The 141,065-nt window shown below is 36.8% G+C and overlaps 15 protein-coding genes across 31 annotated transcripts in view; 10 read left to right on the top strand and 5 right to left on the bottom strand.

Annotated features, from left to right (window-relative positions):
• On the top strand, window positions 1,263-6,356 carry LOC109715242 (protein QUIRKY-like). Its single transcript, XM_020240157.1, has 2 exons — window positions 1,263-1,609; window positions 2,791-6,356. Exon 2 carries the CDS (start codon window positions 2,839-2,841, stop codon window positions 5,950-5,952), a length of 3,114 nt encoding a protein of 1,037 aa, XP_020095746.1. The 5' UTR covers window positions 1,263-1,609; window positions 2,791-2,838; the 3' UTR covers window positions 5,953-6,356.
• On the bottom strand, window positions 6,306-12,331 carry LOC109715243 (proline--tRNA ligase, chloroplastic/mitochondrial). 3 transcript variants are annotated; one of them, XM_020240160.1, is made up of 12 exons: window positions 11,892-12,330; window positions 11,154-11,210; window positions 10,244-10,354; window positions 10,029-10,115; window positions 9,831-9,944; window positions 9,528-9,734; window positions 8,754-8,891; window positions 7,957-8,118; window positions 7,215-7,414; window positions 6,760-6,843; window positions 6,499-6,640; window positions 6,306-6,468 (listed from the first exon to the last, which is right to left on the bottom strand). In XM_020240160.1, the coding sequence occupies exons 1-11, from the start codon at window positions 12,279-12,281 to the stop codon at window positions 6,499-6,501; spliced, it is 1,692 nt and encodes a 563-aa protein (XP_020095749.1). In that variant the 5' UTR covers window positions 12,282-12,330; the 3' UTR covers window positions 6,306-6,468. The 3 variants fall into 3 exon arrangements, with proteins under 3 accessions (XP_020095749.1, XP_020095748.1, XP_020095750.1); XM_020240159.1 differs by having other exon boundaries at window positions 6,306-6,640; window positions 11,892-12,329; XM_020240161.1 differs by lacking the exons at window positions 6,306-6,468; window positions 6,499-6,640; window positions 6,760-6,843 and adding an exon at window positions 6,875-7,119 and having other exon boundaries at window positions 11,892-12,331.
• Window positions 16,552-27,249, top strand: LOC109715780 (indole-3-acetaldehyde oxidase-like). Its single transcript, XM_020240948.1, has 10 exons — window positions 16,552-16,882; window positions 18,376-20,058; window positions 20,462-20,721; window positions 21,148-21,357; window positions 21,873-22,091; window positions 23,184-24,149; window positions 25,050-25,145; window positions 25,292-25,390; window positions 25,872-26,061; window positions 26,690-27,249. Exons 1-10 carry the CDS (start codon window positions 16,741-16,743, stop codon window positions 26,917-26,919), a joined length of 4,095 nt encoding a protein of 1,364 aa, XP_020096537.1. The 5' UTR covers window positions 16,552-16,740; the 3' UTR covers window positions 26,920-27,249.
• LOC109715562 (indole-3-acetaldehyde oxidase-like) lies at window positions 34,991-47,656 on the top strand. Its single transcript, XM_020240652.1, has 10 exons — window positions 34,991-35,194; window positions 38,852-40,534; window positions 40,949-41,208; window positions 41,663-41,872; window positions 42,646-42,864; window positions 44,129-45,094; window positions 45,614-45,709; window positions 45,922-46,020; window positions 46,533-46,722; window positions 47,136-47,656. The coding sequence occupies exons 1-10, from the start codon at window positions 35,053-35,055 to the stop codon at window positions 47,363-47,365; spliced, it is 4,095 nt and encodes a 1,364-aa protein (XP_020096241.1). The 5' UTR covers window positions 34,991-35,052; the 3' UTR covers window positions 47,366-47,656.
• Window positions 48,372-56,343, top strand: LOC109715559 (indole-3-acetaldehyde oxidase-like). 2 transcript variants are annotated; one of them, XM_020240649.1, is made up of 10 exons: window positions 48,378-48,854; window positions 49,978-51,672; window positions 52,078-52,337; window positions 52,522-52,731; window positions 53,009-53,227; window positions 53,713-54,678; window positions 55,037-55,132; window positions 55,234-55,332; window positions 55,453-55,642; window positions 55,978-56,343. In XM_020240649.1, exons 1-10 carry the CDS (start codon window positions 48,713-48,715, stop codon window positions 56,199-56,201), a joined length of 4,101 nt encoding a protein of 1,366 aa, XP_020096238.1. In that variant the 5' UTR covers window positions 48,378-48,712; the 3' UTR covers window positions 56,202-56,343. The 2 variants fall into 2 exon arrangements, with proteins under 2 accessions (XP_020096239.1, XP_020096238.1); XM_020240650.1 differs by lacking the exon at window positions 55,978-56,343 and having other exon boundaries at window positions 48,372-48,854; window positions 55,234-55,327; window positions 55,453-55,591.
• On the bottom strand, window positions 56,901-60,253 carry LOC109715561 (cylicin-2-like). The gene is made up of 2 exons (XM_020240651.1): window positions 59,924-60,253; window positions 56,901-58,937 (listed from the first exon to the last, which is right to left on the bottom strand). Exon 2 carries the CDS (start codon window positions 58,904-58,906, stop codon window positions 57,122-57,124), a length of 1,785 nt encoding a protein of 594 aa, XP_020096240.1. The 5' UTR covers window positions 58,907-58,937; window positions 59,924-60,253; the 3' UTR covers window positions 56,901-57,121.
• On the top strand, window positions 65,289-71,817 carry LOC109715908 (syntaxin-132-like). Of its 3 annotated transcripts, none has more exons than XR_002217794.1 (13): window positions 65,289-65,584; window positions 66,338-66,448; window positions 66,561-66,617; window positions 66,813-66,861; window positions 67,085-67,173; window positions 68,830-68,903; window positions 68,997-69,039; window positions 69,821-69,881; window positions 69,994-70,019; window positions 70,114-70,191; window positions 70,315-70,395; window positions 71,123-71,198; window positions 71,347-71,430. XR_002217794.1 is itself a non-coding variant. In XM_020241140.1 (13 exons), exons 1-13 carry the CDS (start codon window positions 65,567-65,569, stop codon window positions 71,438-71,440), a joined length of 816 nt encoding a protein of 271 aa, XP_020096729.1. In that variant the 5' UTR covers window positions 65,304-65,566; the 3' UTR covers window positions 71,441-71,817. The 3 variants fall into 3 exon arrangements, 2 of the variants coding, with proteins under 2 accessions (XP_020096729.1, XP_020096728.1); XM_020241140.1 differs by having other exon boundaries at window positions 65,304-65,584; window positions 71,164-71,198; window positions 71,347-71,817; XM_020241139.1 differs by having other exon boundaries at window positions 65,319-65,584; window positions 71,133-71,198; window positions 71,347-71,817.
• Window positions 73,371-89,509, top strand: LOC109715183 (ubiquitin carboxyl-terminal hydrolase 12-like). Of its 5 annotated transcripts, none has more exons than XM_020240072.1 (32): window positions 73,371-73,577; window positions 73,849-73,912; window positions 74,154-74,301; window positions 74,414-74,571; window positions 75,189-75,454; window positions 75,537-75,755; window positions 75,837-75,945; window positions 76,033-76,148; window positions 77,156-77,254; window positions 77,842-77,951; window positions 79,325-79,399; window positions 79,752-79,830; window positions 79,928-80,074; window positions 80,153-80,233; window positions 80,336-80,455; window positions 81,935-82,057; window positions 83,025-83,102; window positions 83,206-83,294; window positions 83,391-83,499; window positions 83,600-83,668; window positions 83,760-83,870; window positions 84,725-84,780; window positions 84,877-85,054; window positions 85,464-85,565; window positions 85,643-85,714; window positions 85,869-85,934; window positions 86,242-86,307; window positions 86,504-86,587; window positions 87,222-87,338; window positions 88,534-88,608; window positions 88,686-88,769; window positions 88,987-89,509. In XM_020240072.1, exons 1-32 carry the CDS (start codon window positions 73,548-73,550, stop codon window positions 89,026-89,028), a joined length of 3,342 nt encoding a protein of 1,113 aa, XP_020095661.1. In that variant the 5' UTR covers window positions 73,371-73,547; the 3' UTR covers window positions 89,029-89,509. The 5 variants fall into 5 exon arrangements, with proteins under 5 accessions (XP_020095661.1, XP_020095659.1, XP_020095662.1 ...); XM_020240070.1 differs by having other exon boundaries at window positions 85,866-85,934; XM_020240073.1 differs by having other exon boundaries at window positions 73,372-73,577; window positions 87,225-87,338.
• On the bottom strand, window positions 90,090-105,102 carry LOC109715291 (valine--tRNA ligase, chloroplastic/mitochondrial 2). 6 transcript variants are annotated; one of them, XR_002217574.1, is made up of 29 exons: window positions 104,850-105,101; window positions 104,692-104,776; window positions 103,807-103,933; window positions 102,854-102,937; window positions 102,466-102,560; window positions 102,275-102,366; window positions 101,986-102,039; window positions 100,874-100,926; window positions 100,486-100,553; window positions 99,989-100,064; window positions 99,572-99,655; window positions 98,795-98,943; window positions 98,570-98,687; window positions 98,368-98,484; window positions 97,954-98,174; window positions 97,649-97,738; window positions 96,043-96,154; window positions 95,707-95,817; window positions 95,439-95,576; window positions 94,989-95,039; window positions 94,804-94,916; window positions 94,313-94,460; window positions 93,460-93,564; window positions 93,261-93,362; window positions 91,619-91,691; window positions 91,339-91,505; window positions 90,599-90,775; window positions 90,441-90,518; window positions 90,090-90,330 (listed from the first exon to the last, which is right to left on the bottom strand). XR_002217574.1 is itself a non-coding variant. In XM_020240225.1 (28 exons), exons 1-27 carry the CDS (start codon window positions 104,995-104,997, stop codon window positions 90,650-90,652), a joined length of 2,907 nt encoding a protein of 968 aa, XP_020095814.1. In that variant the 5' UTR covers window positions 104,998-105,101; the 3' UTR covers window positions 90,090-90,518; window positions 90,610-90,649. The 6 variants fall into 6 exon arrangements, 1 of the variants encoding a protein (XP_020095814.1); XR_002217575.1 differs by having other exon boundaries at window positions 90,610-90,775; XR_002217573.1 differs by having other exon boundaries at window positions 90,090-90,518.
• On the top strand, window positions 106,470-107,781 carry LOC109715909 (probable carboxylesterase 15). The gene has a single exon (XM_020241141.1). The coding sequence runs from the start codon at window positions 106,535-106,537 to the stop codon at window positions 107,525-107,527; it is 993 nt and encodes a 330-aa protein (XP_020096730.1). The 5' UTR covers window positions 106,470-106,534; the 3' UTR covers window positions 107,528-107,781.
• Window positions 113,568-116,556, top strand: LOC109714930 (myosin-binding protein 7-like). The gene is made up of 3 exons (XM_020239684.1): window positions 113,568-115,204; window positions 116,008-116,054; window positions 116,156-116,556. Exons 1-3 carry the CDS (start codon window positions 113,951-113,953, stop codon window positions 116,256-116,258), a joined length of 1,404 nt encoding a protein of 467 aa, XP_020095273.1. The 5' UTR covers window positions 113,568-113,950; the 3' UTR covers window positions 116,259-116,556.
• LOC109715557 (protein FAR1-RELATED SEQUENCE 5-like) lies at window positions 117,289-122,589 on the bottom strand. 3 transcript variants are annotated; one of them, XM_020240642.1, is made up of 3 exons: window positions 122,191-122,589; window positions 119,428-121,539; window positions 117,289-117,846 (listed from the first exon to the last, which is right to left on the bottom strand). In XM_020240642.1, the coding sequence occupies exons 2-3, from the start codon at window positions 121,519-121,521 to the stop codon at window positions 117,796-117,798; spliced, it is 2,145 nt and encodes a 714-aa protein (XP_020096231.1). In that variant the 5' UTR covers window positions 121,522-121,539; window positions 122,191-122,589; the 3' UTR covers window positions 117,289-117,795. The 3 variants fall into 3 exon arrangements, with proteins under 3 accessions (XP_020096231.1, XP_020096230.1, XP_020096229.1); XM_020240641.1 differs by having other exon boundaries at window positions 122,423-122,589; XM_020240640.1 differs by having other exon boundaries at window positions 119,428-122,589.
• Window positions 124,992-125,450, bottom strand: LOC109715390 (nuclear speckle RNA-binding protein B-like). Its single transcript, XM_020240366.1, has one exon. It carries the CDS (start codon window positions 125,448-125,450, stop codon window positions 124,992-124,994), a length of 459 nt encoding a protein of 152 aa, XP_020095955.1.
• Window positions 132,402-138,799, top strand: LOC109714958 (calcium-dependent protein kinase 17-like). The gene is given in 10 exon segments (XM_020239723.1): window positions 132,402-132,677; window positions 132,680-133,300; window positions 134,240-134,383; window positions 134,496-134,648; window positions 134,990-135,105; window positions 135,600-135,767; window positions 136,138-136,362; window positions 136,811-136,938; window positions 137,691-137,874; window positions 138,374-138,799. Coding segments are annotated over 8 exon segments (1,632 nt in total). The 5' UTR covers window positions 132,402-132,598; the 3' UTR covers window positions 136,937-136,938; window positions 137,691-137,874; window positions 138,374-138,799.
• LOC109714957 (outer envelope protein 61) overlaps window positions 140,842-141,065 on the top strand; it is a 6,154-nt gene continuing 5,930 nt past the window's right edge. The window contains exon 1 of the mRNA XM_020239722.1: window positions 140,842-141,065. This exon is cut by the window's right edge and continues 112 nt beyond it. The gene's annotated coding sequence lies outside the window, so the exon portion shown is untranslated.

Genomic DNA, 141,065 nt, shown 5'->3' with positions numbered 1-141,065 from the left:
GAAAAAGAGAACGATCGGTGAGGATTCAGTTTCACTTTTTCAGCGCCTTTTCCATTTCCTTTCTTTCTTTCTTTCTTTCTTTCTTTCTTTCTTCTGTTCACATCCGTGTTTTTTGTCCATTGGGTTTAATTGCATCATCATTGGTCCCCATCTTTTGGCTCATTTAATTTTTTTTAAGAAAAATTAAACTTGAATCTTTCGATTTTTATCATCCTTTTTTTTATTTGAAACTTCTTCCGTCCAAAAGAAAAGAGGAAAATAAACTTTTTGACGAAAGCTTTATTCGGATGACAAAATAAGATATCTAATGATAATTTATTCAGTTTGAATATTTTATTGTGTGATTGAAAGTTAAAAGTTTAATTTTTATTCTTTGAAAGATCTTAATATCTATAATTTAGTAGAATAGTATCTCAACAAAGTAAAGAGATATGTTAAGCAAATTTTTTATATATTCAAATTATAAAAGCTAGAAGACAAGAAAATAAATTGAAAAGAAGGGTAAAAAATAAAACAGTAACTCATGATCTATAATGAACCCGTCTTCTTTCTATATTTTTTTAAGAAAGCACGCTATCCGCTTCATTTATATAAGAAATGAATGTAGATACAGAAGTTGAGGCAATTCGGCCTCGAATAAGTTACAGACCGTCATACCAAAAACTAAAAAAACTAAAAATAAATAATAAAAAAGCAAAGCTAAAAAAGAGTTCACTTAGAACTACAGAACTCAGTCTACTACAGAACTCAGTCCACTCCCTTTTCAAGTCCCGAGCTTGTCTAATCACGAACTGATCAGAAGATTTGAAGATTGATTTCTAAAAATCAAGTTATTTCTTTTTGGCCGGATCTTCTTTCTACATTTGATGATGGAAAAGGGGCACTGACTGTCAAGTAAAGGGAGGGTGGGCGGTGTTGGGCGGCTAAAAGGATGCAGGACTCCATACTGTGTCAGAGAGAAGAGAAGAAAGATAGAGGGAATCTGCACACAAAAATGTGTAGCCAAGAAAAAGGAGGGAGAAGAAAAAGATATGGGAGGCAAACGAAAAGGAAAAGGAAAAGAAAAGGAAAGCAGTGGGGGTTAAGTAAACTTAAATGCCCACCACATGAAGCTAAGAACCTCTTCTCTTCTTTTTTTTTTTGAGAGATAGATAGTATGGTATCCACTTCGTTTATTTCATTTAGAAATAAATTTAGCTAGAAAGATAAATCAACTAGAATTCGAATTTGGGTCTTAGATACCAACTATCAAATCCTTTGCCACTTGCTTTAGGGAGGGTCGGTAGAACCTCTTCTTTGTCATCTGCTTTGTTATTATAAGTTCATTTCTCACCATCTTCGGTTACTATCTTTTTGCTACAGCAAAGAATCCCACTACCAGCTTTCTTTGCTCTCTCTCTCTCTGCATTAATCTTGCTCAACTTGCCTCAGCTTATGTGGGGATTAGTAGTGAATCGTTAATATAGGATCTGTTTAGCCGAGCAGCGCAATAGTGACTGTTCCCATTGCAAAGGCGTGTGTATAGCACTACGTCAATACAGATCTTTGATTCGGAGTGGTTGTGTCGACACTGAAAATGCAGGATCACGCATCACAACACACATTGCTGGTATGCCACCGCACGAACCAACAAGCCTAGTCGGCTTGGCTAGAGTTCTTATAGAAGTCTTGTTGCTATAGGCTTTATGTTTCTTGTTCTAATAGGTTAGTTTGAGACTTTGTTCGTCAAACATCTAACTTTTAGGCCCCGTTTGGATCGCGGGATAAGCGGGGATAACGAAAGTTATCCCCGCTATTCCGCCAAACGGGGTGAAATTTGGCCGGAATATTTTATCCCGGTCAAATCTTGCTATTCTCGGTTATCCCGGAATAGCAAGGGATTTGCTATTCCACCATTTTGGTGGAATAGTGCTATTCCAATGCTTAATTTCAAACTTAATTAAATTTATAAATTGAATTAAACTAAATTATATAAATATAATATGTTATATATTATAATTCATTATTTTTATTATAAAATTATTAATTGTACTATATTAATACATATTATTTATATTTAAATATTATAATAAAATTTATAATAAATTATATTTAAATATTATAATAAATTCTTTTTATTAAATTTAAATTTAAGTAGAATTTTTAAAAAATTTATAAATTTATTATAATAAATTATTTTTATTAATTGTTCCCACCACTATTCTTATTTTAAAATTTTAAAAATTAAAAATTTAAATTTTTAAAATTTATAATTTATAATCTCAAAATTAAAGTTTAAAATTTAAATTTTAAATTTTAAATTTTAAATTTAAATTTTGATATTTTAAATTTTTGAAATTTAAAATTTGATATTTTATATTTTTTTAAATTTAAATATGATCTTAAATTTAAAGTTTGAAATTTAAAATTTAAAATTTTGAATTTAAAATTTGAGATTTTAAATTTCAAAGTTAAAATTTTAAATTTAGAAATATAAATTTAAAAATTTAAAAATTCAAATTCAAATATAATAAGTGGATAATATCATTATTTTTTATTTACAAAACCCATTATCTTTCTTATTCCATCTTACCTAACCAAACGCTATTTTTTTTATTCCAGGAATAACCAAATTTTCATCCAAACGCAAAATTGATCTAATCCTCGCTTATACCTCAATTTATACCTATCCCTGGAATAGCCACTTTTTTCTTATCCCCGAACCAAACGATACCTTAATGTATTAAAATATAAACAAGTAAAGTGGTACAAAACAGCTGCTTTATATTTTATGTATGTATATATATATAGACTCCACTTCTACAGGCTTGTTATACTACCACACGAACTGTTCGATAGATGGCCGCAACGATGAGGAAGCTCGTAGTGGAGGTGGTGGAGGCCCGGAACCTCCTCCCGAAGGACGGCACCGGCACGTCGAGCCCCTACGTGCGCGTCGACTTCGACGGGCAACGCAGAAAGACCCGCACGGCGCAGCGCGACCTCAACCCGACGTGGAACGAGGCGCTGGAGTTCGACGTCGCGGCCGCGGCGGACCTCGACGAGCCGCTGGAGGTGGACGTGTTTCACGACGTCAGGGTGGGGCCGAGCCGGCGGAACAACTTCCTCGGGCGGGTGAGGTTGGATTCGCGGCAGTTTTGCGTGCGGAAGGGCGAGGAGGCGCTGATGCACTTCCCGCTGGAGAAGAAGAGCTTCTTCAGCTGGGTCAGGGGGGAGATCGGCTTGAAGGTGTATTATGTCGACGACCCCGTCCCCGCACCTGCTGCTGCTGCTGCTGCTGCTGCTGCTGCGGAGCCGGATAATTCTGCCGCTAACGATAGTAGTGATGAACCGAATTCTGTCCATGAGAATTGTAATGAACCTGCAGCACCGCCGCTGGCGGAGGCTCCAAATGCGGAGAAGCCTGCGGAAGCGCCACCGGCCGAGGCCGAGGCCGACGGAGCAACCGCAGCTGCAAGTGCTGCTACTTCCGAATTGGAAGAAACGGCGCCGGCGGCGGTGCCTACGGAGAATTCTGAAAAGCCCGCGGAAGAATCGGATCGGCAAAACATGGAGGCAAAAGAAGAAGCGCCGCCCGAGCCAATTGCGGCGGCGGCGGTGGAGACAAGAAGTGAGCCGGAAAAGGAAGCGGCGGGTCCCGAATGGGCGCCGCAGCGGCCGCGTCGGATGAAGGGGATGGGGGCGGAGATCGCCAGGGAGGGGCCCGCCAAGTACGACCTGGTGGACAAGATGCAGTACCTGTTCGTGCGCGTGGTGCGCGCGCGCGGGCTCCCCGCGGGGGCGGCGCCGCGCGTGCGCGTGGCCGCGCACGGGCGCCGCGCCAGCACGCGGGAGGCGCGGCGCGCGGGGCCCCACCACGAGTGGGACCGCACCTTCGCCTTCGCCCGCGAACCCTACTCCGGCGACCCCGCCGCCGCCCCCGCCGCGTCGCTCGAGGTCTCCGTGTGGGACCTGCCCCCCGGGGAGGAGGACGACCACGACGCCGACGCCGACGACGCCGAGGGGGAGGAGAGGCATCTCCTCGGCGCGCTCTGCTTCGACGCGTCCGAGGTCCCCCTGCGGGACCCACCCGACAGCCCCCTGGCCCCGCAGTGGTACCGCCTCGAGGGCCCCCGCGGCGGCGGCGGCGGCGGCCAACTGATGCTCGCCACGTGGATCGGGACCCAGGCGGACGAATCCTTCGCCGACGCGTGGAAGGCCGACGCGCCGCCCTCCGCCGGGTCCTCGCGCTCCAAGGTCTACGTCTCCCCCAAGCTGTGGTACCTCCGCGTCACGGTGATCGAGGCCCAGGACGCGCTCCCCTCGCCGACGCGCGACGCCGCGATCGCCGTCGCCGTGCGCGCGGCACTGGGGTCTCAGGTGCTCCGGACCCGCGCCGCCGCGTGCCGCGGCGGCGCCCCGTCGTGGAACGAGGACCTCATCTTCGTGGCCGCGGAGCCCTTCGGCGAGGACGAGCGCCTCCTCCTCTCCCTCGAGATCCGCGGCGCCGGCAAGGACGCCGCCGCCGCCGCCGTGGGCTCGGCCGCGCTCCCCCTCTCCGCCGTGGAGCGCCGCGTCGACGACCGCACGGTAGCCTCGCGCTGGCTCGACGTCCTCCCCACCGTCAAGAAGAAGGGGGGCCCGGGACAGGGACACGGTCACGTGCCGGGGGGGAGGCTGCACGTGCGGGCGTGCCTGGACGGGGGGTACCACGTGGCGGACGAGGCGCCGCACGCGTGCAGCGACTACCGCCCCGCGGCGCGCCAGCTGTGGCGGGCGCCGCTGGGGGCCGTGGAGCTCGGCGTGGTCGGCTGCAGGGGCCTGCTCCCCATGCGGACCCTCCGGGGGAAGGGCTCCACCGACGCCTACGCGGTCGCCAAGTACGGGCCCAAGTGGGCCCGCACCCGCACCGTCGCCGACTCCCTCGACCCGGCCTGGAACGAGCAGTACACGTGGCCCGTCTACGACCCCTGCACCGTCCTCACCCTCGCCGTCTTCGACGAGTCCCCGCCGTCCGATCCCGACGCCGGGCCCAAGGACCCCGCCCCACCCCCGTGCTCCCGGCCCATGGGGAAGGTCCGGATCCGGGTCTCGACCCTCGAGACCGATCGGGTCTACCGCGGATCCTACCCGTTAATTTTAATGCTCCCCGGTGGCGCCAAGCGCATGGGGGAGATCGAGCTCGCGGTGCGCTTCGCGCGCGCGGGGTCCGTGCTGGATCTGGTGCACGCGTACGGCCTCCCGATGCTCCCCCCAATGCACCACGTCCGCCCGATCCCCCCGGCACTGCAGGAGCCGCTGCGGCTCCTGGATGCAGCCGAGCCCCGCGGGTTCAGCATGCGGAAGGTGCGCGCCAATTGGCACCGGATCGTGGCCGCGCTGGCGTGGACCGCCGACGCGGCGCGGTGGGTCGAGGACACTCGGAATTGGCGGAACCCGACGGCGACAGCGCTCGCGCACGGCGCGCTCGTGCTGCTGGCGTGGCACCCGGACCTGCTGCTGCCCGTGCTGGCGGTGCACTTCGCGGCGGTCGGGGCCTGGAGGTACCGGAGACGCCTGCAGGGGCCCGTGCCTCACCCTTGCGTGAGGGTGTCGATGGCAGAGACGGCAGATAGGGAGGAGCTGGACGAGGAGTTCGACCCGGTGCCGAGCACGAGGGCCGCAGAGGTGGTGTGGGCGAGGTATGACAGACTCCGGGCGGTTGGGGCGAGGGTGCAGGCGATGCTGGGCGACGTGGCGGCGCAGGCGGAGAGGGTGCAGGCGCTGGTGACGTGGAGGGACCCGCGCGCCACCGGAATGTTCGTGGCGATGTGCCTGGCGGTTGCAGTGGTGCTTTATGTGGTCCCATCGAGGATGATGGCGGTGGCGGCGGGGTTTTACTACCTCCGGCACCCGATGTTTCGGGATCGGATGCCGCCAGCGGCGCACAACTTCTTCCGGCGGCTGCCCGCGCTATCCGAGCGCATCATATAACAGAAACTTCAGCTTCAAATCCTCAAGAGTGATGAGCGCGCTTTGCAGGGTTCAAAAGAGTATTGTGCAGTTCATTGCAGTTTGAGGGTAACAAGTCTCAGTAATCTCTTATCAGAAAATAAGGACGTGAACGATCAAATGAAAAACGTCGTTCCAGTCAATGAACTGGAGACTTTATGTAGAATTTCAACGCTACAAAGACCAAGCAGGGAAAAAGGCAAAAATTTCATCAGCCGTAATACAGCAGCAGAGAGTGTATGCATACATCTTATTCAATCTTATGGTCAGCGACGAGCAAGTTATTGCTAGAGTACGTGTTGAAGCTTTAGCATGCTTCCCAAACAAAATGTACGACGAAAAATATATATCGATTCCATCATTACTTTATGGTGTTAATTCTTTAATTCTTTCACAAATTGAATCATTATGCAGCCACTAGGATTACAATAAATTAACAACAAAAGGAAAGCTAAATTACGTGTGTGATGCGCAAAATTGCTGAAGAGTACATCGAAACTAATAAGATTGCTGAAGAGTACATCGAAACTAATAAGATTTGGCAAAAATCGCAACTTCGTCGGCTGAGTTACCGCTCATAAAGCACTTCTTGTGCCCCTCGGGCTGGTCGAATGGGAAGCAACGTATTGTCGCACCGGTCTCTTCCTTAACCTTTAACTCTTCGGCATCACTAACATTCAAACAGATTTAATCCGCTGGTTAAAATTATGGCACTAACTCCTAGCTAAATTCGATGGATTGGTTTAAAAGGAAAAAAAGTAATACACTCCGAGAAAAACTGTTTCTTACCTTGCTGACCAAGGACCCCGTGCCCATTTCCCTTCGGCAATTGCCTCCTTCAGTTCGCCATATGAGCTCACATCAACTATGTTGCTGCAAAATAAGAGACTACCCTTTACAAGAATATAATGACAAGAAGAAGCAACAAGAATAGCGCAGCTTATCGGTCTTATACTCCAGATGTCGTGAATGATTCTATATGACCACCTACTGTAGAAAGACCGGGTTATTTCACCCCATTTCCTCCAAAAGCAACGAAACCAAAAAATCTAGCATACAGAATGCAGCTAACATCGCAACACGGCCTTATCCTAAAACAAAAATATTTTATTACACAGAGCAGCACCTTCTCTAGCAGGATTCATCAACCTATCAATAGGTGGGCATTAGAAAAAATATAAGCTCTCATTTCAGCTAATTACATATTTATAATTTTTCAGCGAGACAAAAAAAATTGAATTTACCTATCACGGAATGATGTGGCCCTTTGCAAGAGCGATGACTGGATGTCCTCTAACCGTCTCTTCACATGATCTACTAGAGATGAAGGCTCCATAGAAACCCCAAAATCCTTGCCGGGCTTTCCAGGGATGTCTCGCCTCGATACAACCACGCTCCTGTTGGTTACATCGCGAGGTCCAACTTCTATTCGTAAAGGGATACCCTGAGGAATAAGAAGACTTTGCTATATAAATCTGTGTAAAACCAAAAAGTCTCAAGATTAATTTTCTCAGAACCTTTTCTAACATTTCAGTAAGGCAGCTGCCAAACTTATAAAAGCTTCTACAGTAGCAATCAAATGTTTTATTGATCTACCCTGCTAGTCAAGGAAGTTTCTCTGACGGTATGCCTATAGGAATCTCTCGTACTTTCAACTTTATGATTGTATTTCAGGTAATGCATCGATTTCACATATAAGGTGTGGCAGGTGTATTCAGCGGCTCCCTATTCAGTGTTATGCACGGTTCCTTGGTAACCTCTAGTTTGATCAGGGAAACCACTGAAAACAAGAGACACTCACTAAATTTTCCATTTTGAAGCATATGTGTGATAAATTAAACTACAGAGAGCATACATATACAGCCATACAGGTGTATATGTATATTCTCTAACCGCGCTTAGCCATATGTTGTCCTACCTTCACAAGGATTACAATGTAATCTTGAATAATTATAGAAAAAACATCAATGGACATAAAATGCTTACTTTCATCTCCCAAAAATTAAATTTCCATCCCGGCGTTCGTTGCTCTGAGTCATCAACTTTGACTTTTATTCCAGCGGTTTTGAGTACTTGCTGAATGGAGGCTACGGCATCTAAAACTCCTGCTTTCTCATCTGCTGTTTTCCAGATCGGCACTATTACTACCTATACACCAGATAAGAACCAGCAAAATTAGCATCTCCCATATGAGGACATGGCAATAAAGTACATCCACTGATGTGAAAACATAAAGAAAATCCCAAGACAAACGGAATAGAGATTCTATATACAACAGGATGTTCATTCTATATACATCAGGATATTCTCGTGAGTCTAATAGACCAAGAATCGTAAGCACATATCTCTGATTATCTTCTAAGTAGTGTTTTCAAATAATGGTGTGATCAAAGAAGGCTAAATGCGTACACATATGCTGGTTTTCTTTTCTACAATGTCCCTCCAATAAGAACTTCGAGTCATCCTCTGATGTCGCTAAGCTAAATTTTTCAGATTCATTACAGCTGCATCAAACTGCTTTTTCCAAAATTTGCATTTATTCTACTCTGCCTTCTATATAAGCATCTTTTATTTCAGGAAAACTCTCCCACGAATGCAGGGCAAATAATTTGAGTAAGAAAGGCACCATAAATGCATCAGCTAACTATATTAATGTCGTTGTACCAAAGTAGGATCACAACTAAAAGGGCTAACTAAAGAATATCGGATGATAAAATTATATCCTTCAGATGCAATGAAGGTTGGAAAGTACAGTGGGATTCCCCATATCTACTCAAACCTACTTGTATGGGTGCTATCCTTGGAGGAAGCATTAGACCAGCATCATCTCCATGAGCCATGATGATGCCACCAACAAATCTGGTGCTGATAGCCCAAGAAGTCTGCCATACGTATTGCCTTTGTCCGTTTTCATCAGTGAACTGCAATACATAAACTAATCAGAGAAATATGCACAAAGTAAGTCATGTGTACAATCAGTTACCCAAGCCATGTGTACATGCCACAAACCATTATGATAAGTATTAGTACTAAATGGATAAGTTCTTGAAAAACTTGAAAAATCCAGCAAAGCAATAAGAAGAACAAAAGCAAAGAAACTGTAAAACTGTGAAAATCTTTCATTTTTCTATACACACCATTTGCATCCCCTCAATCCTCAAGTCACACAATTTCACACCAAAACTTAACCAGATCATCATTTACTGTTACATAACCAGCAGTAAAAAATTACAAAACCTACAGGAAAATTTGTTTTATTTATAATTTCTTCAAAAGCCTATCATATGGTTCCTTTTGTTCACAGCCATCCAAACCATTTGAACCTTGCTCGGTCCACCAAAAATTTCAACCAAAAAGTCCTATATCACAACTTGCATCCAAACTCTTAAATAACAAGCCTAAGTTGATGTAGTCAGCAGGAACTAGATAGGATGATGAGCTATAAACACAATTGAGTTTAGCAGTAATCTTGCATTACACGAAAGTCGAAAGTGAACATTTAAAGTTCTCTCCGAACAACTAAGTCAATTGGAAGTATAATTATAGCGAACAATAACCTGTGTTCCAAAGGCACGAGAAAAATTCTGGCCAAGGTTGTGACTAGTTCCAGCTTGTAATGCCTTTCTGTCACCCATCATAGCTTCAATAGTGTAAGTTCGATTGGCACCAGCAAATGTCTCAACTCTCGATTTTCTACCTGGAATAACAGGTATTGCAGCTTGTTCGTAAGCGAAATTCGTGTAGATGTCAATCATCTGTAACGCCTGCACAGCAACAAAAAATAATAAAACAAAGTATAATAATTGCAGGAACTGTGAATAAACATTAAAAAGAAAAAAAAAAGAGTAAGAAGTACAGACCTCCTCCTCAGCCTCCTCTAGAGTTGCATGAGCTGTATGACCCTCTTGCCACAAAAATTCAAGGGTTCTAACAAAAGGTTTGGTCCTCATTTCCCATCTCGTCACATTGGCCCACTGAGCTTTTAATGGAGCACAATCAAAAGAAAATAATTTTGCAGGAAATAAATAAAAAGGCAGAAGTCTTCAAAAGATTTTAACCTGGTTAACCATGAGAGGAAGGTCTCGGTAGCTGTGAATCCATTGAGTAAACATGTGATTTACGATGGTTTCACTTGTCGGTCTTACCTATCAAACCCTCAAAAATGAAAAATCAAAAGTAAAAATAACTTCAATCTCAGTCCATCAATCAAATAAGAAAGAAATGAAAATTTTGCTAAAAGAGGTGTAAAACTCTCTAAAAGAAGGAAATTTACCACAAGTTTCTCCTCAAGTTCCTTCCCTCCTCCAATCGTCACCAATGCAAGCTCAGGACTGAACCCTTCTACATGACTGGCTTCCTTCTCAATAAATGAGTATGGAATAAACTGCCGCAATGCAAAAGAATCAAGCCAAAGCAAATGTAACAAAAAAACATTGATAGAACAACATGATTGAGTATCCACCGTGTGAAATAAGACTTAATGAACATAAACTAAACTTGTCCAAAACCAAGTGAGTCATTGAAAGGCTCTTATAGACTAGAACTTAGATCTTTCCTGAGAAGAGAAATAATAGGGAGGAGCAACGATCTCAATATCTTGCTAAATTAAGAAGAGGATGATCTTTGATAGACTTTTCTACAGGAAACACAGACATGCCTATGTTAGAAAAGAGAAATTTAAGCCCTGTTTCAGACTGCATGAGGATGGCCAAACGAGCGAGCAGAATAGACAGTTTAACAATCCACTTATTTGGTAAGAACTATATACAGATGTATACAAATTTTTCAAAAGCTATTATACTAGCTAATTGAATATGAGTTGTAGTTTCATCAAAGTTTACAAAACTAAAAGCTAGTTGCAATTGACATAAGGTTCCACAAAGCATGTATCACTTATGCATCACTTATGTATCCTTCACTAAATAGCTGCCTACTCTAACACATTAGCTCATGAATTATAAGGAGATAATGAGCAGAACCTTCTAACGACTGAACCGTAAAATGTATCCAGAAATTCACTGTGAAAGCCTATGATCTAGGGGAAAAAAAAAAAGTGAAATTAAGAAGGATACGTCACATACATGCATGAAACTTTGAAAGTAAACTTATAAGCCAAACATATTAAAAGAAATAAGATAAAACAAAAACGGCAGAAGAACAAAAATAAAGAATACACAGCACACCTGAGGGAAGTACATGTTGCTATGCCCAGTCTCCTTGAACTTTACATTCAAAAAATCCTAATTGAACACCACAGAAACAAGTAAATAAAACCATATAGTTCAAATCAGGTTTAATTATAGATTACTAGATTGATCTCAAGGGGCGAACCCAGTACTTTATTTTTCCCAAATGCACCATTAAACTTCAGGCTCTATGGCAATCACTGCACTCTTATTAAAAGATGGTAGAATTTTGATAGAATCTTAATATTTTTGCTAACCGCAACACAGATCTTTATTTCCAAATTTACATGAAACTTGATTAGACGACAAATCTAATCCTAAATTAAGAAACAATGCAAAGAAAGCACAGAGAGTTAGAAAGAACTATATATCTTGAATCACTCTCTCATGAGCATTGCCATCAAAATTAACCACCACGAGAACGGCATCCAAAGATTTCTAACTCAAAGATTAAGAATTTTTTCCCATTTTCTCCACCTATATCTAGCTGAGACTGAAATGTGCAACATTTTCTGCTTAAAAGAGGATTATTAGGCCAATTAAACAGAAACCCAGATTACTGTTAACCATACTTAATGTTGACTACTGTTTGTAAACATGAGTTTAGGGATTGCTACAAAATTTAGAACTCAGTGGAGAGTTTGGTGACTAATCCAGTAAAAACACCCGTAAATTCAGTGTTCTAAAGCATAATTAAGCAAATTAAACGAACTCAATCGAAGAGAAGAGTAGTACCTGAATCGCCTCCCAAATCGCGTAGCCGTAGGGTCGGATCACCATGGTCCCCCGCACGGGCCCGTAGTCGGCGAGCTCGGCGCTCGCGATGACGTCGAGGTACCACGCGTTGAAGTCCACCGACCGGGGGGTCACCGAGCCCTCGTACCCCGACGATGACGAGGGTTTCCGATCCGCCCCCTCCGCCGCCGCCGCCGCCGCCGCCGCCGCTGCAGCCGCGTCCTTGGTGAGGCTCCGGGCTGAGACGCCGCCGCGTCCGGGGGCGCCGCCGCCGCCGCCGCCGGAGAGGGAGGGGCGGAGGAGGCGGAGGGTGGGGGAGGAGCGGAGGATAGGGGTGGATGGGGAGAGGAGGAGGGAGAGAGGAGACGAAGGGAGGCGGAGAGCTCCCATGGCGATGGGGTGAGCGCGCGAGGGAGATAGGAAGGGGATGAGAGAGGGAGAGAGAAAGAGGCGGGGATTTAGGCCCATTAGGCCATTAGGGTGAAAACTGTGCGGAAACCCCCTCAACTATAGAATATTTTGTAAGGAGCCCTCTTACATTTCTAATTACTACTTTTTAATTTTATTTGTTTAATTTAACTTATTTTTTAATACTTTAAATTAGAAAATGATCAGTTACTAATATTTTAACCAAATCCTCAGTTCCATTTGCTGAAAAAGCATTCGGAATAGCTAAATTTAATAGAATCATTATTAGATTTTTTTTTTTTCAAAATAAAAAATGACAATTAAAAAAGACATAGCTAAGGACCCGATTTCAAAACGTCCTGGGTCTGATTATGCCAAGATGGGCCCCCGAAACAATATTTGTCCGAGTAAAATTTGGGCCCAAACCCGGCCCAATAGATTGGGGCACGCTCTCCAATGACAACTTCAAACCTGCTTGGATGAGTATAATTGCGGTCTCTATTATACAATATTGTTGTCGCATGTTTTAGCCTTGCTTCTGCTTTCACTCTTGGTTATTAAAAATTAGCCAAAAAAATTCTGGAGCTTTTCAAAACAGAACTTCAGGTATGCTAACAAGAGTAAAATTATGGTTTCGAAAGTGTAGTGATATATGAGAGAGCTCTTGTCAAGTCTTATTTCTTTTTTTGCTTTTAGTTAGTACAAATTAGTAAAGAAAAATTTTGGAGCTTTTCAGTAACAAAACTTCAGGCATGCTAAGAAGAGTAAAATTGCGGTCTCGATGATGCAGTGATGTTTGACAAAGAGCATGTTTAGCCCTACTTTTAGTTACGACAAATTATCAAAAAAATTATGGAGTTTTCTGGTAACAAAACTTCTAGCACGCTAAGAAGAGTAAAATTAGAGCCCCAGAGGTATAGTGATGTTTGATGAAGAGCTTGTCTAGTTTTACCTAAGCTTTTGCTTTCAATTACGATAATAGTTCTAGAGCTTTACGGTGACAGAATTTTCCGCCTACTAAAAGGAGTAAAATTGTAGTTTGTAGGGTGTAATGGTATTTGTTGAAGAGCCCGTTTATTTCTACTTCTGCTTTTGCTTTCCAGTTCCGACAAATTAGCAGAAAAAATCTTGTTACTTTTCAATGATAGAACTTTCAGCCTGCTAAGAAAAATTGATGTCCTTAGGGTCTGATTTTATTTGATGAAAGCATATTTAGTCTTGTTTCTACTTTATGTTTTCAACTACAACAAATTGGCAAAAAATTATGAAGCTTTCTATTAACAGAACTTGAGTAAAATTATGGTATGTAGGGTGTAGTAATGTTCGATAAAGAGTTTATTTAGTCTTACTTCTGCTTTTGCTTTCAGTTACGATAAATCAGCAAAAAAAAAAAAAAATCTTTAGCCTTTGTGATAGAGAAAATAAAATTGTGATTTTGAGCCTTAAAAACGAACCATTTTGGAATTACTCAATCTATTATAAAGAAAAGTTGGTTGAAAAAAAAAAATAGGGGAAACTTCAAATACCCTCCTGTGGTTTCGCACTTTCTCATTTTAGTACCCTATGATTTAAAGTGTATCGAGTTAGTACTCTGTGGTTTCGCAGTTTTTCACTTTAGTAACCTGTGGTTTCACACTTTCTCACTTTAATACCATGTGGTTTAATATTTCGTTAAATTATATACCCCGAAATGGATAATAAAAAGAGAAAATTTGAAACCACAGGGTACTAACTTGATACAAAAATAAAACCACAGGGTACAAACTTGATACACTTGAAACCGCATGGTACTTAAGTAAGAAAGTGCGAAACCAGAGAGTACTAACTTGATACACTTTAAACCACAGGGTAGTAAAGTGAGAAAGTGCGAAACCACTAGGGGGGTATTTGAAGTTTCCCCAAAAAAAAATGATGCTTCTCACCCAACAATATATTTGCCCAAAGTATTTACAAGTTTAGGAGAACTAGTATATTGTATTCATCCTTCCAGTTTTTCTCTAGAAACAATAAAATGAAATTTTGTTTTTTTTAATCTTGTATCCCCAAGTTAATTGACACACTAAAGTCAAAACATTTGAGGACTTTTTCTTTTTGAGGAAAAAAAAAGTATATTATCTGTTTCATTTACTTTTAAAAAATAAATTTAATTAAAAATATAAAATAACTAAAGTTTTAAATTTTGGATTTCTGATATCAATCAGTAAATCTTTTGTAACATATGAGAATCTTTTCAAGTAGATGTTTTTGGTAAAATAATTATTGTTGTCGTGGTCATGGTCGTGGTCGTGGCCGTGGTCGTGATAAAAAAAGTCCAATCCTTCACTTGCGTAAATATACTACTTCAAACGCTACACAAAAAGAGTTCGCAGCAACAAAAAGACACGAGTAAGTCGCAGCATGTGCTTGCTATTTTTCACGTAAGAAAAGGGAAATCTCAACCCCACATGCTACTTTAATTATTTGGAAAAACTTTAAAAAAACCCCCTATGATTTCATAATTTCTTATTTTGCCTCCTTATGGTTTAAAATATATCAATTTATCCCCTGTGGTTTCTTTTTTCTCTTTTTCTTATCAATTTTATTATTTTTTTTTCTTAAATCAATGATAAAGTTAAAATTAAATGGTACTAAAATGAATATTTGATAAATCTAGATGTGTATCTAAAGTTTTTTTGTATATAATTTAATAAAATGTTAACGAAAAAGCTACTGAAAAGATAAAAACGAAACCACAGAAGGGCAAATTGATACCACAGGGGGTCAAAGTGAGAAACTACGAAACCACGGAGGGTTTTTGAAATTTTCCCTTATTTTAAATAGCCAACTCGGGCTACAAACTAAGTCAATTAGTTCTATTCCCATGTGTCATGTGTGACGTGCTTTGGCTCGTCGGCTTCAACAAAAAGCACTTTAGACATTATCTTTATTGAAAATACTAAAAAACATATATATTTCTATTGATCCAGGTCATAACCTGTCATATCTTTTTGAATTCTCAAATATTGAGACAGAGAACCAAATTTTGGCAATTCAAGTTTCCAAATTCAAAGCCTATGTTGCAGATTTTAGATAATAAAATTAAAAGCCTATGTTGCAAATTTTAGATAATAAAATTAAAATTTACGAGAGTTCGATCGAAGCATTTACGTATTTGCGCTTTTATTTTATTCTCAATTATAAGACATTTAAACTTAATGTTATTAGGCTTCATCTAAAATATTTAAAGTCTCTAGAATTTGAAGTTCATGATTTTCAACTCATCTACTTTTTGATTAAGATGTGCAATTTACGTTTTACTGCAAATATTGGTTAAAAGATTGTGTAGACCTTCTCAACTTTAATTTTATTTTTTTAAATTAACAACCTTGTATGGTATAGATTGGTGGAATACTTATAACCTTATATTTGAGTTGTTTGTTTTGAGAAAAAGAAATTTTTTTTTTCCTACCAATATATATATATATTTTAAGTTGTCAATCATTATTTGGCCCGGAATAATTGCAAGTACACTAATAATAACAGTTTTTTAAAAATTTCTGTTGTATATCAAAAATTTAAGTGTCGTGGCATAGAAATGTACCGAAAATTTACTGGTACAATACAATACGGTGCGTGTTGGTCAAAAAAATATGTGCATTGACACATAATGACATTAAATATTTATTTTTTTTAGTAACAAAATATTCTAATTGCTTATTATGTTTCTTTATTAATTTTTTCGAGCTTTATTGATAAATTACTTAATAATTTAAAAAATAAAGAATTTTGAGTTGTGCCATCGGTACGAGAGTTGATACGATATGGCATGACACAGAGTTGAGCTATGATACTTTTACAAGTATCACCATCATGGTGCTATTAGGTTTTAAGCCATTGGATCTACTTTTTAATTATTAATAGCCCTTGGATTAAATACTATTTCACTTACCACCACCTACCACCATTACCTCAACCTCACATCTCTTCATCCAAGGGCTAAAAACACACAGGTATCACCCCCATGATACTTTTACAAGTATTCTAGCCCTACTCGCATGACATATATTGTCTGTCGATAGACACTTTAATTCTTGATGTATATCAAACTATATAAATTTAATTGGTATAAAAAATATGTATAAAATTCCGAGCCCCAAAAAGAGAATATTAACACACCAAATTAATAAGAATAAATAAATAAATAACCGAGAGTTATATTTTAAAATAGTCCATAGTTGAAGGGGTCTCCGTGCTTTTTTTTTTTAATCAAAACGTTCCCCTCCCCCGCCCCCGAGAGCAACTGCATCGCTATCACTTTGAATCCCTCATCGACGACGCACTATTCCTCCATGGATCTTTCGATCTCTCCATGCGCGTATAAAATGGGGGAGGAGGAGATCCCAGAGGTAGGGGACGCTACGAACCTGATTAGGGTTTCGTCGTCGAGGAGGAGGAGGAGGAGATGGGGAGGAGGGTCGAGAGGTTGGTGTTCGCCATTAATGGCGAGAGGTACGAGGTGTCGGGGGTGGATCCGTCCACGACGCTGCTGGAGTTTATACGGACGCGGACACCCTACAGAGGCCCCAAGCTCGGATGCGGAGAAGGTGATGAGGGATTTGAGTTTCGAATTCATTTTGTTGGTTTTGTTGTTGTTTCGTGTTGTTTTTAGTAAATTAGTTTGGTGTTAGATAGTTTTTTGTGTGGTTGAGCACCAATTGGAGCTTCTGCTTTTGGATTTTAGTATCTGATATCAGCTTTTCAGCTGTAGCAGAAGCTCCGATCATACTGGAGACTACTGCAGCTGAAAGCAGAAGCAGAAGCAGAAGCAAGTAGAATAGGCATAAATAAAATGCGTGGCGTGATATCGGATATTCGTGCAATGTGATATCTAGTGAAGGGGTTGGAGGTTAATCATCCAGTTACTGGATTTCATAATCTGAGTCTAGGAGACAATAGATGATTATGATTATCATATTTGTGCAGTTTACAACATGTTTGTTAGAAATGTCGTTGGTTTACAGTAATCAGTAATCAGGGCTGTTGAGGGGGGAAAAAAAAAGCTAATATTCTTCTGTGAAATCACCACTTACATACTTATAGAGAAGAGTTTTTGGAGGTCATATTTTATATCTGATTTCTAAGGAATTTAAAATTATGTTGCATTTTCAACCATACTGTATGTGGGGCATAACATGATTAAGAGCTGAATAATCTTTACTGCTTGGTTGGGGAATGAACGAATAACTAGCGATAGCTCAATGTGTCTTCTTTGTTTTTGCGAAGTTAGACAAAAATTTAAGGGGTTCATGTGGTGGTCGATCCTGTTTTTCTAGGATAACTTAAATCCATAAAATGCTGTTGCAGAAAACCCCTGGATTAGTGTTATCGCTCATTTTATTTTCAGCCTATTTATATATATTTTTTGAGTTATAGTCTCTATTTATATATCACATGACTATTCAATTGCGTATATGTTTTTCATGTAATTTTATGCTTTGTTTGTACTCGTACTAAATTATATGGATATCTATACGACAATTTTTGTATTGTAAACAAAACATCACCAAATTCAGTTCAAGTTATGAGCAAAACCAAACTCATAGATGGGAGGGAATATTAGACTTAAAAAGAGCGAACATCTTTTCTTCAGACCTTAATGCCTATATACTGTGTCTAAATGAAGTTTTAAGATGATTATAAGTTATGACAAAGTTTTACTCTTGAAATGGGTTAAGGGGAGGTTCCTCGGCCGTGGATATCTATTCCACTTTTTCTAGGAAATGGTAAAGTCGAGGTTCCCTCAGTATCTATATAGCATTGAAATGCCTATGGGTTGCGTGTCGTCTTTCTCCTATGCTTCTGTGCTTCTACCTATCATCATCTTTTCATCCTTCCATTAGACTGTTTTGCTTGTTTAACTTATCTGCTTACTGTTTTTCTCTTTAGACCCCAATTTTGTTGGATAAACATTACTTCCACTCGATTTATCCCTCTTTTGTTGTTTACATAAATGTCTGTTGCTATTGTTTTTTTTTTTTTATTTAGTGAAATGTAGAAATGCTTGTGAATTATTCATCAGTTCTTGACCCTGCTGCAGGTGGCTGTGGAGCTTGTGTTGTTTTTCTGTCAAAATATGATCCCATCGCCGACCTAGTTGAAGAATTTTCTGCAAGTTCATGCCTTACGCTCCTTTGCAGTATAAATTTCTACTCAATTACAACCACCGAGGGTCTTGGAAATGTTAAGGATGGCTTCCATTCGATTCACCAAAGGATGGCCGGCTTTCATGCCTCGCAGTGCGGTTTTTGTACCCCCGGGATGTGCATGTCCCTTTTCTCCGCCCTTGTTAATGCAGATAAAAAAACCGATAGACCTGAGCCGCCAGACGGGTTCTCAAAGCTCACAGTCTCTGAGGCGGCAAGAGCTATTCAAGGCAATTTGTGTCGATGTACCGGTTACCGACCCATTCTAGATGCTTGCAAGAGTTTCGCAACTGATGTGGATTTGGAAGACTTGGGCTTGAATTCTTTTTGGAAGAAAGGGGATAAGGATTTGAAAACTACCAAGTTGCCCCGCTATTCTTCCGGCGGAGTCTGCACCTTCCCAGAATTTTTAAAAACCGAGATCAGATCCTCATCAGGTGTTTCGAATGAAGCTAAGCTTACATCCATCGAAAAGGGCTGGTATCGCCCTGATAGTGTTGAAGAACTTTATAAGTTACTGAATTCTAATGCATTTGACGAAAGAAAAGTCAAATTGGTAGTGGGGAACACTAGTTCTGGTGTTTATAAAGATACGGACTTGTATGATAAATATATTGACCTCCAAGCGATTCCTGAGCTTTCAGTTATCAAAAAGGATAACATAGGCATCGAATTTGGAGCAGCTGTGACAATTTCTACAGCCATCGAAGTGCTTAGAGAAGAGAATAATGGAGCAGTGATCTTCAAGAAAATCGCTGATCACATGAATAAGGTGGCCTCGCCATTTGTTCGAAATACAGCCAGCTTAGGAGGAAATATAATGATGGCTCAAAGATCTGAATTCGCCTCAGACATAGTCACAATACTTCTCGCAGCCGGTTCTACTGTTTGTATCCAAACATCTTCAGAGAGGGTAACTCTTACGCTGGAAGAATTTTTGGTGAGGCCTCCATTTGATTATAAAACCCTACTTTTGAGCATATTTATCCCTTCTTGGAGTATAGCAGGGACTGACCTGCTTTTTGAAACATACAGAGCAGCCCCTCGACCCATCGGCAATGCTGTGGCTTATCTCAATTGTGCATTTCTAGCGCAGATTTCTCAATGTAAAGAATCAGATGGTTTTGTTTTGGATAAAATACAATTGGCTTTTGGTGCATATGGAACCCAACATGCCACTAGGGCAAGGAAAGTTGAGGAATTTCTAGTGGGTAGAGCCGTCACTGCATCTGTTCTGCTTGAAGCATTCGGATTGCTTAGAGAAACAGTTGTTGCTTCAAAAGGCACGTCGCATCCTGAATATAGAACAAGTTTGGCTGTTAGTTTCCTATTCAGCTTTCTCTGCCCGCTCGCTAAAGAATTGACAGAGCCCAGGAAGACTGTTCTATCTAATGGTGATAGTGCTAAATACTCAGATGGCGGTGTCAACAACTGTGAAAACAATATGACATCAAATATTGTAAATCTTGATCACGATGATTTGCATTTTTCTTCACAGCAGGAGGTGGAGTTCGGCAAAGGCTATCTCCCTGTTGGGGAGCCAACAAAGAAAGCTGGAGCAGAAATCCAAGCTTCTGGTATCTCCTTGCATCTTTGAGGATCTTCATTTTGTTAGGATTTCTTGCTTATTAGTTCTTTAAATCTTTGAATATTGCATATAACTCCTGGAATTCTTGTTGTTTACATGGTAGTCCCTCATATTGTTTCTCCGTTATGGATATCAGTGGAGCAATGTTATGGTTTGGCTATAATAAGGCTACATAAGGAAACCTCTATGATGTTGTCGGAACATATCGGACAAACCACCAACATTCAATCTAAATATAAAGGCCTGGTTTGAAATCCCAGCCTCATGTCTTGCCTGGCCATATCATTTGACAAGCAATGTTTTGTGCATAAATGTTTCTATCTGACACCTTCAGAATTCATTGAAGTGAAATGTCTCCTCATTAGCACTACTTATGTGATTAAGTTATGCAGGTGAAGCTGTATATGTGGATGATATTCCTGCTCCAAAGGACTGTCTCTATGGAGCTTTTATCTACAGCACGAGAGCCCTTGCTCACGTAAGAGGCATCAAGTTTAACAATTCTCTAGCATCAGAGAAAATTGTTAGTGTTTTCACTGCTAAAGACATTCCAAGCGGTGGAGAAAACATTGGATCAATCTTTATGTTTGGATCGGAACGGCTGTTTGCTGATTTGCTTACTGAGTATGCTGGAGAACCACTAGGCATTTTGGTATCTCTTTCTTTATCTTATTATTTTTTTCGAGATATTGACATCTCTACCACCCGTACAAGGTTATCTAATAACCTGTTTGTTCCGTAAAATATGAATTGCTGTATATGCCCTTCGAAAACATACCTGACTACTTACGGTAATGCTCGGCTTAGAGAACTTTTTCTAATAGGAAACCAACTTCTTCCCGTGAAATTGGATGACCCTTGTAAGAAATTATACTTTCGCAGGGTATGTATGAAAATTAAGATTTCACAGAGGTATATACATGAATAGATGATTATGCAAATGCCCTTATCTAGTTATGTTTTTATTTCAAATGCCAATGTAATAGTGGGTAACCTTTTTTCTTTTGTCATCTGAATCCTTCTTTCTGGCTAAATGCTACTTCTGTTGTTATGGCTGACATAGACTGTGTCCTTTCAGATTGCAGAGACTCAGAGATTCGCCAACATAGCTGCTAAGCAGGCTATTGTTGACTATGACATGGAAAATTTGGAACCACCAATTTTAACTGTAGAAGATGCAATTAGACGAGAAAGTTATTTCCAAATTCCACCTCCTCTTAATCCTAAACCAGTAGGTGATTTCTCCAAAGGAATGGCAGAAGCTGATCGAACAATTCAATCAGGCGAGGTGCTTTTCAATATCCATTTTTGTTGACATCTAACCATAATTTAATAGCTCAAAATCGATATTGAATGCGAGATAACCGTTGATGTACTGCAAACTTAGGCTATCTATTTCAGTAGAAACCATTTTGGAAGTAAAGCAATCTAATTGCTTCTACATATGGTCCTTGATCATAAAGAAGCACTACTCTAAAATTGATGTGTTGCTTCGCTCTTGTTTGATCTTAAAATAGCTTCTTTTTGTTTCTGTTATCATTCTGGAGTAATTCAAACAAAACTAGTTTAATGAGAAGTTCAGAAGAATAATGCATCACTAGTTTTATTACTGAGCCAACAATACTTTGTCTTTTGGTGAGTGATTGACTCCATCTCTTTCAGTTGAATATTGTTATCGTTGTGAATTGCACCGGCAAATTTCACTCAGTAGTTGAGTTTCTTCTGATCAACTTGCTTTTAGTTCTTTTTATCTTGCACCCAATATGTCGATAGTTAATTATTATGTTGTTGTTTTTTGCCCAGGTAAATCTTGGTTCACAGTATTATTTTTACATGGAGACACAAACAGCTCTAGCTCTTCCAGATGAAGATAATTGCATGGTGGTTTACTGTTCAACTCAGTACACTGAGCTTACGCAGAGTGTGATTGCAAAGTGCCTTGGCATCCCCTTCCACAATGTCCGTGTTATTACAAGAAGAGTTGGAGGAGGTTTTGGTGGGAAGACATCCAAAGCAATTACTGTGAGTCTCTCTCTCTCTCTCTCTCACCACGAAAATTTAGTTGCATTTGTTTCTTATATTTTTTAGCAGATGGCAGCTATGACTGAAAAATTGTTTGACACTTTCTCTTTATGCATCAAATAATAGCCTTTCGACGATAAAGATCCCATTGTAGAAAAGTCTACGAGAGGATTTATCTAATCAGATATCTGATAGGTAGGCAAGCAACAACTCATGAGTCAAGGTTGCTTATGAAGTATTCTTATGGCCATAGTCACAAATTTGGTGTTCGGGATCAATTCGTTAAAGCAGAAAAGCTGAGAATTTGGTAAAAAACTCCGTGAGCTTGAAAGAAATCTGGAACTTGTTTGGTAATAATGTAAAAATATGATGATTTTTTTTTAAAAAAAATCCATAATTAATTATTATTTCCCTTCCTTTTAGAATAAGAATAATAAATAGATAATGAATAATATATTTGGTAATGTGTGATTTATGAATTCTTGAATTAATTAAATAACGTATGCGATCTTTGTAGCCCTGCTTGTATCAATTGTCAGTTAGATTAACTGTGCAAAAGAAGTGAATTGCGATATGTTGCACTAGTGTTGTTCTTTGACTTTAGATATATGACTTTGTATTTTTTATAGTTTCAGATAGAGTTCTCAAAATCTGTGAAAATTCTTCAATAAGTGCCTTTTTGTCCCTGCTTCTGAATTAGCTTATGTAATGAGAAAAAGTTGCAGTGAGGCGGTTGACAAACCAAAAATTTGGAACTTACACTGTGGTGAGTAGCTTAAATGAGCACCCAAAAGCAGAATCTCCAAATTTGTAGTTTCTGCTCCTTCAGCAGAAAGTTGTTGGATGATTTCTAATGGAAAATGTTATTAAGGCCACTCTGAGCAACTTTGCTCAATCAACATTTCTATAGAAGCTCCAACCAGGCTAAACAGGCACCAAGTGCCTAATGAACATAAATCATTCACTCTTCACCTATGGTGTTTGAAGTTTGATATGGGGCGACTTTCTACTTATGGGCAGAAAGCTTTCTCTGAATCAGCTAAAGATATGAAAAAATCAAGCAACTACTGATTTGAAATATTCTGTTGTCAGGTTGCTGCTGCATGTGCACTCGCAGCATATAAACTGCGCCGCCCTGTTCGAATGTACATGGACCGCAAAACCGATATGATAATGGTAGGCGCGCGACATCCAATGAAAGTGAAGTACTCTGTGGGATTCAAATCTGAGGGGAAACTCACAGCTTTGCACATTGATCTGAGAATTAATGCAGGAATATCAGAAGATTTTAGCCCATTATTACCCAAGTGTATTATAAGCAGTCTAAAAGGATACAATTGGGGTGCTTTTTCTTGTGATGTGAAATTGTGCAAAACAAATCTCATATCCAAGTCAGCAATGCGGGCTCCTGGACATTTACAAGGGTCCTATATTGCTGAAGCTATTATCGAACATGTGGCTTCAATTCTCTCTCTTGATGCCAATTATATCCGGAGAAAGAATCTTCACACCTTTGAGAGTCTCACGTTGTATTATCAAGGTAACTTTGGAGAAGCTTCTTCATATTCTTTACCTTCTGTGTTCGATGAGCTGGTGTTATCTCCAACCTATCAGCAGCATGTTGAAATGATTAAAAACTTCAATTGCGCCAATAAATGGAAAAAACGGGGTATTTCGTGTATGCCCACTGTGTATGAAGTGACATTAAGGCCAACACCTGGGAAAGTTTCAGTTTTAAATGATGGTTCGGTCGTTGTTGAGGTTGGAGGAATTGAAATAGGACAAGGGTTGTGGACTAAAGTGAAGCAGATGGCAGCATTCGGTCTAGGGAAGTTGTGGGAGGATGGGAGCATGAACCTTCTAGAGAAGGTTCGGGTTGTTCAGGCCGATACTATAAGTTTAATTCAAGGAGGACTGACTGCTGGGAGCACCACATCTGAATCAAGCTGCGAAGCAGTTCGTTTGTCGTGTGGTATTTTGGTTGAGAGATTAATGCCCCTCAAGGAAAGGCTGCAAGAACTAGGGGGCTCTGTTTCATGGGGTACTTTAATAGCTCAGGTAACCATTATGATTTTATAGTATATTTAAAGGTTTATTTTGTATATACCCCTTCAACAATGCAAAATTGCATAGACGCCTTTGAAATGTTGGTGTTTCCCTGCGTGCCTCAGAAACCATATGTGTTTGCATTTGTGCCTCTGCCAGCTTATATATGCATAAGCTGCTTTTGCACCCTGCCAGAGGCACGCATGCAAAGAAGTGAGGTTTTCAGCGGCATCCCAACTAGTATCAACTTTACAGAGGTGTTTGTGCAGCTTTGTGTATTTGCAGGGGTATATTATAAAAAAAAACATAGTTGTATTATATTTGAATGCTGTATGTGCACATGTCTCTTGCAGTTTTGTGTAGTCTATTTTTTGTGTGTTGTGAAACAACCGTTGTACTCTAAAAGCTTAAGCTGTTAGAGAACAGTGTTTATATATTTTTGTATCTAACACTCTCTCACGTCTGGGCTCGAAACTTTTTGCAAGGCCCATGATGTGGACTTGAATTAAATGGCAGAAAATTAATAATGCTAGGAGTTTGGCGTGATTCGAAGTCAGGACCTCCTGCTCTGATACCATATAAAATAACCATTATACTCTAAAAGCTTAAGCTGTTAGAGAACAGTGTTTATATATTTTTATATTTAACATGTATCAATTTTCTGCACTTTCTTTCGCAGCAGTTGGAGTCTTCTTCAATCTTTGTCTATTCTTCTAGTGATAGGTCTTGGATGGTTGTTTTAACTTGACTTTGGTAGTATAAGGCCATTGTTCAAATATTTTTTTTTGTGCTTTTAGAATTATATGAACTCATAACTCAAAAGTGTTCCAATTGCTCCATATCATAGATTTATTATCCCAAAAGAAAAAACTTATATATTTTATGGTTTATATTTCTATTGCCTCATGGCAGGCAAGTATGGAAAGTGTTAATCTATCAGCAAGCACCTACTGGGTCCCTGATCGCACATTTAAAAGCTATTTAAACTATGGAGCTGCTCTAAGTGAGGTACATACGTACTGTGTAATAACCATTTTCATTGATGTGCGCATATTCTCTTATTATGTATCCTTTTTCTTTAAAGAAACGCTCTTACTATTTCTCTCATCTACATCAAATATCAATCTCATCACAAAAGTTGTATGCATTGTCAGGTGGAGATCGATCTTCTTACAGGAGCTACCACGATTTTAAGGAGTGATATTTTGTACGACTGTGGCAAAAGCTTAAACCCTGCTGTGGATGTGGGACAGGTTCGGCACACAATACGAATGCTATTTGGGTTCTGAGATCACTTTTAATTGCCAGTAGCTCCCCTGTAATTCCATAACTAAACATCAAAATGGGCTTCCAATTGGAGTTCGATTTTTCACATGTTTCCCTGAAATGAGTTTTTGGACCTGAAAAGTAGAAGTTTCAATTCTGTTTGGCTTGGCCTCCTGAAGCTTCTTCTGCTGCCGCAGTGAAAGGGTATTAGGGTGAAATAGCTCTTTGTGCTTTTACAGCACTTCTACTCAAACAACATTTTTTCAGAAGCTCCGGCTGGGGGCTGGGCCAAACAGGCTGAAAGTGCTGAGTATGTTTTCAAGTGAAGATTATATGCGCTACTGTAAAGTGGATATTGGTGTTTTCTTTATCCATCAAAATTTGCTACTAATCCTTTGAAAATTATCTAGTGACATCTGTATTTACCAAAGTGCTCCTTGTCTGCTGCTCTTCTTCTGTTTCCTTCAGGTTGAAGGTGCTTTTGTTCAAGGAATTGGCTTTTTCGTGAACGAGGAGCACTTGTCAAATTCGGATGGCGTAGTGCTCACTGATGGCACTTGGACATACAAACCACCTACCGTCGATACCATTCCGAAACAGCTTAACGTTGAATTCTTTAACAGCGGACATCACCAGAAGCGTGTGCTCTCTTCGAAAGGTATTGTTGATTGTTTGCCAGTTTTGGCTTTTTCGTTCAGCTTAGAAAAGTGCATATAACATCATGTCGTACTTGTTAACATCTAAACTTTTAGTTATAGATGAATTACATTAAGTAGACGGATAGGGCGAACTTTTTCTAATCAGTACTCAGTCGACCAGTCGAAGGTCTTAGCTGTTACAGGCAATTAAGGTAAAGTAAATTATTAAAATTGAAATTTAAAGGATGTAAATGGAACCAGGTTTGATCTTAGCGGACTAAATTTGTCGTTAAACTGTTAACTTAAAGAGTTGCAAGGGACTGTTATAAATTATTTCCATTCCATAGACGGCGCTAAACCTTTCATTGAGACTTCCATTTCCGAGGTATTATAGCACCAACATTTTTTTCATTCTTCAACCGTGTGATTAAGATGATTCCAATCAACAGAAAAAAAACGCTGCTGTAAGAATTGACATAACAATGTTATTTCGATTGAATGGAGCTTAAAGGGCCCGGCCCATACAAAGTTTCTAAAAAACAATAGTAATAGAAAAAAAACCTTGACATAATAGGATCTGAGTTTTAAATTTTCTTTCTTTTCTCATTATGTAATGAACGGCATGCTTACTATCATTTTCTTATACAGCTTCTGGGGAGCCGCCTTTAGTTCTTGCTGCTTCAGTCCACTGCGCGATAAGACAAGCCATCAGAGCTGCTAGAAAAGTGCATGTTTCCACGACTGGGTCCGAAAACTCTCCCTCAATATTCGAACTAGCGGTTCCCGCAACAATGCCCGTGGTCAAGGAGCTGTGCGGGCTCGACAATGTTGACAAGTACTTGGAAAGCATCTCTGCTCGTCGATCAGTGAAAGCATGACTTGTAGTCGCAAATCTATCCCGCGTTCTATTACGCGCATAGCGTTTCTGTCAAAGTGCTTTTCCAGATAACTACTTCGTATGCCGAGATAACAAGTTCATGTTGTGTTGTTTTGTGAGCCTAAGAAGATTTACTGGAGTTTGTAGCATGAATAAGTTACTGATGTATCCACATTGTTGGTTGCTTTTGCCCTTTGTGTGTATTCTATATTATGTTTCCTGGATCCTTGAAGCATGAATAAAGAAAAGCTAGATGCAATTCGCCAAAGGGTCCTTAAAACATTGCTTAATTATGTTGAATATAAAAATATATAAACACTGTTATGTGATAGCTTAAGCTTTTCTAAAGTTTTTGGAGACAAACATTTATTTTATTCCTGAAGTTCCAGTTCCACCACTCTCCTCGTATTATTTATTTTTTTTATATTTAATCAAAAAAAAATTCGAATCCAGACGTCAGAAGTTTCGAGCCAAGACGCGATGAGGAGTGTTGAATGTAAAAATATAAAAATATAAAAATACCGTTCTCTAATTGCCCAAGTGTTTAGAGATAAAAAAAATTATTTCACACTATTTAACAAATTATATGTTAGTAACATCGCAAAATTTTAAGAAAATAATGAGCAGAACCTGCAAATAAAAACCTGTAACATGTATCCATAAGTTCACAGTGAAAACTCATGATGATGACAAAATGGCCCTTGAATTAAGTTTCATGTGCCATTTGCTTCATTCACCAATGAAATTAAAAGCCAAATATATTTTTTTTTTTTTTTTTTAGGAAACAGGGATATACCCAAAAGCCAAATATATCGAAAATGAGATAGAATAAATGCAGAGTCAATAATAGAAAATAAATAAAGATCACATACCACACCTCAGGAAAATACATGCTCTATGCCCAGCTTCTTTGAACTACACATCCGGAAAAGGAAATAAAAAGAAAAGATAATTTAAAATTCTAATTAACAATATACAGAGACCCCCTCAACTATAGGACATTTTGAAATAACCCCTCCAACTTTGTTCTATTTGCGGTTTTTTTATTTTATTTTTATTATTTTCTAATAAAAAAATTTTCATAAAAAAACTTTTTTTTTCATATTTTTTTTTCTCTTAGATAAAAAAAAAAAACATACAATTACCCTTAAAATCTGAAAAAAAAATAAACAAACTATTTTTCTTAAAAACCAAATAGCAGAAAAATAATTCTTCCAGCTTTAAAAAACGATTTCATGTATATTTTCTAATATGAAACAAGAACTCAGTATCTTATGATTATGATGTTATTTTAAAGAATATAAAATAACTATTTTCTCCGAAAATTTTTAAGCCATCAAAGAGTGATTTTGTTTAAATATTTATATTCAAAACACTCCTAAGAAAATATTTCAAACTAAAGAAACCGTTGGCCGAAATACCATCCAAGTACGCTAAGGGGGCATTTCGTTCCACGTAAAAAGAACGAAAAATTATTTTTCGTATGAAAAATATTTTTTCGCTTGTTTAATTCTAAGTAAAAATATTTTTCGTAAAAATACTATTACCCATTTGAAAAATATTGAAGTTTTCAATCTTAGCTATTTTTCAGTAGAAAATAAAAACTCAAGCTGCGTAAAATTTTTTTCATTTATTTTTTCTACTAAACTAAATAAATGTGGATTTTTTTTCTTCCAACCAAACAAATATTAATGAAAAACTATTTTGTTTCTTACAAATCAAACATTACAAAACGTAAAATATTTTTTCTATTGAATTTTTTTAACAAAAAATTATTTTTCACTATTTTTGGTTGAACTAAATGGATCCTAATCAGTATTAGTTGGGAAAACAACACAAAGAAAAGGAATATGGGTTCAACAAATGAAAAGTCGCCCCATATGTTTGTTACTGTCACCTATTAAAGAAAAAATGTACGGTGCTTATATTAATTATAAATTATTTTAATTTGGCTATTTAATTTTTAAAAGTTTTAATTTTACTATTCAACTTCTTAATTTATTTGTTTTGAGCCGGTTAAAAATATTTTAATGTTAAAATTTAAGGTAATTATTTAGCTTAATAAAATTATTATTGCGAGAATTACATGAAGTATATTAATCAAATATTCAAAAACAACAGCGCATTTAAATTTCGAAATAAAAGAATCGTTGACGGGCTCAAATTAAACAAATTGAAAGATTGAATGGTAAAATTAAAATTTTAAAAAATTAAATTAGTTCATAATTAAGATAAATTTTTATATATTTTTATAAAAAAAATATATCTGCGTCCTAACTCCAATTAATTAATGCTCTTGCTTTCAAAGCCAATTCATTCAACTTTCTCGTGTGTCATCAGTGACGCGCATTTTATTTTATTTTATTTTTGTCTCTAGCTTTGACACAATGCTATTTTACTCGAATGAATTTAAAATTAAGAGAATTATATAAATATATTAGTTAAATCTGTAAAAATAAATAATATGTTTAAATCTTAAAAATAAAATATCATAAACTAACGTAAATCGAACAAATTTAAAAGTTAAATAATAAAAATAAAATTTTAAAATATTGAATAATCAAATCAAAATGATTCATAGTTCAGAACTTCAGATAAGTTTTATACATGTTTACAAAACTAATATTTCGATTATGAACAAATTTAATTTACGACGAAATCACAACTTTACTAATCCAAATGCCTCCTCACCCACTTATTAAATTGATTAAATTTTTATCTATTGTTTCTTACTTTAACTTATCAATGTAAATGATTCATAGTTCAGAACTTCAGATAAGTTTTATACATGTTTACAAAACTAATAGTTGATCTATGAACAAATTTAATTTACGACGAAATCACAACTTTACTAATCCAAATGCCTCCTCACCCACTTATTAAATTGATTAAATTTTTATCTATTGTTTCTTACTTTAACTTATCAATGTAAAATATTTAATGGGAACATGGTGCACGTAGCTTGATTTATTTATTTATTTGTTTTAAGCAAAAAGGCTCATTCGTATAGTCTTATTCATAGATCAACGTATGCATTACAAATATATTAAATTTCAAACTAAGTAATGTGACCTTTTATGTTGACCCTTTTTTTCGTACCATGTGTGTGTCACGTATGACGTGTTAAATCCCTTTTTTTAATTTATTTATTATTATTTTTTTAAATTTTATAGCTTATCGACTTGTACATAAGTACTATTGTTTTCATTTTCAACACTCCATTAATTAGTCCATGTCACAACCAAATTAGTGGTCACATTTCTTAAAATTCCCCAGGTGTTAAAAAGAAATTCTAAAAAATTGGACGATTTTTTTAAAAAAAAAAAATTTTGTCCGTTTGAAGCAAAAATATTAGTTTTTATAGAAAACTAATTTTCCTTTTTCTAAAACGCTTTCAAAAAACAAAAAAAAAGTAACTTTTTAAATAAAATTTAGAGAAAAGTTTTTGAAAATTTTATATTTTTTGTAAACAAACGAAAGAAAAACCTTTAAAAAAGTTTTTTTATGAAATTTTTTCTTTTTTTTTTTTATTTTTTCAAGGAACCAAATGGTCCTTTAGAATAATAGAGTTCTTCGAATTTAGGGTACGTTTTAGATTTTTAGATACCATTTGGTGTAAAAATAAATTGTTCTTACTTACATCTGAATAAATACAACTTCTAAAAAAAATAAAAATTAGATTAGTTTTTTGTTTAAATAAAAATTGAGATTTTTTTAAAAAATTGAAAAAACCAAATATTTGGATCGCTAAATTAGAACAGCCATATTGTTGTATAAGACCATACATTCTTATTATAAATACTTACAAAAATAAAAGTTGGTAGTCCTATTTTAAAATTTCCTATAGTTGAGGGGGTCTTTGTACATTCTTTTTTTTAATAGAAGTCCAAAAAAATTTGTTATTCTATAATCCTTCTCAGTCCAACCTCTCCTTTTTTTTAATTATTTTTATTTTATTTTTTAGTATTTCATTTTTTAAAAGGCTAAGTTATACTTTACATTCCCAAACTATGAAGCGCCACATCACTTTAGTCTTCAAATTTTAATTTATAATAAATTTTTAGATAGCACATTTTAAATTATTGTAATAAAATTTTATGATCAAATTTAGCTAATTATATATCCATGCATTATTGACATAGAACAAGATTTGGCAAATGGACAAGTTGGGTAACTCGCAAGTAAGTAACTGTACCCGTGAAGCATATGGGTATGGATAAAATTTGTTCATAAATTTTTAGATAATCAATATCTTTATCTATACTCGCCCACGTGGGTATGCGGGTTACCCACAAATTTTTTTTTTATTATTATTACTCATGTACTTTTTCAAAGAGTCCAGCTGCTATACTATCAGTAGCACGGGACCTCCCGTGCTACCAAGTTGTTTTCGATGATGCGGCTTCCAAATTGACGATCAGCTCCGTTAGACTTGATCTACACTATTAAAAGTATTTGGAAATTAAATTTCATAATTTTTCGGACATCATTTAGTGATCAAAAGATCTCAAAATTGACCATTTTAATGGCCGATGTGGCGTGTTTGTGAGTTTAACGGTGTAAAACAATCCAAATCCGATGAAAATTTTATAGAAAATTCTTTTCACTATTTAGAGTAAGATCAGTATATCTGATCTTGAATTTAAATTTTTTATCATCATTTTTTATGAGATTTTTATTTTCAGCCGTTCAATTTTAGACTATTTGTTTGATAAGTAAATGATATCGAAAAATTATGAAATTTAGTTTCCAAATACTTTTAATAGTGCAGATCAAGTCTAACGGAGCCGATCGTCGATTTGGAAGGCGCATCATCGAAAACAACTTGGTAGCACGGGAGGCCCCGTGCTACCAATAGTATAGTAGCCGGACTCCTTTTTCAAATGCAAAACATATATATAAAATTTTTAAAAACATAACATAATTTTTTATTTGAAATATCATAGCATATAATAAACAATATAAAATCTTAAAGATATATACATTACATAATATAAAATTATTTTAACATTCCAAATTTTCATGATACAAAGTTAATAAAATGTTTGTCATTATAGAGTCAATATTATAAAAATTACATTTTTTTTTAAATTTAAAAAATATATATGCGGTTACCTGTGGGTACCCGCGGGTTGTACAAAAATACCTACCACTCAAGGATACTCACCCGTTTTAACCATAATTTTTTGGATAAAAAAAACTAATACCTATGCCCGCAAATTTACGAATAACCCGTAGGTACTTGCGTATGGATAAAAATTGTCAGGTCTACATAAAACTAACTTCATATCTTAATCTTTATTATGTCATCAGTTATAATACTGCTACACCATTTTCACATTAGCGACGCAACGGTATAAAAATTCCTATAGTACAATAGTAATTAGAAAGTTTGATTTTTATTTTCTTTCTTAAAGATTTTGTTATTCTTGATTTAATAGAATAATATATTTCACATACGAGATGATTTATTTTATTCGAAAAAATAATTTGAAAGCCGAGTTTGCTATTTAATTCTAAATTCTTATTTATTAAATATTATTTGTAATAAAAAATATACTAAATAAGATATTCATACATCAAAATAGGATTTTAATCGGCCAAAATTAAATTGAGTGACTTAATTGTAATAATTTAAAATATTCGAAAATAAAATTATTATAAGTTAAAATTTTGAGAGTCAAAATATGAGTCACTCATACTTAGTGGACCAAAAATGTAATTTACCTAAGGATGTATTTGATTTCACATAAAGCTTGTTGAAAAAAAAAATGGACCTAAAAATTACTCTAATTCTACATTAACTCTGAATTTAATTTTATCCCTAAAATAACTAGCTTTTTCTTAATCCCGAACCAAACGGTAGCCTAGAGTTTGGTTTCGCGTAAAATAATATTTACAAATTTGTTTTTAACAAATTTGAAGGAAAAAAAAAGTTTTCGTTTTTTTGGCGGAAAACGAAAAGTGAAGAGGAAAAGTGCTCACACATCGCGCGGTCCACGAGCTTACGTGTGAGTTATTGGACCGCGTGAGTGGTCCACACTGGACTATATTATATTTATTTTATGTTTTGATGTATGAGTGCAGTTACTATATTTTTTATGAGTACAGTACTTATAAATTTTAGGTTATTAAGTTTATCTTTTTGATTATTTTAAATTATTATATTATACTATTCAACCAACGACCCACTCAACTCTAAGAGACAATTATCATCCTAATTAAGGATTACTGTCATTCTAACTGCATATTCTTTTATCCAACGGTCGAAAATTTATGAGTACAAAGTAATCTATATTCATAAGAGCTAGTCTAGTAGCATTAGCCTTGATATATTTTATATATTAAAATTATTATATATATATTTTATATTTTTATTATATAATATTATATATATACTATTGAGTGAAGCTGGTATGTTTCTGAAAGTACAGAGTCTTCTGTGCTTTCTAGTCGTTTTCGATGTTGGAACTTTCGAATCGACGATCAGTTCGGTTATACTTGATCTAGGGTATTTAAAGTACCTAGAAAATAAATTTCGTATTTTTTTCATATCATTTGTCTAGTGAACGAACGGGTTCAAAATCAACGACTGAAAATAAAAATCTTACAAAATATGATAATATGACATTAACATTTTAGATCAAAAATATTAATTTTGTTTTATATAGTATAAAAATTTTCTATCAAAATTTCATATGATTTGAATATTTTTACACTGTTAAACTTGTAAACACACAATGACTATTAAAATTATTAACTTTGAGCCCCTTCGATTATTAGACAAATGATATCGAAAACTTACGAAATTTATTTTTTAGGTACTTCAAATACCCTAAATCAAGTCTAACGGAGTTAATAATCGATTTTAAAATCCCAATATTGAAAGCGACCTGAAAACACGGAAAGCTCCATGTTTACACAAACATACCGCCCCACTCCATACTATTATTATATATATTATATTTATATATTTATTAATTTATTATATAATTATATATTTAATTTACAAATATAAATTATAATAGTAATATATGTAGTAGGAGAATTATTATAAATTAATAATATACAATATATAAAATAAAAAATACATATGATAGATATTTATTTGTCTTTTTTTTAAACCAAATATCTATAATAAAACACTTTTTTTTTCTGTAAATTAAATATTAGAGAACGTAAAATTTATATTCTTTCGAAAATTTTTCTACCGAATCTTCTGCTTCAAACGTGGCACGCTCGCAATAATTTATAAGATTCGATTTAAATCATTTATAAATAAATAAATAAAGTAAAGTATGAGGACCACATTGTCACGCACTCATAGTTTGGGGACCAAAAGTGTAATTTACCGTTTCAAAGAATTTTCATGCGGAAACTCTCGCCGCCCAACGCCGCACGCATCCCACCGCTACGGAAACAGAAAACAAATAATAAGATAATTATTATTAATTAATATAAATAAATTTCTAATATTTTTTTGCCACGTGACAAGTTGTCATGCATTCTCATCAGTGTGTAACCTTTTTATTTCCTATGGCAAGTTGTCCTTCATTCTTATCTGTGAAGACTAAGAATTAGACTGTGTAGCTAGACTCTTTGTTGACGATATTTTTATGTGTAATTTAATTACATAAGTATTCGTTAAGTTTCAGGAAAAAACGAGTTAGGATAGAGAAGTTACGCGATCTTTACTAATAACTTAAAATGAATAGTAATTCGAATTTTTTGGATCGGCCAAATATTAAATAAAATTTAAATTTTAAAAATATAATTTGATAAAAATAATAAAAATAATAATAATAATAAAAATAATAAAAATAATAATTTACCGATCAAATACGACGCCTTTTTCCATCTCCAGTGGCGGGTCGTACTCCGAGACCCCCGAGGCCCCTCCCCCCTCCCCCTCTCCCTTTTTTTTTATTTAATTTTATTTTTTATTTTTTTAGGGTATAGGGTGAGGTAAGGGAATCCACAATAACCCTGTCGCTATCGCACCACCCCCCACTACATTGGAATCGCTTTGTGCGTGTATAAAAATGGGGGAGGAGGAGGAGGAGGAGGAGATCCCAGGTGCTGGGGATTCGGGGTCTGTTAGGGTTTGTTTGAGGAGGAGGAGGAGGAGGAGGAGATGGGGAGGAGGGTGGAGAGGCTGGTGTTCGCCATTAATGGGGAGAGGTACGAGGTGTCGGGGGTGGATCCGTCGACGACGCTGCTGGAGTTTATACGCACGCGGACGCGCTACAGAGGGCCCAAGCTCGGATGCGGAGAAGGTGATGAGGGGTTTAGGGTTTTGCTCATTTATTGATCGTGTCGGTGTTTTGTCGTTGTTTTATTAGTGGTTTAGATAGTTGTTTTGTGGTTTTAACACGTTTTTCCTTTTTTTTTCCCCTTAATAAATGAATTTAGATTGTTAATTCAGGGATTTCGTAATTAGGAAATTTTTTCAAAAAATAATTTTCTGGATGGAAAAAGTATTTTCCGTTTGTCTTTTTCTTAAAAAAATTAGTTCTTCCAATAATTTTTTTCTTTTTCAGATTTTATAAAAAAATAGTAATTTTGTTTTCTATTATCTTTTTCTTTATTTAGGAAATAGTTTTTTTTTTTACTTTTCTAAGAAACTCCGAAAAATAATTTAAAAAATATATTTTTTTTCCATCTATCTGATTGGTTCCGAGAGTAATAATTTTGTTGAATTTTTTTTTCTTTTCCAAACTTTATGGAGAAATAGTGATTTTGTGTTTCAGATGAAAGATTCAGAAAACGAAAAGGAGAAATTGTTATGAAATTCGGAAAAAAAAACTTTTTTGAATAATTTTTTTTCCCTGGAAACCACGTGGACTTTTCTGGGGAACCAAACAACCTCTTATCTTTTTTTTTTTAAAAAAAATTGTGTTAGTTTTAGTAAATTAGTTTAGTGTAGATAGTTGCTGCATTATTAGAGATCTTCTCTTTGTCTTAATTGAGGAATTTAGATCATTCATTTATGCTAGTGATTTTCTTTTTAGTTGTTTTTTTTTTGTTGGTTTTAGTAAATTAGTGGTGTAGATGTTATGCCGTTACGCATCTTCTTGTTTTCTTAACTGTGGAATTTAGGGCTCGTTTTGTGTCATGTTTGTTTTTTTTTTTTATTTTCAATAAATAGAATTTTGTATATTAAAAGCTGTAGGAGTGGACAATGAATTATTTACAAGACAACAAAAATAAAAATTTTAAAATAAAATTTTTTTTTTTGCTATCGATTTTTTTAAAAATAAGTTATCTACCATTTGATCGGATGCATAATCAGCTAACTAACTATAACAACGAAAAAAAAAAAATCCTTTTTTCGACACATCAAATTACATAGAACTAGTGTTGAAAAAATAAAAAAATTGGCAACGATACCGAAAGAGCCTTAGATTGCTCATTTATTTAAGTTGTTTTTTTTTTTTCTTTGTGTTGGTTTTAGTTCCCGTATTGACAAATACTTAGGCATATTTCTCTGTTGATGGTTCATTTATGTTACTGGTTTTCTTTTTGTTGTTTTGTGTGGGTTTTAGTAAATTAATATGGTGTTAGGTATTTGTTCTGTAGTTACTATCTGGAAGCATCTTCTCTTTTCCTCTTAGTTCTTGTTGTTTTGGCAGTTTACTTAGCCATTAACCTTCATGTTTAGCCCTGCTTCTTTGTTGCCTTTGTTTTGTTGCTTCTCTGAGTGGATACACTTCCTTGTGGGCCCTCCAGTGCTTGTTCTTTTATTTCTTTCCTTGTAGTGTTATTGGGACCTTATTTAATGTAAGCAATAAGGCTTTGGCCCCTATCAACGTTCTTAGGAAAAATATAACAGCCCAAACCTGTAATAACTCATTGGACCCAAAACCACCGACCCAAAATACTTTTGCCGGGTTATTATTATTAGCGTCCATGATCTTTTATATTCCCAATCAACTTATTTTCCGTCCGACCAGAATTATCATGCGCTGTGAGATTTTAGAAGTGGCTCCTGCGAGTTCAAAAGGTAGTTCCCGCCAAACCCATGGTGCAACACTTTGTTCTGCATAGTACTTAGCTTTCACACTTTCGGTGGGTCGACCTACTAGCAATAATAATTTGTCGAGCCCAGAACTACCACCCCAAAATTTTGAAGCCCGGTTATTATTATTAAGACCCATAATTAAACTCTTATAGTCCCAATCACAACTCTTTTTCCATCCGATGTGAAACTATTTGGAGTGTTACAGAAAATATTGTAGTGAAATCGTCCTGGCATTTTCTCTCTAGAGTAGAAGCCGGAACTTCAGAATATGAAGCTTCTTCATCTCGGCCTCAGTATCTTATTCTTCGTCGAACATGGATTGCCAAAAGGCCTGAAACTCCCTTTTGTTAGGCGATACTGAAGCCAAATCTCTCTGCTAGAGCCCTTTCACCCTAAAATGGCCTTTGCTGTAGTTATCTATCATAACTCGAGTGCTATGTCGAAGTCCTTTTTGGTTGTTGTGTGTCGTTTTTCAATATATTTTTCTTTGCCTCATGTTAGTTTAGGTGTCAACAATCGTACTATTTACATATGAAAATGACTAAACAGCAGTACTATTAATATGTGAAACGCTCTCTCCATGCGTGCGTACGTCTGTCTCTTTATTTACATTTACATACTACATGATTAGGAATGTAATCTGGGCCGTGCTGGGCTGGACGGTCCAGATTTTTGGGCCAAAACGAGCCACAAGGTGGCCCAGCACTACATGGATTTAAATCTGAGCAGGGCCGGGTCGGGCCACCTTTCTTTGGATGGTGATGGCCCAGCATAGCCTACGGCCTAAACCGGGCCGGGCTATTTTACTACAATATTTTTTTTTATATATTTTAATTTTATTTTTAAAATCCTTTTCAATTGATTTTATAAAATATATTTAGTTTTTTATTGAATAAATAAGTTTTAGATGAATTTTTTTTAAAATTATTTAAAATTTGAGTATGATAAATTAATTTTTGAATAATGAATAAAAATAAAAAATATATTAGAAAAAGGAAAAAAAAAATAGACCCGCCTGGTACTAAAGTCCAGTCATAAATGGACCGGGCCATACCGAGCCACGCCTAGCCTTGTAGCCCGACATTGCGGCATTTGGATGCAGGCCGAGCCATGCCAGGCCACAGGTCATGAGGCTACAGCCTAGCATGGCCCACACCATGGGTGCGAGTCGGGTGTTGCCAGGCTATGGATTGGCTGGGTATGTCCCAGCACGACCCACAGCCCGTTCAACAACCCTATACATGACTATACAATTGTTTATATGCTTTCAATTTATGCCTTATCTTTTTTGACTTGTAACTAAATTGTATATATATATATGAGTATGTTTGTGCTGTAAACTTATCATGGCCAAATACAAAGCAAGTCATGAGTCAAGCCAGACTCATAGATGGGAGTGAATGTTACACTTGAATAAAGACTGAACATCTTTTCTGTGCACCCTAATGCCAATATATTGGGTCTAAATGGAGTTTTAGGATGCCTGTAACAATTTTTTCTTCTTGAAATGGGTAAGGGGGAGGTTTAACCAGGGAAATCTGTTTCCCCTTCTCTTGAAATGGTCTCTTGAGATGGTAAGGGGGAGGTTCTCTTTCTATGTTTCTAACATTAAAAGCCCATAGGCTGCGTACTCCTAATCATGTTTCGTTCCACCCTCCCTTTTTCTCCTATGCTTCTAGCCATCTACCTTTGATCAACATTTCGTCGACCTATTAGATTGTTTTGCTTGTTTTACTTAAAATATTCTGATTCTCTCTAAATTCTAATTTTGATGGCTAAGCATTATTTCCAATCAATTCAGCCCTCTCTTTCTTGTCCACGTATATATGTCTATTGTTATAGAATTTTGAAACTAGCAATACTTTCTATGTAGAAATTCTTTTAAATTCATCAGTTGTTGACCCTGCTGCAGGTGGCTGTGGAGCTTGTGTTGTTCTTCTATCAAAATACGATCCCACCACAGACCAAGTCGAAGAATTTTCTGCGAGTTCGTGCCTTACACTCCTTTGCAGTATAAATTTCTACTCAGTTACAACCACCGAGGGTCTTGGAAATGCTAAGGATGGTTTCCATTCAATTCACCAAAGGATGGCCGGCTTTCATGCCTCGCAGTGTGGTTTTTGTACCCCCGGAATGTGCATGTCCCTTTTCTCTGCCGTTGTTAATGCAGACAAAAAGACTGATAGACCTGAGCCGCCAAATGGGTTCTCCAAGCTTACGGTCTCCGAGGCGGCGAAGGCTATTCAAGGTAATTTGTGTCGATGCACTGGTTACCGACCCATTCTAGATGCTTGCAAGAGCTTCGCAGCTGACGTAGATTTGGAAGATTTGGGGTTGAATACTTTTTGGAAAAAGGGGGATAAGGATTTGAAAACTACCAAGTTGCCCTCCTATTCTAGTGGCAGAGTCTGCACTTTCCCGGAATTCCTAAAAACTGAAATCCAATCCTCATCTAGTGTTCTGAATGGAACTACGCTTACTTCTGTCGAAGAGGGTTGGTATCGCCCTGATAGTATTGAAGAACTTTACAAGTTACTGAATTCTAATGCATTTGATGAAAGAAAAGTCAAATTGGTAGTGGGAAACACTGGCTCTGGCGTTTATAAAGATATGGACTTGTATGATAAGTATGTTGACCTCCGAGCAATCCCTGAGCTTTCGGTGATTAAAAAGGATAACAAAGGCATTGAATTTGGAGCAGCGGTGACGATTTCTAGAGCTATCGAAGTGCTTAGAGAAGAGAATGATGGTGCTGCAGTCTTCAAGAAAATCGCTGATCACATGAATAAGGTAGCCTCGCCATTTGTTCGAAATACAGCTAGCTTAGGAGGAAATATAATGATGGCTCAAAGATCTGAATTTGCCTCAGACATAGCCACAATACTTCTTGCTGCCGGTTCCACTATTTGTATCCAAACACCTTCAGAAAGGTTAACTCTGACGCTGGAGGAATTTTTGGAGAGGCCTCCATTCGATTGTAAAACCATACTATTGAGCATATTTATTCCTTCTTGGAGTATAGCAGGGACTGAACTGCTTTTTAACACATACAGAGCTGCCCCTCGTCCTCTCGGCAATGCCGTGGCTTATCTCAATTCTGCATTTCTAGCACAGATTTCTCCATGTAAAGAATCAGGCGCTTTTATCTTGGATAAAGTACAGTTGGCTTTTGGTGCGTATGGAACACAGCATGCCATTAGGGCAAGGAAAGTTGAGGAGTTTCTAGTGGGTAAAGCCGTTACCACGTCTGTTCTACTTGAAGCATTCGGGTTGCTTAGAGAAACAGTTGTTGCTTCCAAAGGCACGTCGCATCCTGAATATAGAACAAGTTTGTCTGTTAGTTTCCTATTCAGTTTTCTCCACCCACTTGCTAAAGATTTGACAGAGCCTGGGAAGACTCTTATATCTAATAGTGATACTGCTAAATATCCACATGGCTGTCTCAATGGATACGAAAACAATATGGCCTTAAATCATGTATATCATGATGACAGTGATTTACATTTTTCTTCACAGCAAGAAGTGGAGTTCAGCAAAGACTATTTCCCAGTTGGGGCGCCAACTAATAAAGCTGGAGCGGATATCCAAGCTTCTGGTACCTACTTGCATCCTTGAGGAGCTTTACTTCATTTATCTTTCTTGCTTATTAGTTCTTTAAATCTTTGAATATTGCCTATAAATCCTGCAATTCTTGTTATTTACATGATAACCCTCATATTGTCTCTTCATTATTGATTTAATCCTTGAGCTTTAGTAGGGTAATGAGATGATTATGTTATCAGGCTGAATTTGGATATGAAACCTGCATGATGTTGTCCAAACATATCGAACTGACCATTAACATCCAATCAAATATTGGCCTGGTTTGAAATCTCAGCATCATGCGTTGCTCGGTCATATCACTTGCCAAGCATATTTTAGTGCATAAATGTTTCTATCTGACACCTTCACAACTCGTTGAAGTTAAATGTTTCTTCTTTAGCACTAATTACATGCTTAACTTATGCAGGTGAAGCTGTATATGTGGATGACATTCCTGCTCCAAAGGACTGTCTCTATGGAGCTTTTATCTACAGCACCAGACCCCTTGCTCACGTTAGAGGAATCAACTTTAACAATTCTCTTGCAGCACAGAAAATTGTCTCTGTTCTTACTGTGAAGGACATTCCAAGCGGTGGGCAAAATATCGGAGTGTCCTTTGTGTTTGGGACGGAACCATTATTTGCTGATTCGCTTACCGAGTATGCTGGACAACCACTAGGCATTTTGGTACCTCTCTTGCTCTCGCAATTTTTTTTTTCAACATATTCAGGCATATACCCTTACAACGTTATCTAATAACCTAAGTGTTCCTGCAAAATCTGAATCATCATAGATGGCCTTCAAAACCCTAATTCGTACATGTATCCTTGTACTTAAGAAAATGCTCCTCTTAAAAACCATTTTCCAATAGGAAACCAAGTCATCCATGTGAATTGGATGACTCCCCAATTTAAGGGTATCTTTGTGAAAAACTGCAGTTTTGAGGGGTATGTATGAAATTAAGATTCTACAGAGGCGTATACATGACTAGATGATTAAACAGAGGCCCTTATCTAGTTATGTTTCTACTTCATATGCCAATGCACAAGTGGGTTAACCTTTTCTTTTTGTGACCTGAATATTTCTTTCTGGTTAAATGTGACTTCTGCTGTTATGACTGAGATGGACCATGTCTTTTCAGATTGCAGAAACTCAGAGATATGCCAACATGGCTGCTAAACAAGCTACTGTTGACTATGGCATGGAAAATTTGGAACCACCAATTTTAACGGTAGAAGATGCAATTAAGAGACAAAGTTATTTCCAAATTCCACCCCCTTTTGATCCTAAATCAATAGGTGATTTCTCCAAAGGAATGGCAGAAGCTGATCAAACAATTCAATCTGGCGAGGTGCTTTTCTATATCCATTTTCCTTTACATCTAACAGGAATTTTATGGCTCAAAGGTTGTATTTATTGCGAAAAGACCCCTCCAGTGTATTGATAATCAAGGTTTAAAGTGCCGTGGTACAGAAGCGTGTCGCTGTCTGTCTGGCATGGTACGGTACGGCACCGGCACGCTTGTGTGCCGACACATGGCACGCTTACGTGCCGATGGATACAGATGACCTCCTATTGGCACGTTCTGGCACGTACTTATTTTAATTTTTTTGGTTCCAATAAGCTCTAATAATATTATTTTGAAAGATTTAATCAAATAATTATGAATATTTGCTATGTATAACTTACTATACTCATCAATTAACATACTTATAAGCTTTTTTGTATATAAAGTACAACTACACCTGATGCAGAATAAGAATTTTTACATGTTAGAATTTAAAAAATGCAAAGACATCTTTCTTTCTTTCTTTTAACCGTATTACAGTTTTTCTCTTATAAAATACAAAAAAATAATTTTTAAATTTTTTTTAAACAAATTCAATTACAATGGGAAGTTCAAACAAATAATGCAGCATTAGTCTTATTAATGAGTCAATGATACTAGTTGCACTTTTATGAGTATTTGACTCTCTTACATTTTGTTGTTTCTTGTTTATCATTATGAAATGGCCCCGGCAAATTTCACTAAAAATAATTGATTTTATTCTGACCAACTTGTTTTGTTCTGTTTATCTCACGCACCCATCGTGTCAACAATTATTATTATGTTGCTTTTGCCAGGTAAATCTTGGTTCACAGTATTATTTTTACATGGAGACGCAAACAGCTCTAGCTCTTCCAGATGAAGATAATTGCCTGGTGGTTTACTCTTCAAGTCAATGCCCTGAGCTTACACAGAGTGTGATTGCGAAGTGCCTGGGCATCCCCTTCCACAATGTCCGTGTTATTACAAGAAGAGTTGGAGGGGGTTTTGGTGGGAAGGCATTCAAAGCAATCGCTGTGAGCATCTCTCCCTTTCTCCCTCTCTCTCTCTGAACAAATAAATTTGTTACCACGAAAATTCAGTTGCATATAGACCTCCTATTTTTACAGCATGTGACGGCTATGACTGGTTACCTTTTGAGGATAAAAATTCCCCATAGTAGAAATGCCTATGAGGGAATTTATGCAATCAGATATCGTGACAGCTAGGCAAGCAGGGAATTCACGAGTCAAGATTGTTTTTGAAATATCCTTATGGGCTGTAGTCACATGTTCAGCATTTGGGATCAATTCAGTAAAGTTGGGAAGTTCAGAATTAGTTAAACAATTCAGTGAGCTTGAAAGAAATTTGGAACTTGTTTGGTTATAAATACAAAAAAGTAAAAAAAAAAAGAAGAGGAAATGGGAAACAAATTCCATTTTTTAATTATCTTTTATCCCTTCTTAAAAGAATAAGAATAAAAGAGATAATGAATAATATATCCAGCAATGAATTCTTGAACTGGTCATTTATAGCTTTTGATTGTTTTCAATAAACATTGGTGCACTACCAAATAACTTGATAAATTATGTGGCCAACTAAAAGTTCATCAATTTGTGAATTTTTTGGAAAATTGTTGTATATTGTAGCTTTTCTTATGCCAATTATCAGTTAGATTAACTTTACAGTAGTTTTTTGACTCAACACCAGCGTATGCTTTTCAGTTTATTGTTTTGGGATCTAATTTGATTTTAAAAGAACAGACTAAAGACTTTTCTGTGGGAAACTAATATGTCCATGCAAGCTTCTTTTAACATTTAGAATGATAGCAAAAGAAGCAAATTGCAATATATTGCACGAACATTCTCCTTTGACTTGCATGCATGACTGTTCATATTTTTGATGGTTCAGCTAGAATTCCCAAAATTTGTGAAATTTCTTTACTACCTACCTTTTGGCCCTTGTTCTGACTGAGCTTCTCTAATGCAAAGAAGTTGCAATGAGGTGGCCGACAAACAAAATGTTTGGAGCTTTCACTGCGGCGAGAAGCTGAAATGAGTTTCTAATACCCAAAAACAGAAACTCTAACTTGAAGTTTCTGAGCTGTAGGGGTGGATTTTATTCCTCCCAGGCCAAACAGGCCCCAGGTGCCTGATGAATATAGATGATTAACTCTTTAACTATGGTGTTTGATATTGGACTTGGCACTGTATTCTGAGTATGGGCAGAAAGTTTTGATTGAATCAGCTAAAGAAATTAAAAAAACCAGCAACTACTGATTCGGATTATTACTTCTGTTAGGTTGCCACAGCATGTGCACTTGCAGCACATAAATTGCGCCGCCCAGTTCGAATGTACGTGGATCGCAAAACTGACATGATCATGGCAGCAGGGCGGCATCCGATGAATGTTAAGTACTCTGTTGGATTCAAATCTGATGGGAAACTTACCGCTTTGCACATTGATCTACGAATTAATGCAGGAATATCAGAAGATGTGAGCCCACTAATACCCGGGGCAGTCGTAGGTGCACTAAAGAAATACAATTGGGGTGCTTTTTCTTGCGACGTAAAGGTCTGTAAAACAAATCTCCCATCCAAGTCAGCAATGCGTGCTCCTGGAGATTTACAAGGGTCTTATATTGCCGAAGCTATTATTGAGCATGTCGCTTCAGTTCTCTCTCTTGATACCAATTATGTTAGGAGAAAGAATCTTCACACCTTTGAGAGTATTATGTTGTATTGTGAAGGTAACTTTGGAGAAGCTTCTTCATATTCTTTACCTTCTATGTTTGATAAATTGGCATTATCTCCAACCTATCAGCAACGCGTTGAAATGATTAAAAATTTCAATAGCGCCAACAAATGGAAAAAACGGGGTATTTCTTGTGTACCCAGTATATATCAAGTGAGACTAAGACCAACACCTGGGAAAGTTTCAGTTTTAAATGATGGCTCGGTTGTTGTTGAGGTTGGAGGAATCGAAATAGGGCAAGGGTTGTGGACAAAAGTGAAGCAGATGGCGGCATTTGGTCTAGGGAAGTTGTGGGAGGATGGGGGCGTGAACCTGTTGGAGAAGGTGCGAGTTGTTCAGGCTGATACTTTAAGCTTAATTCAAGGAGGAGTAACTGGTGGGAGCACCACATCTGAATCAAGTTGCGAAGCGGTTAGTTTGTCTTGTGATATTTTGGTTGAGAGATTAAAGCCAATCAAGGATAGGCTGCAAGAACAAGCAGGCTTTGTTTCTTGGGGTGCTTTAATAGCTCAGGTATCATTTTGACTTCATAGTTTCTTTTGGGTTTTCTTCATAAAAATACCTGTAATATGCGAAATTGTACAAATGACCCGCAGAAGTTGGTATTTGCGCACGTGCCTTGTAGATCATGTTTATTTGGATTCATAGTTTCATGACCCTGCCTAGTTATATTTCAAAATATTGTTTTTGCACCCTGGCAGAGGTGCACGTGCAAGCAAGGTTTTGACGGGTACACATGCTAAACCAACGATGCAGGGGTACTTTTTGCATATTTGCATATTTACAATGGTATTTTATCAAAGATGTTTCTAGGTTTAAGCTTCATATGGATATATATTTTGCATTCATCATCCGTCTTCTTTTGAGTGTCGGTCTTCTTATCACTCTTTTGTGAACCCTTTTATGTGTTTATTATTTTCTTTAGCAGTTTTAGTCATAGGTCTTGGAAGGTTGTTTTCATTAGACTATGGTAGTATAGGACCATTGGAAGTTTATGAATTTGTAAAGTGAATTTCTATTCTCTCATTGCAGGCAACTATGGAAAATATTAATTTATCGGCAAGTGAATTCTGGACTCCTGACCAAACTTCTTCAAGCTATTTAAATTACGGAGCTGCTATAAGCGAGGTACATTTATGGAATTTGGTGTAACATGGACGCACATTCATACATCCGTGTGTGTGTGTGTGTGTGTGTGTGTGTATTATAGACATTCTTCACTGATGTGCACATATTCTCTTCCTATTTTTCTTTTTTTTTTCCCTCCTTTAGAAACGCTCATTATTTATCTCTTCTGCTTACAATATCAACCTCACCATGGTAATTTTATGCATTTTCAGGTGGAGATTGATCTTCTCACCGGAGCTACCACGGTTCTAAGGAGTGACATTTCATATGACTGTGGCAAAAGTTTGAACCCTGCTGTGGATGTGGGACAGGTTTGTTACACAATACACATCCTATTGGCTTAATTCATTATATACCACAAAGTGCTTCCAAATATCGTTGATTTTTTTGTAGTCTTCCATGAACTTGTGTCTGGTAAGCGGAAGCCTCAATTCTGCTTAACCTGACGTCCTGAAGCTTTTTCTGCCATAGTTGAAAGCTATTATCGTGAAAAGCTTTTAATGCTTTTACAAATAGCTCTGCTCAAGCTGCACTTTTTAGAAGCTCTAACTGGGCCAAACAGGGCCTTGAGTGCTGAGTATGTTTTCAACTGGTGATTATATACACTAATGTAAAGTAAATAACGGTGCAAATGGTTTGGTCTGCTTCCTGTTCATACACCATTAGGTTTTCAAAAGACGGTACCTGCCGTTTAATTGACAAATGGAAAAATTCTGATAGCATCATAAATAATGGTGCTTCTTTCTCTCTCCATTAAAATTTGCTACTATTCCTAGTAATTTCTGTAATGCACCTTATCGGCCACTCTTCCCCTGTTCTGCAGGTTGAGGGTGCTTTTGTTCAGGGAATTGGTTTCTTCGTGAACGAGGAGCACTTGTCAAACTCAGATGGTTTGGTGGTCACGGATGGCACTTGGACCTACAAACCCCCTACTGTCGATACCATTCCGAGAGAATTGAATGTTGAATTATTTAGTAGCGGATATCACCAAAAGCATTTGCTCTCTTCTAAAGGTATTGCTTGTTTGCCAGTTTAGGCCTTTTCATTTGGCTTCAAAAATTTGCATACCAAATAAATTTTCCTCTGTAATTGTGCTAAGAAAATGTCATGTCAAATTTACTACGTAATGAGTTTGGTTAGGTTTGACTGATGTGGCGACTCCTTTTATGTCGGTATACTAATGGACTGACACTTAAGATACTAAATTGTTAAAATTGGACCTCTGTAGTTGCAAATCTGTTGAAGTTATGAGTTATAATCGACTGTTATATATTTTTACAACAGCCATAAACAGATGATTCCAAGAAACCGAAAAACAACAGTTATAACCAAGTTTATATAATTATATAGAATCACTTTTGCAGTTTCTTCGTTTTCTTTCTCATAATGTTTATTAAAACATGCTATTATAATGTATCTTATGCAGCTTCTGGGGAGCCGCCTTTACTTCTTGCAGCTTCAGTTCACTGTGCGATAAGAGAAGCCGTCAGGGCAGCTAGAAAAGAGCACTTTTCGATAACTGGGTCCGAGAAGTCTTCCTCTGTATTCGAATTGCCGGTTCCCGCCACAATGCCTGTGGTCAAGGAGATGTGCGGGCTCGACAACATTGAGAAGTACTTGGAAAGCATTTCTGCTCATCAGTCAGTCAAAGTGTGATTCGTCGTCGCGAGTCCTTGCAGCGTTATACTAAATACAGCCTTTTTTAGAGCGCTTTTTCGAACATTTTGTGTGCTAAGACTAGAAATAAGTTCATGTCGTGTAGCGCTACGAGTTATAAAAGGCTGGATAGTGGGTTTTGTAGCATGAATAAAATCTGATACGGTTGGTTACTTGTTCTGTTTGTATCCATTGTATAAATGTTCTGGAATAGCTTCTATTTGCTGTGCTTCTTCCTTCTTTTTGGAGTATACTTTTAGGGCTATGTGATTTAAGCTTATATTGTTTGAAGGATCTGTCAACTTCTGCATAGCTGTGTGATTCAGAAGAGCAGCATATACTCTTCAGCGTATAAAAAATTCTTGCATATCGTTTGATCAGGTATTAAATATAATAAACTATATATCTTTTGATATAAATATATTACTATTACACCTATTAGGGTAGTGTTTAGTTTTCGAGTTTCACTCTCTGGAGGGGGGTGTTGGGACTATTGCTAAATTGGTAATGTGTTAACATATACAGTAACAGTTTTGTACTTATTTTCTTTATCCACTTGTAAAAAAAATCTCTTCTCATGAATTGTATTAACTACTATCAAATTAAAACTGCGCATATCAATACGCAGGTAAAATATTGTAAAAATATTAGTAAATTGTTGTAAAAATCCATATGCAGCAACAGCATTATTCTATTCAAGTATTGACATACATGACATAAAAGTTTTGATTACTTCATGCACTGAATCATCTAATACTAATACATGATCATTTAGGCAAAATAGAATTAGGATAAAAATATATACGACTTAAACTTGTAAAAAATATATGCCGATTGTTTATAGTTTAAATAGCAAAGAGTTTGATAATATCTGGGATGCAAAGTTCGAAACTTAATTCGCAGTCCAAGTAGCGTCTCCATCGCATCACCGAATCCCAGCAACGTGGCTACGAGAAGTTACTTCACTGCACCACACGCGCGCACACCCACACACACACACACACACACACACACACAAGTGAGAGGGAGAAGCGCCGAAATCGCTCTCATGTCGATGCCCCTACCCCCTCCGTTGACTCCTCTCTCTCTCTCTCTCTCTCTCTCTCTTCCTTTTCACATTTCCTTTTCCTTTTTCTTTATTCTCTTATTAGGTAATTTCCTCTCTTTGTGGCGTGCGAGAGAGTGCGCGGGATCGGGATATGCGCATGCTCCTCCCCTGCTCCTTATCACCGCTGTTGCTGTGTACGAGGAGGAGTTGTCCGCGTCGCGCTGTTCGGATTAGGTTACTCGCATGGGCGAGGAGGAGAAGGGGGGGAGGAGGAGGAGGAGGAGGAGAGGGGGTGGGCGATGATGGGGAAATTGGTGTTCGCGGTGAACGGGGAGAGGCGCGAGGTGTCGGAGGCGGAGGTGCCGGAGCCTTCGATCACTTTGCTCGAGTTTTTGAGGACGCGGACGCGGTTTAAAGGGGCGAAACTCGGGTGCGGAGAAGGTGATTTGATGTTGTTCTTGTTGTCGTCGTCTTTTTAAAAAAAAAAATTAAAAAATTGTGTGATTGGTTTATAATGGTGCGAAGAAGCTCAGGTGCGGATAAGGTGATGATAGTTTTTTTTTTTCTAAAATAAAAAAAATAAACTTTGTTTGATTGGTTTATGAAGGGGGGCGAAGCTCTGGTGCGGAGATGGTGATCGTTTTTTTTTAAAAAAAAAATCTTTAAAAACTTTATTTGATTGAGGAAAAACGGAGATGTGTTTTTCTTTTCTTTTCTTTTCTTTTTTGCAAAAAATTATTTGATTGGTGTATAAAGGGGCGAAGCTCGGGTGCCGAGAGGATGATTATTTTTTATTTAAAACAAAAGAAAAGCTTTGTTTGATTGGTTTAGTTGATTTAAGGTGTTCATTTTAGATTGGTAGTTACTTTTTCTCCTTTTTTTTTGCGGTAATTATTATTAAAAATTGTTTTTTTTTTTTTTTTGCAATAAAGTAGTAAAGTTAGGGGGAGATGGATCATGATTTGCAGTTATTGGGAACTGCTATTTGAATATTTGATAGATTATTCTATGCTACAATGTTTTTAGAATATCTTTTCTACTTGCGAAGCAGAAGTGAAGTCCTATGTCTCGACAATTAAAAAATGTAATTAAGAGGGAAATTGAGCTTCTGGCTGCAGCGGAAAGCAAAAAATGAGTTTTTTGAAGCCCAAAAGTAAGAAGTTACAGGGGCAATTGTAATGGAGAAGCTGTTCGAACTATTATCTGCAATAGAACTTTTTTTGTGAGTGTTTGATTCCTTAATGGGCATTGCTATTACTTTTTGGTGTTTTGATGAGCTCCTACATTTCAGTCCCAGTAAATTGGCCAGAGTCAAATTAGAAAGCTAGGATATGAGATATGGTTTAGGAATTGAAATTTGTTGGTGTATACCGAACCTGAGAAATTTGGCTGCCGTTGTCAAACTTGAATTATTTGGATCGTCGTTGCAGTCAAGTTATTCACACAACAATTTGAAAATGGATCAAGGAAGCATAAACCAATATATTGTAGATGATTTTCTCTACATTCGTTTTCTGCATTTATATATTGAAAACAGTACTTTACATGAGCTCTGTTGTTTCAGGTGGCTGTGGCGCTTGCGCCGTTCTTCTGTCAACATACGATCCTGTTACTGACCAAGTGAATGATTTTACCGTCAGCTCTTGCCTAACACTTCTTTGCAGTATAAATCTCTGCTCAATCACAACCACAGAGGGGCTCGGAAACAGCAAGGATGGTTTCCATTCAATTCACCGAAGGCTCTCAGGCTTTCATGCCTCTCAGTGCGGGTTTTGTACTCCCGGCATGTGCATGTCTCTTTTATCCTCCTTAGTTAATGCGGATAAAACTAATCAGCCCGACCCTCCAGAGGGGTTTTCAAAGCTCTTAGTTTCTGAGGCAGAGAAGGCTGTCTTAGGCAATTTGTGTCGATGCACTGGGTACCGGCCAATATTAGATACGTGTAAGAGCTTTGCAGCTGATGTTGACTTGGAAGATTTGGGCCTTAATTCATTTTGGAAGAGAGGGGGTAAAAATGCGAATGCTGACAAATTGCCGTACTATAAACGTGGTGGGATCTGTACGTTTCCTGAGTTCTTGAAATCTGAGGTCAAATCCTTTTCGGCTTATTCGAATGTTGCTGAGATTAGTTCCTTTGGAGGAGGTTATTGGTGCCGTCCTAAAAGTATCAAAGAACTTTATAAACTGTTAGATTCGGAAGAATTTAGTAAAAGCCATGTTAAAATGGTTGTTGGCAACACTGCTTCGGGTGTTTACAAAGAATTGGACCTATTTGATAAGTATATTGACCTCAGAGAGATTCCCGAGCTAACAATGATAAAAAATAACCATGAAGGCCTTGAAATCGGAGCAGCTGTTTCAATCTCTAGGACAGTTGAAGCATTAAGGGAAGAAAATCAAAGCTTAGTGTTTAGTAAAATTGCTGATCACATGGAAAAAGTGGCTTCACAATTTGTTCGAAACACAGCTAGCATGGGAGGAAACTTGGTCATGGCACAGAGAAATCATTTTCCCTCAGACATCGCTACGATACTTCTTGCTGCTGATTCAACTGTTTGTCTTCAGCTCTCCTCAGAAAGATTAAGTCTCACATTGGAGGAATTTCTAGAAATGCCTCCATGTGATCATAAAACTCTTTTAGTTAGCATATATATTCCCTCTTGGATTTCAAGAACTGATCTTTTGTTTGAAACATACCGAGCTGCTCCACGCCCTCTTGGGAATGCTTTAGCTTATCTTAATTCTGCCTTTTTGGCTGAGACTTCCTTAGATAAAGAATCAGGTGATGTTGTTATAGAGAATTTACGCTTGGCTTTCGGTGCTTATGGGTGCCCACATGCCATTAGAGCTCGAAAGGTTGAGAAATTTTTACTTGGTAAAGCTATCAGATCATCTGTTCTACTTGAAGGAATTAGATTGCTGAGAGAAACAATTATACCAGAACAAGGCACGCCGCACGCTGCCTATAGAATAAGTTTGGCTGTTGCATTTCTGTTTAGTTTCCTTCATCCAGTAACTGCAGGCTTGGAAAAGCCTATGAAGAACAATCGTAATGTATTAGAAAATGTATCTGTTAGTGCTGAATGTCCAAACGGTAGTCTTAATGGGCATGCCAATATTACGCTTGATAGTGCATCTGAGCATGGTAACCATTGTAATCGCATGCTTTCTTCCTCAGAGCAGATTATGGAACTGAACAAAGAGTATCATCCAGTTGGCGAGCCAACTAAGAAAGCTGGAGCTGAAATCCAAGCTTCGGGTACGTACGTGCATATCAATCGTTCTAGATGAGCTCTTCTATTTTTGTTCTTGTTTATTGCCATATATTTGTTAATTTAGGTTTGACAAAGTAAGATCATCGCCATGAGGAATTATTTGTGATATGCTGTTAATTTTTCTCAGTCACTTCTGTTATTTCTGTTTGTGTCTTTCGCTTGATAAACTGAGAGAAAATACTTGTATTGAGTTGTGATATGAGATTTCAGATCTATATCTTAGTCTCTTGCAATTAACTAATGGCAGTCATATTCATAAGTGCCAACGTTCCTCATCTTTCATATTTTCTGAACTAACTAGTAGCGCCTATGCATCTTCTCGCCTAGTAACAGGCAGATTCATCTATGACATCTTTCTTTTCAATAATCTTTTGATCCACAAAATGCAGGTGAAGCTGTATATGTGGATGACATCCCTTCTCCGAACGACTGTCTTTATGGAGCATTTGTATATAGCACAAGGCCTTTCGCACATGTGAAGAGCATCGAGTTCCATTCTTCTCTGGCACAGCAGAAAATCATTAAAATTGTTTCCGTTGATGACATTCCAAAAGGAGGAAGTAACATCGGGGCAAGCAGTATGTTTGGGTCCGATCCATTGTTTGCTGATTCACTTACAGAGTATGCCGGCCAACCACTTAGCGTTGTGGTATTTTTCTTGTTCTCATTATTTTGATTGCTGCTATCATCTCCAAACTTCCTTTCCTCTGCTTGTGTTAAAATATCATTTCTAACTATCAAATTACGCGAATCCAATTAAATGAAGATGATAACAATTTTTGTCTTGTGTTCTGAATAGTACATTAAATAAATCTGATGGAGTACTAATTTAGATTGCAGAAACACAGCGATTTGCTAACTTGGCAGCGAAGCATGCTGTGGTTGCCTATAGCACAGAAAATCTGGAGCCGCCAATTTTATCAGTAGAAGATGCTGTCAAAAGAAGCAGTTATTTTGAAGTCCCCTCATTTGTCTATCCTAAAGAGGTTGGTGATTACTCCAAGGGAATGGCAGAAGCTGATCACACGATTCTATCAGCCAAGGTAACTTTCTATACTCATTGGTTTTGCCGTTCATTTGGGTGCATTTTTCAGAATGTCCCTCTCATTCAACTGAAATGGCGTGTGTTCATGTATAGATCGCACTGCTACTGACTTGCGCGTTTTTTTCTTATTTGTTGGACTTTTCATAATAAACTGGGTTACGATATAGTGAATTCACTGCCCTTCCAGAGATGTTATATAGTATCTTTTATGGTTAAGATTTTGTTTTGCTCTAACATTATAAGCATGACAAACTGATCTTAACTTCTATATCCAGGTTACACTTGGTTCACAGTATTATTTTTATATGGAGACTCAAACAGCACTAGCTATTCCAGATGAAGATAATTGCATGGTAGTATATAGTTCGAGTCAGTGTCCTGAGACAGCACAGGGTGTCATTGCAAAATGCCTCGGTATCCCTTTCCACAATGTCCGTGTAATTACCCGAAGAGTTGGAGGTGGTTTTGGAGGGAAAGCACTTAGATCATTACCTGTAAGTATTATTAACTTCAAAATTTTGCATATGAGATGATTTTCAGTATATAAAAAACTATGTGCAAGAGTCATTTGATTTTTCTTCTTATTTTTCTGTTTAGTCCTAAAATCAATGACCTTCAAGTCTGATTAATTTGGCATGTAGGTTCCTTATAGATGCGAGTATTCATACATGTAGATACATCTGTGTTAAGCAAGATAGTTATATTTGTCTTTGTATTTGCCTTCTAAATTGCGGGATAGTGATGATCCCATGAGCGTCTGTTTTCTAAAAAAATTCTGCCGGTTGGAATAGAGAAGCTGCTTCAAAAGTTAGGCCAAACAGGCATAGTATGTGCATCGAGTACTTATAGGCAGATTAAAATCGTTGCATCGAGAATTCCCTTCGTGGTGCTTGAATTTGAACCTAACATTCTATTCTGTAAATCAAATTTTTCTGGAAAAAGGAGAGAGAGCTTATGGCTAATTGTGTTGCTGTGTTAGGTTGCAACTGCATGTGCACTAGCTGCATATAAGTTGCGGCGCCCGGTTCGTATGTATCTCGATCGCAAAACTGACATGATAATGGTGGGAGGCCGACATCCAATGAAAGTATACTATTCAGTGGGCTTCAAGTCCGATGGAAAAATTACTGCCTTGCATATAGATCTATTGATTAATGCAGGAAGAACAAAAGATGTGAGCCCCATAATGCCACATAACATTATCGAAGCACTCAAGAAATACAATTGGGGTTCTCTTTCATTCGATGTGAAGGTCTGCAAAACCAATACTCCAACCAGGTCGGCAATGCGGGCCCCAGGAGAGGTTCAGGGCTCGTACATTGCCGAGGCCGTCATCGAACATGTCGCATCAGCCCTCGGTGTTGAACCCAATTCTATCAGGCAAAAGAATCTTCACACTTTTGAGAGCCTTAAATTGTTTTATGAAGGTTGCGAGGACGAAGCTCTTGAATATACACTCCCCACTATTTTTGATAAATTGGCCTTTTCTTCGAGCTATCGGCACCGTGTTGAAATGATCAAGCGATTCAATAGTAGCAACCAGTGGAAGAAAAGGGGAATTTCCTGCGTACCCATTGTGCACAAAGTGATTCTTAGGCCCACTCCGGGCAAAGTATCGGTTCTTAACGATGGTTCGATTGTCGTTGAAGTTGGAGGGATTGAACTGGGGCAAGGGTTGTGGACAAAAGTGAAGCAGATGGCGGCTTTTGCTCTTGGGAAGTTGTTGGGTGAGCAAAATCAAAGCCTTCTGGAGAGGATAAGGGTTGTTCAGGCTGATACTTTGAGTTTGATACAAGGAGGATGGACGGCTGGGAGTACTACATCAGAATCTAGCTGCGAGGCAGTTCGTGTATCTTGTAATGTTCTTGTTGAGAGACTAAAATCTCTTAAGGAGAGGCTGGAAATACAGCAGGGCACGGTTTCGTGGGATTCTTTAATTATGCAGGTAATTATTCCATTTTACAGTTTGGAGCTTCTAAATATATACATATTACTGCATAATCATTTATTTACGTGTAAACCCCTTTTAAATCTATATCTTCTTAATACCTCTCGAAAGTGCAGTTTCCTACAGAAATATCCTTAATCTCTGGTTGTCCAACTCCAGGGGAGCTGTTGGTTCGGTGTTTGAAATTGTTATTTTTAGTGGAACACTTTGATATGTATGAACATTCAGATTTTGCAAGCTCATTATGGAGATATACAATATGCATAGATGTTTATACATAATGTGTTTCAGTGCCCAAGAGATTGTCTGAATAATACTTGCCTTAGATTTCGTGCCTTTTCTTCCACACCTGCAGGCGAATCTGGAAAGCGTGAATTTATCGGCAACTGCTTACTGGGTCCCTGACGGGAGTTCTGCAAGCTATCTGAATTTTGGAGCTGCTGTAAGCGAGGTACTTCAATGCATCTGCTCACTGTAGCCAAACTTTTTCAGCAAGTTCTTTCAAAAAATTGATATTTAAACAAAATGAACTGATTTTATTTGTTGTTACAGGTGGAGGTAGATCTTCTCACAGGAACTACCACGATTTTGCGGAGTGACCTAACTTACGACTGCGGCCAGAGCTTAAACCCTGCTGTGGATTTGGGTCAGGTTCATTATCAATCCCGTTCCAATGATGATTCTGTTCTAAGTACCAACTCTTCTTTTTTATATGTCATGGCATATGCTTTGCTTATTAGGACAAAAATGTTTACAATCTTTTCTATGCAGGTTGAAGGAGCTTTTGTTCAAGGGATTGGCTTCTTTATGTATGAGGAATATTTGAGCAATTCCGATGGGTTGGTTGTTTCTGATGGTACTTGGACATACAAAGTACCGACTGTGGACACCATTCCGAAACAGTTCAATGTTGAGTTAATTAACAGCGGATATCATAAAAGGCGTGTGCTCTCTTCGAAAGGTAATGGCATCATTTTCCAAGTTCTGCTTCCGGCTCCAAATAACATCGCAACATAAGTAGTCACTCTTATATGCTGCTTATTATCTTAAAATCTTTCAATTTTTGTGTATTGCAATGATGTATTAAAATCCCGTAAATTTTTGCTGTGGTTACACTGGAAAAAAAAAATTGTAAAGAACTGATATTGCAACCTAGCCCTGAACTTTTTACTCAAACAGTTTGGTCCCTGAACTTGCACATATATTGCAATTTCATCCAAGTAAATCACGGGAAATATTTTCTGAGATGCTTTTAAGTGTTATTATTCTGCTACTAACCGCAACTCTTCCTTGCAGCATCTGGGGAGCCGCCATTGCTTCTTGCAGCTTCGGTTCATTGCGCGACAAGAGAAGCCATTCGAGCCGCTAGGGCACAACTTTTGTCACTCATCGGATCTGAAGAATCTCCTCTCGCGTTCGATTTGGCGGTCCCGGCTACAATGCCCGTGGTCAAGGAGCTATGCGGGCTCAAGAATGTGGATAAGTATTTGGCGTATGCTTGTAAATTGGCGAATACCTAAAAACCAATTTGGTTCCTTCGCACTGTAAGTTTTGTATTTTTGAATCTTAATTCGTCAAATAAGAAAAGTTTCCTTTTGGCTGATTCATATTGAAGTAAATAGCCGAGATTATAATCTTAATTTGTTCCATTGCTGAACCTTATTTTCTTTTTCCATCTTTTGCACATATCTTTCTGGATTTGCTTTCCTCGATAAAGAGCATTGTTGTTGTGATTCCATCTGAAATTTTGCAGTTATTAAGATCATTTTTAGAGTAAATGCATGCCATTATGTTTCTTATATCCTCGATTAATTTTTCTTAGGTAGTAAAACCAAAAGTAGAAAGAAGAGAAAAACAAAGACAGGAAAAGGAAAAAGTTATGCATCACGTAGCCTTATCATTTAATTCCTATAGAGATGAAATAATACATGAACTTGCTATTAGTGTAAAGTGCTAGGGTTATTAGGTTCTTATGCTGATGGAGCTTGTCTTCTTAGGTCCAATTTGATGAAGCTTCATGTATCTTTTCAGGAGTGGTTAACAATGTAAGGTTGTGGAGAAAAAGACTTTTGAGTGGTGCCCAAATGAACATTTGAGAAACAAAGGTTAAAATTATCAGCTACCATTTATCTCGCATGACGAACCAAAAAGAACCAATTTTTTTTGCATCAAACACCAAAATCAGCAGCAACGTAATCTTCTGAAAGTTTCACCCGACATATCTAAGATCAGAATATGAGGTTCCAGTTAACAAATGTATGCTTCATTGACAAAAAAGATCTCCCTGCAACATAATATGAAATACAACTTCGATAAAGATACAACCAGAAATGAAGGAAACTATATGTAAACATGAACAAACAAACTCAACACACTCATGCATTCTCCTTATTAGTTCTCACACTAGTTGACAGACACCAGTTTACAGTAACACCAACTTTCAGACAACAGCAGCATGATTCTCTTCTGCAGGTATTTCTACTTTAACCTCTTCTAACTCCTTGATCTGTTTCATGATCTCTTCTTTTTTAACTTGCAGCGCGTCTATTTTGGCATTAATCTTCTCCAGCTTCTTTTTCAGCTTACCCACGTCCGAAGACTTCTTCTCGCCCTTATCCTTCTTATCTTTATCTTTCTTCTTCTTCTTATCTTTCTCTTCCGTTGCTTCGCCTTCTGCTGATTCTTCAGATTTTACCTTCTTTTCCTCGCCCTTTTTCTTCTTTTCCTTTTTGTCCTTTGGCTTGTCCTCTTTTTCTTTCTCCTCTGGATCCTCCTCAATAGTGATTTCTCTTGTGTTAGGATCTTCAATTTTAATCTCCTCAACCTTGTTTTCTCCAAATGAAAGAGACCTCTGTTCCTTGTCTTCCTCTACTTGGTTGTTTTTCCCATCTTGATGGAGCTCTCTACTCTTTTCTTTGTCGCCCTCCTCTCCGTCCTTCTTCTCCTTCTTTTCCTTGTCTTTGTCTTTTTTGTGATCTTTATCCTCATCCTTAATTGCGTCCGGTTCGCCATCTTTTTTCTTGTCCTTCTTTTTCTTTTCCTTAACTTCCAATTCACCGTCTTTCTTCTTCTTTTCCTTTTCCTTGTCCTTTTCTTTTCCATGATCGTCGCTCTCAACCTTTGATTCCAGTTCATCATCTTTCTTCTTCTTCTTCTTTTTCTTTTCCTTGTCTTTACCTTTCTCATGATCTTCATTTTCATCTTCAATTGCTTTTGATTCGTCATCTTTCTTCTGGCTCTTTTTCTTCGTCTTCCTTTCTTTTTTGTCTCCACCTTTCTCACTTTCCTCGTTTCTCTCCTTTCCCTTGTCTTCATTCTCTTCGGCACTAGGGACTCTATGTTTATCCTTTTTCTTTTCGTCCTCACCTTTATTCTTTTCCTTTTTTTGTTTTTCAACAATCTCTTCCTCAACATCATCTTCCTTAGTTATAGCCGTTCCCTCTTCACTTTTCTTCTTCTTTTTCTTCTTATCTTTCTCTTTTTTCTTAGGATCTCCGTCTTCATCTTTCTTCTCTTTCTTCACCTCCTTTAATTCTCCGCCTTCATAAACATCTTCGTCTTTACCCTTCTTGCTTTTTTTATGCTTTGCGTCTTCATCCTTCTCGTTCTTCACATCTTTTAGTTCTCTGCCTTGAAAAGCATCTTCCTCTTCACCCTTCTTTTTACTTTTTGTACCCTTTGCATCTCCGTTCTTCTCCTTTTCTTTCTTATCCTTCCTCGACCCCCCTTCATCCTTCTTCTTTTCTTTACTCTCCTTATCATCATCAATGTGTTTCTTCTCATCATCACTCTTCTTAGACTTTTCCTTTACCTCCTTTTCTCCGACGTCTCCACCTTTGTCTTTCCTTTTCTTTTCCTTCTCTTTATCCTTCGACTCCTTACTTTTCTTCTTCTTCTTCTCTTTTTTTTCATTCGCATCGTCATCCTCTTCATCCTCCTCGTTATCCTCATCCTCGTTGTTTTTCTCTTTCTTATCTTTTTCTTTCTTCTCCTTCTTTCCCTCACTCTTGGACTCTGCATCGTCTTCAATGTTGTCGTCCTTGGATTTCTTCTTTTCAACAGATTTTGCCTTCATTTCAATTTCGGTATCTTTCTTCTCTTCCGGCACTTCTGGCGCCTTTTCTTTACTCTTAACCTTAAGATGAAATTCAGCCTTTGACACATTCTCTTCCTTTTCTAACTCCGTTCGATCTACACTAGCAGAAGACTCCTTTTGCTTCTCCATACTAAAACTATAGTCGGTGCACTCGAATGTCCTGCGATTAACAAAAAAGTTAAAGGTAGTTTTTACATGTAAAAATTGGATAGTCCATAATAATAGCAAGATCTTACACATTTAATAACAATCAAATTTATTAAAATTTGTACAAAACATTTCAAATAAAGTCATTATAATCATCACATTATGGCCTATTCTAGCTAAATAGTATACATTGAAAATAAACTTAGCTAAAAATATGAAGCAAATGAGCTACGAACTTGGGACCTCCAATATCGACTATTAAGTTCTTAGCCAACTGTGCTGGCTGCGGTCGGTGCCGCTAACGAGCAATTAAACAATGCTACAAGTGTAAGATTCGGCACAATATTTTCCTATCAAATGGTCTTTGCTGAAGCAAGCCTTCTAATCAGGCGGGTAACCAAAAGTACTTCAAAAAAAAAAAATCCCTAGATAAAGAGAACACACAACCCATACAATTTAGAATTTTAGATACTACGAATGAACTCATTAATATGAAGTGCCGTTGATTGACTCAGGCCAAACAAATTTAAAGATTAAATAGTAAAATTAAAATTTTAAAAGATTTCACCACTGATTCAAAATGATTCATAATTCGCATAAATTGTGTACTTTTTTTATCTTTAAATTTATTAGACAGTAAAAACCGAGATTGAACTATCTGATCAATTTTGGTGCGGATTCCGTCATGCCGCCATTAAATAACTCAAATCAAACGAATTGACAGTTTAGAGGTACACAAAAAAAATTCTAAAAATTAGATTGGTCGTGTCAGATTGGTTCTATGCAATTTCATCTTTCTTTTTTTTTTTCCCCAACAATAAATAAAATCATAATAAATTTCAAAAAAAAAAACCATAAACCTAAAACATTAAACTCCCAATTAGATGATGAAAAACTAAGGAGAGAGAGAGAGAGAGAGAGAGAGAGAGAGGGAAACACATTAAATTAAATTAAATTAAATGAACTCGATAGGAGCAGGAGAGGATTCGAAGATCAAACCTTAACCAAATCTCAATGGAACGGGCTCTCCTTCTATGCTGCTGCTGCTGCTGCTGCTGCTGCTGCTACGATCTCTCTCGCTCTTTATACACGAAGGAAGGGATCGTTCATTGTTAATAATTAATAATTGAGTAACCAATTTGAAATTAAATAATTAATTTCTGAAAAAAAAAATAATTGGGGATTTGGGAATGGGAGAGCGAAAGGGGGAGAGGAGTTGCTTTGGATTCGAATGGGAGCTTCGAGAGATCGAGAGGAGGAGCCGCGTGTGTTGCGGGGGAAACGTCATCCCCACCGCATCCATCTTCTTTGTCGGTGCGTGGTTCAATTCATCTCATCTACATCTTACCCAATGTAAATAATATATAACTATAAATAAGAGTTGAGCTAGAATACTACCGGTGGCAGTAAATGGGCCGTTTTATTACCGATTTATTTTTGATGATAAACCTTCCAAATTGACGATCGGCTCCGTTAAATATGATCTAAACTATTTAAACTATCTTGAAATCAAATTTCACGCACTTTCGATATTGTTCTTTTATCTATCAAGTGAACAGAAAAATGAATGACTGAAAATGAATACTCTTTAAAAAATGATGATAGGAGTCTTGTTTTAAATAGTTTAAAGAATTTTCTAATAAAAATTCAATTGATTTGGATATCTTTACGCCGTTAAACGAGAAAACGCCTCTTGTCGACCATTAAAATTACAAATTTTGAAACCCTTTGATCATTAGGCAAATGATGTCAAAAATTCAATTGATTTGGATATCTTTACGCCGTTAAACGAGAAAACGCCTCTTGTCGACCATTAAAATTACAAATTTTGAAACCCTTTGATCATTAGGCAAATGATGTCGAAAAGATTTGAAATTTGATTTCTAAACACTTCAAGTGGTATAGATCATGTTCAACGGAGCCGATCGCCAATTTGGAAGTTCTATCATCAAAAACAAATCGGTAGTAAAACGGCTCGTTTACTACCGATAGGATTCTAGCTCAACTCCTATAGATAAAATATAGAAAAAACTTCAAATACTACCTCTATAGTTTCACACTTCTCACTTTAGTATTCTATAGTTTAAAGTGCATCAATTTAGTATACCATGATTTTATTTTTATCTTTTTATTATTGATTTCACTAACTTTTTTTTGTTAAATTAGTGACAAAGTTAAAATTAAAAGTACTAACTTTTTTTTGTTAAATCAGTGACAAAGTTAAAAATAAAAGTACTAAAGTGAATATTCGATAAACCTAGGTTGGGTATCCGAAGTTTTTTTGTATGTAACTTAACAAAATATTAACGGAAAAGCTGGCGAAAAGATAAAAATGAAACACAAGACACTAACTTGATACACTTTAAACCACAAGGCACTAAAATGAGAGAGTGTGAAACCACATAGATGGTGTTTGAAGTTTACGCTAAATAAAATATAAGGAGGTTTTTTGCTTATTTATTTACGACTATTATTTAAAATTTTTAAGTTTATTTTTAAATTTATTAAAATATTTTTAAATTTTTATTTTTATTTTTATTAGTAAATTTTAGATGTTTGGAAATATTTAAAGAGATTTTTAGAAATCGATAAGGCCATTTTTGATCAACCAGGAGTATATTAAATATTATTCTTATTAATATAATCATACAAAACTTATCTAATTGGAATTTATTTTGATACACTATTCAAACTTTGAACCATCTTAATTTTGCTGAACTAATTTTTTTTAAAAAAATAATTTTATTTTTAAATATCTAATATTTTAATTTATTTGATTTGAATCAGGCAACAATAATTTTGCCTTCAAAATTTGAAAGCATAATTTATTTTTACAAATTTAATTATTATATTTCATACAATTCTTGCAAAGATAATTTGCATAAAACTCCACTAATTTTAAATATTTGCAAAAATAATTATTTTAGATTTTATAGATTCAGTTTGATTTTTTAAACTAAACAAACTATCCTTCTTCCTCTCTCTCTCTCTCTCTCTCTCTCTCTCTCTCTCTCTTCTTTGTCGTTTCTCTCTCTTTGTTTTTCTTTTTCTCTACCGTCTCCACGTAGATGTTGCCCTTCTCTTTTTTTATCTCATCTACACCTCTATCAACACCGGTTCGGATATAAAACAGATCACGGAGATGAGACTACGACGGACGGCGTGATCGTGGATAACGACAGCAACCCGAGTATCGCAGGTTTTGCGGAGAACAGAGAGGAAGAGCACGTTGGGACGTGAGCAACGTCTATGGCAGAAGGCGAGAGAAGAAGCATGATAATAAAAAAAGATGGATGAAAAAATGATAATAAAAAATATTTTTCGTCTTCTCGCAACTATAAATTTATTAAAGCAAATAATTAGCCTAAGTTTTGAAGTTAAAATACGTTTAACCGACTCCAATCAAACAAATCGCAAGGTTCGAAAGTAAAATTAAAATTTTGAAAAGGCGGGATGGATAGCTAATTCAAAATGGCCCATATTTCAAATAAGTTCTTTATGTTTTTATCTTTATCTTTTTTTTTATTTTGGGATATTTGGCCGTAGTGGTTCAATCAATCGATATCAGTATAATATATGAAAATGGAAGCTGAAAAAATTTATAATTTCGTCTAATAATAGAGTGAATTATTAACATGCAATAATTGTTTGAGACTACCATAAAAATGTTTTAGGTCCTACGAACATGTGTGATAGAAAAAATATTTTATTTGTTTCAAGCAAAGATGTGATGTGATATAATTTTTACAATCCAATAGAAATTACAAAACTATATCTCGATGGGCTTTTTTTCTTTTTTTCTTTTTTGGTCCAATAACATTTGATAACCCTTAATACCAAACGAGAGCTAAGGGCTCCTCAATTTTCAATCTTTTAAAATTAATTAGTATTAACCCAAAAGAAAAAATTAGAAATTTCATCCAATTCATCTGTAAAACCAGGTATAAGCAATCTTTTTAGATTTGTTTGTTCAATCTTATTTTTTTCATTTTAGTCCCCAAACAATTGTATCAAACTCAAGCATAACCATGCACTCATAATAATGTAAACAAGTACAATTTGTCTTATATTTTATTTTTATTTGTTATAGATAAAGGAGCCCACTTAGATGCAAACAAACATAATCCAAAGTTTAGACACAATATGCATCCTATGCCATGTGCTTTTCAGCTTGGTTGCATCACCAATTTCTAAGCAGCAATAAAAAATCAAACTTTAGTTCTGTGTTATTACTGCTTATTTTTCTTTTTTTTTTGAGAGATAGGTAGCACGCTACCCGCTTCGTTTATTTAATTTAGAAATAAACTTAGTTAGAAATGTGAATCAACTAGGATTCGAATTTGAGTCTCAGGTATCAACCGTCAAGCCCTTTGCCACTTGCTCTATTTTTCGAAAACTTTTGCATGATGCTCAAGTGATTTATAAGAGTTAGACATTTTTGTTGGGATAATAATTCAAATTTAATTTCAAAATATAGTTAGAGGTAAGTTTAAATCTTAACTATCTAATTATTTTAAAGCTATATATATATATATATATATTAGAGTTACTATGCTATTAGAAGCATAGCAGCTCTTATGCTCATAACCTTCTAACTATTAATTAATTTTGATAGATGGTTAGGATGAGAGAGAGAAGAAAAATTGGTGAAAAATTGAAAGAGAAGATTGATATCAGTGGAAATATCGATCTCAACATTTTTGAGTTCATAATCTGGGAGCAAGACTTCTGTGTTATTAGGAGTACGAAAATCTAAGTCATTTTTTATGATGAAACTTTCAAATCGGCGATCAGCTCCGTTAGATTTGATCTGGCGTATTTGAAGTATTTAAAAAATAAATTTTACAGATTTTCAATATCATTTACCTAGTGATCGAAGGATTTAAAATCAATAATTTTTAATAGTTGATGTGTGTAATTTGTAAGTTTAATAGTGTAGAAGTATTCAAATTAAATAAAATTTTGTTAGAAAATTTTGTATACTATCTACAGTAAGATCAAATCTCTGATTGAGAATTTTAGTGCTATATCATGACTTTTTATGAGATTTTTAATTGCATCTGTTGATGTTGAGTCCTTTTAATATACTAGGTAAATGATATCGAGAAATCGCAACTTTATAATATACAGAACAAATAGAAATAAAAATATTTTTAACTTTTTTAAACTTTGTATAGAATAAAAATAATAATTTTAATAAACACATTTACCAAACTTAAGCCTATTAAAGTGAGTAATGAGAGAGGGATGTGCAATGAGAGGAGGATTTTTACCTAATTAATAAAATGTGGTGGGGCCCGGGAGAGCGACATGTGGTGGGTGGGAGTCCGAGCTGGTGCACCACTTTCATCGAGTGGAGCTCGATGGACGTTACCTAGCCCATGGACCGGGTCTACAAGGAAACTCTCGTATTTTTCTCAAAAAAAAAATAATGGCTATTTATGTTAGTGATTACCAATTTGAGTTATAATATATAAAAAAAATATTTTAGATATCGTTCAATAAGATTCAATATTTGAACTTCCTTCACGTTTTTATTAGTGCAATATCGACCTTTCGATTTTTGAATAGTTCTAAGAATAAAATCTATTATTTAAAAAGCAATAATGGCTAAATTACACCTTTGATCCTCAATCTCTAAAGTCAACAATATTTTTGGTCCTAAAATATTGATTTATTATAATTTCTAATCTACACTTTTTAAATTAGTAAAAATTAAATCTTAAGTTTAATTTGCAGGCTCGTTGAATACTGATATGTCGCTAATATGATAATAATATAGTATTTTATTCATTATCGTATTATTAATTATTTTTTATATTAGCAAAGTATTACTATTCGATTAATTAATTTATGCTATAAGATTTGATTATAATAATTTAAAAAATTTAAGCTAAAAATTATAATAAATTAAAACTTAAAGAACGAGAAAAAAAAAGAGAGCCTAATTTAGGACAAAAATAAAAAATGATCAACTTCTTTATTTTCCACGTGACAGAGAATAAGATTGGCCCAATCCCGGATGACGTGGTAGACATGGTCCAATGTGGAGCAGCTTCCTTGTAGACCCGGTCCATACGCTACGAAGCCTACATGGGGAGCTACACTCGATGGACTTTGTGCACCAGCTCGGACCACCCCGGACCCACCACATCTCGCTTTCCCGCGCCCCACAGCGTTTTATTAATTAGGTAAAATTCCCCCTCAGCTATAGGGGATTTTGAAATCGACCTCTCAATTTTTTATATTTTTAAATTAAAATTCTCTCAAATTATTTAAATTTTTTATTTGAGATTTTATATTTTTGTTTAAGTCAAAAAATTTCATCAAATCTAATAGCTAGTAAATTGGCCTTGTTTTATTTACTAAAAAACTGAGTAAATTTTATTTGAATTTGATAAATTCACTTCTGAATTTGAAATTTTCTATTTTTTAAAAATAAAATCAGTTAAAAACAAAACCCTCCTCCCTCCCTGTCGATCGATCGATCGATCACTCGCGCTCGAAGAACGAACCCTCGTCGATCTCTTCTCAAGCGCGTTCGATTCGATCACATTGCGGGATTCGAGCTCTAAGCTTCGTTGTTGAAGCTCTCATGCGCTCGATCCTCGCCTCCCTCCTCGGTTCCTAGCTGGTCTCGAGATGCATAATCTACTCACGGTATCTTCATCCCTATACAAATTCTCGTTTAATTCGCTTTCGTTTAGTTTCTCCTGGTTTTGGCTGTGATTTGTGCTTGTTTTCGATCGGATTATGGTGGGACAGCTCGAGATATCAGGTGATTGGGGTTTTTGTTGCTGTTGATGTTGTTTATATGAGAGATTACCGGTGTTTAGAAGGATATAATGCTGTTGATGTTGTGAAACGTATGGCTCATTGCACTCAGGCTTCAATGTTTAAGATTGAAGCATTTCATTGTAGAGGTTTAATTTAGTGAATTGGATAGTATAAGAGCAAATGAAGAAGTGTCTCGATTTCTTGAAGAAACCGAGAAATATTTAGTACGGAGCTGGAAAAATCATATTGTTATTAATGTGGCTGGGAGCAACAGATTCCCATTTTTAAAATTTTTGGTATCTTTTTTTTTTTTAATCTTAGGTCTTTTGACTTGCTTTCAATTTTTAGCATCTAAACATCGTCATCATAAATAATTTGGTTCCTTATGTCAGATGAGAATGTGAGTTAAAAGCATGGATTGTTAGCTACTTTTTCAATTGGCAAGGTTTCTTTTGTTAATTTAAAGTGGTATACTGTTAAAGATGGGAATAATTAGATTCTCAATCTTTTTGAAGATAACATTAAAAAACAAAAAGCAAAAATTTGCTCTTTTTTAGTGCCATATAATTTTGAATTTTAAATTTCTTCTTCGTGAATCTTTTTTCTTCTTATATTGTCGAACATTTTTCTGGACAGGATTCTCTTGAGATCCTCCGAGGTCAGACCTCAAGAAATGATGACATTGAATTAGGATCTCAGGCTCCAAAGAACCCTGCAGAACTAGGATTAGAAGGTTTCTTCAAACAGGTATCAATCAGTATAACATTACCTGATATCGCCTTGTTAAGTGATTCCGTAGTGTATTTACCCTCAATTTTCAAATTTGCAACCATGTTATGTTCTTTCTTTTTGATGTCAGGTTCAAGAAATCGAGAAACACATAGATAAGCTGTCTAAGCTGTTAAAGAAACTTCAGGTGTGTTTCTCTTTGTGTTCAATTCGAAGTTTTCCATGTTATTGTTGGAGCGAGAAGAGTGCACGATTGATCTTATCATACAAATTACTTAACATTGCTTAAGCAACAATGTTAAATTCTTACTGTTGTTTTACCAGTATCTGAGTGCTCATCTAACTGCAACTTTTGAAACTAACATGCTTTATATGCTATTAGAATGCACATGAGGACTCAAAGCTGGTCACCATGGCAGTTGCTATAAGAGGCAAGTATATTTGATTGTTTCCAGTTATGTGTTTTTTACGTCTTTTTTTTAGTTGTTTGTTTTAGTTGTGTTTTTCATTTGTCATATTCCTTTATTTGTATACTAGTAAATATTTTAGAATAAATTTCACAACTATCCTTTTTTTTCAAGTGTCTTATTTATATATTTGTATGAGTAATTATTTTATAATAAACTTTGCAATCATGCATACTTTCGATTTTAGAAATCAAGCAGCGGATGAAGAAAGATATCGACGAAGTAAGTAGAATTGCTCGTCTGGCAAAGTCAAAGATCGAAGAAATGGACAAAGATGTACGCTCTTTTCTTCCTCAATGTTATGTTCAGGCTTTTACCAGTACAACAGGCAATAGAAGCTGAGCTACTTCAATGTGAACCCCTCTGCTGAATTTGTTGGAAAACAAAAATGTGGGTGTGCCAATAGTAGCGACCATTGATCTGCATATCCTTGTCATTTCGTTTCTTCTCATTCTAAAAATTTGAATCTTATGCTCCTTGAGTTCTTTTTCCCCAAGACTCTATTCCAATAATAAATCCTCATGAAACTTAATCATGTCCAAGTTCTTTCCTTGATTCCGTACCGTACTTTAATAAAATGAATATCTTGGACTTGGCATTTCCCTTTTCGTTGAAGCAGCCTTTCTTTTACCTTTTCTCACGTCACATAAGGGTTGATTAGCGGCGGCTGAAGGATAATTAACATGCTGGTTGATTTCATATTCTTTTGAGCATGACAGCTAAAATTTTTTCTCCTCTTCCGTCTTCAAGATTAAGGATACAAGTGCCGGCCGTGACGCACCATGCCGGTGCGGCACGTACCGTGCCACCAAGAAAGGGGTACGGTACAGGGGGGGTCTCGGACCCCCTCTCCGTGGCGCGGCACGCGCGGCCGTGCCGCACGAGACAGAGCGGCACGGCGATGCGTGCCGCAGCACAGTGCCGGCATTTTTTTTTTTTTTTTTGCTTTTTGTTTTTTTCTTTTTGTTTTATTTTTTGGGGTACCCAAAGCATTCTGGGTACTGTACAACCCCCAAAAAATATTACAAATCGAAGATCTATTTGTTAGGCAAGTCAAAAAAATTATAATTTAATTTTTTTTGTGTATCAATATAGGGCAAATTTTTAATTTACATATCCAATCCCTCCACTTCCACCATAAACATCCATTTTTTCTTCACAAATTATTTTATCAAAATTTGTCGCACCGCGAAACTTTTGCCAAATTAGGGAAACAAAATTGAACTCAACAAACAAATTTTAAGGCACATCAAACATAAAATTTTATTTTTGCATTAAAAGATTGAAAATACTGATAAAATTATATGTTAAATTAAATTAATTGATACTTAAATTTATTTAATTTATTTGTCATATAATTTATCACTTAATTTTTTTGATAGATCTACTAATTTTTTGAAAAAATTAATTAAAAAATAATTTTTTAAAATAATTTTAAAATAATTTTTTTGTATTTTATAAAAGAAAGACTGTAATATGGTCAAAAGAAAAAAAAAAAAAAAGATGTCTTTGCATTTTAAAAATTCTAACCTGTAAAAATTTCTATTCTGCATCAGGTATAATTGTACTTTACATACAAAAAAGCTTACATGTATGTTAATTGATGAGTATAGTTACTATAGTAAGCTATACATAGCAAATATTCATAATCATTTTATTAAATCTTTTAAAATAATATTATAAGAATTTATTGAAACAAAAAAAACTAAAATAAATCTGTGCCAAAGCGTGCCCTTAGAAGGTCATGCGTATCCATCGGCACGCATGCGTACCATGTGTCGGCACGCAAGCGTGCCGGTGCCGTACTGTGCCAGGCAAACAGCGGCATGCCCTCGTGCCACGGCACTTTAAACCTTGTTCAAGATTGTTCAGATTGTTGCTGCAAATTTCATGTTCAAACTTACTGACTTTGCTCTTGCTACATTTGAACAGAATCTAGCAAACAGACAAAAGCCAGGATGTGGTAAGGGGTCAGGCGTAGATCGATCAAGAACTGCTTCTACGGTGTAATAATTCTGATTTGAATTAATTTATTTTCCTCTAATTAGTAGCCTTCTAACATCACTTTCTCATCAGTCAAGTGCGCTTTGCTACTACAGAGCATTGAAAAAGAAACTGAAAGAGCGGATGGATGACTTTCAGGTAGCGTCTTCATTCCACATCATGAACAAAAGGCTTTGCTTATCAAAAGTCCTTCTATTGGGAAATGAAGGCATGTTGGTGTTGTTATTTTTGTTATGCCTGCTTTGTACATCTGTTGAATACTTCTAGATTGAGTTTGTATTATTAGGAGGATGCTATCTAAAGAAAAACTTATCTTTAAAAACCAAAAAAAAATAATTAAAATTGACGATGATTTGAAGAGGTAAAAGAGCAACATATGAAGGGAAGTTGATATTCTTTGATTATCTCTTAGGCAAACACATTTTGATCATAATATTCCAGTAATAAGCTGCTGATAATTTTGTATACTATCAAATTGTATAAATGTCAATTGAGATGTAGAATAACTTTTGTTCAATTTGTTTAAGTAGCTTTTATTATTTCATTACAAATGTCATTACAATCTGAAGTTAAACTTGAGAAATAGGACAACTGATGGAAATTACATTTGGATATCCTGATTTACTTTTAGTTAATAGGACAATGGAGTTGACTAAATAGTGAATACAACTTCCACGACTCCATTTTCACCAAAACAAACTGGCCTTCAAAAGACAGTGGAGGAGAAAGGGCTTAGCGATAAATGACTAGGAGTAATTTAAGAAATTTGAGAAATAGGCAAGGGGCAGAAGTACTTTGCGGTGCACTTTAGTCCCGCCTGAAGGATGGCAAGAAACAGAAAATAGAACAAAAACATTTCATTTATTTTGCTTACAAAATTTATTACATATTTTTGTTACTTGTTTCAATTGTTCTGCAGTCTCTAAGGGAGGCAATCCAGCAAGAATACCGAGAAGTTGTTGAAAGAAGGGTATTTACAGGTTTGTTCCTGTCACAAAATTGAAGAATTCTCGTTTCTTTCCTGTCACAGCATTTCTCCTTGTTTGTAGCTTAACAATATTTATTTTTTCCCTCTGTATGTGCCATCAACAGTAACCGGTACTCGTGCTGATGAAGAGGTAAAAATCATGCTCTGCGTATACGCCATTGGGCAGAACTCTAATGAAGTTCTTGTTAGTGATTAATATTGTCTAGTAACTTCTGGTTCTGCAGACAATTGACCGATTAATCGAAACTGGAAAAAGTGAACAAATACTTAAAGATGCCATTCAAGCACCAGGGCGTGGCCAAGTTTGTCTATATTATTTGGTTATAGATTCCATTTGCATCTGATTCCATAATCTACTGCTTTTGTTTTGATCCTCAAAGCATACATTTATAATGGAAAAGTGACGCCTTCTCTGCCCAGTGCAGGTAATGGACACCCTGTCCGAAATACAGGAGCGTCATGACACCGTTAGGGAATTAGAGAGGAAACTTCTTGAGTTGCAGCAGGTTAGTCTTTTGTTCAGAGCTTCAAAAAAAATGTCAAACAAAAAAGGTAAAAAAAAATATCCACCACTCAAAATCTGATGGGAGTATGAAGGAATTTTTCTGAACTCCTTTTATTGACATTCAATGTTTTGTTGTTCTTTAGGAGCTATGATCCTCTCTATGTTAGTTGAGTCCCAGAGTTCACTTGACCCCTCCACTACTGAATTTGAATGAAACAATTAGATGCTATAACTTCTCCGGCATCGTGAAGTACAGGCACATTATGTGTGACTATTTCGTCTTTCTCTTTTGTATAGTTTGCTCACGTGCTATGCGTATTGGCGTCTGTGGTTGCTTAGCACGCACAGTGCAAACAAAAGCATTATTGTTTTTAACAATTAACACACAAATATCGCGCCTGATTTTCATTTCATTATCCCCTTTCTACGATCTGCATTATTAGATATTATATCTGGGGAAAACAAATGGTCTGAGTTAATAAGCACATGTTTACCCGAGTGCTTTTAGATCTAAGCATGCTTTGGGCAACCAAACTACATTCCCTTCACGCCCGATCATCATCATCCACAAGCCACGGCTTTACCTTCCGAGGATCTTTGTGCTGCCTTGCTTTTATCCTTCTTAAAGTGCGTGCTTAAGTTAACTTGCGATGTTGTAACAATAAAATTAATATGTTGGATACTTTTAGAACTTTGTACAGTAGATCTTCATTAATCATACTTTCCAGCCTGATGTAGATATTTCTTGATATGGCTGTGTTGATTGAAGCTCAAGGAGACATGCTGGATAACATTGAATCTCATGTAAGAACCAGAGAGTCCTCGCTATGAGTCGTTGCGGCCGCCAAATTTTCTTTCAGTCACCTTTTGTTTTTTTGTTTTTTTCTCACATTTGTGGAATGAACTTCTGATTTTCCTTATTTGAATTTTTCATATTTGATTACTTTTAAAGGTTTCGAGTGCTGTTGACCATGTGCAATCCGGGACGGTATCTCTCCAGAAGGCAAAGAAGCTACAAAAGAATTCTCGCAAGTGGATGTGCATAGCCATACTAGTACTTCTTATGATTGTCGCGATCATCGTCGTGGCTCTGATAAAACCATGGAGCAAGGGTGCTTAGGATGTTTCCATGATCTAAAGTGTGTGTATATATGTAGAGCGAGAGAGTGTGTGTGTGTGTGTTGGGCTGGAATACGCTTATTAGTATCCGGCTGTGGATACTATCTCTTTTTTTAACTTTTAGATGAAAAATTATAGGATTGGACTGATACTGATCCCCTAAGGTATATAGTTTATGTGATGTTTTGACGTTACAAAGTGAACATTCCATTATCTTGCTCCTTTAGAAACATGAGTTATCAATTCATTGTAGCAATGTTGAATGCTATACTTCTTATAATAAGACGAGGCCTATATTTGTAAATGTTTCGTAACCAAAGATTAAAGTGTTGTTGGGTGATTTAAATCAAATACATTAAAAAATTAAACAGTAAAATTAAAATTTTGAAAAATAAAATAGTCAAATTAAATTTGTCTATAATTTATGTAAATTTTATATTTTTTACGGAAGTAAAAGCAAATTAAAGTTCGCCCAAAAAAAAAAGAGAAAAACTAGTACTAGATAGGACTTTTTTTCAAAACAATCCAATAAAATTTCCTAATTGGGTAACTAACCCTATGAAATTTTTTTTGGCAAATTAACTCTTTTTTTACTATGCAAGAGCCGCGTTGGAATTAGTTGGAATTTTCTTTTAAAGATGGTTATTCCACAAAAGCAATGAATCATTTACCGTATCTTGCTTATTTTCTTTTATCTTAATAATTACATAAAAATTTCAATAAATCACATATAATCTTAACAATCCGAAAATCCTAATAATCTATCTACATAATCCTAACTAGGCATGTATTAATACGGTTACTCGAAATTTTATCCGAACCCAAACCGAACTGAGCAAATTTATTCGATGCTAAGTGGATTCGGGTTTCAGGTTTTTGATTGGATTCGGGTTTCGATATGGATTTTTGAAATCCATTGGGTTCGAGTTTCCGGTTTGGAGTCAGGTTCGGGTTCGGGTTTTTAAAAATCCGCCCTGAATTCGGCCTGTTGACCTCCCTAGTCCTAACAATCAAATAAGAATTCTAATACTTCACGTGTAATACTAGGAGCCTCATTTTTTTCCTATTTTTCATCTAACAACCTCACTTGTGAATCCTTCCTCGACAGCTTATTTATTGTTTTTTTCTATATCACATATATGATCTTAACAACCACATAAAAATTTCTACAAATCAATATAATCTTAACAACTTAAAAATCCTAATAATGTATTCACACAATGCTAACAATCAAATAAAAATTCAAATAATCCACGTATAATCCTAACAACCTAACTTTTTACTATTTTCCATCTAACAACCACATTTTTACTTATTTCTCATATAATCCACGTACAATTCCAATAAAGACGGTAAACTACTAACTGTCTCTAACACAAGTGGCAAAAAAGCTTGGTGGTTGGTATCCGAGACCCAAGTTCGAATCCTAGTTAATTCACATTTCTAGCTAAGTTTATTTTTAAATGAAATAAACGAAGTGGGTAGCATGCTACTTTTTTCTCAAAAAAAAAGAAAGACGGTAATTTATTAACCCTTAATGAATACAGTGAACGATTTACCGTGTTTAGTTTCAAATATATAAATTTGGTAAGATTATATAAAATGTTATAGGATTATTTTGTAAAAAAATCCTAATAAATATGCTATGATTAGGGCAGTATTTATTTTTTTTAAACAGTTAGGATATATTCTCAAGGGGAAAAAAATTCTACGCTACAGATGAGAGCCACGTGTCCAAACCAGTCATCGCACGGTTCGCCACATTCTCTACGGAGGGCTATTTTTCGGAATTCCCGGAATGCCCCCGCACGTTAGTAAACTAAAACCCCCGAGACCTTTCCACGAGCTCTCTCGCTCCTCTCTCTCTCTCTCTCTCTTCTCGTCTCCCTCTCCCTCTTCTTCTCCTTTCCCTTCTCCGCCACCCTAATTCTCCTCTCCCCGCTCCGTCTCCGGCGATCCTCCGCCGCGGATCGCCTCCTCCGCCATCGCCTCCGTCGCCCCCTCCACCGCCGCCGCCGCCGCCGCCCCTCCTCCATGACTATGATGACCCCCCCCGCCCTCGAAGTAAGCGCGCTCCTCCCCGCTCGCCATTACTGTCTCCGCTTCCCGATCCCCGATTCTTCTCACTTCGCTCGCGGAACCAATCCGTAAACCCCCCATTCGATGATCCTCTTGGTTCCTCGCGATTCGTGTTAGTTTCTGTAGGCGTGCGTATGCTCTAGGCCCTAGTTGCTGCGTTGGATGAGATGTCGGGGTTTTCTAGGGTTTTGGTTCCGATCACCAAGGTTTGGGGTTTCTTGATCTGATTATGTGATTTGTGCCTTGGATTTTGCAGCAGGAGGATGAGGAGATGTTAGTCCCGCATCCGGATATCACCGAAGGAACCGAGCCAATGGAAGGTGGGGATTTTTTTTTCCATGAATTGTGAATGATGCTTCTTGCTTCTTATTCTCAGCTGTTTACTGGAAGTCTCGATGAATCTAGGGATGCATATTGTATTGTAAATTATAGTAGAACAGAGGTTTTCGTCGCTATGTTTGTAGCTTTATAGGAGTTATGATGCAGGCGATTAAGATTTTTCTGTTTTTATAGTTCTTGAGTTTTGTGGATTTCTTATAGTTTATTGTGTTGTTATGCCAGTTGCACCGACGGAGACAGCTATTACAGCAGAAAATCAGCAAACAGATGAGCCTTCAACCTACAGGTTTTCATGGACAGTCGAGAATTTTTCCAGGTTGGGCATTAGAAAGCACTATTCTGAGGTCTTTATTGTCGGGGGCTATAAGTGGTGAGTAGATCTCCACTCCATTTTCTACAGGCTTTTTCAGCACAAGAGTTAGGATGCCTAGTTAGGGCATTAATGCTAATAAATGATCCGTGCCTTCCGTTTGTTTTTGTAGGCGAATTTTGGTCTTTCCGAAAGGAAATAATGTAGACAATCTTTCCTTGTACTTGGATGTCGCTGATTCAGCTCTCTTGCCCTATGGATGGAGTAGATACGCACAATTTAGCCTTTCTGTAATTAATCAAATCAACAACAAGCATACAGTAAGAAAAGGTATGATACTTTTTGCTGCCTAAATGGGTAATTGTAGGTTTTTCACACGTGCTCTCTATGTTTTTCTTAGGCCAAAAAAAAAAAAGATCTTATTTATGCTTCAAGTTCACTGCTTGATTAAGTAGATAACTAAATGCCTTCCCATGACCTTCTTTCTGATGGCATGTGAGAAGGAAAGTGCTATAATTAAGACAATAGTACATTATGTCTTGTTTAAATGGTCTGGTCGCTTTAGTTCTTCTTCTGGCATTCTTCCAATATGCTAAGAATAATGAGCACAGATATTGAGTTCGATATCTATATTAATCGAAGGAATCGTTTTCCAGTTCTCTCAAGCACCATGATATTTTGCACGTCTATTCAAGTTGATTGCCTTGACTGTACCTTCCGCACTCACTATTCTGTTGTAGGCAAAGGTCTTTGCATGAAATTTAATGGCCGAGTTGTCATCTATTCTTGAACGATCTTCTGCTTGTTGCAATGCTTGTAGTTTTGTAAGATGTTATGTTAACATGTATAGAGGTCTTTTTGCACAAAACATTTGGCGGCACAAATCACTAGACTTCGTGATCCTTTTATTTCTCTGGCATGCTTAACCTGGATCTTGTCCTCTGCAGAAGCACAACATCTATTTAATGCACGAGAGAGTGATTGGGGTTTCACCTCGTTTATGCCTTTGTGTGAACTCTATAACCCAAACAGAGGATATCTCATGAATGATACATGTATCGTGGAAGCTGAGGTTGCCGTACGTAGGATTATTGATTATACAAATTATGACTCAAAAAAAGAGACAGGCTATGTTGGTCTGAAGAATCAAGGAGCCACCTGCTACATGAACTCTCTTCTTCAGACTTTGTACCATATTCCGTATTTCAGAAAGGTATTATTCCAAATCTCTCCTTTATTTCTGTTTCTTTGCAAGATGTGGAGATAGTGCTAATTGGGAATATTTCATATTCCAGGCAGTTTATCATATGCCCACAACAGAAAATGATATGCCTTCTGCGAGCATTCCTTTGGCTCTACAGAGTCTGTTTTATAAGCTTCAGTATAGTGAGAGTAGTGTAGCTACAAAGGAGCTCACTAAATCTTTCGGATGGGATACGTACGACTCTTTTATGCAGCATGATGTGCAAGAATTAAATAGAGTTCTGTGTGAGAAATTGGAAGACAAGATGAAGGTTTGGTATTTGTTAGGTATTTACCTCACTTTATGATGTTCGCCTGGCCTCGTTGAATCACACTGTCTAACATTGACTCAGGGAACTGTTGTGGAAGGCACGATACAACATTTATTTGAAGGGCATCAGATTAGTTATATTGAGTGCTTAAATGTAGATTTTAAATCTACCAGGAAGGAATCCTTCTATGGTAAGTGATAAGGGATGACAATACAAAACTTCCAATGCACTGCTCTCGTATCCCAGCTTAACTTTATCTTGATTGAGTTTTGTGCAGACCTTCAGCTGGATGTTAAAGGCTGTCGGGATATTTATGCATCATTTGATAAGTACGTTGAAGAGGAGAAGCTAGAAGGTGATAACAAGTATCATGCAGAACAGCATGGTTTGCAGGTTAGTTCCTTCTTGGGCTAATGTTGTTCTTTTAGTAATTATTTTTTGTTTTTAGATTTATGTTGGCATTTTCCTTCTGCAGCTTTATCATTCTAGCTAGCAGAGATAATATGTGACATCTTTAATGCAGTATTTGGCTGCTAATACGTCATTACTGTATAATGATCTTTATTTGTTTTAAGCTCTTTTGTTCTTTTCACAATTAAAAGGTGGGTCCAGCTTTTTGGTCTCTTTGTTCATACTTTTAGACTCTGTTGCTTGCTGAATTTGCGAATGAAAAATGTGCCCACATTCCTTTTGAGCTTGTTACTTCCGGTGTAAAGCTGGTCAACTTTAAATTTGACATATGCTTTTCTTGAACTCTGTCCATACTTCGGATGCCTACGTTTGTACTGTGAATAATGAATTCTTAATTGGTCAACATGCTTACATCATACTTATCCCATCAAGTGTTCCCGGCGACTACTTGGTGTAACATGGCAATATACCTTAAGCAGATATGATTACTGACAGGCCTTTTTTTTTACTCTAATTTCCTATGGGCCTGGGTTTCATCAAACCCTGGTTGCCCATGTATCTATTTATAAAGACATGATATTGAGTCTCTTATTTCTTTCTACTTAAACCTTCCTATATGTCCGTATCTTGGTTTGTAGGTTCATGCATGGCTGCATATGTTTTGTTGTCGAAATTTTTTTTGACAGCTCTCATGGAAATCATTGCTTGAAGATCTAGTAACTGTATTATCACCCATATCACACAATCTTAGGGTATATGAAGGAATATAAGTTTGAAATTATGCCTCAGAGAACTGGAAGTATGAACTAGTATTATGAATAATTTCAGTTAATAAGAATAACATAATGAATGGTTTTGATGCAGTACATCTACCAGGATACAGAGAAATTGGTTTACTTCTACCTTGCTTTCAAAAGAAAGTTAACTTCTTTTCTTTGTAATTATTTGTACAAAGGTGATTATTTTAATGTGTAATTTTGATATTTCAGGATGCTAAGAAAGGTGTTCTTTTTCTTGATTTCCCCCCTGTTTTGCAACTTCAGCTAAAACGCTTCGAGTATGATTTCCTGCGGGATATGATGGTGAAGGTTTGTGTTTCTACAGTGCTCCACTTTTTTTCTTTTTTGTGTGGTTATTCCATTTTGTGTCTGTTTGGAGCACATATTTACTTAGGGTTAGGGTTTTCTCTATTTTGCTTCAATTACCAATTGCTGAAGAGTAGTTGCTGAACTAGAAGAGGAATAGATGCAACTCATGATCTTAGCTTCCTGTTGCTTCTATTGTGTTACTTTTTATCATCACAGATTTTACCTTGCCATATTCTTTAGTAACATTTATGGGTTTTACCCCTTGAACCCCACCCCCACCCAAATGCAGCCATAGTCCACAGGACATGCATTTGCATTGTGTTCTTTGAGAATTGACTGTTTACTTCTATTGGCCTATCAATTGTAGATTTTGTTTGGTGACTATTAGGTCTGTCGGACAAGGGCTTTCTGATCGCCGGATATGCTAGATATCGTAAATAAACTGACAGATTTCTTTGGGACTCATGTGTCTGAGGTGTCAACAACTTTTTTTTTTCCCCTGCATATACATTGTCTTTATGGTTTTCTGCTTTCTTGATTGAGTACTTCTCTTTTAATTTATATAATCTTACTTTTGCTAACTGTAGATAAATGATCGATATGAGTTCCCACTTCAGTTAGACCTTGACAGAGACAATGGAAAGTACCTTTCTCCAGAAGCAGACAGGAGAGTTCGCAATGTTTATACTCTTCATAGGTAGTACTGTGCCATTCATATAATTTGTTTGACGTGATTATTGGAGTTGTCCATTTATTACTAAACATTTTCTTTGCCAGACTACATGGTTGCTAGCTCTTACGAACAACAAGTTGATTTTAACTGAAATGTCAATCTGTTTTTTTTGCTGGCAAGCATATTGTTAATGATAATATCCGTCTCCATCAAGTTTCATGTCTTGCTGTTTAAATGGAATTTTTTTTATATATAATCCTATCAATATTTATAATTATAAAAATAATCTTCTCAAAAAAATAATTATAAAAATAGATTTATAAATGCGGTGAATCATTCACCGCTTTCATAACTCTACTTAAAACTAAAAGTTATTTTAAATGCGGTGAATCATTTACCGCTTTTATTATTTTTTCCTTTCATTCTGTCTCATTCTTTTTTTGTATATTCTTTTTAAAAGCGGTGAATCATTCACCGCTTTCTCTCTCCATAAAAAATTTGACGAATGCGGTGAATCACTCACCGCTTTTACCACTTACAAATCTAACGGAGACTATATTTACAAATAAAATTTTAACAGATCTAATTTTAAAATAAAATTTTTGAAGGAGACTAGATTACTAAAATCCCCGTTTAAATGTACCTTATTATTGAATCTATTACTTGTAAATCAGATTCAAGGATTTTTTTTTCTTTATATACAAGAGAAATCTAATTATTTCGTTTTAGATTGTTCATTGTTCTAAAATCACCTAGGCAGTTCAGATAATGGGCTCTTTATACGTTTAGAGGTAAACAGCATTTCTGCAATCGTTGATAAGATATAGTTAGCATTATGATCAAGTGGTACAATATGTATATAATTGACATGAAAGACAAATTCCGTACATTGATGATATGTTTTATCAAGAAGTGAAAGGACTACTATTGTTACTTTTCTGAACATAATGAGTGCAATACGTATAAACCAAACTGGCTTTTCATGGTTAATTTTGTATTAAATATGTCATGAACGGTTGAAAATGTTATTAAACTCTACCTTGTATTTGTTTGTTTGTTGCATTTGTGTCATGCAAGTGAATTTTATTGACGTTTTATGAACAAGTTCAATGCAAGAGAAACCTTATTCTTCCAAAGCAGAATTACTTGGATAAGATTTGAATGGAAATATATGATATCAGATTGATACACGAAAGGAACTGAAATATATGGTATCAGATTGACACACGAAAAAGTTGTTTTAAAGCAAATATAGTCTGATCTTTTATCTACTGTAGATTCTGATGTAAATTATATTATATTGTGCAATGAACTGTTTAGTGATGCTCATTGATCCTCTTAAGTTAATGTTGTATTATACGTTATTGTGACCTCTCTTATATTATCATTTTATGCAGTGTTCTTGTACATAGTGGTGGAGTGCACGGTGGACATTATTATGCTTTTATTCGACCTACTCTTTCTGATCAGTGGTAAGTAGCTTGCATGTATCTATTGTGAAAACTCATCCTGCTGATTTTAAAATTTGTGCAGCATGAACAAAGTGAGTTCAAGTGTACTTTCTGTGATTTTGACTTTTTCTGATTCTGAAATTCATCCTGCATTGAATTAAGTTGGTTCTTTCCAAATACACATTACACATTCCTGACTTCAGCTCTTACAATCTTGTCAAGATTTTTTCCTTTGATTCCAATGTGGACTTCATCATCAGTCGTCAGTTTGATTAAAAGTGGCTATCTTGTCCTATGCTGTAAATGGTCAGCAGTCAGTTATTGTGTCAACTACTTTCTACATGATTGTTGTAAAATATTGTCTACTTGTCAGGTTCAAGTTTGACGATGAGCATGTAACAAAAGAAAGTATGAAAACCGCATTGGAGGAACAGTATGGTGGCGAAGAGGAGGTCTATACATAGCCTTTTGGAGTATAAATTTATAATATTGGCCCTTTTTGCTCATGTTTACCTTATATATTTTGACTACTCTACTTGTTTGTGACAGTTATCTCCGAATAATCCTGGCTTTAATAATACTCCATTCAAGTTTACAAAGTATTCAAATGCATATATGCTCGTTTATATTCGTGAGAGTGACAAGGAGAAAATAATATGCAACGTGGATGAGAAAGATATAGCCGAACATATACTAGTAAGATATCCACTAAATTTCTGCTGATTAGGTGGTTCTGTAGTCACATAGAAGTGATTTCTCCATTCTGTTTTCCAGATAAGATTCAAGAAAGAACAAGAAGAGAAGGAACAGAAAAAAAAAGAGAAAGCTGAGGCACACCTCTACACCATCATAAAGGTGTTCCATGTGATTTCTTCATAATCACTTTGTGGCGGTTATTTTTGGCTTCTAATTTTCCCTCTTTTGTACATTACTTGAACAAGATTCTGATTCATTCAGGTAGCCCGTGATGAGGATTTGACAGCACAGATTGGAAGAGAGATTTTTTTTGATCTTGTGGACTATGATAAAGTTCGGAGCTTCCGTGTCCAGAAACAGTTGCCTTTTAGCCATTTCAAGGTAAAATTCATCAACATAGACTGCAGTTTATTATGCATTATATTCAGTGAAGTGTTATACTTCCATCTTATTCTTAGTAAATTCTCCAGTATTCAGTTTCAAATTGATTTCTTCTTGTATAGTTAACAATTGATATTTAGAACTCAATCAAATTTACATGCTTAAGCTAATAGGTCGAATATATTTTAAAGGCTGTCAGATTCTTGAGCAATGTGAACTTAGATAGAGCAGAAACTCCCTAACAACGATTACATATCATTTTCATATTTAAGTTTGTTTAAAATAGTTGTTTAAAATTGATTTTAAAATAGTTATCATATGCAAAAATAATAACACTTATCAAAATATTATAATTATTAAGTCGATCAACTCTTATGTTATACTTTTATGCAAGTCCTGGTAGCATCACACATTCCTGCTGCATCACATGGGTTGATCGCTAGTAGTAGTTTGAAGAGCACTAGATTCACTCGATTAAGAAATAATGGGTAGACTGCAGATTTCTTTTATAGTTATCTTCTTTCCCTTCTTGTATTTCCCCTCTTCCTCTTAGTTGAAGCTATTGTGATTGCAACATATGTTGATTAACAACCTGCTTTTGTGGTGACACCAAGTAACATAGTAACAATTGTAAGGCTTCAGATTGAAGGTCATGATTACTTGGATTTAAAGGTTGGTTTCTTTTGGTTCCTGGAGCAGTTTAATAAAACTTTACATTTTTCTTCAGCTCTCTCTGCGTTGTTTTGAGAGTAAGTGCCCGTTTGTCCTATAGTGGAACATGCTGCGCAGCAATGGGTAAAAGCACTGAGCCTAGTGTTGCAGTGAGCATAGTTTTTGTATGTTTGCGGCGTGGACAATAGTTATAAAAGGACTTGTTACAGTGACGGGCTGCTCGGTAGCCCCAACAGCAATGCTAAATGTGTCTTGATACATATTTGATTCATTAAGAATAAGAAAGCAGAAATTTCAGAATTTCAGTTTTTGCCAGGGAACAAAATTTTAAGATGCATCACTCTCACATGTGCTGAAAACTAGAGCGGCAACATCAAAGGTGCATAACGCTAGAAATTTAAGTGGAATAAAATGTTAGAATTTGTTGATCTCATCTTTCTTATGAACTTGCAATGGATTTTACTACAAATCCTTTCTAAATTCTTCGATAGATAAACATTGTTGCCATAGAAACAGTTTGAACTGGTAACTGTTATGTTAGTTCTTTTATAATGACTATTAGGCTTGTGGGAAAGAAGTCTTCTGCCTCTCTGTAGACTGTAGTCCTTACACTAAGGATCTCTTGACTCTTTTTGGTGTACATAACTTTATTCTCTAGCCTCTAACATACCAGATTTTGGTGCCTTTACCAATCACAAAGTGGTTGATATAGTATCTTGTCAGTTTTCAATCATAACATCACAAGTTATAATATCAATATCCAACTTATTCACCTTGTAGTAGTCTTTTTAATGAAGTTATTCACAGGAGGAGGTCGCAAAAGAGATTGGTGTCCCTGTGCAGTTTCAACGCTATTGGCTCTGGGCCAAGCGGCAAAATCATACATACCGTCCCAATCGGCCATTGACACCTCAGGAGGAAGCACAATCTGTAAGTAAATATTCCTCGAAGCCCGATGTACATTGTTCCATATTTGAGAACTGGAATAAGCCCTTCAGCATAGGATTGAATCCTGCTCTTCCTTTTTTTCAATACATTTGTGGATGTTTGTTGTGGTCGGGGTGGCCAATTGTACGTAACTCTTTTCATTCATGTATCCCCATGCAGCATGGTCAACAAGATGTGTACACACCGAGATCATCTGAGCATATTATTGGTCATCTTCATATTTTAATATTGTTTAATGGTCAAAAGGGTTTTTGGATGTATCATCATCATTATCATATTCCTGCACATATACATCAATCATTGTAGAATTACTTAATTTCTAAAGCAATTTAGCTGATTTGGATTTGCCTAAAAGTTGCAGTTATAGTTTTAGCACAACTCTTTTGTTTATTGATTCAGAGTGTAGATTTTACTAGTTTCAGAATGTTTAGGTGTAGATACATGATCATGTACTGGTCATAGTTATTGTTTTGCAAATTTTTCTGTGTTGATGTGTCGGCTGACATTTCACTATTTCAGTTGCTTAAGATATGTGTTTGTATGTAATGTCAAATAAATGATGATTCTGTGATACGTTTATGAGTCACTTCTCTTTTCCTCATTTTCTTATTATAGGCATTTTGTAGTGAAATGAAGTTGTTCTATGAGGATTTTCAGATGTCAGCTTAAATTTCTTAACCTAACCGTCTTCAGTTTATATGATTATGTGATGTGGCCAGGGTGTTAGTTGATTCTGTCTCTCATTTTGTTTGGGCATTGATGAATCTCTATAGAGTTGCAACTTATGGCGTAGTTTCCTGATGTGTATTCTTCTTGACTATTCCTGTTTCTTTCCTGGGATAGCACATTCAATGTCACTTCTGTTCTATCTTCAGTTCTGTCAGTGTGTTCTTTTTGTAAGTTTTAAATTGTTTTCCTGCTTAGATACTAAGTAGGCAAGGTTTTGTAGGTTGGACAGCTAAGGGACGTAACAAACAGAGCATTTAATTCCGAACTGAAGCTGTTCCTAGAGGTCGAGCTTGGACCGGTATTAGTTCTTCTTTATACTTGTTTTTGTTTTCTATCTTTACTGAACACTTCTTCATATGCCTCACGTGTATCATTGCTGTTGTGCTCCATGTGAAATATAGGAATTTCGTCCTCTTCCTTTACCGGAAAAGTCGAAGGATGATATATTGCTTTTTTTCAAGCTTTATGATCCTGAAAAAGCAGAGCTGAGGTACTTGTTGTTTTCTTGTATTGCCAACTTATTTTTGTTCGCTTGCTTTTTGGTAGTCTTTCACTGTCCTAAACTTTTGGATCTTTATTTGAGTAGATATGTGGGAAGGCTTTTTGTGAAGGCTTCAGGGAAACCGTTTGAAATTACATCAAAACTAAATGAAATGGCTGGTTTTCCTTTAGAGGATGATATTGAACTCTTTGAGGTTAGCTCTCAGATTGTGCAAACTACTTGCTTGAATTAATGTGGTTGCTGACTGTATTTTATATAGGTTTTTGAAGCTCTTTCTTCTTTGATATGTATAGGAAATTAAGTTTGAACCACATGTGATGTGTGAACACATTGACAAGAGGCAGAACTTTCGAGCTAGTCAGGTATGTTCTTCTGTTAAATAAAATTAATATTTATCAGTATTTCTGCTGTTGTGATTTGTTTACCCTTGGGTTATCCGGCTTCTACTTGCAGCTTGAAGATGGGGACATTATTTGCTTTCAAAAATCTCCAAGACCTGAAAATGAAGATCAATATCAATATCCTAGTGTTCCATCCTTTTTGCAGTATGTGCGGAATCGGCAGGTGCTTATTTTCCTACTTTATACTATAGCTCATTCACCCCAGGGTTGCTGTTTTCACTTTTCTGGATGGGTTGTCATGTTTTAATTGCCAACGACTTAACCCAGTTTTAAAGTTGTTTTGTCAAAAAATATCAGTAATTTTATAAGAAAAGAATCGAAAGAGCTTTTTGGGGATAAATTGTATTTTCAATACAACCTATGCGATGCATGTTGTATAGTTGATCCAACATTTTTGGTGCTTGTTGTAGGAATAGTTTGCTTTGAAGTTGTTAATTGTAAGTTGTTAAGTAGCAAGAGGACAAATTTTCAAAATACTACAAAGTAAACATTTTTGGAAAATGTTGGATTAAACACAAGTGATCATGTCGACATTGCTTCTTTATCACCTCTTGTGTTTTGTAAACATTGTGAAAAACTAATCCCTGCAATTTGGTCAAAAACTAATTGTTGCTTGTTTAGCTTAAAATCAGATGACCAATGTTTGATTTGCTGAAATATCATTGTCATGTTTCTATCTTTGCCCATTTTTCTATATATCTAATGATGCAATAGAAGTGCATTTTTTACCTCTTTTTTTTTTCTCCTAATCCTAATCTTGTTAATGGTTTATTAGGAGATGTATGTTCTGTAAGTGAGTATTCAAATTGTATTTTTATCAATTACTTTATTTAGTAGTCATTTGTATATTTTAAATAACTGAGAGACCCTATTCGAACAATATTACAAGTCTACTCTACTATATATCTGCCACATATACGATCTTTGGGTTTCATACTGGATATTCTTCTATACCTTTTTACAGTTCTCCAGTACGAATAAGCTGCTTTAACTCAATTTTTTCTGTGGTGATTATAGGTTGTCCGCTTCCGATCACTGGAGAAGCCTAAGGAGGATGCTTTTTGTTTAGAGCTGTTAGTGTTATAACGATTTAGGAATGTTTGTTCATTATATATGCTTTCTTTTGCCATTTAAAATTATTCTAATTATTTCTCCTTTCCACACTAAAGGTCAAAGCTTTCCACCTATGATGATGTTGTTGACAAAGTTGCTCATCACCTTGGCGTTGACGACCCATCAAAAATTCGGCTAACACCTCACAACTGCTATTCTCAGCAGCCTAAACCTCAACCCATCAAGTACAGAGGTGTAGATCATCTTTCAGACATGCTGCTTTATTACAACCAGGTCAATTATCTCTCGGGCTTTTTCTTCCATATATCAAAGCAATATATACCCTGCACATTCGGTATGCACCCACAAAATCTGAATTTTCACATTTACCCGCAAAAGTGCAGTTTCTTCCAAAATAACGTATAATTGGGGAGACATCCAATTTTCTGGGCAAAATTTAGTTGTCTCTTAGAGAATGTTTCTTAAAGGTGATTTTTATTGTAAATACAAGTGTATATTAGTAAAGAAATTAGTTTTCTAAAAGGTTTATATGAAAATTCAAATTTTACAGGGACATACCTGTAAAAAGGTAGTTTTGCAGGAGTATATATCTAGGCGTCCCCTCGTTTTTAAGTAGATTTGTTTGGGCATTTCATTTGAACACTGATACAGTTTAACAAAATAATGATTTCACGTGGATCAGACTTCTGATATATTGTACTATGAAGTACTGGATATTCCACTGCCGGAGTTGCAAGGCTTAAAAACATTGAAAGTTGCATTTCATCATGCTACAAAGGATGAGGTTTGTGTACGATCGACTGTTGTCGTTTTACTAAGTTTGTTACAACTTACTGGATTAATATAATTTATATGTTTCAGGTGTCCATTCATTCCATGAGACTGCCAAAAAATAGCACTGTTGGCGATGTGCTCAATGACCTGAAAACAAAGGTGAATTACTTTTACACGACAAATCCTTTTTCCCTTAATCAATGAAGGTTCCTTTATATGTTCTATCTTTAGTCCTAATAGTCATGCTGATTGGCATTGAACCACCATCATTGGATCTGATGATTATCTCTTGTATGCCCATGTTATTCAGCAGGTTGAGTTGTCTCATCCAACTGCTGAGCTACGATTACTCGAGGTCTTCAATCACAAGATCTATAAGGTACTTCTTGTTTTTTAAGCTCATAAAATAAAAAGTATTTCCTTTTGAATCTTCTGTTGGAACAAACATGCGCACCGAGTTAATGTTGAAGAAACTAAATGCATATTGTCAGCTAGTTCATTCACCTAAGTATTGGTTATTTAGCTGATCTAGAAAAAATATTCTCTCTTTGAAATCTTATTATTCTTTGTTTTTTTGCCCTGGTTGAAGCTCCCCATGAAGTGATATAACCGGTTGTTTTTAGGCTTTTATATCAACACTAATAAATCAGTAGCTTGAATGTTCCTTTGATATATGAATATTGCAGGTCTTTCCACCTAATGAAAAGATAGAAACTATTAATGATCACTACTGGACGTTGCGTGTGGAGGAGGTATGTCATTCTTAGCACAACATCATAAAAGACCTTTTTTCCCCCCCTTTTTTGAGAATTTTGTTTTGCCTCAGTAATTCTGAGAATTATCTGGCAGTAAATAAGGTTTATTCATCCCCAACCAAACTTATGTTGCAATTTGCTATGGATTAAGTTAGCCTGTTTCTAATGGCCTTTTGATCATTTTCCTTTTCAGATTCCAGAAGAAGAGAAAAATATCGGTCAACATGATCGCTTGATTCATGTGTATCATTTCATAAAAGACCCGCAGAACCAGATGGTAATAGTAATGGGAGACTATTAAATGTTTCTGGCTATTTTCACTTTGTGATGGAAAAAATATTCATATTTGAATTTAAATAATTTCTATGCCACCTTTGTCAACACAATGGAGCATGTATTGTTCCAGTAATATCAGTACCATCGGTCGAAGCGGAAAACATACCTTTATTTCACATTTCAGAAAGAAACTTGGAATTCCTTTCTAAACTCTTTTTACTGGATCACTTTGTCATTTGAATGAGAGTTGCATTTTATACAGAACTGAGAAAATCAATTTGCTGGATGCTGAAATGCTACCAAAAATCACGTGGAACAGCAGCCTGTATAGTTTCCTGACCCATCATTCTAAAGTCTTAAAAATAATGTGTTTTACTCAAATTGCTTGTGAAGAGATTGTGTCAGCAATATTAATAACTATTTGAGTGTTTTCTAGCACTGTGAGATGTTTATTCTTTGTAATGAATGAATGATTTGACTTCGCCTTTGTTTTGTTACAAATATCTTTGCTGTATTTTTTTTTTGTTATTTTCTTTTCACAAGTTGTATATCTTAGTGGCTTGTTGTCTAGACATATAATTCTACCAGTGAACCCTATCACACTAGTTTAAATATATAACTCGCATTTTGTACAGCAGGTTCAAAACTTTGGGGATCCTTTCTTCTTAGTTATTCATGAAAGTGAAACCTTGTCTGAGGTCAAAGTACGCATCCAGAAGAAACTGCAGATTCCAGATGAGGAGTTCTCCAAGGTACTTTTAGCTGTTGGTAACTTAGTTATTCCGTTGTAGTTGTTGTCATGATACAAGGCAATGCATATTTTCTTCTACTCAAGGATAATTAACATAACATTGAATTTTATTCTACTCTGTTCTTGCTTGTCTAATCGCTCTTACATAACCTCACCATTATCATCTGTGATCTTTTAGTAGTTCGCTACACTTTGTGAGATGGCGAGTAAGAAATACATATAGATTAATTTATTCGTAGGTTATTAGGACGGTCCAATTAAAATGCCAATAACCCACTCAAACTGATTGAGCGAAAATTGTTTGAAGGCATCTATGTTTGCCATTTGGGAATATGCATGAGATATGCACGAGATCAACTCTTTGTTCTGAATTGTATATGAGCCTACAAGTCTGTTATGAGGCAGATCCAAGTAGTTCAAAACCACTCAGTCATCAGGTCTTTATCCTTCCCCAATCAAGTCAGAGCCGAGTTCAATTTTGATCTTGATCTGTTTTTCCCTTGATTAGGTGCAAATAGGCATTATAGGATGAAAGTTTACTGATTTTTGACCAGTACATGAGCTTGATCTAAGGGATGATTGGTTTTGATTTTTCACGTGAAATATTATCACACTGCATTTCTTTGAGCAACTTGCTTCTCGGACAATTCATATTATGTCTGACCTCAGATTGAGTGCTGGTGTTATAATCAATCACGGACTGATCAAATTTGAGCTAAATGCAACCCTGGTCAGGTTTGTTGGTTTACAAAGAAAAATTAAGTAGGATGAATTTCAAGGCTGCACATCCAACAGGTGTCATGAGATTGAGAGTGGTGAAGCATCAGGCAGGGAACTCTGTACAGTCCTGCATCAAATGAATGCCCTAATTGTTGTTGTGAAAAGTACCCTACATTGTGTTTCATTTAAACGCAGGAGTTTCTCTGCTTTAATCGATCTCTCAACTATGGTTCTTGTAAGTTCTACTTGTTCCGAAATTAATGAGGCCAGACTGGGGACCCGTATCAAAACTGCGATCAATGTTTTGTTGAATTACTATGCATATTAATAATTGGAAATAAGAGGAGAAATGTGAAGTTTGCTTGATTTTAGCCGAGTAAGAAGGAAATTTTTGCAGAGGAACTCACGCTGAATTTGAATCAAATCATACTTCAGTGTACTACAAGATCTAACAATGTTGTTTTTTCTCTGGACAGTGGAAATTTGCGTATGTTTCACTTGGTCGCCCTGACTACCTTCAAGATTCAGACGTTGTGTCAGCTCGATTTCAGGTGTGGAAGTAATCTTTAAAGTTTATCTCTAGAATCAAATTCCGTGTTACTTATTCTTCTCTGTTGGATTTTATTAGAGGAGTATTTATGGAGCGTGGGAACAGTATCTCGGAATGGAGCATGCAGACACCACTCCAAAAAGGGCTTACACTGCTAATCAGGTACTTAAAAGTAAATTTCTGCCTGGTAGTTGCCATATCTATTTAGAGTTTAATTGCTTGGTTGCTGGCCTGGGATTAATTTGCATGTGGATGGTTTGAAGCTTTTTTTTTTCTTTTTCTTTTTTTTCTTTTTTTTTATCCTCCTCTTGAAATCATAGCTTCCTTATAGGTTGCGTATTTTATCCCATTAGTTTTTAAGTGCTTTCTTTGCCCGCAGAACCGCCATACACTTGAGAAGCCTGTGAAAATATACAACTAGAGAATAACATCGGCAAGCTGATGTTGTCATCACCTCATACGAAGGGAAAATGAGGTACGAAACATCAGATATGTAACAAATAGCAGCTACGAGGTGATTTGGCGATTCAACAATCGACACCATATGTACCGGCTTAAGTTTTTTTTTTTCTTTCTTTTTTTTTGTTCTCTATTTATGTGTTTTATCTGATCAACGGCACTGCTGTTCAGAAGAGTGCCGCTGTATTTCAGTACATAAGAAGAGTTTTCCAGTTAGGGTGATTTATAGTGGGTATAGCTGATGCTTTTTTTTCCCCTTTTTTGGTGGGGCCTTTCTCTCTATGTTTATTCCGATCTTGCTAGTCCTCTTTTTCCCTATATTTTTGATAGCGAGAGAGTTGCTGTATAAAATGGTTGGTTCTCTTTTCACTGGATTTCCGACTCTTTCTTGAGGTTTGTAAAAGAAACAAAAGTGCACCTGTCTTGATATATTGGCTTCGCGAGACTTGTCTGCCTCATATTATGTGATAATGGGGGTGGTCTGATCATATCTTATTACGAGGCATTGACGAAAATTCTACTGGAATTTTAGATTGCTAGTGCTAGCATCTCTGCAGTTGAGACAATTTTGAGATGTATTGGCTAAAATTCTAATGGAATTTTAGATTGCTTTTGATGGCACGGTTCATTCGAATTCATTAGAGTTCAGTTTATTTTGACTATTATCTGTGGGGAATAATACTTATTAGCCAGCTGTTTATGATTCGCTAACCCCGATGTCTAATCTGTGGGTTTCTTAGTCTTTTTTATTTCGAAACCAATTTCACTAACAGCTTAGGCTGTGAAGAGTAGGGTATATTAATCGTAGCGACGCTTGAGGTTGGGAATTTTGGTCGGCCCAAATCAAAAGGCGCTCAATGTTTTCATAATTAGTTTGTTGATGTGCTTGGCGACTCCTTCAATTGATACCATACGAATTACACCCATTTTTCAGATTTACAAGTAGCATTTCTATAGTACGTGCCCGATCCCACTAGTAATAAGGAAACCAGGATGAACGCGCACATACAGAAAATTGCATGATTAAAGCAAGAAAACAACTCACAGAATGAATACATACAAGATATAGCCGGGATGTTGGAGTCAGTCAATTCTTCCAGTAAAATAGAACACATCAAAATAACACAGGCACGAACTGACATAAACTGGAACAAAACTGAGACTGCTTTGCGGACCACAAAGCGCAATTATATACTATTACAGGATGATAACTATGTCACTTATCTATAACACCTTCAATTATATTGGCGGAAAAATGCACAACCTAATAAATTAAATAACCAGCTTGTTATTCGGCAAATAATTTGGAATCTACATAATTTAATCGACAAATTATTCGGAGACATCAATGGGCATTGAGAACAAGGGACTTACCATGAAGCATGAAGGATGAATATAAATCCTTCAAATGCCACCCATTCTGCATCAGCTGCTTCATATCATAAATGTTTCCTGCCAAAATAAGCCATATTTAGATCGCAAGGCGGATCAAGTAGGATTAAAAAATAGAAGTTGAGAAACAAAGCAATCACCAGATTCATACGAGAGATAGGAAAGATATAAACTTTTGATATTGCGAACTATCATGATGAAGAAACTGTCGATTGGAGAAAAGCAAGCCGGTTCTTAGTGAGAGAGATCTTCTCTTCTGCTTCACTCGCCTTTTCCTGGACTCCACGAACCACCTCCTTTGGTGCTTTTTCTATGAACTGCAGCCCAACGGACTAAAGTGTAAATGCATAGCTAAAAAGAAAAGAAATGTGAGTACATTACTGAATAACAGGTATGCGTCCACAGTAGGATAACGACTGTCGATATGGATGAATTTGCAAAGGTATTAAGGAGAATTTTAATGCATATTATCCTTTTAGGGCCTCTTTTGGATCTCCAGACGTGTTAAATTCAAATTTTATGTTATAATTACCCAACAAAACAACCATCAAACTTGAGTTATCCTAGTTTGTAATATTGGCCTCCCCAGCTGTGCAAGCAAGAGGCACGCCAGCCAACTTGGAGTCATTAATGCCGGCTTCTCGTACCTATCCTGGAAAAGGGGGAATCAGGCTGCCCTTATTCCATTTGCTCCCTTCGGGCAAATGGCGGAGCATTGCCATCTTATTATACAATGCACTAAACCTCTGGTAATACCCCAACCCTTTAATACTACCTTCAAGTAATTTCTTGGCCCCTTAGATTATAATGTAACAGCTTTGGTGATGAACAGGTCGTTTGAGCCATAATGTAGAAAAAGGATTATAGAAAGTTTGCATACATTGGGAGATTTGAGGCGAGCAACAAGAGTATCATATTCTGTTTGCATCTTAGAGAGACGCTTAGAAAGCCGCTCAAGTTCAGCAGATACATCCACCATGTCAGCGAGAGGGAGATAAGCCTCTAAGCCCTCATCAGCCACCAGGTGCACAGATTGGTTTGCATAATCTGATAAGATTAAGGCAAATTGTTCTGCATGTTAACAACAGGTATTCTATTCTCTTTTCTTATGGGAAAATGAGATACATTAGAGAATTAAACCAACAATACTAGTAACATACCAGGAGGAGATTCTGTGAAATGCACATTCTGTAGATCAAGCCTGGATAATAAAGCCAAGACTTGCTTTTCATTCTGTAGGAAGTTAACAGTAGAAAGATGTCATAAGATATTGTATGCAGCACAGATGAGTTATGTTGCGCTTACAGATTTTAGTAAAACAAAACGCACGCATTACTCGTATGCACCAAATTTGAAACGTAAAGCCATCATGCATATGTGTGTTAATTTATCAACCTACTAATGTCTATGAAATGTGAACAATTGTATACATGGATTGATTCGCAGCACGTATATATACAAGTATACATATTCCCTACAGTTTGAACTAGGGAGGTCAGCGGGTCGGATTCGGGGCGGATTTTCAAAAACCCGAACCCAAACCCAATTCCAAACCCGAAACCCGAACCTGACCCCGAAAGATTTTAAAAATCCATATCCAAACCCGAATCCAACCAAAAATCCGGAACCCGAACCCGAAAATCCGAACCCGAAATAATTCTCTTTTCAATATTTTAAAATATATTACATTAGATCTAAATTTTTAAAATAAAAATTCAAATATAACATCAAATTTTATATACATATTATATCTAACGTAAAATAAATTCTGGTTCGGGTTGGGTTCGGGTTCGGGTCTCATACAGTCAAAATCCATATCCGAATCCATATCTGTCGGGTTTTTGTTTTTGATATCCATATCCAAAACCATATCTGTTTAGCATCGGATAAATATGCTCCGTTCGGGTTCGGGTTCAGATAAAATTTCAGGTATCCGTACCCATTGACATCCCTAGTTTGAACCATAGTTAGTTAATTCGGATTTGGCAAAAATTCGGTACGGGTATAATTCGGATAAAATTTTTCTAATTTTTAAATTCGTTAAAAAATACGGCTAAAAAACGGAATCGTCAATTATTCGGATACGTGATTTATACGGATATTATACGTTCATCAATTAAAAATTCAGGATAAAAAATTCGGCTATTAAATTAAGTTTTTTTTCTCTCAAGATTTATGTTATTAGCATAAATATTCATATTTCTTCAGAATATAAGAATAAATAGCTACAAAATTAAATTAATTAAGTAAAAAATTTGAAAAGAGTTTTTTTTTTCTATTTTTGGGTAAGGTTTTTTTCTGTTTTGGGCTAGCCGGCCCGCGAGGCCCGCCAGCCGTGAGCGCGCGCAGGCGCTCGAGGCGCTCGAGGGTGCTCAAGGCGGGCGGGCCTCGTGAGAGCTCGCGCAGCGCGGGGCGCACGCGGGCCGCGTTTTTTCGGCTCCGAATAATTCGGCCCGCGTATAATACGCGAATAAGTATTTTTTATCAAAAATTCGTGTTTTTTTCCGAATTTTTGGGAAAAATACAAATTCGGTCGTTTAATTCGTTTCTTCAAAAATTCGCGAATAATTCGCGAATAATTTGCGAATTTACTAACATAGGTTTGAACTATCCATAAATAAAATATAGTACTGGAGCATCAAATTGCATATATTCCACCACGCTGGAAAATGCACAGTTTTCATAAATTCAACATCATAAAGATTTTCAAATAGTAAAATGACTTACTAACTTAGCTCAGACAACTAAGCTCAGAGTCAAAGGAAAATACTACAGCCTTAATCCTAAAAAATGGCTACTTACAGATATGTAATCAAGAACATCTGCATTCGCAACAATAGAAGCGGATATGCGCTTAGCTGGCTCAACAGAGTATTCTGCTCGTGCATTCCTGATCGCTCTCACCTATCATTCGTAGTCGCAGTTAGAATATGGAAGGAACCAAAATCCTTGAAATGGAAGTTCAATATAGCAATTATAAATATAGAATTGCCAAGTTCACCAATGACTGCAAATTCTGAAATCTTCTGATGGATTTGATGTCCCTTGGAAATGAAGTCTCTGGCCAGTGGGACACAATAAGAGCCTTTTTTCTATATGGTAATGACTACAAAACCACACATACCCAAAAAGAAAAAAAAAGAGGCAAAAAAATCAGATGAGTCCATAAAACTAGAATATTAAAATTAATGATAATTCCAGAAACTAACATGAACTGATATACAGACGTTGTGGTTAATGATATTGGGCATTCCTTTTGTACTGTGGTTGATAGTGCTCATGGCATGTTAGGCACATTATTTGTTTTAATCCTTTTAAAAAACATCAAAAAGCCCCACTCGGGTACAGCGCATTTGCAGTGTACTATCGTATGGTGACTACACTGCAGTGTAGTGTTTGATGCAAACCTACTGTTAAGAAGGTAGAAAAGAACTACAATTTTTTCACCCTATGTTTTATAACATGAAGCACTTTGCTACCCTTTTCAATGCAAGGTCCCTACAGAGACTAAAACAGAAAAAAGGGGGAGCAAAGTGCTACACTTTGAATTGCATTCCACTAGGCAATCTGCTCAAGGCTTTAAGCTATTAGGTAGTCCACCTGAATAGGCAGTTGGGGGGTTCACTCCAACCGCCCACCACACGATTGAAGAGCTTGAGCTAAATGGTGATGCATTGTTTTTGACGAAATAAAAAAGGAACAGATTTGAATTCAGTTGCAGCTACATAAACAAAAAGCAAACTAACTTCAATGATTTGTGAGCACTTATTCAAGAAATATGGTAGACAATCTTGTTATCAAAAAACCATTAACCAACTTATAAAGTTTCACCTCTAACATGTAGGTTTCAATACCTGCCATAATTCTTCGGTGACAAATGGCATAAAAGGATGCAGCAACTTCAATATGTTTTCAAATACATATAACAGAACGCCTTGTGCAATGCAAGCAAGCGACTGATTCCCAGAGTGGTAGAAACGAGTTTTGCTAGCTTCAATATACCTGATCGATGCCAGGGAAAAAAAAATCCCTGATTAAAGGTGGGGCAGTCAAACCAATATAAAGCTAGAAATTAACAAGCATAGACTATTTAAAAAAATAAAATAAAATCAGAAACAGGGCAAATATAACAACTGGTTAAATTTGTTAGATTACAATCTACAAGTGAGAAACATACACAATGTAGTTAATTTTTCTACAAGAATGATCGATGAAAATATGAGAGGCTTTCGTTTATATCCCAAGTACTAATGCATTGTCAAAAGCTGAGACTAGATATTAAAGAAAGATCCGACAATCACATAAAACTAGCATCAATAACTACAAATCATTCTTATCTCCTTACCAATCAGCAAAGTCTCCCCAGAAAAAATCATAGATCTCCCTACCAGCATCTCCAAAGAAAAACTTGTCATAGCTTGTGCTGACATTGTCAATGAGCTCATGAAGTTCTGATACCTAGAAGTAAGCTTGTTTCTTCAATAGATCAGGAAAACAGTGAGAAAGAATACACAAATGTAGCAAACTCACCACCCAGCATTCTGGTAAAGGTAGTTTAGCGAGCAATGCCTCCGTATCAAACTGAACAGATGATGCTGAAATTAGTAAAAGACCAGATACACAAAATAGAGAGCAATGCAAGAATAAAACTTGATGAGGGTACTAAACATTGATTGAAAATCAGAGGATATAGTGTTGCTTGGATTTCAATAAACCGGAAATAGTTTAATGAAATTGGAACAACGCAATGGTAAGTTAATAATATTAAAAGATCTCTCATGTCCAGGAGAATGAAATTCATCACAAAAAGACTCGCTTCTAATAGAGTTCCTTTACATCGTGACTAGTATAATATTAAGCAATGAAAACAAAATTTACAGCAGTTTCAGTGGAACAATACAACAACAAATACCAGAGCTTGATGCCTTTGAAAACCTAGCATGCAAGAGCTACAGACCGCATATTAGATGCAAGTACAACCTTATTTGCTAATAGGGGTTCCCATGCAGTGGCATCACTTTTATCAGGCAGATTTTGTAACACAAACTTGCCCGCATTCCATAGTTTGTTAGTGAAAGCCTTGTTTGAAGTTAGTCTCTCCATGGAAAGATTAAGGTCCTGAAAAGATAAAACTAGTTACTGGCAGGACTAAATTGAAGATGAAGGTCCTGAAAAGATAAAACTAGTTACTGGCAGGAATAAATTGAATAATTTGTTCCGCACACGAATAACAGATAGCTAAGCACACCTGTCCAGCTGTACCCAATGAAAGAGTGAAACGCAACGCATCAGTGCCATACTCCTTAATGGTATCCAATGGATCTATGACATTACCCAACGTCTTTGACATTTTTCGTCCCTATGAAGTAAATTACAATAGAAGGACAAATAAAATTTTTTGAGAACATATGATTGTCAATGTTAAGGTTTTGCGGACAAAACTAGCCAAGGTAATTTTACAAGAAATGAAATGTAATACGTCGGAAGTAATAAATAAATTGCCTATTAAGGCATAAGCTTATCAATTTTCAGAAATGATATTTGTTAGTTGACAACACACGGCATTAAGGGTAGCTGTACTCACTTGTGAGTCCCGTATAAGGCCATGCAGATAAACATAGGAAAAAGGAACAGTTCCTGTGAACTCGATCCCCATCATCACCATTCGAGCCACCCAGAAAAATAGAATGTCATGACTGTCCAAATACAACACAAAAAATGCGGTCATTTGACAAATTTATACACACAGAAACACAACTTTTACACGTAGAGAATAAAGGAAAGCAAGAACACAAAACAATAGAGAGATCGGTTTTCATTCATCTGAAGAAAATGCAACCAAGGAAGATTAATGCTCTTGTTCAGCTATTCACTACTATTCACCACGGCACCTGCTAAATTTTCTAAATCAAGCCCCACATATCTGCAAGAAACAACTGATACTCAATTGCCTATTGAATCTTACAGGATGATGCGCAGACTTGCTCTGCATTTCGTACTTTATAAGAATGTGATTCTACATGGCTTCCATCAGAGTGTTTTGATATAAAAGATACAGTAAAAGATCTCATCAACTAAGCATTTCTGGTTGAATAACCAAACTGCACTCTTTTTTTTCTGGTGGGAGGGTACTCCTAACTAGTGGGTACCTTGTAGGGCCTTGACCCACCTACTCTGATCTCATATGGATACACCAGAAGGGCTGCTCCTACATGTGTGTAGACGTAATTTATTAGGCCAACTCTGTACGCATCATACATATTTGAAGTAAAAAGATGATAACCATGAGGTGTGAGCATACCAAACTCAGCAAATAGCCCAACTTAATGAAAGCATAAGGAATATGACAGATTAAATCAAAAGATCATTTACAGAACCAACTCAGATGACAGCGATATAAGTTACAAATAGCAATATTTGTCAGTTTCGTGTCAGCTTGACGTTAATGATTAACCTTCTAGTAGTTAGATTCAAATGATTGACCAAAGAAAAACCAGGCAAGCGGTTAGTTGACACATGATAGCTGTCAAACTGCTCAGCAGGTACAGTTGATTGTTTACAATTTGCATTCATGCAACCTAGAAAGAGTCAAATGTGAACGAGGGATATTCTATACATGCAGGATTGAACTAAAATGGTAAATTCAGGTACGGAAAAAAAAAAACAAGGAAGAAGAGAAGAGATGCACAGAATCCACCGTCGACTTTTAATGACTACCATGACATATGAGGTCTATATATTCCAGCATTACCAACAACTTCCCAAAAATAAATTTGAACAGATACTAAGCCGTAGTTTGGTAATTGCATTTCCAAAAGCACCAATTTTCATTTTTGAAATGTCCAAAAGATCCAAAAGCACTTTCAATGGCTACCAAGACATATGAGATCTATACATTCCAGAATTACCAACAACTTCCCAAAAAATAAATTTGAACAGATACTAAGGCCTAGTTTGGTAACTGCGTTTCCAAAAGCACCCATTTTCATATTTGAAAGGTCCAAAAAATCCAAAAGCGCTTTCAACATTCTTCTCCGGTGGCGATTGCCACCGCAATTTTATAGGATAAACGAAGGGAAGATTGAAAGTGTTTTTTAGATTTTTTGGACCTTCTAAAATACAAAATTGAGTAATTTTGGAAATGCATGACCAAATTAGGCCTAAAGAGTGAATCGGATGAAGGAACATACCCAGTCTCAAGAATGGTTGCTGGATAGAACTTCTTGAAATCCTCACTAGATAAATCTGGCCATCCAAGAGTGCTAAAAGGCCACAATGCACTGTAGCACGATTATAAGAATAAATCAATAGCATGTCTATCACATTCATTAGCTTTTCTAGAAAATTCTGAAAAGAAAGCTTGTTGTAACAATTGAACATTCAGGAACAGATGTTAGTTAAACAGAAAGATCAACATGTGAACAGAAAGTATAATGCAAAACCAAAGATATCTGTAATGCTAAACTACATAACACACTACTCAATGAAGACCAACCTGGAAAACCAAGTATCAAGAACATCAGGATCTTGATATATTTCTACCGACTTTCCATACTTCTCCTGAGCCTTTACAAGTGCTTCCTCTGGACTTCTTGCAACAATATAATCCTCTTCACAGTCCTTGCCCACTATGTACCAAACTGGTATTCGGTGCCCCCACCATAATTGCCTACTTATGCACCAATCTTTAATGTTTGTCAACCAGTGTTTATATATCTACAGTAAAGAACCAGCAGTAGAAGAACGCAAGCGTGAGAGAATAAATCTTAACTATGTAAATATCATTTTGAATATAAACACGGAATACTCTCTGAGGCTAAGTAGTTAAATATTGGCAACACATTCCTGGCTGGGCATGTGGTGCCAGTATTCATAAATAATTTTGCCATGAGAAATAATGGTTAATTACCTTTTCAAATCTATCAGGAAGAATGGTTAGGTGTCCCTGTTCAACTGCATGAAGAGCCTTCTCAGCTAAAGGCTCCATGGTAACAAACCACTGCTTACTCACCAGCGGTTCTATGACCTTTTATCAGAAAATAAATATGCGTGAATACTTGTGCTACACTAAAAATATTTGACTATAAATAACAGAGGAAAGTTCATCACACTTCACCACCACGCTGGGATCTGGGAACTCGCAAAGTATGAGGCTCCTCTTTCACTGCCAAACCAGTCTCTAGAAGATCAGACCATACTTTCTTTCGAGCCTCAAACCGATCAAGGCCACTAACAACAAAATCAATAAACAACAAAAGGCAATTTACTTACTACAAATGAAATGATAAAGTGTAACCATCAAACCAAAGAGAAGCTAATTCCTAAAAAGACCTAACCTGTATAATCCAGCCACCTCATTCAATGTGCCATCTTTGTTCATAACATTGAGTATAGGCAGACCAAGCTTTCTAGCAATATGATAATCATTGTGATCATGCCCAGGGCTAATCTTCAAAACCCCAGTACCAAAGTCTTTATCGACGTACTGGAAAATGCAATTCAAAGGATTAAATGTTAAAACTAGAAGGTTAAAGAAATATACAAGAACCAAACACTGAGAGCTGCTCTCTGAGTCCACATCAATACATATCACGACAAATACATACATCTTTCAGTTGCCAACTAAAAACAGTATAAGATGCACAAAACATAGTAGCTTTTCCTGTAAAGCTTTCTTATGCCAGAACAAAATGTCGCATGACCTTGAAACCAAAATTTAGCGGATGCATCCCTGATCACCTTAAGGTGCTTTTGCATCTCTCATGGGCGTAGTTCCTTGAGCTACTCCTCCTACAATGAATTATTTCCTAGGTGTAGTAAATGAGTAATCAACCTTAGAGCAAAGTTTGTGCACTGTTGAATTTTGGACCAAGTTCTTTTTCTGACATACAGCAGATAATCAAAAGTACGTCAAAGGCACAAGTAGAAGGGTTACATACTATGACCATGTGCATCAACCAAATACACAAAGTGCAAGTGAGAGCATGTAGGAGTATAATACTCTTATGACATGCAAAGGCACAACCGAAAAAGATGGCAAAAAATGATCACAAGCAATAATAGCATTCCACGTTGTCAAAATCAGCAAGATAGAGTTAAGATAAGAGTCTTACTCTATCAGAAATAATAGGAACCAATCTGCCAAATGTCAAGGGTACAATTGCCAGTCTACCAACGTACTTAGAGTAACGCTCATCCTGCATGGCCAAAAGCATTACAGGTAATTAAAGTAGCGATAAAAAAGTAACAAGAAAATAATAGTGGCAGCTGACACTGCAAATTTTAAAAAATGAGACAAAAAAACAAAACAGTCTGGTCTCCGGTATTTTGCACAATGGAATGTTTGATTATCTAGGTAAAATAGTTAGCTGACCTCGGTACTAGACACTCATCATTGCAATATATGTACACATTTATACTGTAAATTGGTTTTTGACCAAAGAACAACAAATCTATGTTTCATATTGTTATGGCATACCATTTAAAAATGCATGTCAAAACTTCATTGTGCAACCAAGTTATCCTCTTACCTCAGGATTAACAGCAATTGCAGTATCACCAAATAATGTCTCTGGACGAGTGGTTGCTATTGTCATAAAATCATTCCTATGGAACAAAAACAACATATAAATTAACTAACAGCAAGGCCATAGCAAATACACAATTCACATAATATGTTATTTAAAGCTATGCGAATCCAAGTATCAAAGATATTATGTGCATAACTTTTATTACAAGCACCGTGACAATAGATAACCAATAAGAAAGAAGCTGAGTATATACTATTAATTAAGGATTACCTTTGGGTTCGGTAATTAAATGACAAGATAAAAACCATTTCTGCACTAGAACTAAGACGCTAAAGCCATGTTACAAGATAAAGCAATTCAAAGGCTAATAAGAATCAGCATGCCAACTATAAACTTTATACAACTGGTAGATAAATTTTCCTGTCTTTACCAAAACCACCAAAGAAGTAACCAATTAAAATCTCTTAACTATGAAGGTTAGGGTACTAGTAAATTACCGTGAACCACCTGCAACACGATACTTAATATAATACAAAGTGCCAGGCTCTTCGAAGTATTCAACTTCCTGAAATGCATACAAAGATGCACGTCAAGTTTCAAGCTGTGTTATCAGACTTGATGCAATAAACATAATTAAAAAATTTATCGAACTCTAGAAAAGAAACAGTTCTAACTTTCAGACATGCATTTTCCCCACCCAGCAAGAATAAAATATATATATATATATATATATATATATATCTAATTTTACCCGGACTTCCCAATTTATAAGGATTCTGAAACCAGATTGTTGTTTACCATTAGAATACCCACTTGCAGAATAAGTACATGTAGTTAACACATAGAAGCAAGAATATGTATTCTCCCAAAACAATATGTTCGTACCAAGTCAGAGACCGCAGTTTGCAAGCTCGGGGACCAATTGACCATGTAAGATCCTGAGGGAAAAAAAAAGATTATAACAAGCAGATCGACCAAGCAAAAACTAGAAAAATTTTCCAAAAAGAGAAACAATGGCATGTTAACGCTGTATTCTCCAAATGTAAGAAATGTTGAAAGCCCAAACTGCTTCAATACATGAAGCTAGAAATTTCAGAATAAATTAAGTGACTGGCAATAGAATAGACAGCAAGGAAACAAGCACTGCAAAGTATGTTGAACTGTTACAGCATAATCATATAGGACTCACACAATACGAACAAAACCTATTAACTACTTGCAATACACCACACATAAAGGAAACAGATATTGTAAAAGTAGCAGTAAAACTAAATAAGTAGTACGTGTAAGATATTAGATGTAAAAGCCCCTTGTAAACTAAATCACAGCAATCATCTTGAAATAAACCTTATGTAACAACGAGAGATATACATAATTTGTAACTAACAGTTTCACTTTCAAAGCATTCCAAACTTTAGTAAATACAGAGTGAAAGGAGGACGATATTTAAACAACCTGTAAAGGACCCAAAGCACCATATAACCGTATTGCACCTATCATCCTTATAGGTTAAGTAGCATTTTGACTTGGTATCTGCCATACACAGATAACTTTAGAAGTAGAGTAATGGTATACACATGGTGCCACCTGATCTCCTGTAAAATCCCTTACAGTGTTTCAACAGGTGTAACTAGCAACCTAAAGAAGACTTCCGAATAGTTTCTATTTTTCAGTTTTACTTAATAGTGACAAAATCACAATAGAAATTATCCCTGAACCCCTTAATCGCCTAAAAAAGCTACATCTTTGGCGCCAGAATGCATCTTGCTAGAGGTTCAAAGTAATCTCTCAACAAATTGTTTGAATCCCCTGTTCAAGAATAGTTCAGGGGTGTAGCTAACAAAAATTTTGAGCCAAAAATTAACAAGAAAAATCAAAGAACCAAAAGAAGGGGGAATAAGTTGCTCAAAGAATAGCTAACAGCCAATTTACTCCACGTAATAACAATACAAAAATTATATTGGAGTATTATTGGACTAGAAATAGACTCTGCATACCTTGGTAAATAAGCCCTTTCTCATGAAGCCTAACAAATGCCTCAACGACCGCACCTGCAAGTATAGATCTAGACAAATTCAGAAGAAAGGAAAAATTATATGTATTTCAGAATTTCAGTAAGTGTTCCGACGCAACAGATGCAATAACATATATAAAATATAATTACAAATCAAAGTAGATTTAAAAGACAAAAATTTAACATTTTAACCTACTCAGAAAATGAAGCCAATTTAATGACATAAGTACTACAACTTTTCATCTGCACAGATACATAGATAACTGTCTTACGACTTAGCTGCTCATCGAGGGTGAAATGTTCCCTACTCCAATCACAAGATGCCCCCAATCTCCTTATTTGATTAGTGATTGTTCCCCCGTACCTGAAAGACAAGAAATATTTTTCTGAAAATTGGAGTTAAACAGAAAAGCAGGAGAAAATAATCAATTTTAACTCATCAAGTTTCAGAGGACAGACTTACTTCTCTTTCCACTCCCAAACTCTCTTTGTGAATTCCTCCCTACTTAGCTCAGTCCTTTTGATTCCTTCTGATGCAAGCATTCTTTCCACAACCAACTAAATACACGAGGGCAAATACTCATTTTATTGCACAAAGTAAGTGATAAGAGAATATTAAGAAATGTTTCACATCAAAGAAGAGAATAAATTAGTGAATGTTAAACCACAAGCTGAGAAATGGATTCCATATTTCAGCAATCAACATCTATATAATAAAATCCTGTCATAGAAACTGAAACCTAAAGCATATAGACAAATAAGATAGGAAAACCATAAAAAAAGTAGGCCAAAGACAACCAATTACATACTTCAAGTTAAAACCACGTCTTTGGGATGTTCACATAACTAACCTGAGTTGCAATACCAGCATGATCAGTTCCAGGAACCCAAAGTGCAGGCCTTCCTTTCATCCGGAAGTACCTCACCATTATATCCTAATAAAAGAAAAACAAGTTAAGAAAATAGTCGTAATCAAAACTAACATCAGACATCAATTTGAGAATATAAATAGGGCTTCACTAAACTAACATGGCAATATCAAGGAAACAACCGCATTTGGGTTTGATACTGCATAAAACATCAGATATTCCTACCTATTGACATCCATAAGCTTCATATTCAACAAAAGAGAAAAGAAACATGTGCATGACAACAGGAATTGTAATCTCTATATTAAGCAAAATGCATATAGGAGAACGAAGTAGAAAAGATATATCTCATACTTTATCATGATGACTCCATCATAAATCTACTAAATGACTTCTACATTTACAGTAAAATGTATGGAGACCCCTCAATTATAGGCCATTTTGAAACAGATCCTTCAACTCGCTTTTTCTTTTTTATCAACACCCACCCTCTAGGCTCTACTTTTAATTGTATTGATTTGCAATATCTTTCCTAGATTGAATGGGCAGTTCAGCAAATTTAGTAGTTCTGATAGCTATTAGCCATTAACAATTAGAAAATAAAAAAAGCAATTTGGCTAGAAATAAAAGTTATTCAGAACAATTAATTTTATAGAATCACCATTTAGTTCAACAAATACCCAAATTAATTGATGAAAATACCTTAAATCAAAAAAAATCAAAAGGTGAGGGGACATCAATAAAGGCGAAACTAGTTGAGGGGTCTATTTCACAATGTACTACAGTTGTTGGAGTCTTCATAGATTTTTCACCCAACAATAATAAATGCTAACTGGAAAATGGTCAACCAACATGAAAAAAATCTTGAGTTAAATCAATTAAAGCCCCATCATGTCTCACTCAATGAAACTAGCTCAAAATTAGTATTTCTCTACCTCGAGGGTAACAAACATTGCATGCCCCATATGCAGTGATCCAGTAACATTTGGAGGTGGCATTGGAATCACAAAAGGATCTCCTCCGCGATCAAAGCTAGGCTTGAAAAAACCTTGAGACTCCCACCTAAAAGGGGCATCTATAATCATGAAATAATGTATGCCAATCAAAGAATGGCTGCAAGTAATCATCCAATATTTAAAAAAGAAAACATCAAACATAACATATATCTGAAGTGAGAGAGAGAGAGAGAGAGAGAGAGAGAGAGAGAGAGAGAGAGAGGTAACCAAATGGGGCAAATTTGTTGTACAAATCTAGGAACCAATTGGCTGCATGTCGTGTAATAGCGATTGAAAAAACATAATGAGGATCTGAAAATTTACAGGTACATGCAGTCATCCAAGCATTTTGCAGGCAAAGAAAACAAATGCATATACAATGTATGCAAACATAAGCGCACGTAATAGCATATATATCTGAATTTCTCACGGATACACATATAATTTTGTATATTTTGTAGGATTCCAAACAAGAAGGAAGTTACCGCCCCAAGTGATGTGTCGAAAACAGGATGATTTATGCCTATTTCCTACTATAAGAATACCCTGGTAACAGAGAAAAGAGCAAAACTCCTAACTTGAATTCGGTTTACAATGTATCAGTTGCACCCGTTCTTTGTCCAAATTAAAGCTAGATCGATCCTCAAGCATCCAATTTTGTACAATGTGGTCCTCAAACTTTAGTTTCAAGGATCAAGAATCCAAGTTTTAAACTTCTTTTCCACCTGTTGCTTGAAATTTATATAAACCCTTTTTTTTTTTCAAATCAGAAAACAGTGTGAATGGACGTGAAACAAGTCCAAGAAAGATCCAGTAACTAATTACCACTTATATATCCGTTCCTCCGCTCCGAAATCGAACGACTTCGCCATCTCCGGAGAGGTGAACACTTCATTTTCCGACGCCATAACTGATCAAAATAAGAAAAATGTTAAAAAATATTTTAAAGGGCGATCACAAACAACGATTAATTAAACATGTACCTGAGAAGAAATTTCGATGGAGACGACGATGATTCCAGCGCGGAGGCGGCGCCCTAATTCGACGAGCTCGTGGGGAGAACAAGAGCGGATTTAATCTACTACACATGGAGCGAGATGAGAGGAGAGATGATGGACCGGCGAACGCCATTAGCTAGGGTTTCTTGGGTTTTTGGAGATAAACCCTAAAAAAAAGGTTGATGAAAATGGGAGGGTTTATTATCGCGGAATGGGAGGAACGATGAGGCGAGAGTGGATGGGACCGTTCGCTGGATAAGGGATGAAATTGGGCTCGGATTCGTGGGCTTTTTACTTGGACATATATATTTATATAAGAGCCCAAGCATGCTAAAGGAAATGAGGTTGCTAAGGGCCCGGTTCGGCCTAGATATGATTGTCCCGGTCCAAACGTGGTCCGGTTCGTGGGCCTTTCTGTGATTCGCCATTACGCGGGTCATAACGTGGAGAGCTGATCTTTTCCTTTTATTAAGTTTCAAGAGTGTGTATAGATGATACATCCATCGTAAATGAGCCCTCAGAGTAATGCTCCAGAATCCAGATACGCTTCGTTTGGAATTACGGGGAGATTGCGTTACGTGCGGTGAGAAAGTACGTTGGAAAAATACCTTGTTACTTTCTGTACGTAATATTACGTTCCGCATATTGCGATGAGTCGATTACGATATATTTTCTGCAGTTCTACCGAAAAACGGAAAAACATATCCCTATATACTTTTTCTTCAACTCTATTTTATCTAATAACGTTAAATAGGCCTCAATACCAAACTAAGCCTTACACAGTAACAAAAAAGTGTCGTCAAAGACTTGATGGTAGGTATCCAAGGTCCCGATTTCGAATCATAATTGATTAACATTTTCAGCTAACTTTTCTTCTAAATGAAATAAACGAAGCGGATAACACGCTGCCTATCTCTCTCTCAAAAAAAAAAAAAGAAAAAAAAAGAAAAAAGAAAGTGACGTCAATGCATTAGCGCATTTAACAGTGAGGTGGACCAAATTGTCCTGCATCACATACTATGTTCTCCGCAATGGCGATTTTTAAGAAAGCTTTTGAAGATACTCGTATGAAAGAGCTCTTTCCATAATTTTAACCTCCTATGTTTGTTGTTTCTCTCTATGTTTGATGTTCGTATGAAAGATACTGTTTTGCAAAGCTTGGTGAGAATAGAAAAGCTGTTCTCAGAAATAGTATCGATTCAAAAGCTAGTAGTATTTTTAAAAAAATTAATTTAAAGGTAAAAAAAATTAAAGTTAAAAAAAAAATTAGTATTTATAGAATTAGTCCAGCTCATTCATACTAAATCAGAGGAAACAAAGTGTAATAATGTAATAAAAAAAAAATGTAACGCTTGTGTCAGGGAAAGCTATTAATTAAAAATTTTTCCTCAATTAGAAAAGGAAGGAGCAGAAGAAACGTACGTAAGGATCGCCGAGCCCACGTCCTACGCTAATCATGCCGAACGCAACCACAAATGGCCGGCTCCGTCGTCATCCGTTTCGTCCGTTTCTGATGCAACATTCCAAGCAGAATTGTAGAAAGTAGAAACCACATCGCCAACCATACGAGTAACACCAAACCTAACGCAACGTCACTCTCCACATCACTCCACCAGTCCCACTTCCTATAAACCCTAACCCTAACCCTAACCCTAACCCTCTCCATCGCCATGGCCGCCGACGACGACTCCTCCCCCACTCCCCGCGTGGTCGAGGAGTGCCGCGGCGTGCTCCGCGTGTACAGCGACGGGTCCGTCTCCCGCTCCCCGGGCCCCAGCTTCCCCGTCCCCGTCCGCGACGACGGATCCGTGGAGTGGCGCGACGCGCTCTTCGACCCCGGCCACGGCCTCCACCTCCGCCTCTACAAGCCCCGCTGCCGCCCCGCGGGGGCCAAGCTCCCCGTCTTCTTCTACTTCCACGGCGGCGGCTTCTGCATCGGCTCCCGCACCTGGCCCAACTGCCAGAACTACTGCCTCCGCCTCGCCTCCGCCCTCGGCGCCCTCGTCGTCGCCCCCGACTACCGCCTCGCCCCCGAAGACCCCCTCCCCGCCGCCCTCCTCGACGCCGCCGCCGCCCTCGCCTGGCTCCGCTCCGCCGACGACGACCCCTGGCTCGCCTCCTCCGGCGCCGACCTAGCCCGCGTCGTCGTCTCCGGCGACTCCGCTGGAGGGAACATCGCCCACCACCTCGCCGTCCGGTTCGGCTCCCCCGCCGCCCGGGCCGAGCTGAGCCCGGTCCGCGTCGTCGGGTACGTCCTCCTCATGCCCTTCTTCGGCGGAGCCCAGCCGACCCGGTCCGAGTCGGAGTGCCCGGCCGACGCGTTCCTGAACCGGGACCTGAACGACCGCTACTGGCGCCTCGCGCTCCCGGCCGGGTTCGGTTTGGACCACCCGACGGTGAACCCGTTCGGGCCGGAGAGCCCGAGCCTCGAGCCGGTCGAGTTCGAGCCCGTGCTGGTCGTGGTCGGGGGGAAGGATCTGTTGAGGGACCGGGGGGCGGACTACGCGGCTCGGCTGAGCCGGATGGGGAAGCCGGTCGAGCTCGTCGAGTTCGAGGGGCAGCAGCACGGGTTCTTCACCATCGACCCCTGGTCCCAACCATCCGACGAGCTCATGCGGAGGGTCAAGCGGTTCGTCGAGGAGTGTTGCGCCCGGTCCAGCTGAGCCGGGTTCGGATTGGGTTGTGAGGTGGACTGTGTCCTTCCATTGTTGGGAAAATTGAAGGGATATTTGTATTTCAATAAGTACCTGAGAGTTGTAACTTCCACACTATGACTAGTGTTCATTTGGAACAGATACTAGGTGCATATTATAATTCGTGTGCAAAAATATTCTGTACACGAAATAATCTTACATTATATGCGAGGTTGCTCAGATCTGAACAATCCTAGATTCAATCTAGCATTGGATACTCATAACTTCAGATGAATGTCGCGAGAACCTATATTGTTTGAGGGAGGCGCAATCTTAAGTTTCTGTAAAGTCAAGTGGATTCTTAGGCCTTGGCTCCAAATTAACAACCAGACCCTAAGCTGAGCTCATTGCATGAGAGGAATAAAGACCCTAATAATTATCAACGTTGCCGGCCTGATATGTGATTCAAATCGAAACCGTCACATTTGGACCTTAAAAAATAGAAATGACAAAGCAAGTAGTATGTTATCTTTCTCTTTTAGTTCATCAGGTTTATGTAGATCCAAGGTCTTTACCTGATTCAATTCATTCACACAAAAAATAATCTATTATCTAAGTTAATTCTTTTTGTTAGTATCTAGTATCGCAAACTACTCTTTGGATTCCTATCCTCTCACAAAGTACCTCTTTAAAAATTTACAAATTAACTTTGATTGTCCAGTTTAAAAGTACTAAGTTAGATAGAGGGTCTCTACTAAACCCCCTCTTAAACTATCTCCTATGTGGTTTTTCTTATCAAAATTTTCTCTCATATTTAAAGTACATATACAGATAAAAGGCACCACTCTCTTTGGTCCTTTACAGTGGAGAGTCCAAATTAAAGGCTTTAAAAGCTGACACATAAGTGGGCTCAGGCCAATTTATGGAGGTACGTTTGATTATTTGCTCCATGATTGCTTTGTTGGGTCCCTATTTTATCTTAAATATTTCTTTTTGAACGAATAACTCAAAAATATTTTTAATTAGGTAGCTTAAGTAATCCACCTTGGAAAATAATATCACTATCAATTGTTACTAGTACTTCAAAAAAAAGAAGAAGTAAAATTGACACTTTGGCCCTCAAACTTTTAAGATTATTGTGATTTCTAGTTCGAACTTTCAAAATTATTAAAATTAAGTCACACAATCTATATTAGTCGACAAAATATTGATAAATTATTAATGCAGAACTGATTTAAAAGTATTGCGATTGATGATGCGTTAATAATTAACATGTTGCATCGCTTTTGTATCAATGATGCGTCAAAATTTAGTCAAACTAAATTAGGTTATAATTTTGAGAATTCGAACTAAAAATTATAATAAATTAAATTTTGAGGACCAATTCCATCTTGTAGACCAAACGTGCAATTTACCCACCCCCCCAAAAAAAAAGAAAAAAGATGTTGCCAACAATGAAAGGAAAGTTAAATAAGTAGTTAAGGCCTGTGTTGCAGTTCACCTAATTATCTTTTTTTTGACCTTTTTCTCTCTACTTTAGTTTTTCAAGCTTTCATTTTTGTATGCATATTTGGAAAATCCACTTTTTTGCCTACACATTCCTGCAAAATCCGAGTTTCTTAACCCTCTCAATTAAAAAGCTGTTTCTTTTTAATTACAAAACATGTTACCATTTCAAGAACAATTTGTATTCAAATTAACTCCTCATACACGTATAAAAGTAAGGAATTTTTTAAATTTAGAGTATTTTAATTAGTATTACATTTTTTCAAGAAAAAAAAGTTGCTTAGATGGCTTTTATGGAATTTCCAAAAAATACAACAAAACAACCACATTCCTATATAGTTTTAGGGTAAACTAAAATTGAACCCAAATCTATAAACCCCTCCCTCTAACTCTGTATATTTTTTTTTTATAAAAAATGATTTAAACACCTTAAATACTATATATTTTGTTCAGACAAAGTAATACTATTTTAAATAAATATTATACTATTATAGTAAAAAAAATTCTGAATTAAATTTCAAGCCTTAGAAGATCTTTTTTATGGTAATAAAGAACCCACACTGTGGAAAAGGAGAATTACCTCCGAGAGAACAAGCTCCAGTGTGTATAATCCACCTGTGTCACCCTTTATAATTCCACACTTAGGAGAGTATATATTATTATTTACCACCTGGTCAAACTTAATTATGCAGTTTTGGTGAGCTCAATAAATTCTAAACACTAACCTGAGGCAGAGTTTTTGAGCTTGATATAGGTAACAAATCATATGCATTAGATATTTTTATATTACAAAATCTTATATATATATATATATATATAGAGAGAGAGAGAGAGAGAGAGAGAGAGTAGGGTTACTATACTCTTATGAGTATTGAGCCCTTCGTACTCATAAATTGTTTTTAATGATGAGGCTTCCGAATCGACAATCCACTCGGTTAAATATGATCTAAAGCATTTGAAACTTTTAAAAAATAAATTTTGTAATTTTTCAAAATCACAATAAAGTCCATCAAACGGACATAAAATGAATGGTCAAAATCAAAAGACATCCTAAAAATGGATGATCGGATACTTCAATTTAAGATCGGAGTTATTGATCTTTATATAGGTAGTGAATAAAATTTTTGACTCTATCAAAAATTCAACCTATTCCAATTCTTTTACACCGTTAAACTAGCAAGTATTCCATATCGGCCGTTAAAAATTGTCAATTTTGTGAATTTTTTATCGTGAGGTAAATGAGGTCGAAAAATTATGAAATTTGATTTCTAAGTTTTAAATATTCTAAATAATGTTTAACGATATGGATCGTCGATTCGGAAACTCTATCATCGAAAACAACTTATGAGTACGAGGGCGATCGTACTTATAAAAGTATAGTAGCCGAACTCTATATATATATATATATATAGAGAGAGAGAGAGAGAGAGAGAGAGAGAGGGGTTACTATACTCTTATGAGTATTGAGCCCTTCGTACTCATAAATTGTTTTTAATGATGAGGCTTCCGAATCGACAATCCACTCGGTTAAATATGATCTAAAGCATTTGAAACTTTTAAANAAAAAAAAAATGACCTCAATTAAAGGATCTCGTCCAACGATTGAGAAGACTTCCTCTGCTAATTTGCGGATTACTTTGGCACGGGGCAATCCAATAAGCATAGAGTTAGCATCTGATAATATTCGATTCTCTTGGTTTAATCAGACTTAGCTATATGAAAATTAAGAGAGAAAAAATATATGAATCACCTGTTCTTCACTCCTTCAATGAAGTCTCTTATTGGATCAAACTTAGGTCATTAACAATATAATAATGTAATTAATTGATTTGATCATAGATGCTGAATTGTAGTTCCTGTGCTTTTTAATTAATCTCTTGGTGTACGTAACTGGATGTGATTATACATTTACTTTGTAATGATGATGATGATGATGATGATGATGCCCAGGTGTAGTTAATTACGTGGATATATATATATATATATATATATATATATATATATATATATATATATTTTGGACAACAAATTGTTTGGGAAAAGAGATATTTATTTGTGTCAAATCCACGAGTACTATAAAATAGGAGTCTGCAATAAATTATAGGTTTGTAGTCCTTAGATTAAGAGTTGTGCGGTTATGATGATAGTGCTTAGTGCTTTTACAAGCACCATAGCTGGATTCTATATATATATATATATATATAAAATTAGGTTACTATACTATCTATAGTACCGGAGCTCCGGTACTACAGTCTTGTTTTCGATCTTAGGGTGTTCAAATTAATGATCCACACCGTTAAATATGATCTAGGGTATATGAAGTTTTTAGGAATAAAATTTTAGTTTTTTTCGACATCATTTACTTAGTAAATAAATTATGTCAAAATAGACGGTGAAAATTGAATAATCTTTAAAATTTGAGCATAAGACTTTTAAATTCAAGATCAAGAATGTTAACCTTAATCTAGATAGTTTAAAGTATTTTCTATCAAAATTTCAAGAAATTTAGATTCTTCTACGCCGTCAAACTCCAAACTCGCCATAGTAGCCTTTGAAAAGTGACAATTTTGAGATGGTTTGATCATGAAGTAAACTATGTCGAAAAAATATAAAATTTTATTTCTAAAAACTTTAAATACTCTAGATCAGTTTTAACTGTGTGGATCGTTGATTTGAACACTCTAAGATTGAAAACGAGACTATAGCACCAGAGTCTCGGTACTATAGATAATATAGGAGACTAGCTCTCTCTCTCTCTCTCTCTCTCTCTCTCTCTCTCTCTCTCTCTCTCTCTATATATATATATATATATATATATATATTGAACAACAAATTGTTTGGGAAAAGAGATATTTATTTGTGTCAAATCCACGAGTACTATAAAATAGGAGTGTGCAATAAATTAGAGGATTAATAGTTAGCTGTGTATGATCTCATCCCACACCCTTTTCCTTCATTTAAACAAAAAAAAGTTGATTTGTTCACTTTTTAAAATAGAGCTTTTGGAGAAATCATCAACGTGATCTCCCCTCCGAAGAAGCATTAAGCCTCTTTTTTTTTTTTGGTAAACTAAGACGATTTTTTTAACAGTGGACAGTTTAAATAAAAGATATAATTGTAATAAAAAATAGTGAAAAAAAGGTAAAAAGGGCAAAAAAAAAAAAACATTTTGTTATCTAGGTGGCTTGCCCCTCTAAAATGACTATTTTTGTGTTCTATCGTATTTAAAAATAGGGTCAAAAGGGTCTTCGACAGGAAAATATCACCTTCTTCTAAAGCTATTAGAGATCAAATTATAATACATTAAACAAAAATCCAAAGACTATAGTGCTTAAATAATATATTGTTTTAAGGGCTAGCTCACAATTTTCACTCCATTCACGCAAAATAATTTTCAATTCCTGCAATTGCCAAACATCAAAGTATTTAAATGAGTAGTGCAGAAAAAAAAAAAAAAAAAAAAAAAAAAAAAAAAACTATGGCAATAACAGGATAGTATGAGGACTATATGTAGATTTTACCCTACTCATCCTCAGAAAAGTGGGGCTGAGATCAAGTAGTTAATCTAAATGTGAAGTTATACTAAAGTGAGTTGAGTTAAAATGCTTCATCCTTAGATCTACTACTGTTCCATCAATTATTTCTAAACCCTAGACATTCAAACACTACAAAAATTGGAAGCAAGTGAGTAGTGATATTTTTACGGGCATTCCCCCACTATTCGTACTAACATACTCACTTTCACTAAAAATCAAATCAAATTCACTAAATCAGGTCAACACCCCTCCTTGAATAGTAAATTGATGCTAACTAATCTACTATAGTAAAATAATCTATCTATCTGTCAATATCAAATAATATTTTTAATAACGGCACCAACGCTCGAGTGCCGCTTCCCTACAATAGAGAAATCTACTACACACTGGGTTGATTCCGCCGCTCATTAGCAGCGAAATGAATCCCTTCGTATTGAATGATGCAAACTCATCTCGCCGATGATGAGCAGTGAAGATTCCTCTGATACTTTGCTAAAGCCATAGTTTTTTTTTTTTGGGAGAGAAAAAGTAGTATATATGTTATCTGTTTCGTTTATTTTTTTTAGAAATAAATTTTGCTAGAAATATAAATCAACTAGGATTCGAACTTGGAATCTCGAGTACCCACCATCAAGCTCTCTGTCACTTGAGCTAGGGAAGATTGGTGCTAAGGCCATAGTTTAATTATTAGTTAGGCTTTGTTTGAGATTGCGAAAAGATTGCGAAAAGATTGCGTTATGTGCGGTGAAAAAGTACGATGAAAAAATACTCGATTTGTTTTCGTACATAATATTACGTTTCGCATATCACGATGAGTCGGTTATAATATATTTTCTACGGTTCCATCTAAAAACGCAGAAGCATATCCATATATACTTTTATCCCAACTCTATTTTATCTAATAGCGTCAGCTGGACTTTAATATCAAACTAAACCTAAGTTTCTTTTATAAACAACACTTAAAAAAGGCCCAGAACAACTAATTTGTTCTGCAACTCTATTCTCTGTAAACTACTATTCTCACACTCTATTCTTTATCTTATTCCATATTTCCCATTCCCAGCGAGTTTTAGCCCATGAATAGATATCTTTTTCACGGATTTCGACGCAACCAACGGTCACAGCAGCGGTTGGTTTCCCGCTACGTAAAAACTCCTAACCCGAATCCAATCCCCTTTTTTTTAATAGCCAGAATAATAATTTTATTATTCCGCCTGGAGAATAAGTCGTTTTATTCTTCAGGATTAATTTATCCATTTCGACTGTTCCATCCACTTCTCAATAAGCTCAGTTTAATTAATTTTTCTACATAATTCCAAATTGCTTATTTATCCTAAATTACCAAAAATGAGAATAAGAACAAGAAGAAGAGAATAGTAGTACCTGAATTCTATTGAATTCTCGATCTTCAATGGCGGCGGAGGAGGCGGCGGCGGCAGCACTGTGCCCGTGCGCTTGCCCCTTCTGCTGCTACCGCGGCCCACCGGCGTGGCGGCGAGCGGTGAAGCGGAAGCTCGATGCGGAGGTGGAGAGCGAGGATGCGGCGGCGGCGGAGGAGCTGCGGGAGAAGGTGCGGATGCAGGAGGAGACAATTCAGGAGCTGTGGGCGGAGCTGGAGCAGGAGCAGAGCGCGGCGTCGACGGCGGCGAGCGAGACGATGTCGATGATCCTGCGGCTGCAGCAGGAGAAGGCGGAGCTGGCGATGGAGGCGCGGCAGTCGAAGCGATTCGCCGAGGAGCAGATCCAGCACCTCCACGCCCAGATCCTCTCCCTCGAAGATCTCCTCGCCCGGCCCGAGGACGACGACGACGACGACGACGATTGCGGTGGATGCGACGCGCAGGATCCGATCTCGGAATCGAGAATTGCGAGATTAGAGTCCGACACGGTCGGAGACGATGATGATGCGACGGCGAGGGCTTTGGAGGAGGCGATGGAGAGGACGCAGCGGCTGGAGCGGGAGAAGGAGGCGGCGGAGGCGGAGGCGCGCCGCTTCAGGAGCTTCGCGAGGGATCTCGAGGAGGAGCTCGCGCGGCGGGAGCTCGCCATTGAAACCTACCGCGACCTCCTCCGACGCCACCGCATCCCCCTCGATGACGACGACGACGATGATGGCCCCGTCGCCATTGTCGACCATGGCGAATCCGATCGCGAGGAGGAGGATGACGACGACGACGACGATCTCCGTGGGTCGGGGGAGCTCCGCGAGCCCTACCCCCTCGTCGAGTCCCCCCGATCGCCGCAGCGCTCGGAGAAGGGCGCGGCGGAGCCGATCGATGCGGAGGAGCTCCCCTCGTGCACCGCGGAGATCCCGACCCCCTCGGACGGCGACGGCAAATGGGACGACGACGACGACGGCGATAGGGTGTACACCATCGACGCGGTGTACGGGGCGCCGAGCGTTAGGGTTTCGGGGGACGGAGGGAGCGGCGCGGGGGAGAGGGTGGAGGTGAAGAAGCTGAGCGCGAGAGTGGAGGCGTTGGAGGCGGAAGGGGAGGCGATGAGGCGGGCGATGGTGGGGATGGGGGCGGAGATGGCGCGGCTCGCGCTGGTGCGGGAGATCGCGCAGCGCCTCTGCAAGGAGTTCGCCATGGAGAGGACGAGCATGGTCGCCAAGCGGAGGAGATCGCCCGTTGACACCTTCTCCATTATCGCCATTTTTAAGGTAGTTTTTTTGGGCTTTCCTTTCAACAAATTAATGATCTTTACTTAGATTAAGATTACCATTGTTGTTTTCTTAGTTGATTTGTGTAGTGTTTTGGTTGTTTTTTTATACTTGTTTGTGGACACGGAATGTTTATAATGAAATTTTTGCTTGGTGTTAGATTGTAGCCCGAATTTAGAAAGTTGATATTGCGTTTGATGAACAAGGTCTATAGCCATGCATCTTAGCTATAGATTAGAGATCAATATTAGAATATGTGAGTAATAGGATGAAATTTTCTCCTCTCAAAAAATCTGAACCATTAGGAGATAATCTAGTGTTGGTATATGAATGTGTGTTAATGATTAGAATAGTAATCATGTGAAAATTATCACTCTGTCTTATGTTGTTTTGTTTAGAACTTAATTCATATGGTCTTTATTGCTCTCCTAATATGAGGATCCTCAGTATAATTCTGATTTTGTTGTGATTAGCTTGCTTTGTGACTGTTGTGAATTGTTGATCAGCTCACATTTACTTTCTAGTTTATTTGCACTAGAAATACTGCGGCTAATTCTAAGATTTGATGCTAAAGAAGTAAAATCACTCTCTCCTAAATTTCCATTCCATTTGTGTGTTGCGTTAAGAGTTGATAGAGTGGCCTACAATTGTTTCAAATCTGTTAGTTTCTGTGTCCTGCTACATCAGGGAATCTAGTATTCCTTTCGCGGCCGGCTATTCCTTTTGAGCTGTTTGCCATGTCTTCATGATTTGCAAGTTCTTCTGAATAAGAAGTAATGTTTTCTGATTTGTTATCCCTGCAGTGGATATGCTCGCTGTTCTGTTGGAGAAGGAAAGCTTCTCGAAGCAGGTACATTACCGTCAACCAGTTTTACTTGTGATTCTGCTCTAATCTATGTTCGCTAATATAGACGATCTTGATAATTGGGATTGCATCAATTCTATCATCAGATATACACTGGGCTTATCAAATTACAATGTTGGGTTACTGCTACTTTTGGACAAGTCCCCTAGAATGAGCCAGTGGAGATTGCTCTCGAGACCACAAGGGTGACCGACACGCGACTGCGAAGCTGATTTCCTCCTATTCTTGATTCTGTTACAGAAGATGCAGGGCAGTTGTTGTGTTTGTGGATTTTGGGGTGAGATCATCTTTGATTTGTAATTTTTCTCCTCTTCTCTTCTCTGTGTTTTTAGTCAGGATTGGAGAGCTGTTTCTCATGGTGATGTGCAGGAGTGAGTTGTATAGACAGACTTGTATAGATGCCAAGACAACACTGATTTGTTGATTCTGAGCTTGATATAATTTGATTTGAGTTTTGTGTATAAAAAGGCCGTGTTGATTGATTTGATTTGTGCTATTTTTGTTCTACTTTTTGTCTTTTTATTTACTTTTTTTTTACTTCTCGTTTACCAGCATGGGTAAATAGGCAAAAGCTAAAAAAGTTTTTATTGTAATCTCTTTATTTTTAGAGGAGTATGGTTAGGATATATCAAAAAGTTTTTAACTAATAATTCCTTCATAGTCATAGTCAAACATGAAGCCTAGTTGAAATATCCAGAAAAATAAGATAAGAACCAAAGGCAAAAAGCAACAGCAGCTTATATTGTATAGTCAGGGAAAACTGTTACTGATACAAATAAGATGGACAAGGATACAATAAACTCAGAACATTAATCTCTTTTAGGAATTACAAAGCTAAACAAATATGAGGATGGAAAGCCAACGATATAACGCATTGATTTCCAATAAGAATTTTCTAATTAGAGCGATACAAATGATGAAGTCTCTCACATATGCTGTTCTTACGAAAAAGGTGTTCTTCTCCTATAAAGTTAACAATAACCAAGAAGTTAATTTCAGTGCTCTTCTGGCCTTCGATTTCTTTCGCCAAAAAGCTCTCCCCACTTAAAGTAGGATCTCTAAAGATACCAGATAACTTCTAGGGCATGACGGAACAGTATATCTCTATTTGCGGATGCTTTTTACATGCTTTGTTCCTAAATTTTATGAATAAACAAAAAGGCAAATAGGAACCAAACTAAAAAAAAAAAAAATTGAGTAAGAATTGAAGAAAGATAACTTAAACACGCAGAAAACCTTGCTACATAACAACTTTTCAAGATTTGCATATCTATAATGTCACAACCATATTGATCGATTGAAACCATGCCTTGTATACTACACAGGTCAGTTTGACATAACTAATTTAAATTAGTACTTTCAAAATGATGGAACCATATGTTACATCGGTTTCGTCTAGCAAAGCAAAACCTAAAGAATTTACACTGATGATGACTAGAAATTACAATGAAAGCAATCACGTAAAGTATTACATCACCTTCAAGTTTGTCCGGGTTAGTAAGTACCCCCTGACAGGTTCGTTTTGGTACCATATATATTATCTACTTCCTTCCATATTCTGTTCTTCACCAATCAACAGAGGCCACAAATGGATGGCTCATCAAAAACTTAGTGTCTAACAAAGAGATAGTAGTAATTTTACCACCCATGAGAGATAAGAAACCCATTCAGAAAAAAAAAAGAAAAAAGAAGTAAAGAGAGAGAGAGAGAGATGAGAACAAACTATTCACACTGGCGACCACGTGGAACCAAGCAACTGGCCAAGTAAATTTGTCACCTGCAAAGGCACACGAAATACCCAATATATTGCATTAGAATTTATCAGAACATAATTTGTTTACAAATATACCCTGGTAAAATTATCTTTTTATACAAGTATCTATGCAAATTCTAAATTTAGTATATGATCTGCACAAACTGAATTTCTTTACACCCTTGTATTCACAAAACTGGTCCTCTTTATGTAATTATAATTTCCTAGTAGATAGCCGATTTCTCCCCATAGATTGAATTAAGATAAGGACATTAATGTAAGAAAGTGCATAGAAGAGTATATATATGAAAATTCAGAATGTAGAGGGAAGATATATAAGTAGATGATTTTGCAGGAATTTAATGGTTTTGTCAGAATGTAGATGGAAGCTAGGCATTGGCAAAAAGTGTTCAGCATTTTTTACAAAGAAAAAAAAAAATTACTGCAACTGCTTCTACTTACTACTTGTGAAAAGGTGAGCAGATAATGGATACGGTAGTCTGGCAAAGATCTTTACAACAAGAAGTTGGAAGTAAATTGATGTCTTGATTACTAGGAATGCTTAGGTAAGTAATGTAGGTCAAAAGCTCGTCCGATATCTCTCACAAGTCATAGGCACCAAGGTTGAATAATGTTATATTACTGCATTCACTTAGGGTGTGTTTGGTTCCACGTAAAACTGTGGAAAAAAAATTTACGGTGGAAAAAAGTTTTCGGTGGAAAAAAATTTTACGTCATTTGTGTTTGGTTTGTAGGAAAAGAAAAGTAGTTTTCCTTGACAGTTGTTTGGTTGAAAGAAAAAGAAAAGTAGATGAAAAATTATTTAATATATTTTTTGTTATATATATTATTAATATATTATAATTATTATATATTTTCTCTAATTATATATATTATATATTATTAATATATAATAATTATTATAATATATTTAATTATTATAATTTATATTTATAAAAGAAATATATATTTAAAATATATTATATAATAAATATATAATAATAATATATAGTTAATATTATAAAATAAATTATTATATATTTATAAATAAATCTATATATAATAATTCTTTATCCCCTCTCTCTCTTTTATATATAAAATATATATATACACACACGANCACGAGGTGAAGCTCACCTCGTGGACCGCGCATAAAAAGTCCTATGAACCCCGCCATTTTCCACTGTAGCTTTTCGTTTTCCGCTCTTGCGGAGCGGAGAACGAAAACCCCAAATTTTCACGGAATCCGTAAAAAAAACTTTCGGAGAAAATTTTTTTACAGAGAACCAAACATCAGAAAAATGTTTTTCAACTGAAAATTAATTTTCAGACTACTTTTACAGCAAACCAAACACCCCCTTAATGTCAAACAAATGGTAATGAAAGCACGAAACTGACGATTAGGAGCAGATAATATGTGATATGTAAAAGATTGTAGCATAACAAAGTACGTATTTATCACAACTATACAAATTAAGACATGATAGGTCCATCGCCCTACATATGAAAATAAAACCAGCTAGCCGAGCCAATGAGGCACACACAGGGCCAGCAATGCACAACGAGCATAGATAAAGATACATTACCTTATAAAAGTTCACATACCTTTCGCTCTGGATCTTGCAAGGACTGGTGGTTCATCGCTTCGTCTATTGTAATCTCCTCATTAATATTGATTGCACCCCTTTGGGCTCCACTATCAGGATTTTTCTCGGAGGCCACAATTTCTGCATAAGCCTTTGCTAACACATCTTTTGCTGCTTTGTACACCTCAAGTGAAGCTGCACCTCTCTCAGCACATCTAATTGCATCATGACATAGGTCACCATATCGTGAGGTTATTGATTCTTGCCAATCCTGAGGGAGAGAATTGTTTTCATCAGAACTAATTCCATCTTTGGCGTTCCTTGCCCACCGTTTCAAGAAGCACTCTCCAGGGAGCACACGTGGATCGACTATTAAGAGGACCCCCAAAATATGGCGGCATAAAATCCCCGAAAATTCAAAATTCTTGCAGCTACAGTTTGCTGTCTTTTTAGCAGAGTTATAAGAGACAAAGAATGTATCAAGCGAATCCTCATCTCTTGTAACGCTGAACTTCCCAATAGTGCCATCCTTGATTTTATGAATGCTATAACCTAAAGACTGAACAAATTCCTCCTGAAATTTATCAAATACAGCTTTTGTGTAGATAGATGCCGCTTGTTTTTCTATTAATGAAGCGGTTTTCAAAGTTGGTCTGCTGCAAAGCATATCAAAGTCTGCATTAGCCTCATCCTCGTATCGGCTCGCCATGGCCAAATCAAACTGAGTAAGGAAGATTTTTAATGATGTCTTGGTATTAAAGTGCTTCTTGTAGAAGTCATTCATGGTTTCTAGCTTCTGCGTTGGAGAAACTTCTGCAAAAAATGTGTCTTTTAAATACAAAGGGATCCACTTTTGACGAATATTAAATAATGCTTGAAGCCACGTATTCTTCCTCAGATCATACTCATCAATTATCGAAGCCCAAGTTGTTTCAAATGATTGAATGGTCTCAGACTCAATTACACATCTTTCCAATTCGGCCCTCAAAGTAGGGTGTGCTGAATACACATGGGCTAATTTCTGCTTGCTTCTACTCAAAATAAGCCACTTGCAAAACCGATGACACGTATTTGGAAACACCTTAGCAATTGCCGCTGCCATTGCCCGATTCTGATCGGAAACTAATGAACAAGGAGCCTGACCACCCATTGCAGCTAACCAAGTCTCAAACAACCATATAAAAGAGAACTCGGTCTCATCTACAAGTAAAGCGCACCCAAAAATAACAGGTTGGAGGTGATGATTGACTCCAGAGAAAGTGACGAACGGCATCATGTACTTATTTTTCTTGTATGTCGTGTCAAATGTAACAGCATCACCGAAATAGCGGTAAGCTGTTCTAGCCCTTGCATCGGCCCAAAAGGCATTGGTCACGCAACTGTTGTTTTCAACCTGTATTGCATAAAAGAAATTAGGGTTTTCGGCTTGCATCTTCTTGAAGTAGTCAAGCAGGCCCTGCGCATCTCCTCCTTCCCCAAAGGCATTTTGTCGAAAAAGGGCCATCGCATCAGAGGCCACTATAGTGGCCTTATCTGAATTATCAATAAAACCTCGAGCACGAAGATAACCTACTCGACTACAAGTACCTAGATGATGATTATGATTCTTCTCGAGCTTGGAAATAACCCAACGGTTGGAATCCCTAACTACTTCCATCATGGCTTTGCAACCTTCTCTCATTGAGATCCTTTCGCGCTTCCTCGTGCACTCACCAGAAGTTTTCTTTCTATAAACACCTTCCTTCGAACAAACAAACCTCTTCATAATGAGCACCTCCTCAACTCCTTTGGAACGCCGAGACCGTCCGACTCGAAATGGGAACCCCAAGCGCCTTGCATATTCATTATAGAAAGTTTTCGCGGCTTCATCAGATTCGAATTCCATACCGACCTCAGGCTCCTTAGCACTACCAGTGGTTATAGAAGCTACTTCTTTTATCTCGGACTGATCAGTTATAGCAATGGTAGTATTTGCAGGCTCCCCTTCAGCAGGGGGAGAGCCCGAAAGGACAGTGTTCTCATTCTCGCTATTGCGAGCATTGCCGTCCAATGACATAAGGCATTGCACATAGTCGGTTATATAGTCGTCGTTCTCGCTCCTCGCACTCTCCATGGATAAGCAGATTGAAATCTGCGCCATATATATGTATAATATTTAATTGGCAAGAATTAGCGTTAAAGGGCCAACCCTTCCGACAGTATAATAGCTAATCTTAAATATGAAAAAATCAATATAGGATTTAATGTATTTCTATAGTAATAGGCAACTTCTATCATCATATTAATCATATTCAATCTCAAAGCGACCAAAATCCAAAATAAAGCCACCAATATATAATCCACACTAACTTATACATGAAATAAAATTCCATGAGGAGCAATGAAGGGCGAAAGGTTGCAATTTTGAACACATTAACACTAATGTTACATAGAAATAACGCTTCCCAATATTTCAAACATGCCAAAAAAAAGCTCCAAATTACTGAAAAAAGGTAAAAGATAGAAGCGTGTAACTGCACGTAGGAGCTACCAAAAGCAACATTATGAGCAACAAATGCCAACATAAACCCTAATTTGGCCAAAGAAGCTTAGTCCCACGAACAAAAGCAAGATTTTTATCACAAAATCGGCATCAATCGCACGGATAGTTGCACCCATAGTGTCCTCTCAAAACTTAGCATTGTAAGAAACAAAATCACAACGTAAGCCCTAATTAGGCCCAAGGAACCTAATCCAACGAACAAAAACAAGATTTTCATCACAAAATCGGCATCAATGGCACCAATTGCTGCACCCATCGCCTCCGAACACTGTGTCGCCTCTCCACGCCCTCAAATTCCCTCAAAACCCCCAAAATTCGACCTCAAAATCGATCAGATCCTCCTCAAAATTGACCAAACCGCGCAATTCTCCCCGGTGGACGAATTCAAACCCCGAATTGGGAGGGAAAGGGGGGCGGAAAAAGGAGAAATTACAGCGAGGAATAAACAATTAGGGGAGGTGAAGAACCTTACCGGTGCGTGAGAGGAGAGTAGTAACAACAATAGCAATAATAAAATAGCGAGCTTCGGCGTTGGGGGAGGTGAACGAAACCGCGATCGCTACGTAGAGGGGAAGGGTCGGTGGAGATCGGGGCGGGGTAAGCTCACCGGAGGTGATCTCACCACGACGGTGAACTACGAGCAACTCACCGGGAGGTGAGCGGAAAAGGGTTTTTTGGGGTGGGATCGTGGGGGCGATGATGCGGCGTCCCCAAAACTATCTTATTCCCACCGCGAATACAGTGATTTATATAGTTTAATGAAATTATCATAAACATTATTTTTTTAATAATATAGAAGTAGGCTATTATTATACTATTATTAAGGGCTTTTTTTGCAAATAGCCCCCTTACAAATTTTTTTTTTTAAATTGGCCCTGTCAAAAATTTATTTGCAAAAATGGCCCTGACCCCGCCACGCAAGCGCCACGTCACCGCCACGCGGGCGAGGCTGGGCCAGATGGTTAAGTTGAACACGGTGAACCATTCATCGTATTCAATACAAAGTTTTTGTATTGGACACGGTGAATGATTCACCGTGTCCAATACAAAATAGCTAAGATCGAAATATTTGTATTGGACACGGTAAACCATTCACCGTGTCCAATACAAACAATTGGACACGGTGAATGGTTCACCGTGTCTAATACAAATACCTCCAACTTAGTCATTGTTGGGGTATTTGTATTGGACACGGTGAACCATTCACCGTGTCCAATATAAAAATTTTATATTGAACACGGTGAATGGTTCACCGTGTTCAACTTAAACACCTGGGCCCGCCCTACCCGCGTGGCGCTGACATGGCGCTGGCGTGGCAGGGGCAGGGCCATTTTTGCAAATAATTTTTAGACGGGGCTATTTTTGCAAATAAAATTTGTCAGGGGGCTATTTGCAAAAAAAGCCCTATTATTAATAGCACCAAGCGGTCGGTGATATTTGGTTATTGGCCTTTGGAGGAAGGAACGTGCAATTAGGATGATAGTGATCCTCTAAATTTGAGTATATGGTTGGTTAAATATTATGATTTAATGAGTAAAAATGTTTAAAATGGTAGATCTAACGGCAAAAAACTTTGTAACATCAAACGCTTTGTGCTATTAATAGCATGATAGCTGGACTCATATAATATATATAGAGAGAGAGTAGGGCTACTATACTATTGGAGCACAACAGCCCTTATGCTCCTAAGTTGCTAACCATCCGTCCATTTTGATAAATGGTGAGAAATTAGAAAAAAAAAAAATAGATATTCCAATTTTTCTTTTCTTTAAATTTCTTTCTAATTTTTCTTCTCTCTTTCATCCTAGGTCCCTAACCATCTATCAAATTGATGAATGATTAGAAATTTAGGAGCACAAGAGTTGCTGTACTAGCACAGCAACTCTACTCTATATATCTATAGAGAGAGAGAGAGAGAGAGTTGGGCTACAATATTATAACCATAACGAACGGACTATGTCGTTATCGATTTATTTTCGATGATGGAGCATTCAAATCGACGAACATGATCTATACTATTTACATTATTTAAAAATTAAATTTTAAATTTTTTGACGTCATTGACCTAATGATTTAAAGATTATAAAATTTTATAATTTTAATTGTCGGTATGAGGCGCTTGCTTGTTTAACGGTGTAAAAAAATCTAAATTAATTGAATTTCAGTAAGAGAATCCTTTAAACTATTTAAAACAATATCTATACTCTTAATTTCGATTATACAAATATTGTCATTATTTTTTTAAGGATATTTATTTTAAGCGGTTCATTTTTGTATCCACTTATTAATGTACAAGAAAACAATATAGAATAAAATTTGATTTTTAGCTAGGTACTTCTAGTTTTCTAGATCATGCTCAATAGCGCCGATTGTTGATTCGGAAGCTTAATTCAACATCGAAAATAAATTGGTAACAACGAAGCATGTTTGCTATTGATAATATTTTAGCTCAATTCGATCTATATATATATATATATATATATATATATTAGACAACTATATTATTAATAGCACCAAGTCATTGGTGTTATTAGGTTATCAGCCATTAGATTAAGGGATGTGCGATTAGGATGATAGTGATCTCCTAAGATTGGGTGGATGCTTGGTTATAGTATGATCCAATGAGTGCGAATGATTAAAGAAATAGATTTAACAGCAAAAAAATTTGATAACACCAAATGCTTGGTGCTATTGATAACACAGTAGCCGAACTCTACTCTCTCTCTTTATATATATACCGAGTAACTTAGCACCTACACTGAGAATTTTTGCATTATAGAGAACAATTAATCAACCATAAACTCACTTATTAATTAACCACAAAACTAAGGCACATACTTATCCACCTACGCTGAGGAAATTTGCATTATTGAGAACAATTAATCGATCATACAGAAATTCACTTATTAATTAATTAACCACAAAACTGAGGCAGTTCAAAAGCATGCATGATCAGCTTTATGATCTCTAGTACTACTCTTAATTTGAAACACTTATTATCTACAAATTAAATGGAGTCACTGCATGCATGTATACTTGAGCTATAACAAAGAACTAAACCCCTGAAACGTTTGAACTGTGTTTGGAGAGCACGAGAAGAGCCCCGGCGAAACCGGCGACGGAACCGCATCTCCCGCACCCGAACGCTGACCCAGCGTAAGTATCAGAGGATCGCTACCATCACAACCCGCACCGCAATCTCCTCGCCTCGCTCCGGTCTCAGGAGGAGGGGAGGGATCGGAGGAGGACGGCGAATTTCCCGTAAGTCGCTGCACCAGCGCCCTGAACTCGTGCGGCGCGGCGTGGACGATCTTGGGCGTGTGCACATACATGACCACCGGAGGAGGGTGCAGCGGCTGGAACTGGCGCTGGCGCCGGCGCTGGCAGTGCAGCTGGGGGCGGCGGTCGGTCGCCGCGGGCTTCTTTATCTCCCATGAGGTCTTATTCACATTGAGTGTTGGGGGTCTCAGGCCATTGAGCTCTCTCTTAGTTGAAGGCATGGTGTCAATGTTGTTGTTTTGGGGTGTTGACATTAATGAGATCAATGTGTAGTACTGTTCTATTGGATGTATATATATATACACACGCACACACAACACATTTATGTCATGTGTGTGTAAAAAAGGTGGTGAGAAAGTCAGCGGTCGTTGGTCAACTGCGGCTCATGGATGTTTGACTTTGTGGAATTGGCTTGTAGCTTATGGAAACGAGGAAGGTAACGGGTCAAAGGTTCAGTGTGGTCAAAGAGGGGGGGGAAAAATAGTTAATAATTAAAGGGGTCAAATTTGTAGGTAATTGTTTAGTTTACGTGGAACTCATTGGCCATTTATTAGTACTTTTCAATGTAAAATAGTAAAGCAGAAAAACTAATTAAATTAGTAACCGAGACCCAAGTTCGAATACTAGTTGATTCTCATTTCTAGCTAAGTTTATTTTTAAATGAAATAAACGAAGCGGGTAGCGTGCTACCTATCTCTTTCAAAGAAAAAACAAAAAAAACAAAACACAAATGCTTTTTTTTTTTTGCAGAGTTTATGGAAAAACGTGTCTCAACAAAGTCATGCCAAAAATTTCGTTCAACTTGATAATTTTTATGATCCCCGCGATAAATTTTTAAACAGTTATAATTTTTCGTTCGGATGCTTATTTTTAACGTGCTACTTAAATTCAGAAAATGCTTTTCGATATCTATATCTCAAACAGCAAAATAGCAAAATGGCTCTGTCCGTGTTTGGAACCAAATTTAACTGTATAGGCCTTTGTTTATGCATTTTTAGGCTATATTTAGAAAAAATTTTATTTTCTTATTTTTAGTCCGGTTATTTTGTTATTTTTGATCGGCTTAGGTTTATAGATATATTAGAATTTATTATTTTCAATCATACTAGAATTTGAATATCGATTCTATATGTATGTGGCGTTCCGGTTAATCTAATTAGTTTTTAAAATTGATTAATAATATTACTCCTACTATTAAGTACTAAACTATATTTTTGTTTATTTTGTCTTAAGTTTTGACATCTTGGTCCTTATTCAAAGGCTTAGTCTCCACAGAGTCCTCCTTTGTTGAATAAGAGAGGCACCTTACGTACGTAGCCAACGCTATATATATATATATATATATGTAATAATCAATATAAAATATAAGTTTAATTTCTTTTTATATATTTTCATGGTAATTATTAAAAGTAAAATTTTAAAATAAACTATCAAATTTGAGTTTGATTAAACTGAGAATCAAAAACTTTATATCTTTTATTTCAACCCCCAAAAGATTTGTGTTTTAAAGTAGAGGAATGCTTCAATACACCAAATAAAATAAATCTAACCGTTCATATTTTAAGGGCGATATTGACTTTTGCATAGTGGTTACATGCTCAATAGGTTACCATTCATAAGGATAATATGGAAAAAAAAATACAAACTAATTACCAAATTTGATCAACCTTATACAAATATTTGTTTCCTTGTTTAATTTTGTTACTTACCAAATTAGATAGTGCTAATTTGATAAGTAATAAACCTTTATAAATTGAATTTAAAATTCAATTTGAGCTTAAACTTTATAATTGTGTACATTAAATTCAATTTTAATTTTTATTTTTATTTTCAGAATGAAAAAATTTATGTTCAAATGAATAGTATATTTCAATTCAAATTGTTAATTTGATATATTAAAATGACAGGAAATTTCAAATATATTAATTTAATTTAAACTATAAATTATGTTGTATTTATAAACATAACTTTTATTTTTTATTTAAATTAAAGGCTTTTATTTTTAAAATTAAATTCAAATTGTTGCATTTGATAGTAAAAACAACATTTAAAGTTTAAAAATATTGTTAATTAATTTTAAATTAGATTTAGTTTATATTATAGTTAAAAAAATAAAATTTAGTTTTAACTATTTAAACTAAATGATTCTAAAGCAAAAAGGGACGAAGCGAGGAGGCGCGCAGGGTAAGAGAAATCGCGGCATGTGTAGGAAAAATTCGCGGTCCATGAGGCCTGCACATCAGCCTCGGCCGCCGAATGTGTGGAGCTGGGAGGCTCAACGTGGGAGCCAGTCGCTACCAGATCGTCCCCTTTTTGTGTCGTGTGTGTTGTTGGTGTGCTGTGCCTTGTAGGTTATATATAATATATATAGTGAATAAGTATATATGCCAATTTCATATTTTTATATTTTTAAGAATGTATAAAAAAAAAAAATATAAAGTATTATTATTGATCGATAATAGCATAAATCTAAAAATTTAATTAAATAAAGAATTTTTTATTCCGTAATTTTTAAATGATAAAATGTAATTTTCGTATAATCGGTATCTGAATTATTGCAGCGAATATCTAATTTTTATACTCGTATTTTTTTATACGATACTTAAAATTATTAAGACCAGCATACGAATTTTTATTCGTATTTTATCTTTCGTATTCGATTTTTTTATCGTATATGAATTATATTAATCTATGTTTTTTTAATAAAGACTATGAGGTTTATATTTAGGATAGAATAATAATACAAAGAATGAATTATTGGGGAATAAGAAGTGAGATAGAGTGAGGAATATTTTTTAAATTACAAATATATGATGCATGTTTATAGGTTATGAAGTTTTACCTAAAATAATCTTTATTTGCAATACTCTTATGATTATTAATTAGGGCTAAATTTCTTAATCCTGGCTTGCATTTTGTTCCGTTATGGGTTATGCAATCCTCCCGGCCCCCACGAGGTTCAAGTGAGCAGTTCCAAAGCGTGTTACGGATGGGTCAGTAGTCCTAGGTATGCGGTGACCCCCTGGGAGAAGCTGCATGGCAGCGCGCCGATTGCGTATCAGATAGCTATGTTCCCCCATTACCACCCGACAGGTCCCATAGTGAGATCGTCAGTCTCGGCTGGCAGCCAGGGTTACTGGATGATCGGTGCTCGCTGAGATAAGTCTACCTCGCTCCTCGGTAGTTGTGCCCGTCTGACGCCTGCCGGAGGACGTCCCAGGAGCGCTTAAAGGGAGGCGGACGACTGCCGAGACTTCGTGCAAAGACCGCCGATAATCCTACTTACTATAGGATATAATAGGGCTAAACTCTTAACCCGGCTTAAGCATTTTGGGTGGTGGCAAGGCCCAAGAGGTTAAGAGAGTTAAGCGTGCTAGGATGGGAGTAGTCCTAGGAAGGGGTCAACTTTGCCCTTATTAAAGTGGTGACCGGTACCTATACCCCCAAGTGCCGGTCACCATTTTTTAATAGGTCTATCGCTAATTCGTTACCGTCCATTTAAAGAATTTTAATGATTGAGATTTGTTCGGTGCATAGCAGCATTGCTCTTGAAAGTAAAACACAAAAAAGAAAAAAAAAGAAAAAAAGGATTAAGCCCAAATCATTTAAATTGAGCAATATTTAAGTTGCTTGTATGTAATTTAAAGAAAAATACATGATATATCCTTCTCTATAAAAATAACATAAAATAAAAAAAGGTACGAAATTTACTGCACTACAACTCACTTTGATCTGACTCTCAAACTTATCTATATTAAAATAATAATTTTCATTCGATTTTACTATCTCACATTTGAATTTAAAACACTTAATTATTAGCTAATAATTAAATGGTGCAAATCCAAATGTTAATTTAAATTTACACTATATTTAATTAAAAATTTTGTTAGAAATATATATTTAAAAAAGACAAAAAATCACAAAGTTTATGCGGGGGAACAAGAAACTCCAACGTAATATATAGAAAAAGAAAAAAAAATTGAGAAAAATGTAGCACACTACCCACTTCATTCATTTCGAAAATGAACTTGGCTACAAACAGTGAGGCAACATGACCTCGAGAAGGAAAAAAATAACTTAAAAAAGAAGAAAAAAAATAACAATAAAAATAATCGATAGATAACTAAGCTCAACAGAAGTCCCTCCACTCTCTTATCGACTCCTCAATACGTCCGACTACGAAGAGAGGGTCGGCGTAGTAGTTTTTAAAAATTGCATTATTTCTTTCCTTCCAGACTAGCCACCAATATACTGCTACAGTAATCAAATCCTACAGAATCTCCCCCGACCTAATATTTCTGGTCAATTTACTCCAGATCGTCAGTACGTCCTCTGTTGGGAATCCGGTACTCGCCCTGGTATCGGATCTCGTGAATCCGCAACCCGCTCCGATACCGACTGTTGTGGATCCGGTATCGATTGTTGGAATTCCGCAACGGAAGCGTCGAATCGGGTTTTTACCATAAACCTGTCTCCTCAGCAGATGCTGATACAATCATAAAAGAGAAAAATATGCAGGTAAAATAAGATTTATTAAATAAGAGAATATTACACCTGACTCCTCTTCTGCACAGAGTAGCTACAACCCGAGCCCTCTCTCTGAATCTCCCCTACCCTTCTCTCGTCTTCTATACTCCTAGAAGACATCTCTTTCATCCTGTGCATCCGTGCACAAGGTATACCAATAACCCACGGCTACGAAAGCCGCACACGTTCTCTTGCACCCATGCACTAGGTGCAACCAAAATCATGACCATATTGGCCATGCCATATGGGTGTGGCTAATCCATACCACCACCACCACCGAAACAATAGCACATATGCTATATTTATAGCTTACAGCCTTACATCAAAAGCTATCCAAATCCTAGTATAATTAGGATTCCTACTCCAATAAATATTTAAATCTATATTTGTTTATCTCCAATAGATTTAAATATTTATTCTAATCTAGTTAGATTTATACTCTAATTAATATTTAAATCTTAATTTATCTTCAATAGATTTAAATATTAATTTTTATCTAATTAGGATTCAACTACAAATCTAACCAAATTCTAACACCCTCCACTGTCTATAAACAGCGGATGTTGTGCCTCCTGAATCATATTCTCGAATTATTGAATTATATTCGTAAATCTTATGATAATCATTTAAATCACATAGATATTATGATTTTATTTTTACGTAATTGTGAGTGAGTACGGCAAAATTCTACATATAAGAACAATGCTACCCATATATTCTAATTCATAAGTGTAACTCTTATTAACTTACTTATCTGATCAAATTTTTTTATTTTATTCAAATTTTAAAAATTTTGTCAATCCTTAGATCTTCGAGCATAAAATATACGCTCCTAGAAAATGTGTACAGTAGCTAGGGGTGTAATCGATTTGATTTGGTTTGGTTGTAAAAGCATATCTCAAATTGATCGAATTTTTTGATTTTGAACAAATTTATAACTGAACCAAACCTATTTATAGTGAGAACCCATCAAAACCAAACCGAATTAATTGCATTTTTGGTTCAGTTTTGTTTCTGTTTTGCAATTAATTTCCAGTTTTTTAAAATTTTCTTATGAAATTAATTTATAAGTTAAGGTTCAAAATTGAATCATTTTGAAATCACACATCAAAAATTTAATTGCAAACTTAGAATTTTCCAAACTGTATTGATGCAAGCATAAAAAAAAGAAAGAACTTCAAATACCACCTTTGTAGTTTCGTACTTTTTTATTTTAATTAGTACCCTGTGTTTTAAAATGTATCAATTTAGTACCTCGTGATTTTATTTTTCTCTTTTTACTTTTCCTACACTAATTTTTTTCTGTTAAATCAACGACAGAATTAAAACTAAAATGTATTAATGTGAATATTCGATAAACCTATGTGAGGTATCTGAAACCTTTTGTATATAATTTAACGAAATATTAATGGAGAAGCTAGCGAAAAGAGAAAAATAAAATCACATAATGCTAAATTGATACACTTTAAACCACAGAGTACTAAAGTGAGAAAGTGTGAAACTACACGGATGGTATCTAAAGATTACCCTAACAAATATACTTATTTGGTTTTAGATTCCGTTTGCTTGAACAATATGTTCAAATTGAATCGGAATCTAAAATTAAATTTTAGTAAACTTAAAAATCGAACCGAATAAAAAAAAATTATATATAAATCGAATCAAATAGTTTAGGTTAGTTTGGTTCGGTTTGATTATCGGTTTGTGATCAAATCGTGTGCAAACCCTTAATTATGTCAGTAGCATTAGCATTAGCATTTTGGGAAAACTTCAAAATCCCCCTGTGGTTTCGCACTTTTTCACTTTAGTATTCTGTAGTTTAAAGTGTATCAAGTTAGTACCCTATAGTTTCATTTTTGTATCAAGTTAGTATCATGTGGTTTCATTTTTCTCTTTTTATTATCCATTTCGAGGTATTTTTTTCGTTAAATCAATGACAAAGTTAAAACCTAAAAGGTACTAAAATGAATATTCGATAAACCTAGGTAGAATATCTGAAGTTTTTGTGTATAATTTAATAAACCACATGGTACTAAAGTGAGAAAGTGCGAAACCACTACTTACTAACTTGTTAAACTTTAAATCATAAAGTACTAAAGTGAGAAAGTGCGAAACTACAGGGGGGTATTTGAAGTTTTCCCTAGCATTTTTGTAACGGCAATTGCACGCAAAGCTTCCATGGGCGGGAAGGGAACACGTGTCCGCGTGATAACCGATCACAACAGCTTCGTTAAAATGGGCCCCGCCTGCTTTAAACTTCGCGCTCAACGGCCAACGCTTCAACAATATATGTCTCCTTGATCGACCGTACACGCTGATCCGAGTGCCCTTTTTATTTTTTAATTAAATAAATTTTTTAATGCTTTAACTTTTATTAATTAATAATGTTTTATGTTATTCTATAACAAATATAATTAGTGTATAAATATTTATTAAATTTGTCAAAATTTTTAACTTAGCTAACTAAAAATTTTCAAACAGGAGAGCTAAAAGGTGAAAAATTGTCAAGAAAAGAAGGAAAAAAAATATTTAAAAGTTGAGAGGGTTATTGTAGAATTATATTTAGTTGAGGGGGTCTCCGTGCAAAATAAAATTTATCTACCGCTCGGTTGGAGATGCCGCGTCCGAGCGCTCCTCATCGCGTCGCATCACATCGCCCCCCCCGCCCCCCGCGTCGGAGCTCTTCCTCTCCTTCGTTGGATCCGAATCTCGAACACCTCTCGTGCGCCTCTCCTCCGCATCCTCGTCATCGTCTCCGCCGATCCCTAGGGTTCCATCGATCTCCAAAAATGCCCCCTCCCTCGCCGCGATCCTGAGCTTTCCCCCCGCCCCCTCGCCGCCCATGGGGAACTCTCTCGGCCCCGCCCCCGGCCCCGGCGGCGGCGCCCGACACGGCTTCTTCCAATCGGTCTCCGCCGCTGTGCCCTGCCGCTCCCGGCGGCACCACCGCCCCAGGCGGAGGAGCCGCCCCGTCCGCTCCCCGCCCCGAAGAAGCCCCCCCACATCAACCGAGTCGCGAGCGCGGGGGTCCTCGCGGGATCCGTGCTCCAGCGCAAGACCGAGAACGTGAAGGATCTCTACACCCTAGGGCGCAAGCTCGGCCAGGGCCAGTTCGGGACCACCTACTTGTGCACGGAAAAGGCCACGGGGAAGCAATTCGCGTGCAAGTCGATCGCCAAGAGGAAGCTCGTGGCCGACGAGGACGTCGAGGACGTGCGGAGGGAGATCCAGATCATGCACCACCTCGCTGGGCACCCCAACGTGATCTCCATCGTCGGCGCCTACGAGGACGCCGTGGCCGTGCATCTCGTCATGGAGCTCTGCGCCGGGGGGGAGCTCTTCGACCGGATCATCCAGAGGGGCCACTACTCGGAGAAGGCGGCCGCAAAGCTCGCGAGGGTGATCGTCGGGGTCGTCGAAGCTTGCCATTCGTTAGGAGTCATGCATCGCGATCTGAAGCCCGAGAATTTCCTATTTGTTAGCAAGGACGAGGATTCGCCTCTTAAGACCATCGATTTCGGGTTGTCTATATTCTTCAAGCCAGGTAAAATGCTTTTATGCTGATCATTTTGGATAGTAGTATTAACATCACTTTGAATTTGGATAGTAATATCAACATCGCTTGAATAATATGTTATTCTCGCCTTTTAGCTTGAGAATGTTGTGAATTTTACTTGCGTTCCGTAGATTAGGTTGTTGTTTAATTAGATTTTGCTTAGTGATTGCTAATTTTGTTACCCACAAAATATTGTAGTGCAAAGATTTAAGATCATGAGAGTTAACTTTCTTTTTCTAATTTGCATTGCATTTGAATTGATTAAAAGGAAAACTTTGAGGGTTGTAGGTTTTTATTGGATAGACTTTTGTTTTTAGGCAAAGAGAAGGGAAATGGTGGACACTAGATGGTTTTCTTATCCAAGTTATGATGGTGATTAATCGGCTCTTTGTTTTCTTTTTTTTTTTCCTGTTAACTTGACTGTGTATCTATTAGGAGCAACGATTTGACATCAAACATGGTTGAGTTTGCAAAATTTTTTATTACGTTACATTTCGAACTTGATGTGCTGGCGAAAGGTTTGGATGATGACGAGGACATGTTTAATGACCTTACATTTTAATAATGTTAATTCCCCATTCTAAGATCTATTTATACACCAACACTTCACCAATTAAAATTTGCTTAGAATCGATACCTCCATCAGGTGGAGCGTTTTTATGATTACAATGAAACAATATGTTTCTTGAAAAGTTTGAACTTCATTACTTGCAAATGTCCAGAACCCTGGTTTTAGAATTTTCTTGCTTTACACAAGAGTGTTCTGAAACTTCTTGGCACCAACTAATGTAGCAAAGATACTCATCCTATTTTACATTATTACCATCCTTTGAATCGTCTCATCGGTATTATCTACACTGTCATAATATTTTCCTTATGTGAGTTATCTGTACTCATCATCTGTTTTTTTAAAACTTTTTTGTTTAGGGGAGACACTTACAGATGTTGTTGGTAGCCCTTATTATGTGGCACCTGAAGTTCTACGGAAACATTATGGTCCTGAGGCTGATGTCTGGAGTGCTGGAGTAATCATTTATATCCTATTGAGTGGGGTTCCTCCATTTTGGGATGGTTAGGATACTAAGATTTTCTGCTACTTGACTGCAGACATATTTCAATGCAGTTGGTTGATTAAACTCCAAATTTTCTACTTTTTAACTCTGCTTTCTTTATCCCAGTACAGAAACAGAGCAAGGAATTTTTGAACAGGTTCTGAAAGGTGAGCTCGACTTTTCATCGGAACCCTGGCCTAGTATCTCAGAGAGTGCAAAGGATTTGGTCAGAAGAATGCTTGTGCGAGACCTCAGAAAGCGTTTGACTGCCCATGAAGTTTTATGTAAGTAGTGATTTTGTTGAAAAAAATTGTGTTAATTAACTGTTAAAAATCTGTACAACCTTCTTCTCAAAAGTTTGATCTCCACACAGTGCAAAAACTGGTACAGTAAGCAAGGGAGTACCCAAAAATTGTTATTGTGTAGCAGTCACTAAATCTTTATCAGGGAGAAAGAACCTTCGTGGCTTTTATTTTCAATAATCAAAATCATTTGATTAGCCATTAATACAATCTGATGCTTATAACCTTTTTGAAGATGCAGTTAGCTTTATTTGGAATCTTGGGAAGATTCCGTCTTGTTTTAATTAGCTATTTCTGATGATTGTCCTCTTGTTTTTTAATAGGCCACCCCTGGGTATGTGTTGATGGTGTAGCTCCAGACAAGCCTCTGGATTCTGCTGTCTTGACTCGCTTAAAACAATTTTCTGCGATGAATAAGCTCAAGAAAATGGCCCTAAAGGTAGGTATTAGTATAAATTTTGTCAATTTTATCTCAAAATATAATACCCTAGTATCAACTTTAGAGCTTGGCCTATTGTTTGAGGTCATCTTAGTGATTGTACATTTCATAGTTTTTAGTGTTTTCTTGACTCCACTTACCAACTAGCAACATATCTTATATGGAATTTAAAAACTGCTGCTCAAATGTGATTTGCACCTCCTCTTGGTGTAGATCTGGCATTGCTTAATGTTGCATCTTTTTGACTACTTAATACTTTACAAGTGATATTCATGTGATTCGCTACATATTTTGAAAATTTGTCACTTTAATACAAAGGGAATGTTAGAGAAGTTCTATTTCTCGAGTTGATTGTCCTATGTTCATTTATATTTGCCTTTATAATTGATCTTTTTCACAAGAAAAGGGTGAGGTGTTCATGACTTCCAAATGTAAAGCAAAAACTCAGGCATACAACGTGCTTGACAATTTGTGAAACTGATACACATGTCTAGGTCATTGCTGAGAGCTTGTCTGAAGAAGAAATTGCTGGCCTGAAAGAGATGTTCAAGATGATTGATGCAGATAACAGTGGCCAAATCACACTAGAGGAACTAAGGGCTGGTTTGGAAAGAGTTGGTGCAAATCTGAAGGAGTCTGAAATTTCAGCTCTAATGGAAGCTGTAAGTATTTTAATCATAGAGTTTACCATTGTTTAATTTGGTACAATAATCCTATCTTGTACGGGAGTTATTGAAGACACTTGGCAATTACTCTTTATTGTTTTGTAAATTCTTGGACATTGCAGAACTCTTTGATGAACTTAAAGTTTACAAAATTTGACATAAGAACCAACTGATTAATCGTCACTTGCGTTTATATTTTGAGAAATTACCATTAATTCTATTCTGGTTACTTCCAAATTAGTAGCACTTAAATTTACTTCACATTGCAAGTTCCGACTTCTAACACTTCTGTTTCTAAAAAAATGTGGCTGCTCTACTTTTATTTGCTAATGGCAAATTACTTGATTACTTTTGATGTAAATTTCAGGCAGATATTGACAACAGTGGCACTATTGATTATGGCGAGTTCCTAGCTGCAACCCTGCATATAAACAAAATTGAGAGGGAAGATAACCTCTTTGCGGCTTTCTCATATTTTGATAAAGATGGCAGTGGTTACATAACTCCAGATGAGCTCCAAAAGGCCTGTGAGGAGTTTGGTATAGAAGACACTCGTCTTGAAGAGATCATTCGAGAAATAGACCAGGATAATGTAAATCCATTTACTCTGCAAGAAATGTTATCCTTTTACATGATGTAACCTTTTTTCTTCTTTCGTTTTAACACATGCGGCATGTTGAAATGGACCTGGCTTTAAGAATTGTTTATTTGACGAACCAACTTTTTCAACATTTTAAATTAAAGAGAATCCCAAGACCTAGCAGTTTCCATCAAAATGTTGTAGAATATTTTTGACAAATGACAAAATATTCCATCCAATTATGTAATATTCAATAACAAAATTACAATTACGATTGAGTTTTTAACAAAGGAACTATAATCAATCATACTCCTAAGATTCAGCAGTAAAATCTAAATATTTTGAAGTTCAAATAGCCATCTCAAAGGTACTATTGTTAAGGTAAGGTTTTTGAGTTTTGCTGTTTATTTTTTGAGAAAGCATGAAAGTAACTCTTTTTGTTTCTTCCTTTTCTCTTCAGGATGGAAGGATCGACTACAATGAGTTTGTGGCGATGATGCACAAGGGTAATGCTGTTTTCGGCAAAAGAAATCTGCAAGGAGGTAATTGTAGCTTTGGTCTCAGAGAGGCACTGAAGCTGGGCTAACGGTGAGTAGGTATATTTTCCTTTCCTTGTCCTCCCTTTGTTGTGGGAGTAATAATTAGTTAGTTCTACCTTCATGTAACTGCCAATTTGGTTACTTGGCTCTTTTTTTACCAATCAAGTCCCCAAGTTTTAGAAGTACCAGTTTCATCCCTTCCTTCCAAATGAAATCTTGTTTACTATGTTTTTGGTTCATAAGCTAAAAAATTAATTGCATGTGTATTGATTATCTTTTGTTTCACCAACCTCGTTATGTTTTAACTGTCCACATCAGCAAAAGCAGAGATGTATTTACTAATACATTTGCTAGATGGGGATGATACTAGTAAGTTAACTGGTAATACAGAGTTCTGGGGTCAGATTGGTTTTTTTCTAAAGTTAGGGAACTAACACATATACACATAGGCAAGAAGGAATTAGTGACGATCGCCACCTCGTGGTGGGTCATATGGTTGGAACGGAACAGTCGTATTTTTGAGAACTCTAAACACTCGTTGGGTTACCTATCATCCAAGATTCGATCGCTCAAGGTGGCCTGGGACAGTTTTTGTGGTAGTTAGCTTTTTTTTTTTTTTTCCCCCGAGGCCCGGTTGCCTCAGTCTGTAGTCTAGTTCATTTCCTAAATGAATGAAGCAGTAGCATGCTACTTTTTTCTCAAAAAAAAAAAAAACACACACACACATATTCACATTCATGAAAGATTCATCAGTCAAATAGTATGACTGTGGCTTATCATCAACTTTGTTTGCTTCTACAGTTGCATATATTCATCTTGGCATCGCAACTATATTAGGTAACAGGAGCAGATTGCTACTTCAGAGTAGTTGCATATGTTGATAACCTTATGGGATGCGACAGTATCGATTAGATTTGGAACTTGTTCAGAGCTATTGGGTGCCTTTTACGTTATCATCGGAGTTCCAAAAGTGGGTCAAAAGGTAGTGAGTAATAAATCTTTTTGTCCGCTTTGATAAATGATATTTGGCATTCAGAAGTGTGTAATATATATTTGGTCCATATAAAATGTATGTGCAGTCCCTGTACTATCCCAATAATGCATCTTGGTCCGTACATTATTTACTAAGCACATTAGTCCTTAATCTTACGTACATGTTACACTTTAGTCCCTGAACGGTAAAGAAAATCAGACTTTATTATGCAATGATCTTTTAATCTTATTTCAAGTAAACTGAAATAAGCGAATCATTTTATAGGTGAGACTGTGCAAGGTTAAGACATTATTTTATATGAAGCTACGTGCTAAGTGCAATACATGTTTAAGTTCATGTACCAACTTTTTTTAGTGAAAGTGTAGGGAGCAACTCACGTTATTGGGATAGTACATGGACCATCCATGCATTTTACCCTATTTATTTCTTGATGCCTAATTCTTGAGATCCATTCCTTCCAGCTAAATTGTATTTCTAATGTTCCTCACAGGGCACCGTGAATCCCAGTCATCTTCCTGATGTACATGAATGTATTGTTAGGTAAGATTAAATTTATTATTTTTCTCTTTTTATCTATCCCGGAGATGATGAGGATAACCTCTGAGCAGGAGACAAATATACTTTTCTGGTAGTGTTATCAATAGAGCCATTGATGCATATGATTCATTGAATTTGGTCAAATTCAGTCAGTTATTAGTAATTCGGTTTACTAAATTTCTTTTTTAACAGTAAAAATGGTTCTGTAAATAACACCACCCTTCCTTTTTCATTATCCTTGTGACCTTCACCTGGCTTAATTGCTTACCTGGCTTTTGTAGTTTTGTTGTCATGCATGTAAGCATAATTTGTGTTGGTAGTACCAAACAGATTTATTTGATCATAACGAAATGGTTATTATTTCTTATGTTGAGATAAACTTTTTGTGTGTGTGTATATATATATATATGTATATCAGTGAATTATTCTTACTTTTGCTTCAGTTGTATTTGATAAAGATCAAAGTACCTGATGTATTCTCTCAAAATTATTTTAGACTATAACATGCAATGCCTAACATTTGTAAGTTTTTCTCACTGAACCTCTTCCACTTCTTAAACTATTCGAACCACCCTTACACCTTTGATCAAATGGATATCTTGTTTGTGAAGATCCTTGTATGCATCCTGAGTAGAGATGTCAACGGGTCGGATTCGGGGCGGATTTTTAAAAACCCGAGCCCGAACCCGACTCCAAACCAGAACCCGAATCCGACGGATTTTAAAAATACATATCCAAACCCGAACCCGACCAAAAATCCGATACCCGAACCCGAACCCGAACCTGAATCCGAAAATTCGAACCCGAAACAATTATTTCTTTTTTCAATATTTCAAAATATATTATATTAAATTTAAATTTTTAAAATACAAATTCAAATATAACATCAAATTTTTATATATATATTATATATAATACAAAATAAATTCGGGTTCGGGTCGGGTTCGGGTTCGGATCGGGTACAATCAAAATCCATATCCGAATCCATATCCGTCGGGTTTTTATTTTTTATATCCATATCCAAATCCATATCCATATCCATCGGATATATCCGTTTCATTCGGGTTCGGGTTTGGATAAAATTTCGGATATCCATACCTATTGACATCCCTAATCCTGAGATTGCAGTCAAAGGTTTCAATGTGGCCGTGCCGGCCTAAACGGGCAAGGGGTCGGCTCGGCCTGGCCTGATTTCAAATTCGGGCCGGGTCGGGCCAGGCCCAAGGTATCTAGCCTCCAGCCAGGCACGGCCCTTTGGCTGGGAGCGCGCTGACTGTACTGGGCCGGCCCCTTAAAATTTTTACTTTTTAAGTTTTTAAAATATCTTATATAAAATTTAAAAACATAAACAATTATATTTAAATTGATATTTTGATTAAAAAATTTAAAATCTATAAAAATAATTATAAAATAACAAAATTTTGAATTTTTTTTAAAAAATGAATTTGTATTATTTTTTTGAAATAAAAAAGAATTCATATGGGTTTTTGCCTATGGACCAAAACTGTTTGGTCCATTAAACCAAAACTACTCCTTATTCCATTTACTCCAATCAAATACTATTTTCCTTATATCTGGACTAAATCCAATTTTCAACCAAACACAAAATTACTCTAACCCAACCTTAACCCTGAACTTAATCCTATCCCTAGAATAACCCCGAACCAAACGAAGCCTTAGGGTTCGGACTATGCTAGCCCAACTGGCACAGCCCAAACGGACCGTGCCGTGTCATGCCGAGCCGCCCGTCTCTCCTATGCCCGTCATGGCCTATGGCTGCTTCTCGCCGTGCAATGCCGGGCCGTTGGGCCGCAAGAGATAGGCCCATCACGACCCAAATATTTCGGCCGAGTCTGCACAAGTGCTACAGTATTCGTGCCGTGCTGTAGCCTGGCCCGTTGCTGTGTCGGGCCATGCGGCCGACGTGCCACCCGTTTTACATCCTACGTACGTAGTTACTACGTACACGCATGTCTTCTTCAAAAAAAAAAAAAAAAGACCATGGTCGGAACCTTCTGGGCTCAATATCCCACGGCGGTTCCCGGCGTGGGCCCAACCGACAAATCAGACCGAGTCAACCAAACTACAAGGGCATTTTCGTCATTTCACACAGACTTCGCTTTTTTTTTCTCTCTGGTGATTTCTTTTAATCCTTTTTATTTATTTATTTTACTACAGATTTTATATTAAAATTATATTTTATATTTATTAAAATATTAAATATTATTGAATAAGATAGTGTAAATGTGAATTTTTAATTGCATATTTATATATATTTAGAAATTATTATTTAAATAAACATTTAAATACAAATTTAATTTATACTAAATTTAATTTATTTTAAACAAGTATGATAAAATTTGGCATACAAGAAAAATACGAGTATTTAGCATTTGATCCGTATTCGCTTTCCACTATTTTCGCCTCTCTCTCTCTCTCTCTCTCTCTCTCTCGTGAATGCTAAATACAGCAGCGCCCCTTCGAGTTCGATCTCTCCCATCCTCCAAAATTAGCTAAGCAAACCCTAATTCGATCTCGCGTTGTCGCGTAAAGGCGAAAGCTTTCGCCATTTTTGATCTCTATTCTCCTTTTTTCCTCTCCCATTGGATCGAGAAAAAGAGGGGTTTCCGAAGGGGATCGAGAGG

This window comes from Ananas comosus, linkage group 9, assembly GCF_001540865.1.
Source record: "Ananas comosus cultivar F153 linkage group 9, ASM154086v1, whole genome shotgun sequence".
In the NCBI taxonomy this organism is placed as follows: Eukaryota; Viridiplantae; Streptophyta; class Magnoliopsida; order Poales; family Bromeliaceae; genus Ananas; species Ananas comosus.
Note: the sequence above shows the minus strand (reverse complement) of the source record. Positions and strands in the feature narration are given on the sequence as shown.

Coding starts and splice junctions, on each gene's coding strand:
- LOC109715908 (XM_020241139.1), top strand. Junction 70,396..71,132: donor AACTTCTTGAGTTGCAGCAG/GTTAGTCTTTTG, acceptor AGCCTGATGTAG/ATATTTCTTGATATGGCTGT. Junction 71,199..71,346: donor TGGATAACATTGAATCTCAT/GTAAGAACCAGA, acceptor TTACTTTTAAAG/GTTTCGAGTGCTGTTGACCA.
- LOC109715559 (XM_020240649.1), top strand. CDS start 48,713: ATGATGGGGAAATTGGTGTTCGCGGTGAACGGGGAGAGGCGCGAGGTG. Junction 48,855..49,977: donor GAAACTCGGGTGCGGAGAAG/GTGATTTGATGT, acceptor CTGTTGTTTCAG/GTGGCTGTGGCGCTTGCGCC. Junction 52,732..53,008: donor ACACGATTCTATCAGCCAAG/GTAACTTTCTAT, acceptor TTCTATATCCAG/GTTACACTTGGTTCACAGTA.
- LOC109715390 (XM_020240366.1), bottom strand. CDS start 125,450: ATGCCTTCAACTAAGAGAGAGCTCAATGGCCTGAGACCCCCAACACTC.
- LOC109714930 (XM_020239684.1), top strand. CDS start 113,951: ATGGCGGCGGAGGAGGCGGCGGCGGCAGCACTGTGCCCGTGCGCTTGC. Junction 115,205..116,007: donor CCATTATCGCCATTTTTAAG/GTAGTTTTTTTG, acceptor TTATCCCTGCAG/TGGATATGCTCGCTGTTCTG. Junction 116,055..116,155: donor AGGAAAGCTTCTCGAAGCAG/GTACATTACCGT, acceptor TTCTATCATCAG/ATATACACTGGGCTTATCAA.
- LOC109715183 (XM_020240070.1), top strand. CDS start 73,548: ATGACTATGATGACCCCCCCCGCCCTCGAA. Junction 75,946..76,032: donor CAGGAAGGAATCCTTCTATG/GTAAGTGATAAG, acceptor AGTTTTGTGCAG/ACCTTCAGCTGGATGTTAAA. Junction 88,770..88,986: donor GGGCTTACACTGCTAATCAG/GTACTTAAAAGT, acceptor CTTTGCCCGCAG/AACCGCCATACACTTGAGAA.
- LOC109715780 (XM_020240948.1), top strand. CDS start 16,741: ATGGGGAGGAGGGTCGAGAGGTTGGTGTTCGCCATTAATGGCGAGAGG. Junction 20,059..20,461: donor AGCAGAAATCCAAGCTTCTG/GTATCTCCTTGC, acceptor TAAGTTATGCAG/GTGAAGCTGTATATGTGGAT. Junction 25,391..25,871: donor CTGCTGTGGATGTGGGACAG/GTTCGGCACACA, acceptor TGTTTCCTTCAG/GTTGAAGGTGCTTTTGTTCA.
- LOC109715561 (XM_020240651.1), bottom strand. CDS start 58,906: ATGGAGAAGCAAAAGGAGTCTTCTGCTAGTGTAGATCGAACGGAGTTA.
- LOC109715291 (XM_020240225.1), bottom strand. CDS start 104,997: ATGGCGTTCGCCGGTCCATCATCTCTCCTCTCATCTCGCTCCATGTGT. Junction 100,927..101,985: donor GAAAGGGCTTATTTACCAAG/GTATGCAGAGTC, acceptor TTTTTCCCTCAG/GATCTTACATGGTCAATTGG. Junction 94,461..94,803: donor TGGGGAGACTTTGCTGATTG/GTAAGGAGATAA, acceptor GGCATCGATCAG/GTATATTGAAGCTAGCAAAA.
- LOC109715242 (XM_020240157.1), top strand. CDS start 2,839: ATGGCCGCAACGATGAGGAAGCTCGTAGTGGAGGTGGTGGAGGCCCGG.
- LOC109715909 (XM_020241141.1), top strand. CDS start 106,535: ATGGCCGCCGACGACGACTCCTCCCCCACTCCCCGCGTGGTCGAGGAG.
- LOC109715243 (XM_020240160.1), bottom strand. CDS start 12,281: ATGGGAGCTCTCCGCCTCCCTTCGTCTCCTCTCTCCCTCCTCCTCTCC. Junction 6,844..7,214: donor GCCACATCATTCCGTGATAG/GTAAATTCAATT, acceptor CTTATTTTGCAG/CAACATAGTTGATGTGAGCT. Junction 6,641..6,759: donor CGGGGTCCTTGGTCAGCAAG/GTAAGAAACAGT, acceptor TTTGAATGTTAG/TGATGCCGAAGAGTTAAAGG.
- LOC109715562 (XM_020240652.1), top strand. CDS start 35,053: ATGGGGAGGAGGGTGGAGAGGCTGGTGTTCGCCATTAATGGGGAGAGG. Junction 35,195..38,851: donor CAAGCTCGGATGCGGAGAAG/GTGATGAGGGGT, acceptor ACCCTGCTGCAG/GTGGCTGTGGAGCTTGTGTT. Junction 41,873..42,645: donor AAACAATTCAATCTGGCGAG/GTGCTTTTCTAT, acceptor TGCTTTTGCCAG/GTAAATCTTGGTTCACAGTA.
- LOC109715557 (XM_020240640.1), bottom strand. CDS start 121,548: ATGGCGCAGATTTCAATCTGCTTATCCATGGAGAGTGCGAGGAGCGAG. Junction 117,847..119,427: donor TGCAAGATCCAGAGCGAAAG/GTATGTGAACTT, acceptor GTGCCTTTGCAG/GTGACAAATTTACTTGGCCA.